The sequence below is a fragment of the Hyperolius riggenbachi genome, chromosome 12, assembly GCF_040937935.1.
Source record: "Hyperolius riggenbachi isolate aHypRig1 chromosome 12, aHypRig1.pri, whole genome shotgun sequence".
NCBI lineage: Eukaryota > Metazoa > Chordata > Amphibia > Anura > Hyperoliidae > Hyperolius > Hyperolius riggenbachi.
In genome coordinates this window covers 85441127-85585305 of record NC_090657.1, presented here as the reverse complement: position 1 = coordinate 85585305, position 144179 = coordinate 85441127, and the positions used below count along the sequence as shown (strand labels likewise).

The following is a 144179-nucleotide window of genomic DNA, read 5'->3' as shown; positions in this document are numbered from 1 at the left end:
GTGTGTACCTAGCACTAGATACCTGTCTCAGTAGGGGGAAGCCTCTGGATGATACGGAGGTTTCCCCAATCCTCTGTGACCATTCCACTGGTGGCTGGTATCCTCCTTATCTCCAGGGCTGCTCTCCCCTCTGTGTACGAGTGCACCAGTGGGTTTGCGCTTCTGCAGTAGCCACTCGTGTACAGAGAAGAAAAACTGGACGAGCAGCTCCAAGCTACTGTGCAGGCACCAGCTGTACCTTGTGCCTGTGCAGTGCAGGCATGCTCATACACGGAGGGGAGTGTGGTCACAAACACTCTTCCACTTTGTCAATGATTGTTCACAGGGCAACAGCACGGTGGTGTAGTGGTTAGCGCTCTCGCCTTGCAGCGCTGGGTCCCCAGTTTGCATTCCAGCCAGGGCAATAACTGCATGGAGTTTGTATGTTCTCCCCATGTATTTTTGGGTTTCCCTCTGGCACTCCAGTTTCCTCCCACATCCCAAAAACATACAGATAAGTTAATTGGCTTCCCCCTAATATTGGCCCCTAGACTATGATACATACATAGACATATGACTATGGTAGGGATTAGATTGTGAGCCCCTCTGGGTGGAGTTAAGAGGCAAGAGAACATACTCTGTACAGCGCTGCAGAAGATGGTGGCGCTATATAATTACTAAAAAATAATAAAATACTTGATTCTTTTATCCAAAAGCATGTGACTACTACATTTTTTTTATATGTAGTTATGTGAATATGTAATTGTTTTATCTGGAAGCATGTGACTACTTAATTTTTAATATTGTGGCACATGGCTATTTAATTCTTGTATCTAGGGTGGCCATGGCTACCTAATTTTTGTATTCGGGGGGCACTGTGGCTTTTAAATTATCTAGTCTGGGGAGCTCATGTGCTCTTGCTGGGAAATGGTGCATATCAATTTTGTGTGTGTGTAGGGGTGGGTGCTATCAGTCAGGGGTGGCTGGTGATTGGTGTATATCAATTTTGTGTGTGTGTAGGGGTGGGTGCTATCAGTCAGGGGTGGCTGGTGATTGGTGTATATCAATTTTGTGTGTGTGTAGGGGTGGGTGCTATCAGTCAGGGGTGGCTGGTGATTGGTGTATATCAATTTTGTGTGTGTGTAGGGGTGGGTGCTATCAGTCAGGGGTGGCTGGTGATTGGTGTATATCAATTTTGTGTGTGTGTAGGGGTGGGTGCTATCAGTCAGGGGTGGCTGGTGATTGGTGTATATCAATTTTGTGTGTGTGTAGGGGTGGGTGCTATCAGTCAGGGGTGGCTGGTGATTGGTGTATATCAATTTTGTGTGTGTGTAGGGGTGGGTGCTATCAGTCAGGGGTGGCTGGTGATTGGTGTATATCAATTTTGTGTGTGTGTAGGGGTGGGTGCTATCAGTCAGGGGTGGCTGGTGATTGGTGTATATCAATTTTGTGTGTGTGTAGGGGTGGGTGCTATCAGTCAGGGGTGGCTGGTGATTGTGGGCCTTGCGCAGTAAAAAGTACAAATCTGATCCTCAAGACCATTAGAGCACCAGACAAATATATGTAATGGGGGAAGGGGGGGCTTTAGTCCACCAGGGAAAGCTATGTAAGGGCAAACTCTATGAGGAAACTGGCAGGTACAGTGGTTTGCAAAAGTATTCGGCCCCCTTGAAGTTTTCCACATTTTGTCACATTACTGCCATAAACAAGATTCAATTTTATTGGAATTCCACGTGAAAGACCAATACAAAGTGGAGTACGCGTGAGAAGTGGAACGAAAATCGTACGATTCCAAACATTTTTTACAAATTAATAACTGCAAAGTGGGGTGTGTGTAATTATTCAGCCCCCTTTGGTCTGAGTGCAGTCAGTTGCCCAGACATTGCCTGATGAGAGCTAATGACTAAATAGAGTGCACCTGTGTGTAATCTAATGTCAGTACAAATACAGCTGCTCTATGACAGCCTCAGAGGTTGTCTAAGAGAATATTGGGAGCAACAACTCCATGAAGTCCAAAGGATAAACACCAGACAGGTCAAGGATAAAGTTATTGAGAAATTTAAAGCAGGCTTAGGCTACAAAAAGATTTCCAAAGCCTTGAACATCCCACGGAGCACTGTTCAAGCGATCATTCAGAAATGGAAGGAGTATGGCACAACTGTAAACCTACCAAGACAAGGCCGTCCACCTAAACTCACAGGCCAAACAAGGAGAGCGCTGATCGGAAATGCAGTGAAGAGGCCCATGGCGACTCTGCACGAGCTGCAGAGATCTACAGCTCTGTTGTCCATAGGACAACTATTAGTCGTGCACTGCACAAAGTTGGCCTTTATGGAAGAGTGGCAAGAAGAAAGCCATTGTTAACAGAAAAGCATAAGAAGTCCCGTTTGCAGTTTGCCACAAGCCATGTGGGGGACACAGCAAACATGTGTCCCCCACATGGCTTTTGGCTCTTGAGGGTGCTCTAGTCAAATGAGACCAAAATGGAACTTTTTGGCCAAAATGCAAAACACTGTGTGGTGGAAAGCTAACACTGCACATCACTCTGAACACACCATCCCCACTGTCAAATATGGTGGTGGCAGCATCACGCTTTGGGGTACTTCTCTTCAGCAGGGACAGGGAAGCTGGTCAGAGTTGATGGGAAGATGGATGGAGCCAAATACAGGGCAATCTTGGAAGAAAACCTCTTGGAGTCTGCAAAAGACTTGAGACTGGGGCGGAGGTTCACCTTCCAGCAGGACAACGACCCTAAACATAAAGCCAGGGCAACAATGGAATGGTTTAAAACAAAACCTATCCATGTGTTAGAATGGCACAGCCAAAGTCCAGATCTAAATCCAATCGAGAATCTGTGGCAAGATCTGAAAACTGCTGTTCACAAACGCTGTCCATCTAATCTGACTGAGCTGGAGCCGTTTTGCAAAAGAAGAAGGGGCAAGGATTTCAGTCTCTAGATGTGCAAAGCTGGTAGAGATATACCCTAAAAGACTGGGAGCTGTAATTGAAACAAAAGGTGGTTCTACAAAGTATTGACTCAGGGGGCTGAATAATTACGCACACCCCACTTTGCAGTTATTGATTTGTAAAAAATGTTTGAAATCATGTATTATTTTCGTTCCACTTCTCACATGTACACCAGTTTGTATTGGTCTTTCATATGGAATTCCAATAAAATGTATTCATGTTTGTGGCAATAATATGACAAAATGTGGAAAACTTCAAGGGGGCTGAATACTTTTGCAAACCACTGTACAAGAAAAATGTGGCCATTGACAAAGCAGTTCAGTTACTGAGATGGGCTTAATTGAATTGGGTGGCTGTATAATTGTTTGGATTGTATATGGTCCATGGAAAAGATGGAGTTAATACTCATAGCCCAAGCATTGGCCTAGTCTCCTCCCCTTATGGGGATAAACTGGATATCCTGGGTTATGGCCCATTCAAGCCTTTCTTCTACTCATCTCTAGTTTCTTACTAGTGCAGGAGTAGGTCTCGATGAGGAGGCGGCTGAGCTAGGTGACTATAGCTGTGGCCTCCTGAGATCACGATTGGTCAAGCTGATGTGGAAAGTGATCTGGCAGCCTATTGTTCACTGATGGGCGGGTAGGAGATATGGATCCAGAAGACAGAAGCACTCAGACACGCTAAGATACATAAATACTGTGTTCCAATGAGTAAATTGCAAAAGTCTCCCTGCCCTCTCTTCAGACTCTAAACCCGTGAAACGTTTGTAAGGTATGAGGAAGCTGTACCCAACCTGGTTTCTTTAACTGCACTGCTGTTTGCCAATAAATGGCCACGTTTATCTTGTACCTGCCAATTTCTTCCTAGAAATACTGTCCACTTGACCCTTCATTTCATTTTGATGCTTGGTGTCCTAAACCTAGCCCTAGCACAGCTGCTGAGGATCAGGGGATCCTTTCAGTAAGTGGTGGAAGTGAGGCCAGTTTGGCAGTCTGGTGGTATAGGAGCACTGCTGTGCGATGATCACACCACAACTTTAGAATTAACCTTAAGGCTAGTACACACTAGCAATTTTGATTGGCCAATGATTGGTCAATTTTACCACCTCTATGTAGTATGAGGGCCAAACAGATTTTCAATTCTATGCAGATTATATAGGTAAATGGTCATACTACATGGAGGTGGTAAAATTGACCAATGATTGGCCTATCAAAATTGCTAGTGGGTACTAGGCTTTAGATTACTGCGGCAATGCACTTTAACCTTCCTTCTTGCAAGCCAAGCAGGAAGTGAGGCTCTAGCACTCACTTCCTGTGACCGAAATTAGAATTGTGTGGAAGTGTATTGAAATGCCCAAAAAATGTTAAAAGCTGCGTTGCCAAAGAATTGCATGACTTCTGGGCGCTGTAGCCCACGCGACAAATTCAAGACTTCTGGCGCATTGCACCGCACCAGGTATGAAATGCCCCATTTTCTTACATTGGTTTAGCGTTACCCTGCGGTAATACAGGGTAACGCACCATGCCAGTGTGAAAGGGGCAGACTCAATCATTTCTGGATATTGCCATGGGAAAATTAGATGCAAGAAATTCTGGTTAATTTAGACTAATAAAGGCTTCTTATTTGTCCTCTGTGTGGTGTATTTTTTATTTTCTAATTAGCCCTTTGTAGAAATGGTCACCCCTATAGTGGTGTAGGGCCTGGGTGGCACTGGGCCTGTGCTTGCCCCAGTACAGCTAATAAATCTTCATCTCCCTCCTGACACAATGATGCTCCATGCAGGGAGCCCAGCGATGTTCTGTGTAATCTGCAACAGGCTGGTTGCTGCTCCCCTCCTCTATGCTGTCGTTACTGACAATGCACGAAATGCAGTGACAGCCTCCGGGCCGGGCCTGGGATGGCACTGGGCCTGTGCTTTCTCCAGTACAGCTAATAAATCTTCATCTCCCTCCTGACACAGTGATGCTCCATGCAGGGAGCCCAGCGATGTTTAGTGTAATCCGCAACAGACAGGTTGCTCCTCCCTTATGCTGTCGTTACTGACAGTGCACAAAATGCAGTGACAGCCTCCGGGCCTTAGGCCACATACAGACATCAGACCATAGTCTTTGGAAAATGAAAGATCACAGACCAATCTTACCACCCTTCCTGTAGTATAAGAGCCATACTCTACACAGTCTTTTCTATGGAGCTGAACTCCACATCAGAAAAAAATCATTGCAAGATGCTGCACACACAGATGCTGTACAGACACAAAAGATCAGTATCTGCAAAAGATCTGTTCCTGCCAAAAATCCATTCCTGCAAATTGCAATTATAGTCTATGAGATCTGCAGATCATCATACACACATGATTTAACTGACATTCATCTGCAGATCAGATCCACCAGGATGGATTTTCAGATCTGCAGATGAATGTCAGTTAAATCATGTGTGTATGATGATCTGCAGATCTCATAGACTATCATTGCAATTTGCAGGAATGGATTTTTGGCAGGAACAGATCTTTTGCAGATACTGATCTTTTGTGTCTGTACAGCATCTGTGTGTGCAGCATCTTGCAATGATTTTTTTCTGATGTGGAGTTCAGCTCCATAGAAAAGACTGTGTAGAGTATGGCTCTTATACTACATGAAGGGTGGTAAGATTGGTCTGTGATCTTTCATTTTCCAAAGACTATGGTCTGATGTCTGTATGTGGCCTTAGACTCTCCCCACCTATACCGTACCCTCAGCTCATGCCTTGCTCTTTCAACTCCCCACTTGCTGCTGCTACTACTCATATCCTGTAATATGCTGGTGTATGGGTGGTACAATATAGTAGGGCTGTCTTTGCACTCTGGCAGAGTTGCAGGCTCCGACTCTAGACCTCCCCTCAGTGGCAGCCAGGTTTGTACATAATCTGGAATTTATGGAACATCAATGTATGTAAGTAGAAAAAATAGTCTTGTAAAATGAATACCTTTTAATGGCTAACTGATAGAGTTAAATGATGCAAGCTTTCTGGGATCTAGTCCCCTTCTTCAGGCATATTTCCAGATGTTAGCTGAAGTAAAACACTGATGCGGGTAAATAGTAAACATGTAGATGCCAGTTGTGCTAGTTACTGTTTATCAGGTGATCAGCAGGCTGGAGCCAGTGAGTTAGTGCAAGCATACATGAAATCCAGCAGGTTTCTGAAGATAATGAAGCCAAGTCAATCATGTCAAATAAGTTGTCATGAATCTCGTTCCACAATTTAAACCTTCTGTTAGTGTCTTGAACGTTTTTCAGCAATTCCCCAAAATGCTTTGCCAATGAAAGTGAGTGGTGGGGAACCCACTAGTGCACGTGTCAAACTCCAGGCCTGGAGGGCCAGATCCATGCCAGTGTTTAGGATGGACTGAGAATGAAAGGAATGTGTTCTACCAGATGGACCACATCTTTCCTGATTCAGACCCATCAATTCATTTCAGCTGTATCAAAAATGTGTGAGGATCTCGGCCCTCGTAGGACCAGTTTGACATACCTGCAGTGCAATTAGGGGTAATCGCAATCGTAGGACATGCTGCATTTTTAACATGTTTGCGCTCAATGTTGTGTATAGCAGCACTGCAAAATCACTTTGAAAAGGGATTTTGCAGTGATTTGGGGGGTGAGTGACTGAAAATTTAACCACTTAAGCCCAACTGGACGAGATTTCTCGTCCAGTTGGGCTGCGCGCACTCCCGCGGGTCGCGCGCCCGCGGGCCCCCCCGTGCGCGCCCCCGCTGCTGGCCGCTAGCCCACCGATCAGTGAAAGGGATTATAAATCCCTTTCGCTGATCGGACCCCCCCGGAGAAAAGCCGACAGCGTCTCTTTAGACGCTGCGGCTTTTCTGAGCTCTGGTCTCCTTTCTTCTGCCTGGGAGCGAGATCGATCGCTCCCAGGACTTTTTGATTCTGGCCATCTTGTGGCCAAATAGCAAATTACACCCAAAAAAAAAAAAAGTTTTAAGAATAAACCTATAAATATATTAAAAAAAACCCTGTTTACCTCCCACACCAAAAAATACCCACATACAAGTTTAAATAAAAAAAAAAAAAAAAAATACAATAATAAAAAAAAAAACAAAAACATAAATAGTTACCTAAGGGTCTGAACTTTTTAAATATTCATGTCAAAGGAGTATATCAATATGATTTAATAAATTATGGGCTTCTAAACAGTGATGGACGCAAAACGGAAAAAATGCACCTTTATTTCCAAATAAAATATTGTCGCCATACATTGTGATAGGGACATAATTTTAACGGTGAAATACCCGGGGCATATGGGCAAATACAATACGTGAGTTTTAATTATGGAGGCATGTATTATTTTAAAACTATAATGGCTGAAAACTGAGAAATAATGAATTTTTTCCATTTTTTTCTTATTCTTCCTGTTAAAATGCATTTACAGTAAAGTGGCTCTTAGCAAAATATACCACCCACAGAAAGCCTAATTGGTGGCGGAAAAAACAAGATATAGATCAATTAATTGTGATGAGTAGTGATAAAGTTATTGGCAAATGAATGGGGGGTGAAAGTTGCTCGGATGTAAAAAAAATTTCAACCCTTCGGGCTTAAGTGGTTAAATAAAGATATTTATACTTACCGGGTGTCAGTAGTTCCGGGCTTCTGTCCATAGCCCCACCCCCTAGCAGAAGAGGTCACAGACGCTGCTCAGATTGGTCCTAGAGAAGCACCTATAACCTCTACCTTCAGGGGGCGGGGGCTACGGACGTAATCTGGACACCTGGTAGTATCCCCCAGGTAACTAGGTTTCTTTATTACAGATTTTCTTTCTGTGCAGAAAATGCACACGAAAATAGACAAGTGTCCTTTGCCTTATGAGGCTTCCCCCGTCATCTCGATCCTGTGAGGGGCTTGCGCAGGGGCACTGGTGGTCTTCATTCAGGCTCAGGTGGAAATAGCCAAGCGGATCCGCTCTACTGCACAGATGAGCTTCTCACAGGATTGTTATGATCCTGGAGGCTGCACCGCTGACAAGCTTATCGGTGGATTTTCAGATGCTGCCAGCACAGGATCGGGGTTGCAGGAAAGGTTGGGGAAAGGCTCATTGGGATCCAGTGGCTTCCCCATCCCGAGGTAAGCTCTTTTTTTCGTTACAGGTACACTTTAATGCAGACATGTGGACTATGACTAAGTTGTCAACAGATAAAAAAAACATTGATTTCAACCATTATTTAGAGGTCGTATGGTAAAGGTGTAGAATGAAAGCAGGAACTTCTGGTGTCACTATAATACTCGTATTGCCATCAGTGCCGCTCCCAGGTTTACCTCCTTTCTAACTTCTAAAAACAGGTGTGATGTCATCATCACTGTTTTCAACTAACAGCCCAGCCATAGGGAATTAGAATGCAACTAAATATAAATACACTTAGGTGAGCTATATATGCTTATGTATAACTCAATACAGTAGAATATCAGTTTTAAGCTCAACACACACCATACAATCTTGGTTGTACAGATTTACCAAATCTATGTAGTATACAGGCCAACAGATTGAAAATACCTTGAATGATTGATTGGTTAAAGAGAGTCTGAAGCGAGAATAGATCTCGCTTCAGACCTCATAGCTAGCAGGGGCATGTGTGCCCCTGCTAAAACGCTGCTATCCCGCGGCTTAACGGGGGTCCCTGTCCCCCCAAATCCCCTCCGTAATGCGGGGGAGCGCTTCCGCATTGGGGCAGGGCTAACCGCCGCAGCCCTGCCCCACGCAAATCTGTCAGACGCGTATCTCCGCCTCTCCCCCGCCGCTCTCAGTCTTCCTTCACTGAGAGGGGTGGGGGAGAGGCGGCGATGCGCGTCTGATAGACGCGCTGGGAGGCAGGGCTGCAGCCGTTAGCCCTGCCTCCAGGAAGAGAAAAAAAGCGACCAAGTCTGCGACCAAGGTTTGCGGGGGGTGGGTTGGGGGTGAAGGGACCCCCGTTAAGCCGCGGGATAGCGGCGTTTTAGCAGGGGCACACGTGCCCCTGCTATATATGAGAGCTGAAGCGAGATTTAGTCTAGCTTCAGTGTCTCTTTAAGCTCTTATACTACATGGAAGTGGTAAGATTGAACAACCAAGATTGTATGGTGTGTGTTGAGCCTTACACCTATAGAGATTGTAATTGCTGGATAAATGTGGTTTCTGGTCAATGAGATGCAAACAATTTTGAGTTGATGCAGCATTATGCAAATTTTGTATGAAGATTTATGCTCACTCAGTTCAGCTGTCTGTGTGAAAGAAGATGTAAGATTTCACAAATATGATCAGTCAATAAGTACTGATCATATTTGAACTCATCCAGCGACAAACGCCTGGCTGCCCTCTCCGATCCTCCAATGTTCTGTGTCTGACCACCGCATGTATCTTCCACCCCCATGTGTGACTGCAGGACTTCTTAATTGCCTCCATTCTCTTGAAATACCTTCTTGCCTCATCCTTAAACCAAGCCCTCAAAACGCACCTCTTCAAGATCGCCTAACTCCAGCATTACTGCCATAACTCGCTCTGCAGAGCACCTATTATGCAACCCGTACCTAGTTTGTCCCTACCCACTCACTCCAAATTGTTAGTCTCCGCCAGGGTCCTCCCCTTAGTGTAGTTTCCCAACCCGTGTGCCTCGACTCATTTATGTGTCGCTGCAGCATCGCGTATGTGTCGCCGCCCTGCTCTGTCTCCCTCCCTGCTTCTTTGCCTCTGCTCTGTCTGTAGTTAGAGCAAGAAAATGGCCACCAATGGCCACAAATGGAGACATTTTTTTGTAGCCCTGCTATAGGAGGCAGAATGGAGTGCTGAAGAGTGACGTCAGCGATGGACCAGGGGAGCTGGTGAGTCAGCCACTGCCAGCACATGGTCTGCCTCCTATATTTGGCTACCTATACTGGGGGCACCTACACCTGGCTACCGATACTGAGGGCACCTATAACTGGCTACCTATACTGAAGGCACCTATGCTTGGCTACTTATACTGAGGGCACCTATACCTGACTTCCTATACGGGGATGCCTATATCTGGCTACCTATACTGTGGGCACCTACGCCTGGCTACCAATACTGGGGGCACCTACACCTGACTTCCTATACTGGGGCTACCTATGCTTGGCTACCTATACTGAGGGCACCTACACCTGACTTCCTATACTGGGAGCACCTATAGCTGGCTACCTATACTGAGGGCTCCTACACCTGGCCACTAGGGATGATCAATGATATGCAAATATTTCTGAGTTTATGCAAATTTATGTACATTTTTATGCAAATATATGCAGCTTGAAAATGGACCAATCAATTTAAACCTAGGTGGGACTTGACTGGTCCATAGGGATGGCCCTGCTTAGGAGAACTCACGGAGAAGCATGTGATCAGTTTGATCAGCTGATAGATTTGTAAGGCTCTGATTTGCTGGTCCTGATCATGTGTTAAACCAGGAAGTCATCACAGCAAATCAGAACCTTGCAAATCTATCAGCTGATCAAACTGATCACATGCTTCTCCATGAGTTCTCCTAATCAGGGCTATCCCTATTGGTCCATTTTCAAGCTGCATATATTTCCATTAAAAAAATTATATAAATTTGCATAAACTCTGAATATTTTCATCTCACTGATCATACCTAATGGCTACATATACTGAGGGCACCTACACCTGACTTCCTATACTGGGGATACCTGTACCTGGCTCCCTACCTATTCTGAGTCTGAGGGCGTTTTTTGGGGGGGCAGGTGCACCGCGGCTATAATGTGCGGTGCAAGTTGTCGGTGCTGTGCGATGATTTCAAAACGGGGCCCTAACTGTCCTACTGATTGTTTTTATTAATATTCCTGAAAGGTTCTAGGCTTCATTTTTAAAGAGAACCCGAGGCGGTTCCATGGGGGGCAGATGGGACACAGAGGCATGTTCTCTGCCTCATGACATGCCTCTGTGTCCCCACACTGCCGCTCTCTGCATCCCCACCGCCTCGTTATAGCCCCCAGAGATTAACAATATTTGTCGGTAACTCAGAGGTAAACATAGGGGAGAGGGATTCCCTGTTTAAAACGCCTGCCAGGGGCGTTCCTGCTGGTTTTCCAGAGCTGCCCAATGGCAGCTCTCTCTCCCTGGCCACGCCCCCTGCCTCCCTGTACACTGGATGAGAGACACACAGTCTCTCCGTGCAGCGTCGTGACCCAGAGGCCACAAAAGTGAAGTAGACCAGTGTTGCCCACAGGAGAGGTGTGTAGTGGTGTTTTTTGCTGCTACCTGATCAGATAGCCTGCATCTGGCTCTCTTTAAAGTGGTATCCGAGATACATTTTTACTCATTGCATAATTGTGTTCCTTATATATAGTTTATAGGGCATTCCTCAAGCCAAATACTTTTTATGTTTTGTTTTAATACTCTAATTCCCTATAAACTAAACAAGCCTCGCCCACAGCTTTTCCAGAGTGCCAAGGCACTCAGTCCCAGCCAGGTAGCAAGGGCTTATGGGAGCTCAGTCTTGGCAGGAGGAGGAGGAGGTTACTAGCCAGATTTCAAAGGCAGAGGGAGGAGGAGAGGGGACTGAATTTGTCACAGGCTAAGGGCTGGAGATACAGATCAGATTGCCTGTGTGTAATGTGACAAACAGAACATGGCTGCTGTCATTGTATCACAGGAATAAATAATCATAAACTGTTGAAGCTGTTTGCAGCTAGATTTTCAGACATCTCTGATCTGCTTACGATTGATAAAGGGATTGATTTTGAGATTAGCACTTCACAAAATCAATAGGAAGCAGATCAAACATATTGGAAATTGTTAGCAAAGAAATTTTTTCTGCGCAATATTGGAAATTGTTGATCGAAGGAAAATGTTCCCTCGATCTGACGGAAATTATGATGGTTGATCACCTTCAAAATTGTCAGCTGTATGGCCACAAAGGGAACTTAAACCAAATGAATTTACTTACCTGAGACTTCTACCAGCCCCCTGCAGCCTTTCTGTGCCCACGCAGCTCCTCAACGATCCTCCGCTCCAACGTCGCGGCTGTTTCATTTTCGCTCGACTGGGAGTTGGCGGGCCACTGCGCAGCCCTGACCATCCGTATACTTGTCCGCGTTGCCGTTCGCAATAGCGTCCTGCGCATGCACGCCGAAAACTCAGCCATGCTGTGGGAACGAAGCATCGAGGAGCTGCGTGGGCACAGGATGGCTGCAATTGGCTGGTAGAAGCCCCAGGTAAGTGAAACCCATTTTTGTACTTTGGTTTAGGTACACTTTAAACACAGTAAACAAACCTAGTCTGAGCAACTATTGTTACTTGTGCACTTTCTGTGTAAATCGTCCCCAGTATGCCTCAACCCTTTGTTATCTCCCGCGTGTCCATCTCTCCCTATCACACAGCCACAGACACTACTGACACCGACAAGCGCCTAACATAAAACGTGACACTGAATACACACAGGCGACGTCATCGCTGATTCGACCCTCACTGGCAGCGCAAAGCGTGATTGGAGGTTTCTAAACTCGTCCTCTAGCGTCAGTGCAGTCAGTGACCGCGCTGTAGGAAACGTCACATCCGGAATTGTGTTGCATGAGCCGGTGTGTCTGTGTGATCTGAGATCGGTGCAGCTTTATCATGTCTTCTTTGCTGAAAGTGGATGGGGAGCTGAAGAAGAAGGTTAGCTGGGGCCGGAGGGGAGCTGCTATAGGCTGACCAGGCTTGTGTGCGTGTCTGGCAGTTAGGCCACTGGGGGGCGGCTGCCATGCTGCGGGGGCCTCCTGTGCCTGGCATGAAGGCCATGCTTTCTGATGAGGATGATTGGAGGAGTGGTGATCACTGAGGGGGTAGAGTTGGCCCTGGCTGCTGACACGCAGCAATCCTGCCATGCGGCTGCCAGATGGAGCCCTGTGACTCATTCTCAGGACTAACCTCTCATTTCTGGTTCACAATTCATGGAAAACTTATGGTGGAGTGGAGGGGTGCAGAGAAGGGGCTCGAGGAAAGGCTGTTTCAAACAAACGTGGTCATTCATAGACGTTTAGATGGTCTGAAAATATCGATGTAGGTCATTTTTCTTTCTCCATGTGATGCTTAATTCTTGCGGGCAGAGCTAGAGAATTTGTAGCCCGTTATTAATCTATGCATCATCACATCATATTACTTACAGGAGTTTAAGTGGTTATGAAGTTATGTGATCACCCAATGTAAAGAAATAAATGGCTCAAACTATAAGTTAAGTGCCACATTGATAAATGCTTAACCACTTAAAGAGACTCTGTAACTTTAAAAAGATCCCCTGGGGGGTACTCACCTCGGGTGGGGGAAGCCTCCGGATCCTAATGAGGCTTCCCACGCCGTCCTGCGTCCCACGGGGGTCTCGCTGCAGCCCTCTGAACAGCCGGCGACAGGCCCGACTGTAATTTCAATATTTACCTTTGCTGGCTCCAGCGGGGGCGCTGTGGCTGCATTCGGCTCGGAAATAGACGGAAATACCCGATCTCCGTCGGGTCCGCTCTACTGCGCAGGCGCCGGAGACTTGCGCCTGCGCAGTAGAGCGGACTCGACGGTGATCGGGTATTTCCGCCTACTTCGGAGCCGACAGCCATCAGAGCGCCTGCGCAGGAGCCAGGAAGGTAAATATTACGTCACGGCTGTACGGAGGGCTGCAGCGAGACCCCCGAGGGACGCAGGACGGCGTGGGAAGCCTCATTAGGATCCGGAGGCTTCCCCACCTGAGGTGAGTACCCCCCAGGGGACGTTTTGCCATTACAGTTCCTCTTTAAGGACCAGCCTTTTTTCTTTAGAACCGTGCTGCATGGGCTCTCCATCCCACAGCACAGATCGTATTTCAGCCAGGGCGACCAGACTTCCCCCAGTAAAATGTTCACTGGCGTTCCTCTTTAAAGAGGAACGCCAGTGAACATTTTAGTGTGGGCAGGTGATGTAGCTGCTGCTAGCTGTTTTGGCAGTTGGAAACAGCTGTAAACAGCTATTTCCCACAATGCTACAAGGTTCACAGGCAGGAAACTGCCAAAAGTACCTACTTTTCTTGTGGGAGGGGTTTCACCACAATATCAGTCATACAGTGCCCCCTGATGGTCTGTGAAAAGGAGTAGATTTCTCATGTAAAAGGGGGTATCAGCTACTGATTGGGATAAAGTTCAATTTTTGGTCGGAGTTTCTCTTTAACATATTTATTTAAAGTGACACTGAAGCTAAAAATAAACTTATGATATAATGATTTGTATGTGAAGCACATATATTGAACAGAACATTAGTAACAAAAAGAGAAATGTCTCATATTTTTTTCTTTTCAGATGTATTGCTTTTTTTTTTTCTTATATAACCTTGCATCATTCTATCATACGGTATTTGCAATTGCACACCACGCACTGTATTTTGAACTATGAAACCGAGCAGAGTTAATGAACCTTTCAACTTTATTGCAGTAAAATCTTATTTGAAGCTGCGTCGCACTGTTTCTTTGATGTATAAGTGCTTCAGAAAACGGGACCCAAGTTGGGGTGGGAGAGCTCAGAGAAGCTCTTTGGTATAGATAACTGAAGTTTCTTAACTCTTCTGTACTGGAAACAATGAGACTTGCTACTAATGTTCTATCTCTTAGCTGTACTACACATACAATTCATTATATCTTAAGTTTATTTTCACTCCAGATTCCCTTCAAGTGGAATATGTTGCGCACAAAAAATTCTGTCCATGCCATCATTGATGGAATATTGGGTAAAACAATAGTGGTCATAAACCTTAAATAGCTAGTCACTTGTTTAGCAGGGGCTAATTGGCCCATGCCTTGTAAGGTTTTTTTTTTGCCTTCCTCTGGATCAACAGGGATATGTTGTACTTTGTTCTCTGGTTGAACTCGATGGACGTATGTCTTTTTTTCAACCCAAATAACTATGTAACTCTTAAGGCCTGTTCAGACTATATGCGTTCCTAGCCGTTTTCAGGGAACGCGTACTGGTACCAAAAACGCATAGAAACGGCTCCTAATGCTTTTGAATGGGCTGGTTCACATGTATGCGTATGAGACGCATACGTTTCTCATCCGCATTGCTGCACGCAGTTCTGTGCGATACGCATAGAAACGGACGCAATGAAAGTCTATGGACGCGTATCAAAAACGCGTACTATTGCGTTTTTAGCGTCCGTTTTCCTCTACGGTTCCCATAATTCTTTTTTTTCCCCTGGGTCACGTGTTTGTGCAAAACGCAATAGAAAACGCATTCACACGCAAGAAAAACGCATGTGTTTTTTAACTTGCGTTTCTTTGAATTTATACGCGTTCTACAAACGCAGCAAGTATGAACAGGCCCTTTACACCACACTATTTCTTGTTTGAAAACTTTTTCTGTATCAAGATCTTTTCCACTAGCAATCGCTAGCGTTCACGCTGCACGATAGCGATTGCGATTCAGCAAAAGGTAAAAAATTCGCTGCGATTTCCCGACGTTTGCGATCGCGATTTTGCTATGCTATGCACTGCATAGCAAAATCACGGCAATAATCGTTCCACCTCGCGATCAAGCAAAAAAAACGAATCGCGGCAGTGGAAATGACCTACCGCGATTCCTATGTTAAAAGCAAACTGTAGCGATTTGAAAAATCACTAGCAGTTTGCGTTTTTGCGATTCAGCCATCGCAAACGCCTTAGTTGAAAAGAGCCCTTATTTAAGGACAACTGAAGTGAGAGGTATATGGAGGCTGCCATATTTATTTCCTTTTAAAGAGGAACTCCAGTGAACATTTTACTGTTGGCAGGTGATGTAGCTGCTGCATGGTTTTTGGCAGCTGTAAACAGCTATTTTCCACAATGCAACAAGGTTCACAGACAGGAAACTGCCAAAAGTTCGAACTTTTCGTGTGGGTGGGGTTTCACCACAATATCAGTCATAAAGCGCCCCCTGATGGCCTGTTTGTGAAAAGGAATAGATTTCTCATGTAAAAGGGGGTATCAGCTACTGATTGGGATAAAGTTCAATTTTTGGTCGGAGTTTCTCTTTAAGCAATACCAGTTGCCTGGCTGTCCTGCTGATCCTCTACCTCCAATACTTTTAGCCAGAGCCCCTGAACAAGCATGCAACAGATCATGTGTTTCTGACATTAATGTCAGATTTGACAAGATTATAAGCATGCTTGTTTCTAGTGTTATTCAGGCACTGCTGCCAAATAGATCAGCAGGGCTGCCAGGCAACTGGTATTGTTCAAAAGGAAATCAATACGGAAGCCTCCCTATTCTTCTCACTTCAATTGTCCTTTAAAGAGAGACTGAAGCGAGAATAAATCTCGCTTCAGACCTCAGAGTTAGCAGGGGCATGTGTGCCCCTGCTAAAACGCCGCTATAGCGCGGCTTAACGGGGGTCCCTTCACCCCGAAATCCCCCTCCGTAATGCGGGGGAGCGCTTCCTGGTTGGGGCAGGGCTAACCGCCGCAGCCCTGCCCCACGCGCGTCTGTCAGCGCGTATCTCCGCCTCTCCCCCGCCCCTCTGTCTTCCTTCACTGAGAGGGGTGGGGAGAGGCGGCGATGCGCCGCTGACAGACGCGACTGGAGGCAGGGCTGCAGCCGTTAGCCCTGCCTCCAGGAGGGACCAAATGCACAACCAAGTCGTGCTGGGGTGGGTTTGGGGGTGAAGGGACCCCCTTTGTGCGGCGCGATAGCGGCGGTTTAGCAGGGGCACACGTGCCCCTGCTAACTTTGAGCTCTGAAGCGAGATTTATTCTCGCTTCAGAGTCTCTTTAAGGAGTCTTTGGGCAAGGCTACCTAATGATCCTGGTCGCCCATGGAGTGCGCCTTAGTTTTCCACAACCGTTTGGGGTCCGCCAGGAGAAAAGCGCCATATAAATGTTCTGTGTCTTGTCCAGTCATTTAAAAGTAATCTGAGGTGTAAGGGCCCGTTTCCACTAGAGCGAATCCGCATGCGTTGTCTGCATGCGGATTCGCATAACTAATACAAGTGGATGAGACTGTTTCCACTAGTCAGTTTTTTGGTGCGTTTTTCTGTGCAGGATTTTTCTGCACGGTAGGGCCTGCAGAATTCGCCTGCGTGTGGAATGCAGGTGATTCGCAGGCAATGTATTTAATAGGGGAAATCGCACATGCGTTTTTGCCGCGATTTTGCGTGCGAAATCGCACTAAAACTAATGTACATTGAGCCAGGCAGTGACATGGTTAAAATCGCTGATAGCCTGCCTATGCGAAATCGCGGCAAAAATCGCATGCGGAATCGCATCCGCATGCGATTTTGTCAGCGGTGGAATCCCAGCGATTCGCACCGCACTAGTGGAAACGGGCCCTAAGACCTATGGAAGCTTCTGTATTAATTTCCTTTTAAAGTGGACCTGAACTCAGAACTCCTCTCTGCTTTAGAAGATATACAAGAAGCATAATAACCTTTAAACAAAAAACATTTTTGTTACAGCTGATACAAATCCTAAAATAAATCTGCTCAGTTTCTACTCCCTGATTCATGGAAGCAGACATATTGTTTACAGCCTGTATTTTCAAATGGGCTTATCTGCCATAGACAGTCATGTGACACAGGGGAGATCAAATTACAACTAGCGATTAGACACAAATGAGGGGGAATTACACAGGCAAAACTCTTTAAATACATACAGGGTGCATTTCTGTTATATTGTGTCCTGAGCAAGAGTCCAGGTCCACTTTAAACAACACCAGTTGCCTGGCAATCCTGCTGATCTTTCTGGTCAGTAGTGTCTGAATCACACACCTGAAACAAGTATGCAGCTTATCTTGTCCGAAATCTGATTTGCATGCTTGTTCAGGGTCTATGGCTTAAAGTGTACCTGTAAAGAGAAGCATCTCAGGTGCCATGCTTACCTGGGGCTTCATTAAGCCCCCTTTGTTCGTACTTCGCTGTCTTCCTGGTTGACTCTGGTCCCTGGCAAATCCACCCGAAAGCTTGGCCGAATCTCGCTTCGTGGTGCATGCACAGCTCGTCTCAGGTTCCCTTTTTTAAAGAGAATCTGTAACGTCAAAACGTCCCTGGGGGGTACTCACCTCAGGTGGGGGAAGCCTCAGGATCCTAATGAGGCTTCCCACGCCGTCCTCCGTCCCTCGGGGGTCTCGCTGCAGCCCTCCGTACAGCGGTGACGTCAATATTTACCGTCCCGGCTCCTGCGCAGGCGCTCTGTCGGCTCCGAAGTAGGCGGAAATACATGATCGCCGTCGGGTCTGCTCTACTGCGCAGGTGCAAGTCTCCGGCGCCTGCGCAGTAGAGCGGACCCGACTGAGATCGGGTATTTCCATCTACTTCGGAGCCCAAAGCAGCCACAGCGCCCCCGCTACAGCCAGCAAAGGTAAATATTGAATTGACAGTCGGGTCTGTCGCCAGACTGTTCGGAGGGCTGCAGCGAGACCCCCGTGGGACGGAGGACAGCGTGGGAAGCCTCATTAGGATCCCGAGGCTTCCCCCACCCGAGGTGAGTACCCCCCAGGGGATTTTTTTGATGTTACAGTGTCTCTTTAAAGTGTACATGAGGCCTAGAAAAAACAGGCATGTGCAGAATGCCCCAATTGGCGGCGTTAACGGAGCTTCTGAGGATCAAGGTGGCGTAGGACAGCGAGGGACTGATTAGCCTGAAGGGGGCTGGAGGAAGCCCCGGGTCTGTATTTATTTTTTGCTGGTCTCATCTTTACTTTAAAGTAATAAGAGGCAGAGGACAGCCAGGCAATGTGCATTAAGGCTGCTTTCACAGTAAGACGTTACAGGCGCACGTTAGTACAGCCTGTAACGCAGCCCAACTCACAGCAATGAAAAATCAACGGGCTGTTCACAGTGCCCACGTTGCGTTGGAATATAACGCAGCACGTTCAATGAAAGTGCAGCATGCTGTGCGTATACTTGTATGTGGCTGCGTTTGGATGTTTGCACATGTTCAGTACTGTTTTTTTTATTTGCCGCATGCGCCGTTTTCGTTCGATAGTATGCGTGAAAAAGTACGCATCAAGAGACGCATAACTCGGCTCTATATAACGTCCAACTTCAATACTAATATGCGTTGTGTTAGGGGCATGTTATGCAACCTTAACGTCGCATGAAACGCAACGTCTTAGTGTGAAAGAGCCCTTAGGCTGCATTACCACGTGTGCGGTGCGGAATCGCCGGGAAATCACCGCAGACAAAATCGCATGAGGGTACGATTTTGCATGCGTTTTTCCCGCGATTTCGCATAGGGTAGTAGGTGGGCGATTTTAACCATGCCTGTGTAAATTAACATTATCTCCTATGCGAAATCGTGGGGGAAAACGCATGCCAAAACCGCATGCGATTTTCTCTATTAGATACATTGTATGCGATTCGCTTAGTGGTGTGCGGGGAGCGAATTCTGACGGCTCTGCCGTGCAGATTTCCCCAGCACACAAAAACGCTCCGCACAAGTGGAAACAGGCCCATCCACTTGTATTAGCTGTGCGAATCCGCATGCGGACAACGCATGCGGATTCGCTATAGTGGAAACGAGCCCTTAAAGAGACTCTGAAGCGAGAATAAATCTCGCTTCAGAGCTCATAAATAGCAGGGGCACGTGTGCCCCTGCTAAACCGCCGCTATAGCGCGGCTTAACGGGGGTCCCTTCACCCCCAAAACGACCACTGCGACATTTGGTCGCAGATTTGGTCGTGATTTATTGCTTCCTGGAGGCAGGGCTAACGGCTGCAGCCCTGCCTCCAGTCGCGTCTGTCAGCGGCGCATCGCCGCCTCTCCCCCGCTCCTCTCAGTGAAGGAAGACTGAGAGGGGCGGGGAGAGGCGGAGATACGCGCTGACAGACGCGCGTGGGGCGGGGCGGCGGCGGCTAGCCCTGCCCCAACCAGGAAGCGCTCCCCGGGTGTATCGAGGGGGATTTGGGGGTGAAGGGACCCCCGTTAAGCCGCGCTATAGCGGCGTTTTAGCAGGGGCACACGTGCCCCTGCTATTTGAGGTCTGAAGCGAGATTTATTCTCGCTTCAGACTCTCTTTAAAGTAAATAAACATGTCAGCGCAAGTGGAAACTTAGGCTTACAGGACAAGCTAGGCTTTCTTTGGGTACTTCCAATGTACTTCACAGGAATTATTCTATTTCCTATGCATTTTTAAAGGGAAGGAAAAAAAAAATAGAAAAATACACTTTCGCAGTATTCACTTTTTTTCATATTATAAAGTGCTACTGTCTATTATATACACAAATTAAATTTGGCCATTTATTATAAAACTGAAATTGTGTTGCTGCTTCATTTTATGGTGATATAAAACTTTTTAATAAAGGTAATAAGGTATGTTTTTCTGAAATCTCTCTCTGTCTATCTCTCTCTCTCTATCTCTATTCTAGTGGTAATGGGCAGATTCAGACTAAAGACAATACTTTATCTCAGGGCTGTGGAGTCGGTACAAAAATCTTCCGACTCCTCAGTTTCTGAAAACCACGACTCTGGGTGCCCAAAATTGCCCTGACTCCGACTCCTCGACTCTAACTCCGACTCCACAGCCCTGCTTTATCTGATCGAATCTGATTAGAGAGAGAGATCTGTTGGCTGCCCATGCTTTCCTTTCAGCATGAAATCTCTTTGGAATCGGCTGAGCCCACCACATCCGCCACCTTGCAGATTTTCCCTAGCGTATAAATGTGCATTAATACATTACCTGTTTTGTCACGGTGCCTGTCCGTCTTCTGAATCCGCCACTCTCTCATAGCCGCATACACGCTATACGCCGGCGGCATGTATGGGGTAACGGAAGTGTGGCGGTTTCAGAAGACGGATGGGCACCATGACACAGGACAGGTAATGTATAAATGCACACACATTTATACATTCGAGGGGACAGAGTCAGGGTGTTTTTTTTTTTTTTTTATGCTTGTCCTGAAATTGCAGGGGTCCCCATACTTTTTTTTTTGGTCAAGGGCCGGGGCAACATACTTTAGACTGCTGGGAGACCGGAGTACACATGAAATGATGTAGAAAAACATATGATTGAGCCTAGGTATTGTAGACAGAGCCTATTAACATGGGGAGCCTTCATGTCTCCCATTTAACCAGAGCAGATGTTATGCACCCAACACAGCATGTGCAGATAGTATGCTCCCCCATAAGGTCACCCAATGGCATGCAAAAGCCTGCAACACAACCCAGAAGCCAGCAAATGACTGCTTTGTGGCTTCCATGTGGATGGGTTGTGCCAGAACTGCTATTCTATATGCGGGCCATCAATATTTAAAGATGCAGCAGACCGCATCTATAAGTAATACTTTTTGTGTGTGTGGGGGGCGGGGTGGTAAAAAGAGCCTCAGAGGGCCGCATTCGGCCCGCGGGCCTTAGTTTGAGGACTGCTGAGATATTGCTTGCCATTACCGGCATGCACGCAATCGAGCAAGTCAGTCCTATATCTTGCTGCATGTCCGACCAATATATGTGACCAATTCTGGCCTGGAATCGGTCGCATTGTCGATCGGGCAATTGAGTATAATAATCAAATTGGATGGTCAATCTGCCGCCAAGTCGCCTGATGTATGGCTACCTTAAGGTAAATGGGGGGGGGGGTATAAAAGGTTTATAGAAAGCATAATCGTAGCCTTATTAAGCAGAATGTGCTTTCATAGTTTGCAGTTACAGGAAATGGCTAAACAGTATTTTCATAGTAATAACTCCCATCTTTTTTTGTTTTAGCTTGCCCTGGGATGTAGTGGTTTCCTATCCTATTTATAGTGTTCCCTGGGGTCTAGTGGAATGTGCCCTGGGGTCTAGTGGAGCCCCCCTTTTCCCTTAATGGCATATCCTGGTAGTCTTCGCTTTCCTTAAGCTTTCCCTGGTAGTCTAGTCCCCCCACCTCCTAAGGCTTTTTATTAGTAATTTATTGGTACCCTCTCCCCCTTTTCACCAGTCTAGCAGTACCTGCCATTCCCTGGTAGTGTAGTTGTCTCCCCATCCCCCCCAAACCTTGCAGAAAATGGCAGCTGTAAGCGTTGCTGTGTAAGTATGTCTCACTCCTGATTTCCTGCTATTATGACATGTCCGATTAGAAAGCTAACAAGATGGATGGAGGGCCCCTCTGGACCAGGGACCCTGGTGCTGTTGTAACCTCCGATTTCCCATCCCCCCCCCCATGCTACACCACTGGTTCAGATCATTTTAAGAGGTCATAAACCTAAATTTAGATGCAGGGGGCTACATTTAACCTTCTTGAGAGGCTTTCCATTCTTGTTTCTCTTGCAAACTAAAGTAGACTGAAATGCCTCCTTCCTCTACCATTTGTATAGCCTATTCCTAAAGCTTGCCCATCCTATGAATAGAAGTACCTGGCCCATTTATTAATATTAAAGGGGTGTGGTGGGTACAGGTCATGCATACTGAGGGATAGGGGGGCATACTGGCCATACATGCTATGAGGGGTGGGGGGGGGATACTGGTCATACATACTATGAGGGGTGGGGGGTACTGGCTATACATACTATGATTGGTGGGAATACTGGTCATACATACTATGAGGGATGTGTGGGGGGGGGTACTGGCTATACATACTATGAGGGGTGGGGATATTGGTCATACATACTATGAGGGGTGGGAGATACTGGCCATACATGCTATGAGGGGTGGGGATACTGGTCATACATGCTATGAGGGGTGGAGTAGCATACTGGTCATACATAGTATGAGGGGTGGGGTAGCATACTGGTCATACATAGTATGAGGGGTAGGGGGGCATACTGGTCATACATACTATGAGGGGTAGGGGGGCATACTGGTTATACATACTATGAGGGGTAGGGGATACTGGTCATACATACTATAAGGGGTAGGGGGGCATACTGCCTACATCCAGAGGTGGGGAGTACAGTTTCAAGCTTTAGCAGTAAATTCACAATCTCAATGTACAGTAACATTTACAAACATGACAGAAAATGACAACCTACTATCAATTTGATAGTATGTCATTTTCTGTCAATGCATGTTTGTAAATGTTACTGTACATTGTGAATTTAATGCTAAAGCTTGATTTGAAGAAAATCGTGAATAAAATCGAAATCGCAATTCCTGGCAGAAATCGTGTAATTCAATCTTTTCCTAAAATCGTTCAGGCCTACTCTGTACCCAAATAACGTATGTGTCTCTGGAAGGAACATGTATTCATCCACATGAAGGTCCAAGCATGGTGTATTCTACATCCATGATTTAAATGAATAGCAGAGTGCAGGGGCACAGTAGAGAAGACCTGCAGAGATGAGGTAATCAGGTAAAGCAATTGTATATTTTACAGATCTAGATAATCAGTGAGAAGAGTTGAGGTGCTGTCTACAGTGGCTGGATAGTGTAATGGTTAAGGGCTCTGCCTCTGACACAGGAGACCTGAGTTCAAATCTCAGCTCTGCCTGTTCAGTAAGCCAGCACCTATTCAGTAAGGAGTTTTTTGGGCAAGTCTCCCTAACACTGCTACTGCCTACTGAGTGTGCTCTAGTGGCTGCCTCGCAAGCACTTTGAGTCCGACAGGAAAAAGGCGATATACAAATACTGCAATTATTATTATTATTATTTGCAGTTTTCTGCATCCGCAAGCCTACGTGGTTTTCCAGATTGCTGGAAAGGAGGTTTTTCCCAAGTCACTGGGCAGAGTGGTCACATAGCAGAGATGACATGTGACATGGTGAGATAGACCTGTGTATATAAAGTGGCAAGCATACAGACATTTATGCTGTGCTCGTTTTTTCTTTTTTCCCTGCCTGAAAGCATTTATAATTGGCTATGGAACTGACAGTTTTTCTCCAGTCAGTACCCAGTTGGCTCACTGATAACAAATTACAGGTATAGTAACACTTTCCTAAGCAGATACCTGGGCTTTTTACAGTGAGAGGATAAAATGGTCAATAGTTCATGTATTTTTATTCTGGGACTCTTGAGACACTGCAATTGAGCAGAGACTATAAAACATTAAATCTGCTTTGTAAATGTTTTATACATAAAATAAAACCTTGAGATATCTTGAGTCATTTAATGTTGTGAATACACGGCTCGATTTTGCTGCTCGATTCTCCCGCTCGACCGATTCCGCAGGCGATTACTCTTCCGCTCGTTTTTCTTATCTGTTTTTTTTTTCCATTGTGTTCAATGCAGAATCAAGCGGCGAAACGATGGGGCTGGAGATCAAACATGTCGGAAATTATCTATCGAGCCATCTAAATGGCTCAAAAACGAACCGTGTATTCCCAGCATAAGGAGTAGAAGGACAGATCCAATTTATCTCATTAGTTTATTTTCATCTCTGGTTCACTTTAAAGCTGACCTGAACTCGGAGCACCCTCTCTGTACAGTCGGTGTTTTCAGTTAGCTGAGTGAGTCAGCATCAGCACTTGTGACACGCACATGTTTTAGTTACATACTGCTGTATGATTAAAGGTTGTTTAACCTCTTGAGGACCACAGTGCTAACCCCCCCCCCCCCCCCCCCCCTAAAGAGCAGGCCATTTTTTGTGTAAATTGGCCACTGCAGCTTTAAAGCCAAGCTGCAGGGCGCACAACTCAGCCCACAAGTGATTTCTCCCCACCAACAGAGCTCTCTGTTGGTGGGGTCTGATTGCTCCCCCAGTGTTTTTGTTTTTAATAAATATTTCTTTATTTTTGTATTTTTATTTACCATTTTCTATTTTTGTTTTGTTTTCTTCAAACCCTTCCCTCCCCCCAGCCAGCCAATCCTGGCGATCGGCTGTCATAGGCTTCTGGCTATGAGAGCCGATCGCTCTCTAGTGTCCCAGATCGCAGCGCTGTACCATGTAAATAGATGGCGGTTATGCTGTCTAACAGGCTCGGAGATTGGAGGCCGAGCTCCGCCTCCCAAGCAGAGATGTGCGCGTGCGATCTCCTGCAGTGGCCGGCCACAGGACTTGACGCCAATTGGCGTTAGGCGGTCCTGGGACTGCCACCGCAGTCGCGCCCATTTGCGTGACGCGGTCCTTAGGTAGTTAAAGGACACCCGAGGTGAAAATAAACGAATGAAATAAACAATTGTATCTATCCTTCTAACTCTTTCAGGCAGAGAAAGAAAAAAAATAAAATAAAGGTACACCGCATAGTTGTGTGCTAGGCACTGTAGATACACACGTCTATCTCATCATGTCACATGTCAGCTCGGGTATCCTTTAACCCTCCTGGCGGTCTAATTAATTTCGCCAGGAGGGAGCGCAGCAGTTTTTTTTTTTTATTTTTTTAAATCATGTAGCGAGCCCAGGGCATCCCCCCGCCCGCTTCGATTGCCTTCGGCGATCTCCGATCAGGAAATCCCTTTCAAAGAACGGGATTTCCTGGAGGGCTTCCCCAGTCGCCATGGCGACGGGGCGGGATGCCGACAGCGACGTCGTGACCTCATTGGGAGTCCCGATCCACCCCTCAGCGCTGCCTGGCACTGATTGACCAGGCAGCGCACGGGGTCTGGGGGGGGGGGCGCGACAGATAGCGGCGATCGAGCGCGGGGCGGCGGCGATCGGTGTGCTGACGCAGTTAGCAAAGTGCTAGCTGCGTGCAGCAAAAAAAAAAAAAAAAAAGTAAGCCAATCGGCCCAGCGGGGCCTGAGAAAACCTCCTGCGCGGCTTACCCCGAACTACGTTCGGGGTTACCGCCAGGGAGGTTAATACTGCAAGGATGCATGTTCATGTATATCAAGTTGTTCTATGCTTAATAATTACTGCTCTTTTTTTCCCTTCTGCCAGGTTGACTGTTTCCGAGAGAGAATCACAAATGAGGTAAAGTATTTAATATTTACCTTTTTTTAATTAGGAAATACTGTATGTATTTCATGATTTGTCCTCCACAACAGGGACACTTAGATGCTGCTCCGCCTCCTACTTGGGACCGGAAGCACTGACATTTTTAAGTAGATACTCCTCCTCCTTTTTTTTTTTTTTTTTTTTTTTTTTTTTAACTCACTCTGGTTCCTACCACTACTTGAAGATCGAAATGCTTTTGTGGTTTTGCATGTGTTGGGGGAAAAAAAGTAAATCTTGCAGGATAAATTTGTGCACCGCATGGGAGTTCTCATTTATTTTTTATTGGTGAGTCTGAAACAAATGCAAAAAAAAGCAAAGAAACACCTAGTTTCTGGAGATTTTGCATACAAAACGTTTCTTTCTGCACTAATAAGTGTAGACCCCGCCGTGGTCCAGTAAGGGCCCTTTTCCACGAGCAGTTGATAGACATTGAAAAGACTGTCAAACTCTCACAAGTGCTCAGAGCTGCCTGGTAACTGCTTGCTGCTGCTTGCCAACTGCTCACTGAGTGCAGTTCAGCCGCCTGTGGAAAAGGGGCCCTTAGGAGGCCCAGCAGTCTTTCCCTGTACTGGTCATGGAGAATTCATATAAATTCCCTTACTGGAGAGGGTAATATTGAATTGATGACCACGCCCTACTGATTCATATGATATTTGATATTAAATGATGGATTCAGCCCTTTTATATCGCTGTTTTTTTTTTGTTTTTGTTTTTTTTGCTTTAAGGCTGAAGACCTTGTTGCCAGCTTTTTCCCAAAGAAGCTTTTGGAATTGGACAGTTTTCTTAAGGTAATTCAGGAACTTTCTGTACTTTAGTGGAGAATAGTAAGTAATGTTTCAAGTAGCCCATTGTGCAGCTTTGTTGTTTGAAGCACAATGGTTGTGCTGGCTTTCTGAAGGAGCTGGGGGTGACTGGAGAAGCAATATTGCTTCTATGCTTTGGAGTTTTGTTTACTATAAAAACCCTTTCATTTCTGCTTTTGTCTAATTAATTTGTTCTTTTGCTGTCTTGTAGGAGCCCATGCTGAATATCCAAGATCTCACACAGATCCATTCTGAAATGAATCTTCCAGTTCCAGATCCAATTCTCCTGACCAACAGCCATGATGGACTGGATACTGTAAGTGGTTTTTATTTTTGTGCTTAGAAACCACTGAGAATATATTCAAGGCGCAACGAGTACAAAGATACGTGTTGCCATCCACAATGGGGTCCTGCACCAGCAGGAATGCATGCAAAGTTATGAGTGGCGGCCTGTCGACTTAGTCGGCAAAAACAAAACTAGGTGGCAGCGGGGGACCGGAGGAGCCGTGAGTGACTGCGAGGGCACAGGATGGCTGCAGGGGACTGGTAAAATCCCCAGGTAAGTGAAACTTTTTGTTTAGGTCTCCTTTAAAGTGAATGTTTACCAGATTCAAAAAGAAAAAGTCAGATACTCACCTAAGGAGAGGGAAGGCTCGGTCCTAATGAGCCTTCCCCCTCCTCTCCCGGTGCCCGGTCCCGCGCAGGATCCCCCGTGGCAGTATTCGACCAGTTCGGTCAAATACTGCCACTTCCGCATGCCTTCGGGAGCTTTCGGGAGCACTCGGGCTCCCGATGACGCTGCCGCTCCATACTACGCATGCGCGAGCGCCCTCTATGACGCACTCGCGCGTACGTAGTATGGAGCGGCCCGTCTTCGGAAGCCTGAGTGCTCCCGAAGACCTCTGAAGTCCCTGCGGCGGCGGTTGCGAACGGGGGAGCCAGCGCAGCACCGAGGGCACCGGGAGAGGAGAGGGAAGGCTCATTAGGACCGAGCCTTCCCTCTCCTTAGGTGAGTATCTGACTTTTTCTTTTTGAATCCGGTACCCATTGGCTTTAAGTCCCCCTAATACCTCCAACTTATAGGTGATGATACTTAAAGAAATAGAAACTCTTGTAAAAAGATATAAAAGTTTAAAGGCAGTTATTATAAGAAGAAATAATTACAACATAGCGTGTGTATAACAATACACAGAGACAAGTGCTTGGCCCAGATATCGATCTACAGAGTTTTTTTTATTGCTCCGTTACTATCTGCTGAAGCAGGATTGTGCCTGCGAAACGCGTTGCTGCATTGTGGATTTTTTTTCAGTTAAAATCTAAACCTACTGCAGCATATTGGGCTGTCGGTGCCCCTTTGTGTTTCCAGTGTGTATAAAATGTTTTCTTAATTGATTAAATGAAAATGGTCTTTACTTTTTCGATGACTTGTATATCCTCTGGAATGTATTGCTTTGCGCTGGTTCTAGCACTTGAAAATGAGACTTGCTTTGGTAAAGCTAGCGGATGTGTGAGTGGAAGGCCTTTGGTTTGAATCATGTGAAAAAGCAGTCATGTTTATTTGTAGTTTGCGTAAAAATCATCTTGGTACTTATTTGAATTACTACTTTTTGGTTCCACAGCCAAACCTCAAGAAGCGAAAACTAGAAGATGGCGAGGACAACTGCACAGGTCAGTGTCTGAAGATGGGTTTAAAGTTGCCCCAGAGCCCCCCCCCCCCCTCTTTTTTTTTTTTTTTTTTTTTTTCCTTCCCCAAGCCCTCCTTAAAAACATAAATAGCCCCCCCCCCCCCATCTGGAAACTAGGTGTGTGGCCGCTAATTGCCACCTTGGTCCACCCACCTCCATAGACTGGCATTGGAGGAAGGGTAATTAGCACAATCTTCTACAGTTGTGTTCAAAATTATTCAACCCCCACTGAAATTGAGGGATTTGGCCAGTTTGACGTTGATTTTCAGTCATCTTGTTTACAATTAAATCAGAGGCACTTGTAAATCAGACAAAAATAACATAACATTTATAATGAAATAACCACAAATGTCTTTTCTGTGCTCACATCCATTATCAGTTTTATTCAACCCCCAAGTGACATTCATTCTTAGTACAACATCCTTTTCCAGTTATAACAGCTTTTAAACATGAAGCATAGCTTGACACAAGTGTCTTGCAGCGATCTACGGGTATCTTAGCCCATTCTTCATGAGCAAAAGCCTCCAGTTCAGTCACATTCTTAGGCTTGCACACTGCAACTGCTTTCTTTAAGTCCCACCAGAGGTTCTCAATCGGATTGAAGTCTGGTGACTGCGATGGCGACTCCAAAATGTTTCAGCCTTTAATCTGCAACCATGCCCTAGTGGACTTGGAGATATGCTTGGGATCATTGTCCTGTTGAAAGGTCCAACGTCTCCCAAGCCTCAGGTTTGTGACGGACTGCATCACATTTTCATCCAATATCTCCTGGTACTGAAGAGAATTCATGGTACCTTGCACACGCTGAAGCTTCCCTGTACCTGCAGAAGCAAAACAGCCCCAAAGCATGATTGACCCCCCCCCGCCATGCTTCACAGTAAGCAAGGTGTTCTTTTCTTCATAGGCCTTGTTCTTCCTCCTCCAAACATAGCATTCATCCATGGGCCCAAACGGTTCTAATTCTGTTTCATCAGTCCACAGAACACTATCGCAAAACTTTTGTGGTTTGTCCACATGAATTTTGGCATACTGCAGTCGACGACTCTTATTCTTTGGAGACAGCAAGGGGTGCGCCTGGGAGTTCTGGCATGGAGATCTTCATTATGCAGTGTGCGCCTTATTGTCTGAGCTGAAACTGGTTTCACCACAATATCAGTCATACAGCGCCCCCTGATGCTCTGTTTGTGAAAAGGAATAGATTACTCATGTAAAAGGGGGTATCAGCTACTGATTGGGATAAAGTTCAACTCTTGGTCGGAGTTTCTCTTTAAGGCCTCCTTTCCACAAACTGTTGAGCTGTGTGCTCAGCAAGCAGGTAACCGGCAGAAGTAAGCAGTTATCATGCAGCAAGAAGCAATTACCAGACAGCAGTGAGCAGTTGAGAGAGTTTGAGAGGCATTTCACTGCCTATCAACAGTTCTTGGAAAGGAGGCCTAAGGGCCTGTTTCCACTACACGCAGATTGGATGCAGAATGGATGCAGAAAAACTGACTCCAATGAATGCCTATGGGAAAATCTGCATCAGAAAAATTGCGTTTAGTGGAAACAGGCCCATAGTCATTCATTGGAGTCAGTTTTTCCTGCATCCAATCTGTGTGTAGTGGAAACAGGCCCTAAGAGTGGTAGTCTTTAAGGGGTTGGATAATTTTGTCAATGAAGAAATCCTAAAAAAAACAAAAACAATTGATGTCATTTTAGTTGCATTTGGTTGGTTAAAAAGTCCTTGTAAGATTTCATTCTGAACACAATTACAAATGTACACTTAATTCCCTAAAACCCTTTACAGCATTGGGGGTTGAATAATTTTGAACACATCTGTACATTATTTCCCAGGATTCACTGACAAAGGCAGGATAAGTGGCAGTATCCGCTTCTACCAGCCCTGTAGCCATCATGGGCCCACACAGTCTCGCTCGGATCCTCCTGTCACCCGCCGGCAGCTACTTTCACTTTTGCCAACAGGCCTGGCCATGCGTCTGCTTTTTCGTGTTCCTGTCCGCAATAGTGCCCTCTACTGCTATTGCGTTCAGGACTGCGAAGAAGCAGTCGCGTGGCCAGGCCTATCGGTCCTGTTGCCGAAAGTGAAAGTAGCTGCTGGCGGGGGTCAGGAGGATCCGAGCGAGACTGCGAGGGCACAGGATGGCTGCAGGGGGCTGGTAGAAGCCCCAGGTGAGTAAAACAATTTTTTTTTTCCTCAGACTGGCCCTTTAATGTAAAGTGCCCCCCCCCCCCCCTTTTTTTTTTTTTTTTTTTTTTTTTTTTTTAATCCCTCCGTATGCAGAGCATGTTCCCTTGTCCAATGTACCAGCGTAGGGACAAAAGGCTCATCTGGAAAAGCTCTTGTATTGCCCTCTGATGTATTTACTCATGTTGGTCAGGTCACCTTTCAGTCGTCTTTTCTTTCTCAGGCTAAATAAGCCCAGTTTGTCCAACCTTTCTTGGTAAGTGAGACCTTCCACCTTTCTGAATAATTTAGCTGCCCGTCTTTGCACTTGTTCTAGAACCTTAATGTCCTTCCTATAGAGTGGCGCCCAAACCTGTATCCCACACTCCAAATGTGGCCAAACAAGTAATTTATATAGAGCTCTAGCGTCTAAAGATTTTATCTCCCTTTTTATGCTTCCGGAATTGTATTTGCTTTAGCTGCTGTTGCTTAGCATTGTATATACGGTAGTTTATCAGCCAGTATTCCCCAAATCCTTTAACCTCCCCAGCCTTCAATTTCCCCAGGATTTCTGTGCTAACAGTGATAAAATTTATTTTTAAAACTTTTTTTTTTTTTTTTCTGTAACTTGCCAAAATGTGTCAAGCAAGGGTCTAGTATACAGTGCAGGAGAGTATTGATGTGTATGCATGTTTATACTGTTCACAGCATGTTTTTTTGAATGGACATTTCTGTCCATACCGCTAGGGAGGTTAAGTCTGATGTTCCATGCTGTATGCCATTTTATTTTAAATGGTGCTCTAGCGTTGCCACATCCAAGGTGCGTGACCCTACATTTATCTGCATTTTATATTATTATAAAAAAATCCAGCTTTTCTAATGGATGAGATCTCGTACATCTTATGCATGGTACACACCATGCAATTTCCTGTCAGATCAACTGGTCGAATCGATAATTTTTCAACAGGTCTGATTGTCTTTCTGACCTATCATCCGATCACTTTTGTACAAAATCGATCAGAAAAACGACCTGAAATCAGATCTGTTGAACATTATTTGACCCGTCGATCTGACGGGAAATTGCATGGTGTGTACCAGGCACAAGGTGTATGAGATCTCATCTATTAGAGAAGCTGGATTTTTTTTAATGCTAATATAAAATGTAGATAACTGTAGGTCATGCACCTTGAATTATTGTCTGCCTTACACTTGTATTGAGGTCTTATCAGGGCTGTGGAGTCGGTACAAAAGTACTCTGACTCCTCAATTTGTGAAAACTCCCACCCCATGTACCCAAAAATTGCTTTGACCCTACAGCCCTGGATCTCATACACCTTATTGTCTGCCTTTCCCTTCTATAGAGATCTCATACACCTTATTGTCTGCCTTTCACTTGTCGGCTGAACACCCGCCCAGCGGGAGGGTCTGACGGACCAGTCGTTGCCGGATGTAGTGCGTGTGTACGCACCTTTGTCTGCCTTTCACTTGTATAGAGATCTCATACACCTTATTGTCTGCCTTTCACTTGTATAGAGATCTCATACACCTTATTGTCTGCCTTTCACTTGTATAGAGATCTCATACACCTTATTGTCTGCCTTTCACTTGTATAGAGATCTCATACACCTCATTGTCTGCCTTTCACTTCTATAGAGATCTCATACACCTTATTGTATGCCTTTCACTTGTCTGCTGAACACCCGCCCAGCGGGAGGGTCTGACGGACCAGTCGTTGCCGGATGTAGTGCGTGTGTACGCACCTTTGTCTGCCTTTCACTTGTATAGAGATCTCCTACATCTTATTGTCTGCTTTTCACTTGTATAGCGATCTCGTACACCTCATTGTCTGCCTTTCACTTGTATAGAGATCTCATACACCTCATTGTCTGCCTATCACTTGTACAGAGATCTCATACACGTTATTGTCTGCCTTTCACTTGTATAGAGATCTCATACACCTTCTCTGCCTTTCACTTGTATAGAGATCTCATACACCTCATTGTCTGCCTTTCACTTGTATAGAGATCTCATACACCTCATTGTCTGCCTATCACTTGTACAGAGATCTCATACACGTTATTGTCTGCCTTTCACTTGTATAGAGATCTCATACACCTCATTGTCTGCCTTTCACTTGTATAGAGATCTTGTACACCTCATTGTCTGCCTTTCCCTTCTATAGAGATCTCATACACCTTATTGTCTGCCTTTCACTTGTCGGCTGAACACCCACCCAGCGGGAGGGTCTGACGGACCAGTCGTTGCCGGATGTAGTGCGTGTGTACGCACCTTTGTCTGCCTTTCACTTGTATAGAGATCTCCTACATCTTATTGTCTGCTTTTCACTTGTATAGCGATCTCGTACACCTTATTGTCTGCCTTTCACTTGTATAGAGATCTCATACACCTTATTGTCTGCCTTTCACTTGTATAGAGATCTCATACACCTTATTGTCTGCCTTTCACTTGTATAGAGATCTCATACACCTTATTGTCTGCCTTTCACTTGTATAGAGATCTCATACACCTTATTGTCTGCCTTTCCCTTCTATAGAGATCTCATACACCTCATTGTCTGCCTTTCACTTCTATAGAGATCTCATACACCTTATTGTATGCCTTTCACTTGTCGGCTGAACACCCGCCCAGCGGGAGGATCTGACGGACCAGTCGTTGCCGGATGTAGTGCGTGTGTACGCACCTTTGTCTGCCTTTCACTTGTATAGAGATCTCCTACATCTTATTGTCTGCTTTTCACTTGTATAGCGATCTCGTACACCTTATTGTCTGCCTTTCACTTGTATAGAGATCTCATACACCTCATTGTCTGCCTTTCACTTGTATAGAGATCTCATACACCTCATTGTCTGCCTTTCACTTGTATAGCGATCTCATACACCTCATTGTCTGCCTTTCACTTGTACAGAGATTTCATACACCCTATTGTCTGCCTTTCACTTGTACAGAGATCTCATACACGTTATTGTCTGCCTTTCACTTGTATAGAGATCTCATACACCTCATTGTCTGCCTTTGACTTGTATAGAGATCTCATACACCTCATTGTCTGCCTTTCACTTGTATAGAGATCTTGTACACCTCATTGTCTGCCTTTCCCTTCTATAGAGATCTCATACACCTTATTGTCTGCCTTTCACTTGTCGGCTGAACACCCGCCCAGCGGGAGGGTCTGACGGACCAGTCGTTGCTGGATGTAGTGCGTGTGTACGCACCTTTGTCTGCCTTTCACTTGTATAGAGATCTCATACACCTTATTGTCTGCCTTTCACTTGTATAGAGATCTCATACACCTTATTGTCTGCCTTTCACTTGTATAGAGATCTCATACACCTTATTGTCTGCCTTTCACTTGTATAGAGATCTCATACACCTTATTGTCTGCCTTTCACTTGTATAGAGATCTCATACACCTCATTGTCTGCCTTTCCCTTCTATAGAGATCTCATACACCTTATTGTCTGCCTTTCACTTGTCGGCTGAACACCCGCCCAGCGGGAGGGTCTGACGGACCAGTCGTTGCCGGATGTAGTGCGTGTGTACGCACCTTTGTCTGCCTTTCACTTGTATAGAGATCTCATACACCTTATTGTCTGCCTTTCACTTGTATAGAGATCTCATACACCTTATTGTCTGCCTTTCACTTGTATAGAGATCTCATACACCTCATTGTCTGCCTTTCACTTGTATAGAGATCTCATACACCTTATTGTCTGCCTTTCCCTTCTATAGAGATCTCATACACCTCATTGTCTGCCTTTCACTTCTATAGAGATCTCATACACCTTATTGTATGCCTTTCACTTGTCGGCTGAACACCCGCCCAGCGGGAGGATCTGACGGACCAGTCGTTGCCGGATGTAGTGCGTGTGTACGCACCTTTGTCTGCCTTTCACTTGTATAGAGATCTCCTACATCTTATTGTCTGCTTTTCACTTGTATAGCGATCTCGTACACCTTATTGTCTGCCTTTCACTTGTATAGAGATCTCATACACCTCATTGTCTGCCTTTCACTTGTATAGAGATCTCATACACCTTCTCTGCCTTTCACTTGTATAGAGATCTCATACACCTCATTGTCTGCCTTTCACTTGTATAGAGATCTTGTACACCTCATTGTCTGCCTTTAACTTGTATAGAAATCTCATACATCTTGTTGTCTGCCTTTCACTTGTATAGAGATCTCATACACCTCATTGTCTGCCTTTCACTTGTATAGAGATCTCATACACCTCATTGTCTGCCTTTCACTTGTACAGAGATCTCATACACCCTATTGTCTGCCTTTCACTTGTACAGAGATCTCATACACCTTATCTGCCTTTCACTTGTATAGAGATCTCATACACCTTATTGTCTGCCTTTCCCTTCTACAGAGATCTCATACACCTTATCTGCCTTTCACTTGTATAGAGATCTCATACACCTTATCTGCCTTTCACTTGTATAGAGATCTCATACACCTTATTGTCTGCCTTTCACTTGTATAGAGATCTCATACATCTTATTGTCTGCCTTTCACTTGTACAGAGATCTCATACACCTTATTGTCTGCCTTTCATTTGTATAGAGATCTCATACACCTTATTGTCTGCCTTTCACTTGTATAGAGATCTCATACACCTTATTGTCTGCCTTTCACTTGTATAGAGATCTCATACACCTCATTGTCTGCCTTTCACTTGTATAGAGATCTCATACACCTCATTGTCTGCCTTTCATTTGTATAGAGATCTCATACACCTCATTGTCTGCCTTTCACTTGTACAGAGATCTCATACACCCTATTGTCTGCCTTTCACTTGTACAGAGATCTCATACACCTTATCTGCCTTTCACTTGTATAGAGATCTCATACACCTTATTGTCTGCCTTTCCCTTCTACAGAGATCTCATACACCTTATCTGCCTTTCACTTGTATAGAGATCTCATACACCTTATCTGCCTTTCACTTGTATAGAGATCTCATACACCTTATTGTCTGCCTTTCACTTGTATAGAGATCTCATACATCTTATTGTCTGCCTTTCACTTGTACAGAGATCTCATACACCTTATTGTCTGCCTTTCATTTGTATAGAGATCTCATACACCTTATTGTCTGCCTTTCACTTGTATAGAGATCTCATACACCTTATTGTCTGCCTTTCACTTGTATAGAGATCTCATACACCTCATTGTCTGCCTTTCATTTGTATAGAGATCTCATACACCTCATTGTCTGCCTTTCACTTGTATAGAGATCTCATACACCTCATTGTCTGCCTTTCACTTGTATAGAGATCTCGTACACCTTATTGTCTGCCTTTCATTTGTATAGAGATCTCGTACACCTTCTCTGCCTTTCACTTGTATAGAGATCTTGTACGCCTTATTATCTGCCTTTAACTTGTATAGAAATCTCATACACCTTATTGTCTGCCTTTCACTTGTATAGAGATCTCATATCTCATACACCTCATTGTCTGCCTTTCACTTGTATAGAGATCTCGCACACCTTATTGTCTGCCTTTCACTTGTATAGAGATCTCGCACACCTTATTGTCTGCCTTTCACTTGTATAGAGATCTCGCACACCTTATTGTCTGCCTTTCACTTGTATAGAGATCTCATACACCTTATTGTCTGCCTTTCACTTGTATAGAGATCTCATACACCTTATTGTCTGCCTTTCATTTGTATAGAGATCTTGTACGCCTTATTGTCTGCCTTTCATTTGTATAGAGATCTCATACACCTTATTGTCTGCCTTTCCCTTCTACAGAGATCTCATACACCTTATCTGCCTTTCACTTGTATAGAGATCTCATACACCTTATTGTCTGCCTTTCCCTTCTACAGAGATCTCATACACCTTATCTGCCTTTCACTTGTATAGAGATCTCAAACACCTTATCTGCCTTTCACTTGTATAGAGATCTCATACACCTTATTGTCTGCCTTTCACTTGTATAGAGATCTCATACACCTCATTGTCTGCCTTTCATTTGTATAGAGATCTCATACACCTCATTGTCTGCCTTTCACTTGTATAGAGATCTCATACATCTTATTGTCTGCCTTTCACTTGTATAGAGATCTCGTACACCTTATTGTCTGCCTTTCATTTGTATAGAGATCTCGTACACCTTATTGTCTGCCTTTCATTTGTATAGAGATCTCGTACACCTTATTGTCTGCCTTTCATTTGTATAGAGATCTCGTACACCTTATTGTCTGCCTTTCATTTGTATAGAGATCTCGTACACCTTATTGTCTGCCTTTCATTTGTATAGAGATCTCGTACACCTCCTCTGCCTTTCACTTGTATAGAGATCTTGTACGCCTTATTATCTGCCTTTAACTTGTATAGAAATCTCATACACCTTATTGTCTGCCTTTCACTTGTATAGAGATCTCATACACCTTATTGTCTGCCTTTCACTTGTATAGAGATCTCGCACACCCTATTGTCTGCCTTTCACTTGTATAGAGATCTCGCACACCCTATTGTCTGCCTTTCACTTGTATAGAGATCTCGCACACCTTATTGTCTGCCTTTCACTTGTATAGAGATCTCATACACCTCATTGTCTGCCTTTCACTTGTATAGAGATCTCATACACCTTATTGTCTGCCTTTCACTTGAATTGATAGTTAATTCTGGTACATAAAACCTAACGCGTGAATTTTAATGTGGCTCTTTTAATCTGTATACACACACTTGACTCTAGCATTGTTTACAGCTAATGTGAATAGCATTGTATTACAGCTCTGTGTAGTCTCACATTGCTGTGTAATGCTGGGTGCACACGTTGCGATTTCCCGCTCAATCAGCGGGATCGATCGATTATTTCCGGCATGTTCGATCGGGTTTTGTATACTTAACATGATTAAATCGACGGCTGTATCGATGGAGACCCGATCGAATATATCGGAAATAATCGATCGACCTGGCGATTGAGCGGAATATCGCATCGTGTGTACCCAGCATAACATGATCTGATGGGATCATTGCATAATTGTGTTCCTTTCCTATTGTTTATAGAGCATTCCTCAAGCCAAATACTTGTTTGTTTTTGTTTTAATACTCTAATTCCCTATAAACTAAACAAGCCTCGCCCACAGGAGAGCCTTGGCATTTTCAGACAGTAGCAAGGGCTCATGGGAGCTCAGTCTGGGCAGGAGGAGGGGGGGGGGGGGGATATTGCTAGCCAGAGATTTCAGAGGAGGAGGGGGGGCATTAGGTGTTTTTTTTTCACAGGCTGAGTGCTGAAGATGCAGATAAGCATGCTGTTTACAAACATGGCTGCTGTCATTGTATCACAGGAAGAAATAATCATATTATATTGAAGCTGTTTGCAGCTAGATTTGCTTTGTAAATTATCTAAACTTTAGATAATATATATAGAGAAGTTACTTGTTATAGTTTGTTTTTTATCTCGGATCAGCTTTAAGAAGATTGTGTTAAAGTAAACATGAAGTGGGAATAAAAAAAAAAAAAAAAAAAAAAAAAAAGATACTTGCCTCAGCACAGGGAAGCCTCTGGATAGTTCAGAGGCTTCCCCATCACATTAGACCCCACTGAGCGCTGGGACCGTCTAAGCATGTCTGATATGCGTCTGTGGCTGCACTGTGTATGCGTAAATAAGGTCCGTAGCATGCAGTGCAACCGTGCTTGTACCCAGGTGGGGGCGTGGCCAAAGCAACTAGCAGAGGTCCTGGACGGCAGCAGCAGTGGGGCCAAGCAGGATCTGGGGAAGCTTTGTGACAATCCAGAGGCTTCTCACTTTCCTAGGTAAGTATCTGGCATTTACTTTGAGATTGGAACCCATCACCTACACCTAGATGCATTGTCCTGTCTACCAAGACCAACCACAGCCTGTGACTTTAAAGGGGAACTTCAGCCTAAACAAACATACTGTCATTAAGTTACATTAGTTATGTTAATTAGAATAGATGGGTAATATGTTTTACCCACCCTATTTTAAAAGAACAGGCAAGTGTTAGTGATTCATGGGGGCTGCCATCTTTGTCATGGGGGCAGCCATCTTTTTGGTTGAAAGGAGGTGACAAGGAGCAGGAGATGCAGTTCCAACTGTCCTGATTACCCCTCCCAGCTGCACACGCTAGGCTTCAAATGTCAAATTCAAAATGTAAAAACAAAAATATTTTGCACCAAAACAGCAGAACGAGAGCAACAACATCAGAAATCCCATCATGCTTTGCACAGCATCAGGGGAAAAAAGCCCGGGCGGTTTTCTTCTGTGCAGCTAAAAATGAGGCTTGGATAAGAGAAACAAAGTTCTGATGCTGTGAAACTGTTTTAAGAAACGCCAAGCCTTTTTCAGTCGATTTTTAGTCAGGAGGTTCACTTTAACCAGGCTGACCTGTTCTTATTACATAAAGGAAAAATAATAGAGCACTCTAACCGCTTCCAGTAAAACCTAAAGCCCAAGTAATCCGTGGCTGCTGGATTGCTGCCAGGGTTGCCTCCTCACTCTTGACAAGCAAAGTCTCACATGAAAAGTGGAAATGGGTAAAATAGTTATTGTAAGAGAGGATTTTATTCTTGTGTGGTAGCCAGATGGGCATATCTAAACAGCACTGGCCTGAACCGTGGTTTTGTACCCTCTGGCTTTATTAACCCTCCTGGCGGTCTAAAAAATTCCGCCAGGAGGCAGCGCAGCAGTTTTTTTTTTTTTTCCTTATATCATGATGGCCCCCCGCCCGCTTCAATCGCCTTCAGCGATCTCCGATCAGGAAATCCCGTTCAAAGAACGGGATTTCCTGGAGGGCTTCCCCTGTCGCCATGACGTCACCGACGCCGGGACGTCATTGGGAGTCCCGATCCACCCCTCAGAGCTGCCTGGCACCGATTGGCCAGGCAGCGCACGGGGTCTGGGGGGGGGGCACGCGGCACGACGGATAGCGGCGATCGGTGTGCTAACGCAGCTAGCAAAGTGCTAATTAAACAAATCGGCCGAGGTTACGTTCGGGGTTACCGCCAAGGAGGTTAAAGTGCACAGCACCAAGTCAATGTGCATCCTTATAGGAAACCTGAACTACGAAGGATATGGATTTTTCCTTTTAAAATAATACCAGTTGCCCGACTCTCCTGCTGATCCTGTGTCCCTAATACTTTTACCCACAGCCCCTCAACAAGCATGCAGATCAGGTGCTCTGACTGAAGTCAGACTGCATTAGCTGCATGCTTGTTTCAGGTCTGTGATTCACCTACTACTGCAACCACAGATCCATATCCCTTTCAGTTTAGGTTCCCTTTAAAGGAATCCCAAGCTGAATCAAGGGTTCAAAATGGCACTTTAGCTTGAAGAGAGGGAAGCCTCCAGATCCTATTGAGGCTTCCCTCGATGGTCCCAAGCCCCCTGTTCCTGAACGCGCCCCCCCCCCCCTCTACGCTGGTGCCGCGCAGTACCATGGAGCTCGCTGACTACTGTATGGCCACGATAAGAGTTGCGACTGTGTAGGTATGCTCTTGTACTGCATAGAAGTGGTAAAATTGGCCCGTACGGAGCCTAATACATCTTCATGGGATGCAAAAACCTGATCAACAAGAGTGAAAACTTTTTCTTTTATTATTTAGTAAAGACCTGCTTTAGTGTTGCTAAGTAATGGGGAGGGAACAATACCAGCAATCTTGCTGCCTAGGGTTTAGTTAGTTGTCTAGCATTTGCTTGCTCTTTACATCCACACTAGAATTTACAGTGACAGTGTATACAGGGTGCACACAGGATGCTCGCTTAGTGACATGGTGTACACAGGTGCACACAGGCTGCTCGCTTACAGTGACAGTGTACACAGGGTGCACACTTGCTGCTCGCTTACAGTAACACGGTGTACACAGGGTGCGCACAGACTGCTCGCTTACAGTGGCCCAGTGTATACAGGGTGCACACAGGCTGCTCTCTTAGTGACACGGTGTATACAGGGTGCAGACAGGCTGCTCTCTTACAGTGACACGGTGCACACAGGGTGCACACAGGCTGCTCTCCTAGTGACACGGTGTACAAAGGGCGCACACAAGCTACCCTCTTACAGTGACCCGGTGTATACAGAGTGCACACAGGCTGCTCTTAGTGAGACAGTGTATACAGGGTGCACACAACATCTTGCAGCGATCGACCATGCAACCAATTTCTGTCCTGAAGTTGGTTGCTTTGTCGGTTGGGCATGCACTTGGCGGCACTCGATCGGCTGCCTGGTCACCTGATGTATGGCCACCTTTACAGTGAAAAGGTGTATACAGGATGCACACAGGCTGCTTTCTTACAGTGACACGGTGTATACAGGGTGCACACAGGCTGTTCTTAGTGACACGGTGTACACAGGTGCACACAGGATGGTCGCTTACAATGACACGGTGTACACAGGGTGCACACAGGCTGCTCGTCTTACAGTGACATGGTGCACACAAGCTGCTTTCTTACAGTAACATGGTGTACACAGGGTGCGCACAGGCTGCTCGCTTACATTGACCCAGTGTATACAGTGTGCACACAGGCTGCTCTTACAGTGACACGATGTACACAGGGTGCGCACAGGCTGCTCGCTTACAGTGACCCAGTGTATACAGGGTGCACACAGGCTGCTCTCTTAGTGACACGGTGTATACAGGGTGCAGACAGGCTGCTCTCCTAATGACACGGTGTACAAAGGGTGCACACATGCTACTTTCTTACAGTGACACGCTGTAAACAGGGTGCACACAGGCTGCTTTCTTAGTGACACGCGGTATACAGGGTGCACACAAGCTGCCCTCGTAGAGGGACACGGTGTACACAGCGTGCACACAGGCTGCTCTCCTAGTGACACTGTGTACAAAGGGTGCACTCAAGATGCTCTCTTACAGGGACACAGTGCATACAGGGTGCACACAGGCTGCTCACTTACAGTGACCTGGTGTATACAGGGTGCGCACAGGCTGCTCTCTTATTGACACAGTGTATACAGGGTGCACACAACATCTTGCAGCATGCGAGATCGACCATGTAACCAATTTCTATTCTGAAGTTGGTTGCTTTGTCAGTCGAGCATGCACTTGGCGGCACTCTATCGGCTGCCAAGTCACCTGATGTATGGCCACCTTTACAGTGAAAAAGTGTATACAGTGTGCACACAGGCTGCTCTCTTAGTGACACAGTGTATACAGGGTGCACACAGGCTGTTTTCTTACAGACACGGTGTATACAGGGTGCACACATGCTGCTCTCTACCCCAGCTAGATTAAGATGCAAGGTCAGCGTACATTTTAAGATGTGAGACAGCACTACCAAACACTGTTATGGATACCGCTAATCAGTACATAGACATTCCACTCTTATCACAGTTATGTCAGTAATCACGGCATAGCCCTATAAAGAAATAAAACGCCAATCGCCATGATGCCTTGTCCATGCCTGATAGTTCCTGCTGCACAAATACTGCACTGCTGCTAAATCAGACTCCTATACCACTCCTGTAGCAAACCTCAAGACAGGAATATGGGCTGGGGTGAATCTGGGAAACAAAACCAGGTTCATTGAAGAAAATTATTGTGCCAGTGAGCAATCCATTATCTGTCCATGAACTATGTAAAATTAGTTTAGTTTTCTGTCCTTTCTCTTCACTGTTTGCAGGATTGTACTTCTGAGAAGCAGCAGTTGTGTATCTTTTTCTCTTGGTTTTCTATAAAAGATCTTCCTTTTTTGTTTTAATAGGAACTAAAGTTTTTGTGATGCCCAATGGAATGCTGAAGAGTAATGCGCCGCTCGTTGAAATCATAGAGAAAGTGAAACCTGAGATCCGGCTACTCATTGAGAAATGTAACACAGTGAGTATGTTAGTGCTGTACAAACGTGCAAGTGACGCATTTGAAATGGGTATGAGCTAGCCATAGTTATTGTACAGGTGTGCTCAGTTTAAAAGCAGTTCCATGAACCCCATGTAAAGGTTTGATTGATGGGAGTCTCATGTTCACTAGTTTGGTTGCAAGAGGTGAGTAATGTCCTTTTTTCGTCATATTAGACGCAGTTTTTTTCCCCAAAAGACGGGGAGAAAAGTCCCAGAGTATTGTATGCCAAGTACAGAGAATCCCCGACCGTATGATCATCCGCCGATACGTTTTGGACTCCCTGCATCACCCCGCGCCCCCACCCTGTCTCTGCTTCCCATGTGTAAGTACAGTCATCACAGACCTCTCCTCCCCTGTACGGCTTCCCTAGTACTAGAGGAGCAGCGCCAGAGAGGAGAGATCTGCAATCACTGCGGGGGTTACTGGATGAAGTGAAACACACTGTTGGTGTGTGTGGGGTGGACACGGGGACAGACGACACGGGAATAGAAGTGGCCTACAGGGACTGGAGTAGGACATGGGATTATGAGGGGACACGGGAGAAAAGAAGGGGACACATGAGGGCAATGATTGGAGGAGAACATATACAAGATGCTCCTGGAACATGGACGCACCAGGTTTAGTCTGTGTGTATCAATCTCTCTAAACCTAGGTGTCTCTTATATTCCAGAGCGTCTTATATGCCAAAAAAGCATTTTCTCCAACATGCAAATTTCCAGTGATCCTGGGAGAAATTAAATCCAAGCAATAAAAGCTCTCTAGCTGCTGGTTTGTTGATAATTTGTCAGCTAATTGATCAGATACCAGGATTGATTGGCTTAAAGTGTTCCTGTGATGGGGGAACAAATGGATTTTACTTACTTGGGGCTTCTTCCAGCCCTCTGTAGTCCTTGAGCTCCCTCTGTGTCCTCCCAGTTCAATCCATTGTGCTGCTGTAACACCCATAAAACGCTGCAACTGGCCAAGTCACGTGCTTCAGCGTATGCTTCGTCCTGGCTGCATTCCTCCTCGTTCACACTCCCAAGGCCAGGAGCATTTTGCACATGCGCAGTTCTTACAGACTTGTAACTGCAGTAGCCCCTGGGTTGTGGACATTCATTTGGCTACAGAAGCCCAACATATCGGACCAGGAGGACACCAAGACAGCAGCTGTGCTACAATTATGTCTCATGCAAGAGAGGCTGGTCCTAATGTGAAACATACATTTATCACAAACTCGTCTACAACGTCTATATTCTATTTTTATATGTGCTACCTACATGGTGCCATAATATTGAAATGGAGCCCCAGACAGGGCTTTTTAGTGTCACATAGACTACTTTGTGTGGTCTTTGTTGTGTAATGAATGTCTTCTGAGCTGAATGACAGTCGGACATAGTGACGCTGTGTTAAAGGTGGTGTTCCTAATATTCCCCCTGCCTTTGATGAGATCTTCTCTGCCTTGGCTTCAGGAAGAGGAAGTGATGTGAAATCTCCCCATTGGGGAAAAGGCAATAAAGGTACTATGAGTTTGAACCTTCTTTTCTGTATCTGAAGGGGATAGATTCTTCAGTCACAACGTTCTATCCGATAGAACATTGTGACTGAAGTTCTACTTCAGTGTTTGGACCATGCATATTTCTTTCTGCTCCTAAAACACAGCAGTTTAGTACCATATGTTATTACTACTACTGAGTACCAGTGGGGAAATAATGGGGAAAATATAGTTCTGTTATGTTGCTGCAGCATTTAAGCTAAAATTATACACTAAAAATGGTTTTCTTCTGTGCATTATGTGATGTTTACTTTCTTAACACAGGTAAAAATGTGGGTTCAGCTTCTTATTCCAAGGATAGAGGATGGTAACAATTTTGGAGTGTCTATCCAGGTAAACCTCACTTTTACTGCAGATATAACATATCAGAAGTGCCACTTTGATAACCAGAAACTTAGCGTTTGGCCCCACATCACAAATGTTGTCGGAAGCCTCTATACAGGGTGACACTACTCGGATGTGTGTGTTTTGCTTTAGTCTCGCTCTATATTAGGCTCTTTAATTTGAGAAACCAATTAAAAACCAATCTTTTACATAATTGACCTTTACATCTAGGTGTGAAAGAAACAGGACAACACTGTTGTATCTAACACACTTGGTAACACTACAGGGAGTAACTGATTTATTATTTTGTTCTTTCATTTCAAAACAGGCTTTTAGCTAAATAAATGTTTGGATTAGATAACCTTTAGGGACACTGTTTACCAAACTATCTGGTACATTCATATATGTGCCTTGAGTTGATGTAATTAGTAAGAATACTAAGAGAGCAACTCAGCAGCTCGGGTTGACCCCAAAACACTAGGGCAGTATAGGGGACCAAAAGAGACTGAAAAGCCCTCCTACTAAAAAGCAATGCTTAGTGTGGATTGCCTTCTTAAAATAGAGGGTATTTGCAATTATTCAGCATTAAGTAAACATCTGTGGTTACCCACAATGCACTACTACTGAATATGCAACTTATCTCTTTATGCCCCTGAAGCCAGGTTTGCATCCAGAACCGCTGGTGTAAAGCAAGCCCATAGCTTCAAATTTTACAGATCCACATTAACCCATTATGCCGACAGCCTGTTTCAGACTTTTAGTCCTCCTCAGTGCATGGCAGGAATTGATATGGCTGTATGGGATAGGGCTTGGACCAGTACATCAGAGAAACCAAGCAGCTTGGGGTGACTAAACGGCACTAGGAAAGTATAGGGGGACTAAAAGAGACCAAAAACTGAGACTGCTTAGAAATACTGAAAAAGACATAAAATGAATGGCAAGCAGAGGTGGTTTTTTTTTTTTGTTTTTTTTTTTTTTTTCTTTCTGTGTTCAGAGTGTTCTGAATTTGGCAAAACCAAAGAATTTTAAACTATACATTTTAGCTGAACTAAGTTGACAGTTTTAATGATTTCTGCTCTTCTGTTTCATTCCTATTTAGGAAGAGACTGTGACTGAATTACGAACAGTAGAGAGTGAAGCAGCATCTTATCTCGATCAGATTTCCAGGTGGGATATTGCAGAATGAAGCTTTTGTTACTGTTGGGTTATCCCCTCAACTAAGAAGCATATAAAAACATGCATCAATGTCTTAGGAACCTGCAGATGAGCAGACAAAAAATAATGACTTCAAGCAAGTGGAAACTGTTTTAGTGGCTACCACACAAAAATGAATGAAGCCCTGACATTAGAAAATCGACAGTTTCATAACGTTGCTGTTGAATGTTGTAAATAAATGCACGGCTACGTGCCAAGACACCATTTCCACACTAATGTTCTGCTGGAGCAGTATGTTCAAAACTGCCTCACGGGGGGGGGGTCAGGGATTATTGGTCATGGCTGTGAAACTACTGATACTGATTGATGTTGGTTTTCCCATAGACAAGTGCATGGGCTCCCAGAGCCTTGGGGGTAATGAAGTTCAGTAATTGTTTCAGGCTGAAGCTTTTCAACATGAAGTTGAGTTTCTTTTGTTTTTGTTTTGAAAAGCAGCAGCCCTTGTGCTCATAGTTCTGCAAATCTTGTCACAGGAAACCTTTTGTATGGGTGGCAGTGTGGTTAGCACTGTTTCCTTTAGCTTCAGGTTTGGAACTTGGCTAATGCTGGGTTTACACCATACAATTTTCTGTTAGATTTACCTGCCAGATAGATCGTAAGATAGATACATTTCCAACATGTTGAACTTTATCTATCTGCCAAGCAATTGGGCATTGTTCTACTCGGCAGGAGATAAACAGACAATGCACCAGAGTAGACCAGTCTCTACAGAAAATAATCTAATTATGCATTCTAACAGAAGAATCTAACAGAAGAATCTAACAGAAAATTGTATGGAGTAAACCCAGCATAAGACAATCTGCATGGTGTTTACATGGGTTGGCTCTGAGTAATCTGGTTACCTCCCACATTTCAAAATTCCTAAGAATGTGCTGGTTGGTAATTTTGGTTTTCCACCAAAGTAAAGCACTATGGGAAATATTACAGCACCATATAAATGCACAATAATGGGTTGGACAGTGCACTGCAGAGGTGCACTTAGTCTCAAGTATATCCATACACTTTAATAGTTAGATCAAAGTCTGCTAATAATTTGTGGCACTTGGTTACTGTTGATAGCCCAAGCAACTCCATTATCATGTATTGAAGTGACATGACCCTAGTGTTTACCTGTGTCCATGCTAGCAAACTATTTTGCATCTTTAAAGTACTGTTTTTACCCTTTAGATACTATATTACTCGGGCGAAACTGGTTTCCAAAATAGCAAAATATCCCCATGTGGTAAGTTCTTGACGTTGCAAATAAATTGTGTGTTTTATAGGTTAGTCTATAAGTATTTCTAAGACAACCACTGTCTCCCTCCTGCCCCACTGTGATTGGCTGTGGCGCTGATTGGCTGGTGCGCGCGTGCTGTGGGATGGCTCGCTCATGCTTGCTCCGTGCAGTGTAGCAAGCTCGACCAGCTAGTAGTACCATAACGTATGTGATTGTGCCTTTCTCTCTTTATTACATTGCGTTCTTTCTGAATATGTTATGCTGTTCTTTCATCATTTAGTGTGTGTTGTAAATCCATTGTTAAACGCATATATGCAAAGAGGGCGACGAAAAAATGTCTCGCCCTGCTATTGGAATTTTTTGTGGCGTAGATTACTATTCCCTTACAGTCTATGGTGGCGCTCAAATGTCCGGAACCCTTTTCGTTGTTAAACACTTGTATCACGTATTAACCACTCCTTTGCTTTTGTCTTAATATATATTTTTTTTATTAAATGTTTTTTTCACTGTTAATGAGTGTGTTTTAATCTCTTGCAGGAAGACTATCGGCGTACTGTGACAGAAATCGATGAAAAGGAGTATATAAGCTTACGGCTAATCATATCAGAGCTGAGAAACCAATATGTAAATAGCACCTGCTAATACATCTGTTCTTTCTGTTGCTTTTTATTGTCTGTGAAATCATCCTAACTGCCTTATACAGCATCTTGCCGCTTCTACGCATACTTTAAAGGGAAGGTCCAAGCAAAATAAAAAAATGAGTTTCACTTACCTGGGGCTTCTACCAGCCCCATGCTGCCATCCTGTGCCCTCGTAGTCACTCACTGCTGCTCCAGTCCCCCGCTGGCAGCTTTCCGACCTCGGAGGTCGGCGGGACGCATTGCGTACGTTTTTACGCATTCCCACTAGTGCAGGAACATTAACACATACATTTTTACGCGTTACTGGTTCTATGCGTAAATTGTTAAACCCAAAGTATGCCCAAAGTTAATCGTTTGAGCAGTATGTTTAATCTGCTGTTAGTTTATGAACTCCTGATGTCTTCCTGTCAGTTAGGCTGCTTCACAATGGATATATTTGGTCCAAACTGATCCTCTTCTCCATTAGATTAGTCACACCATTTTACGTCCTATGTGCAAACTCGGTTACTAATGAGGATGGTTGGTTACATTTTATGGTACTTTTAATCAAATTTATGCAGCTTAAAAAATGAACCAAACTGGTCATGGGGATTCTTCATATTTTCTTTACAGAGCAAACTTGTAGGTTTGTGCGTGGCCACACTGGCCATTGTCAATAGCCCGCTTTAGAATTGCATGTCCCTTTTGCGTTTTTCCTTTTTTTTTTTTTTTTAAAATTGGACAGCATTTTGCAACATGACCACAAAGATGTCATCTGGCCTCCCTACTTGCTATCACATTTTGCGATTTAAACTGCGCCACTGCCATTCAGTAAGTGTGTTTGAATATAAAAAAAAAAACCATGATAATCCCCATGAAATGGGCTCGTGTAAAACCTGATTTTTACAACCTACTGTTTGTGATTGGTGGAAAAAGTAATTTTTAGTGTATTTTACTCTAGAACAAATGTACTATACTTATATGTATTCAGTTAAAATTGTTAAATTTTTCACACTAGTGGTCCTTTTAAGGGTACAAGGCTTTAGACTTCATATACAAAGTGGTCCTAGTGGAATAATCACATTACTGTTCATATGTACACAGAAGTAAATTTTAATTATTTTGCTGGACATGAAAGACTAATCTGTACATTAAGTTCCATAAATAGAATTAGGAATTTTTCAGGATTAACATTTTAAAGACCATTTTAATTTTCCAGAGGCTGCTTTCTAGGCCCCTGTGTGTATGGGTCGTCCATCTTCTTTGTCCCTGGTGATATATAGCGCGACCACAGTGCATGCTGGGAGATGTAGTCCTTTAATGTCTTACGTCTCCCGACCTGGATACAGTCACATTGATGGACTTCATCTCCCAGCATGCATTGCGACAGCCGAGGCTATGCAATATTCCCTCGAGCACTGTGATCTTTGCTGCAGTAGGGACAGGGCAGATGGACTGCATATAGACGGAGGGGGCTATAGAGGGGGCAGACTCCCAAAGTTATGGGCTTGCTGCTCCTCACCCAACAGCCCATACCATTTACAAACCTCTCCTGGGTGGATGTTATTATGTATATTGTACTCATATGATTCTAATTTTACATTAAATGGAATCTGAAGTGAAAAATGAGCTTCAGGTTTCATACACGCCTATGTAGAGGGAATGCTCTGGATACCATAAAGTCCATCCTGTTGTTCCTGCACTGTCCCCAGTTAAAGTTGTGCATCCTACTTTGTCATTGCAAGGGGCAAGGAGGTTGAGCGGAATTCACGGAATTATTCAGCTTTCGGAACTGCTTGGGTCTCCAAGTAGTTTAGAAGTGGTGTGCATCTGTGGGGTGCGCTCGAGCATGGGCGCCGCACGCTCGAGCATGACTACTTTGGGACGCAAGTAGTTCCGAAAGGCTGCCTGAGGAGTACTGAAGAAGTAGTTCTAGTAACTTTAACCAAGGGTGGGACTGGGGTGGACCGAGGACCTAGGAAGGCTCTATGGTAACCAGAGACTTCCCTCTACGCTAGTATGTATCAACCCTGAACGAGTATGCAGATCAAATGTTCTGACTTCCCTGACCACATGGGTCTCTAGTTGTATAACAGGAAAAAATGGCAGCGCTTTCAAATGCAGACTGCACCCGAGATGACCAACTGCATAGATGTGTAGAGCCCAAATCACAGGCAGATTACACAACTTTCATTCAAAACAGATGCAGCAAATGGAGGATGTTAGCTTCCAAAACCGTTTGCACGCAGATTGTTCAGTACTAGACTATTCCACGGCAAAGACGTGCCCTTACGGAAGAGACCTAACCACTAACGAACAATGAAAACCAAGGGGGGCTGGTAGCTGCTAGCCACACATTGTCTACACATTTGGCTGTGCTCTAGTTGTATAGTCACCCCCGACGCTCAGGGAGTCTGCATCAACAGCCTCTGTGTTTCTCCCATTATTTCAGCTATGATTTCTGTTTTCAGTTTCGTAACCTTGCCTTGTGTGTCTTTCTTCCAGGTGACCTTGCATGACATGATCTTCAAAAACATAGAGAAAATCAAGAGGCCCAGAAACAGCAATGCTGAAACTCTCTACTAACCAGCAGTGTGTCCACACAAACCTTTCCAACTTCTTAGTTCAGTTACATTTTAATTTTCTTCTTCCTTTTGAACTGAAAAAGGAACATAGACCATCATTGCCTTTTTTTGAACTTGAAACATCCTGTCCACCAAGAAGGAATTATCTGGTCTGGAAATGTTTGCTAGTTTTTAATTAGATATATAAACTTTCTTCCTTTCCCTTTACCCCGGATTCATCAGTTAAAAACCTATATTTTGAAAGCCCTGGTCTTGGGCCTATTGAAGCCTTATCACAATTGGAGCGCTTGAATGCTGGAATGCTGCAATGGATGTATTGCAGTCTCTTGAACAGAACACTGTTGCCATGTTGCCCAGTAAAGGATCACTTGTTCTGGATATCTGATTCTATAAAGGGTTCTGTAAAATAAGTAATCTGTTATGCGATAGAACAATTGCTCACAGTGGGTGTTTTGTTGCTTTAGTGAATCTTTGTACCAGGGCATCTTAACAGGATATGACAATCAAGTCTACACAAGTTTTTCATAGTACCAATGTTTAGGGCCCTTTTACACTTGTCATGTTGCATTACTATTTTCCACTGCAACTTGTAGCAATGACTATTAAAGTAATTTTTTTATTTTTTTTTAACCCGGTGCGATTGTTCCAAATCGCACTGCACCAAGTGTGAAAGGGTTCTCAAAATGGACCTAATCACTTCAATATAACCTCCATATGTAGTGTAGCAAAAATTACCTAAATGGAACCTGCTTACAGCAATCAAGTGTACCTTGGTTACTGTGAGATTGCTTCCTGGCTCTAATTAAGTCCTGCTTTTGTGGTAATGCTAACTGGATAGCCGACTACTTTGTTGGCAGCTCATGAAAGCCTAGCTTTCTCTGCGCACTCTAGCCTGATGCTTCTGCTCACACACAAATTGTCCTGTTACATTTCAAAGCACACAGAGTAGGAAAGCACATGCTGCACAAGCCTCCGCCTACTTGTGTACTTTGAACTGGCACCAGATGATCTGGGTGTAAGCAGAAGCGTCAGGCTTGAGTTAACACTTCAATTTAAGTTGGGCTGAAGACTTATTCTTGTTGCTGACAAAGTAAGCAGATCTTGGCATATTATCTCATTATAACAAGGAAGCAAGCCTTTTCTCCATCAAAAGTACACATGTGGTTCTATCCATTTCAGTTTTGCTGTTCTGTGTGTCTTGTGACAAAATCACATTGTAGAGTTAATGTCCATTTAAAATATTACCAGTACTGCAATACCATACCACTCAATTCCTGTTGCATTTGAGGTGGTATTGTATTTGGTGGTGGCAGTTAACCATGTTTTTAAATCTTACCTGCCTTTGAGCCTGTTGTAACAAGCCATTGATCAGTACAGCCTGCCGCCACTAGGGACATCTCTACCTCAGTGGGGCTGCTAGTTCCTACTGAGCAGTCTATAATTGTCAACCTTGGCCCCGCTTACAAAATGGACGCTGCAGTGTCAGTAGATGAGTCTGGTATTAAAGGAAAAAAACATCCATCAGTACTCACAAGATTTTCCACATGCTTTGTTTTTTCTACACCCAACACCCCAAAGGACACTGATTTTGGGGATTCGCTTCCATTTTTTTATGATTATGAAAAATAGAATGGGATGTCAAAATCATCCAAACAAAAAAAAAAACTCTCTACGGCCTTGTTTTAACTACTTTGCTTGTTACCTCCTTTAGAACTTGCAGAGTATTTGTGTGAAGTGATAAAATATAATTTAGTCATGAGTGGTTTAAAATGTTTAACGTTAAAGTCACTTTTTTTTCCCCCTCCTACATTTTTAATAAATCTTTGTGTCAAGACAGCAGGATAAGCTTTGTAATATGTACGTGTTACCTCTCTTGTCCTATGCTGCCTGCACAGGCTGGGGAAATATCCAAGAAGCTGGACAAAGTGTTTTTACACTTTTTTTTTTTTTCTTTTAACCTTTTTGTTGTTGTTGTTTTTGTGCACAGTTATATCTAGTGAGATATAGTGGGTATTTCACAGAGACAATGTTGTTTTTATATGTGACCACTCCGCTATCTAGGCGTAAGAAGTGTAGGTAACTGGACAAACTTTATTTTTATTTTTTTCTACCTGAACAGTTTTCAGTGAGCTATTAGAATATCTGAATTGACAATATGAAGAGAACCAGCATATGGTTGCGTTTCTTGCAGCCTTACTAGTCCCAGCTGTTTGCAAAAATCAATCACAGCTGTACCCAGGAAATGTCGGGACTGCCTGAACTTTAACCCAGTGGAAGTGCAGACACTGCCACCTTTGCTGCCAGCCTCTGCACAAATGCAGAGATTGGAGTATGGTCACATGGGAGATGGGGCAGGATTGCCAAAAACTTGAATGTCCTTTGCCAGTTGGGCACTTACTGGGGCTCTGTGGTGCATGGTGGTCCCGAACAGCTGAGAGTAATAAAAACAATGCAGGTAATTCAGCTAGTCCTACAGCTTGATTCATTTATCGGGGAAGCTTGGCTGGACTTAGTTGAATGCAGTTTCCAAAGTTTAGTCTGTTGCTGAAAAATTAATTTTTTTTGGGGGGGGGGGGGGGGGGGAGAGGGTTAAGCGTTAGGCCTTTACTTGAATAAAAGTGTCCACAGCAGAAGATCTTCTGGTCATCTAGACTATATAACTACTTGTTTCACATACAGCAAAGTCCCCGTTATTCAGAACTCGGGCAACCAGAAGTATCAACTCGCTGCCATGCCTGAGGAATAACAGGGAATATGTTTTCGGCAGGTTTTGAGGCTCTTAAAATACTTGCCGAGCCTCCAGCAACGTCTACTGGGGACTCTCCTGTACTTGGGTACAGCTTCAGCTTGTGTTGTCCCAAAGCCTCCAACCTTGAGAATGATGGGCAAAAATCTGAAAGACAATACAGTATCTTGATGGTGCCTATAGAGCTGTACAGTGAGCACTTGATAAATTAAGCCTAGGTACCGGTATTCTGTTACTATCTGTGCTGCTCATATTTTTGGACTTGTATTTTCAATTTTGAAAGACAAATACTTGTTATCCAAGTCAATAGTTAGGTCATCAGGTTAGAAAATAACCCGACATTTGGCAAAGGTGAGTATTGTATGAACTACAGAATACATATGTGATATCTGCAGGCTGACTGATCTGAGGGGAGGACAGATATGTTAATTTGTGTGCCTTCTTGTCTGTCATTGGAAGAGGTTACTTGAGCACATTACTTGGTGCCAATTTCCTGTGGCAGAATTATCCCAGTAATATATAATTCGTTTTTATTCTGTGACTGTGCCTATATCTATTGCTGGAGTCACTCTGTCTGACATGCACTCCTGCTTGGTCACTTTTGCAGTCTGCCAGTGCTGTTAATGAAAGGTAGAAACCTCATGCACTGTGGAGGCAAGCACCTTACCTATTCAGCAAGTTGTAACTTGTCCCCTGAGTAAAATGAGTCCCAGACATTGAATTTTTGCCCCTCATTTTCTGTGGTAATGGGAAGTGAGGGAATCCTTTTTTTTGAGGTACATTTACACTAACGTTTCTAGGATGGGTTTGAACCTCTGTCAGGTATCTGTCCTGACTTCCAACACACTCTCCAGCTAGGGTACATACTGAGACATAGACATAAGTAAACTACCTTCCTTGTTTTAAAAGACACCTGAAATAAGAGGTATGTGGAGGCTGCCATATTGATTACCTTTTAAACAATATCAGTTGCCTGGCAGCCCTGCTGAACTCTTTGGTTGTAGTAGTGTCTGAATCACACACCAGAAACCAGCATGCAGCTAATCTTTTGAGATTTGTCAGAAACCTCTGATCTGCTGCATGCTCGTTTGGGGTCTATGGCTAAAAGTACTAGAAGCAGAGGATCAGCATGATAGCCTGGCAATTTGCATTAAATATGGCGGCCTTCATTCTCCCCTCACTTCAGGTGTCCTTTAACCATTTTTCTGAATGAATGTTCAGAGTTTGAATGTATAGAACTCCACCCACCACCATTTCCACCCAAGTGCAGGTATGTATTTGACGCCTTCCTGTCTGGCGCTCATCACTGGGTGACGCTTGCTTGAGTAAGGTCTACTGGCTGCAATATCGGCTTGTATGGGCTCCTATGGGAGGTTTCATTGATTGACTAAACCAGTGATCTTCAAACTTGGCTTTCCAGCTGTTAAGGAACTACAAGTCCCACAGTGCATTCGCCTTTATGAATCATGACTGTAGCTTTTAAGACTCCTGCAATGCACTGTGGGACTTGCAGTTCCTTAACAGCTGGAGACCCAAGTTTGCAGATAACTGGACTAAACTGATTTGAAGAATGCTGCAAAATGAAGTGTGTGCGTTTGTGTGCTCATGCGTGTGTGCAATGGCCGCACAACTGGTTTACATTGCGCATGCACCTTCATTCACCTCCACCCACCCTGTCAAGTAGCAAGGAACTCAGTTCTCTGTAAGGTTTTCCAAGTCTGCTGTCTTTTTATGTTGCTAATCCTCTTAATTCCATTTGTTTTTGCAATTAAGACTTGGTGCACACATTGCCTAACAAAACAATGGCAGGCAGTCCTTCCTTATAAGCAGACGTCTCCATTATTCTATCATGGCATTGCTCATTTTATATGTATTCTCCACAATGGAAGTAGCATACCTTGTGCTATGTCATGAATGGGGTGGGACAGTGACCTTCAGTAATGGTGCTCATTCTGCAGGGTGTAGCTCACATCTCTAGATTACTTTGCATTTATATGGAATTATATACATGTAAAGTGGTTGCTTGTAGAAACCAGTTAGCAAGCAATTAAATATGTGGAACTACTACTAAAATATTGGTGGGCAAAAGCTTTGTGTACTTGTCCTTAAAGGGGAACTGTAACCAAGAATTGAACTTCATCCCAATCAGTAGGCGATACCCCGTTTCCCATGAGAAATCTTAACTTTTTCTCAAATAGATCATCAGTGGGGTCTGTTTGGCTTATATTGTAGTGAAACCCCTCCCACAGTGTTTCCTTTCTGTGATCCTTGTTTGTTTCCAACTGTCAAGCAACCAATAGCTCCCTCTGCACATAAGCATATCTATAAAACAAAACAAAAAATGTTTAGCCTATTGCATTGTTAGTGGGCATGGTTAATGATAATAGCAGTTGGTGCTGTCTAGGTAAAGATGACATGTAGGCTCATTGTGGATCAACAACATGAACGAATTACAAGGCAAATAATCATTTCTTGATCTTATTTTTTTTCTTTTCCTACTATTGTTCTGTAAAGTTTTTCTGTAAGTGTGGTTAGACCCAACTCCAGACTGTACAGTTTGTATTAAATTTGCATGCAAGTCCAACATTAGTTTGACCATATCTCTACGCAAGTCTAGCCCATACTCCCAAATGTTGCTGAGGGATAAAGCTGGGAAAGGGACAATTATAATAATGGTACACAAACCATCTTGTCATGTTTTCACTTTTGTTTGTGTCTTCCCTGGAGAGACACTCCTCTCACTATAAAGGCCAAGCTCTACTGCAAGATTTATTTTGTACCTACTCTGGAGTAAATTCTTCATGTATTCATATCGCCCACTGGAGGCTGCTAACCATATTATTGGCTTGCTTCCAAATTCTCTATAGCAGTGATGGCTAACCTTGGCACTCCAGCTGTGGTGGAACTACAAGTTCCATGAGGCATTGCAATACTCTGACAGCTCTAAGCATAACTCGGGGAGGCAGAGGCATGATGGGATTTGTAGTTTTATCATAGCTGGAGGGCCAAGGTTAGCCATCACTGCTCTATAGTGTTTACTCCAGATGGAAAGTCAAGCCCATGACAGAGTTGTGGGTGTCACTAGAGCAATGTGGGAGGAGGTTTCACCAATGGATATACATAGCAATAAAAACCTGATAGAGGCTCAAACTCCCTACGGCTGTTCCAGAACTTCAAAATAAGTTGTTTTTGTTTTTTGTGTGGTTTTCTTTTTTTGTCAGGAAGTAGAGTTTAAACTGAAATCTGGTCAGTAATTTGACTTGCTCCAGTTTGCACATCGTCATTGCTCTCTATACTGCAGTGAGCAAGTTATCATTTCATATAGCGTTCCTGATTCATTTCACCCATGTTTACCAATCTACCAGAACTGAATGATATTCCAACCTCCAAGATGTAGAGGCAGACATTTTCTTAGCTATGTTTATATTCGATCAGCAGGGACCCATTATTGGTCTTCTGTGATTATTGCTTCTCTGTGATCTGGCGGTCTGTGTCATTGTTGTTCCCCAACCCCCGCCAACAAAAAAACAATGACTGCTTGTCACCATGGTGAAATTTTTTATATACAGCTTTGTTTCTGGAATTTGCTTTCTACAAACAAATTCTCAGCCTTTCCATGCCTGTATTTATCTCCATTTTTCTAAGATTCAGTGTCTTTAGCTTCCAGATTGTATATGTTTCACTTCCTTTTTCGAATGGTGGTGTCCCGGCCTTAAATTGTATATTTTTCTTTTTTAAACTTGTCATTTTGGTTCTTTATTGTAAAATGTTTTGACTAGTTTTTTTTTGTTATTGCTGAAATGACATACGATTTTAAAATGCCAAGTTATTAAAAATGTTCATCAAACATGTCTTTACAAATGGTTTCTGTCAGTTTTTATTTCTTTTTTTTCCTTTTTAACAAACCACTTTTAGTGTTGGAACAGTCTGGATGTGGGTCAGATACAAAAAAAAATCTAACTTCCAGACATCTCCATTACTATTGATAACATGTCCATCCAGTCTGTCCATCAGCCACGCTGCCTGGGTGTCACCCTTGGCTTAACGCACACACACTCTATCTTCAGGTTGTGACACCAATTCCAACTTCATCCAGAGATGCTACCCAAAGCTGCTCCTCCAACACTGTATGGATGTCCAGCCCTTGCATTACTTGCGAGGCTCCAGTTCTTATCCACAACAGCCCCTGTTCTATGAATCTCCCTCCCCTCTACCCATAAGGCACGCTCCCACCTTCACTCATTTAAGCAAGTCTTAAGGTGCATACAACGCACTACTAAAGAGAACGGCGGGTCCGTCAGACCGTCCCACTGGGCGGTTGTTCTGACAGTAGTGCGTGTGTACAGTCTGTCTGCAGACTGATAAGGCTGTTTCTGAACGATCCCCTCAGCGGATCGTTCATAAACAGCCTTATCAGTCTGCAGACAGACTGTACACACACACTACTGTCGGGAGAACGACCACCCAGCGGGAGGGTCTGACGGACCAGTCGTTCTCTTTAGTAGTGCGTGTGTACGCACCTTTTTAAGGGGATACTGTCGGGGGGAAATGATTAGAACTTACCTGGGGCTTCTAACGGTCTCCCGCAGACATCCTGTGCCCGCGCAGCCACTCACCTATGCTCCGGCCCCGCCTCCGGTTAGCTTCTGGAATTTCAGACTTTTAAGTCTGAAAACCATTGCGCCTGCGTTGCCGTATCCTTGATCCTGCTGATGTCACCAGAAGCGTACTGTGCATGCCTGGTATGGTCTGTGCCTGCGCAGTGCGCTCCTGGTGACATCAGCATGATTGAGGACATGGCAACACAGGCGCGGGCACAGGATGTCTGCGGGGGACCGTTAGAAGCCCCGGGTAAGTTCAACTCATTTTCCCCTGACCCCCCCCTACAGTATTCCTTTAAAGACTGATCTGTTTACCATAACCTACCTGCCATCTTCATAGCTCACACTTGAAAGATTAATGAAATATCTTAGACCAATTTTACCACCTTCCATGTAGTATGAGAGCCTTAAGGTGCGATCTACTGAGCGGATCGTTCAGGAACAGCCTTATCAGTCTGCCGACGGCGCGTACACACGCACTACTGTCGTTGGCTTCTGTAGTGCGTGTGTACACACCTATACTCTACACCTGTCTTTCTCAACCAGGGTTCCCTGGAACCCCAGGGTTCCTTGAGTACTCTGCAGGGGTTCCTTGGCATTTTCCCCCATCGTGGGGATGTATAATGGAGCTCACTATAATAGGTGGTACTGTAACACGAAGCACTAAATTAGGGGCTTAGGAGGCAGTATAATGAGTTGCACTGTAATAGGGGTAGTGAAATAAACAGCCACACATACTTTTAAAGACCATGCCTCCTGCAAAATAAATGCAGGGGTTCCTCGAGATCAAAAAATTGTTTGCAGGGGTTCCTTGAGATCCAAAAGCAATTTGCAGGGTTCCTCCAGGGTAGAAAGGCTGCTCTGCACAGTCTATTCCATTGAGCTAAACTCCCCATCAGATAGAAATCTTTGCAAGATGCTGCACACAAAGATGCTGTACACATTCAAAAGATCCGTATCTGCAAAAGATCTGTTCCTGCAAAAGATCCGTTCCTGCAAAATGTATTCATAGTCTGATATCTGCAGATCTCATACACACCATGTTTAACCACTTGAGGACCCACCCTTTACCCCCCCCTTAAGGACCAGCGCTGGTTTGATTGATCTGTGCTGGGTGGGCTCTGCAGCCCCCAGCACAGATCAGGGTGCAGGCAGGGAGATCAGATTGCCCCCCTTTTTTCCCCCCTATAGGGATGATGTGCTGGGGGGGTCTGATCTCTCCTGCCTGCTGTGGGTGGCGGGGGGGGGGCACCTCAAAGCCCCCCTCCGCGGCGAAATTCCCCCCTCCCTCTCCTACCTGCTGCCTCCCCCGGTGATCGGGGCTGCACAGGACGGCTATCCGTCCTGTGCAGCCAGTGACAGGACGTCCCCTGTCACATGGCGGCGATCCCCGGCCGCTGATTGGCCGGGGATCGCCGATCTGCCTTACGGCGCTGCTGCGCAGCAGCGCCGTACAAATGTAAACAAAGCGGATTATTTCCGCTTGTGTTTACATCTAGCCTGCGAGCCGCCATCGGCAGGCCCGCAGGCTATTCACGGAGCCCCCCGCCGTGATTTGACAGGAAGCAGCCGCTCGTACGAGCGGCTGCTTCCTGATTAATTAGGCTGCAGCTGGCGACGCAGTACTGAGTCGCTGGTCCTGCAGCTGCCACTTTGCCGACGCACGTTATGAGTGTGCGGTCGGCAAGTGGTTAACGCTGGTGCCCCCTGCTGGCCATATAGCCATTGTCTATATGCAACTGAAACCCTCTCCTATGACTAGCTGAGTAGCTCAGCTTCTGTTTGAATCAATCACTGCAGACTAGGTGTCATGTGTATGTGCACTTCTTGATTGGCTTACAAGCAGCCTGCAGGCTCTATATAAGCAGCAGAGAACTGTTTGGGAAGTGAGTTTCTCCTGTGTGTTTGGTAAGTTTCAGAGCAGTTGGGGACAAGCTCCTGGGTGTGGCAGATCCAGGGCTTGGCTGCGCTCACATATGGTGTTGCATGCTGGTTCTGGGGCCCCGGGCAGTGAGAGTTCCTGGGGCCCCGGGCTGGCTTGTGCACCATTATTGTTTTTAAATTTTAATGTAGATTCCCATGCAGTTTAGTTAGGAGGGGGGCAGATGAGAGGGTATATCCTGCACGCTGGTGCCCCCTGCTGGCCATATAGCCATTGTCTATATGCAACTGAAACCCTCTCCTATGACTAGCTGAGTAGCTCAGCTTCTGTTTGAATCAATCACTACAGACTAGGTGTCATGTGTATGTGCACTTCTTGATTGGCTTACAAGCAGCCTGCAGGCTCTATATAAGCAGCAGAGAACTGTTTGGGAAGTGAGTTTCTCCTGTGTGTTTGGTAAGTTTCAGAGCAGTTGGGGACAAGCTCCTGGGTGTGGCAGATCCAGGGCTTGGCTGCGCTCACATATGGTGTTGCATGCTGGTTCTGGGGCCCCGGGCAGTAAGAGTTCCTGGGGCCCCGGGCTGGCTTGTGCACCATTATTGTTTTTAAATTTTAATGTAGATTCCCATGCAGTTTAGTTAGGAGGGGGGCAGATGAGAGGGTATATCCTGCACGCTGGTGCCCCCTGCTGGCCATATAGCCATTGTCTATATGCAACTGAAACCCTCTCCTATGACTAGCTGAGTAGCTCAGCTTCTGTTTGAATCAATCACTGCAGACTAGGTGTCATGTGTATGTGCACTTCTTGATTGGCTTACAAGCAGCCTGCAGGCTCTATATAAGCAGCAGAGAACTGTTTGGGAAGTGAGTTTCTCCTGTGTGTTTGGTAGGCAAGTGGTTAACGGACATTCATCTGCAGATCAGATCCACCAGGATGCGGTTTCAGATCTGCAGATGATTGTCAGATATGCAGTAGTGATGGGCCGAACCTCTGATTTTAGGTTCGCGAACTTCCGCGGAAGGTTCGGTTCGCGGAAAAGTTCGCGAACCGCAATAGACTTCAATGGGGAGGCGAACTTTGAAAAATAGAAAAAATTATGCTGGCCACAAAAGTGATGGAAAAGGTGTTTCAAGGGGTCTAACACCTGGAGGGGGGCATGGTGGAGTGGGATACATGCCAAAAGTCCCGGGGAAAAATCTGGATGTGACGCAAAGCAGAGTTTTAAGGGCAGAAATCACATTGAATGCTAAATTGCAGGCCTAACGTGCTTTCAAACATCTTGCATGTGTATACGTCAATCAGGGAGTGTAATTAGAGTACTGCTTCACACTGACACACCAAACTCACTGTGTAACGCACCGCAAATAGCTGTTTGTTGTGTGATGTGACGCCTGTGCTGGACTACTGCGCAACATGGCGAGATTGCTCTTCCTCACTCAGTGATGTCAGGTAATGTGTGACTGACTTCCTTCTCAACTTTCCATGGCACTGTTAAAAAGCTTACGTTTTTTCTTTAAAAATTACATTTTCTACTTGCTGTGTACTTGTTCAGTACCGCTACAATGAGAATCCTATGAAGGCGGGCAAGTCTGACATTGTGACCCCGGGGAATGAGGGATGGAATCCGGTGTGGAGCCTGAGCAACGCTAAACACCCAAGAAGGGCAGCAGGCAGGCAGGCATGCATGCCCGCCCCGAGGTAGTGACCAAAAATAACAATACAGGAGGACTATCTAGGGCTTGCTGTATTTGAAATGAATGTACTTTAAATCCTTTAACGAGAACCAGTTATGGCGGGCAAAGATGACACTACATTCCTTTCACGAGAATCATATGGAGGCGGGCAAGTCTGCCATTTGTGACCTCGGGTAATGGCCGGGGAATGAGGGATGGAATCTGGTGTGGAGCCTGAGCAACGGCTACCACTGCACATCCAAGGAGGGCAGCAGGCAGGCATGCAATACAGGATTTATGAGGCCCTAATTGTAATGAATCAACATTAAATCCTTTAACTGGAATCCGTTATGGAGGGCAAGTCTGACATTGTCACCGCGGGGAATAAAGGTTGGATTCCGTCCCGAAGTGGGAGCCTGCTGAGACCCATGCTGTAGCTGCCCTGACCGTGCTTTGCAGACCAGGCATCTGTGGTCAGATGGACCCTTGAGCCAGCGGAAGACAAACCAAGTCGAAAGCATTTGCCAAGAATGTTTTACGGAGGGCAATTTTTGTTGGCATTATTGTAAATTGTTTGAAAATGTAGATGGTTGTATTTTTAAATTGTTTGAAAATGTAGATGGTTGTATTTTTAAATTGTTTGAAACTGTATCCATTCAAGTGCAAGTTATGCACTGACTGCCAGGTATAATGTGCAGTCACAGATGCAGTGAAAGGTATGCAGTGACTGCAAACAGCCGTTTGTGAAGTGACGGCCGTACTGGACTGGTGCGCACCATGATGAGAGTGCAGGTGATGGTGGCTTTTCAGCCCATATGATCGCCCGGCTGATGTAGCTGAATGACAGAACAGTGACTGTCCAGCTGATCAAATTTGGTCTGACCACAATGAAACAACGACCTTATTATCTTTGGTGTGCCACCCCCACCCAAGACAATCATATAGCCGGCGGTCATTGCTTCATTGTGATACGCAAGCCCCTTCACCGCGGCAAGGTAATGATCACGAAGGGGGATGGGCACATGTACATACCTTTTGTTTTTTGTTGCAGCCGCCTGCAGTTCAGCCATAAAAATTAGGCAGGCATGTGCATGCCCAAGAAAAATTAGTATAGCCTTAAAAATTCTGGAATCCGCCTAGAGTCCTGGACCCTGGTGGTGGTGGCGGAGAAGGCAGTCAAACGGCCTGCAGGCAGAGATGCTGTGTGTGGGGACTGACTTAGTCTTCGGTCGTGCAATAGCCCTCAGGGATCCATGCTTCGTTCATTTTGATAAAGGTCAGGTACTGAACACTGTCATGACTTAGGCGACTTCTCTTCTCAGTGACAATGCCTCCAGCTGCACTGAAGGTCCTTTCTGACAGGACGCTTGCGGCAGGGTAAGAGAGAAGTTGTATGGCAAATTGGGACAACTCTAGCCACAGGTCAAGCATGCGCAACCAGTAGAGCAAGGGTTTATCGTCGCTGCTCGCAGTCGCAGTGTGTACATCCACACTTAAGGCCAGGTAGTCGGCTACCTGCCGGTCCAGGCGTTGGTGGAGGGTGGATCCCGAAGGGCTACTGCGAGGTGTTGGACTAAAGAATGTCCGCATGTCCGACATCACCCCGAGATCGCTGGAGCCTCCTGTCCTTGCCTGCGTGGACTGGTGAGGAGGAGGAGGAATACTGCCAGTGGTACCTTTATTGCGTTGTACTGTCACATCACTCTTAAATGCATTGTAAAGCATCATTGACAGCTTGTTCTGCAAGTGCTGCATCCTTTCCGCCTTGTGTGGAGTTGGTAACAGGTCTGCCACTTTGTGCCTGTACCGAGGGTCTAGTAGCGTGGCCACCCAGTACAGGTCATTCCCCTTGAGTTTTTTGATACGGGGGTCCCTCAACAGGCTGGACAACATGAAAGAGGCCATCTGCACAAAGTCGGATCCAGACGTACTCTCCATCTCCTCTTGCTCTTCCACAGTGACGTCACGCAACTCCTCTTCCTCCCCCCAGCCACGGACAATACCACGGGAACGTGGAGCAGCAGAAGCCCCCTGTGACGGCTGCTGTGGTTGTTCTTCTGCCGCTGCCACCTCTTCCTCCTCCACAGAAACACCTTCCTCATAATCATCCGAGTCTGACTCCTCTTCTTCCTCCTCCTCCTCCCACCTCTGTGGTGCCGCAGGTGTTGAGGAAACCTGTGGTTCAGCTGAAAATTGGTCCCACGACTCCTCCTGCCGTAGCTGTTCCTGTTCCCGCTCCTCCACAGCTTTATCCACCACTCTACGCACGGCACGCTCCAGGAAGTAAGCGTAGGGTATCAAGTCGCTGATGGTGCCTTCAGCGCGACTCACCAGGTTGGTCACCTCCTCAAACGGCCGCATGGTCCTGCATGCATTTCGCATCAGTGTCCAGCTGTTGGGCCACAACATCCCCATCTTCCCAGATTGTGTCCTTCTACTGTAGTTGTACAGGTACTGGGTGACAGCTTTCTCCTGGTCTAGCAGGCGAGAGAACATGAGCAGGGTGGAATTCCAGCGAGTCGGGCTATCGCATATCAAGCGTCTCACCGGCAAGTTGTTTTTCCGCTGAATTTCCGCAAGCCGTGCCATGGCCGTATAAGACCGCCTGAAATGCCCACACAACTTCCTGGCCTGCTTCAGGACGTCCTCTAAGCCTGGGTACTTTGAGACAAATCTTTGCACGACCAGATTCAGCACATGTGCCATGCTGGGTACGTGTCAGCTTTCCCAAATTCAAAGCCGAAAGGAGATTGCTGCCGTTGTCACACACCACGTTGCTGATCTCCAGCTGGTGCGGGGTCAGCCATTGCTCCACCTGTTTGTTAAGAGCAGCCAGGAGAGCTGCTCCAGTGTGACTCTCCGCTTTGAGGCAAGACATGTCTACAATTGTGTGACACCGTTGTACCTGGCATGCAGCGTAGGCTCTGGGGAGATGGGGCTGTGTAGCTGGAGAGGAAGAGGAGATGGCAGCACCGCTAGAGTTCAACTGACACTCAGCCAAGGAGGAGGAGGAGGTTGACAGCGAAGAGGATGTAGCTGGAGGAGAAGGAGAGGAGGTGGCAGGAGGCCTGCCTGCAAGTTGTGGAGGTGTGACAAGACGGTCCGCTGCGCAACCACGTACTCCCTGCTTGCTGCCATCGGTCACCAGGTTGACCCAATGGGCTGTGTACGTAATGTAGCGGCCCTGCCCGTGCTTGGCAGACCAGGAATCCGTGGTCAGGTGGACCCTTGACCCAACGCTCTTTGCAATAGATGACACCACTTGCCTCTGAACAGCACGGTACAGTTTGGGTATGGCCTTTCGTGAAAAATAAGTGCGGCCTGGTATCTTCCACTGCGTTGTCCCAATGGCCACAAATTTACAGGAAAGCCTCTGACTCCACCAGCTTGTATGGTAATAGCTGGCGAGCTAATAGTTCCGCCACACCAGCTGTCAGACGCCGGGCAAGAGGGTGACTGGCCGAAATTGGCTTCTTCCGCTCAAAGACTTCTTTCACGGACACCTGGCTACTGCTGTGGGCAGAGGAGCAGGAGCCGCTCAAGGGCAGAGGCGGTGTGAAGGAGGGTGACTGTGAAGGTTGAAGGGAGAAAGCGGATGAAAACGATGCACCTGAAGGAGGAAGAGGAGAAGGAGGGTGGCTTGTCTTTTGAGGGGTGCTGCTTTTCCTCAGGTGTTCTTCCCATAGCTGTTTGTGCCTTCTCTCCAGGTGCCTTCGTAAGGCACTTGTCCCTACGTGAGTGTTGGCCTTTCCACGGCTCAATTTTTGGAGGCAGAGAGAACAGATGGCTTTGCTCCTATCTGAGGCACACACCGTAAAATATTTCCAAACCGCAGAGCCCCCCTGGGGTGATGGCACTACGGTGGCATCAACAGCTGACCTTGAAGGGCATGTTGGCTGGCTGGCCATAGCTGGCGATACATGGCGCCGGACACTGCCCCCAGCTGTTTGAGGACGAGTTCCCTCTGCTACTATCATGGAGTCATCTCCTCCTACTCCTCTCTGGCTCCCCCTCTGAACTGTCCCCCTGGTCATCTCCTCTATTGGGAACATACGTGACATCCGTATAATCGTCATCATAATCCTCCTGCCCAGCTTCGCTTTCCTCAGACACCTCCTCAACTGCACCAACTTCAGGTGGATCATCATGCCCCTCCTCACACATTACGTCCATACTATCGCCACCTAACTCAGACGTATGAGGTGGTGTACCTGCGCCTTCTTCTTGTTGTTGCAGTAGTGGCTGTGAATCAGTGATTTCACCACCACCACCACCAAATAACTCCTGTGAAGTGTCAAATGCAGCGGATGTGGTGCTTGTACTAGCGCTGGTAGCACTGGCTGCGGGAGATGAGGCCTTCTGTGTTAAATACTCAAGCACGTCGTCACAATTTTGGGAAGTGATGGCACGTGCCTTCTTCTGAGCACTGTACTTTGGTCCAGGTCCGCACGAAATCACAGCACCACCACCTCGCACAGACCTGCCAGTGCCAGGTGGCCTTCCTCTACCTCTACCTGGTTTGTCCATTTTCTCCATCTCGGGGGGAACCTAGGTATATGCAGTGAGGTGAGTTCACTCAACCCAAAGGTAGTTAGATATGCAGTGAGGTGAGTTTACTGAACACAAAAGGTAGCTATATGCAGTGAGGTGAGTTCACTCAACCCAAAGGTAGTTATATATATGCAGTGAGGTGAGTTCACTGAACACAGAAGGTAGCTATGTGCAGTCAGCTGAGTTCACTCAACCCAAAGGTAGTTATATATGCAGTGAGGTGAGTTCACTGAACACAAAAGGTAGCTATATGCAGTGAGGTGAGTTCACTCAACCCAAAGGTAGTTATATATGCAGTGAGGTGAGTTCACTGAACACAAAAGGTAGCTATATGCAGTGAGGTGAGTTTACTCAACCCAAAGGTAGTTATATATGCAGTGAGGTGAGTTCACTGAACACAGAAGGTAGCTATATGCAGTCAGCTGAGTTCACTCAACCCAAAGGTAGTTATGTGCAGTGAGGTGAGTTCACTCTACAGAAAAGGTAGATATGCAGTGAGGTGAGTTCACTCTACAGAAAAGGTAGATATGCAGTGAGGTGAGTTCACTCAACTTAAAAGGTAGTTATATGCAGTGACGCAAGTTCACTCAACACAAAAGGTAGTTATGTGCAGCGAGGTGGGTTCACTCAACACAAACGTAGGTGTATGCAGTGATGAGGTGGGTTAACTAAACACAACAGGTACTAGTAGTAGGTATATGCAGTACTGGGTAGGTAGTACAATGTGCAGCTCCCTGTCACACACACACACAGGTGTCACTGAATGTGCTGCTGGGCTGCTGGCAGTGGTACACACACACATTATGAATTAGCAATGCTGTCTAAGCAACACAAGTGTATCACACACACAGGTAATAGTCACTGAATGTGCTGCTGCTGGCAGTGCCAGTGGGACACACAGTATGAATTAACAATGCTGTCTAAAAAACACAAGTGTCTCACACACACAGGTAGTCACTGAATGTGCTGCTGCTGCTGGCAGTGGGACACACAGTATGAATTAGCAATGCTGTCTAAACACACAAGTGTCAGTTTCAAACACAAAAAAAAAAATTGATCACAGCAGGATAAGCTCTGAAAAGAGCTTTTCTGGGGCGCTATTATAGCAATAAGATTCAGCTAAGCAAGCTAAGAAGGCAAGAGCCTGACTAATCTGTCCCTAGGAGAACAAGTCTGCAGCAGCCTGTCCCTATTCTGTCTCTAGCAGGCACACGAGCGAGGCTAATGGCCGCCAGAGCCTGCCTTATATAAGGGGGGGGGGGGGGGACGACTCCAGGGCTTAGCGTAGCCTGATTGGCTACAATGCGCCTGCTGACTGTGATGCAGAGGGTCAAAGTTGACCCTCATAGAGCATTATGGGGCGAATCGAACTTCCGGGAAAGTTCGCCTTTGCCTGCGAAGGCGAACCACCCGAAGTTCGCCTGGAACCGTTCGCCGGCGAACCGTTCGGCCCACCTCTAATATGCAGATGAATGTCTGTTAAACAAGGTGTGTATGACAGAATCGGTAGGCACATCCTCTGGGCAGATGCGATCCCTTAGTTTTGCATCCGCTTGCAACAATTTAACCTGTCCACTCCTGTGTTGAACACATCCGCCTGTACGCCAATTCTCACTACCAACAGGTAGAATTTTTATTGGTCCACCATGAACTATTGAGAATTTTCACTTTTGCTGAGGATACCCATTGGTCTTTTGCAGCCCAATAAAGATTCACATGCTAATACTGGAATCCAGGCTGTGTAGGAGTGACCGATGGGCGGTGGGACTCGCTTTATGTCTCCTCTGTGATTGAAACGGGCGATACGGATGCGGCAACTAGCCTAGTGAGAACTGACCGTGTCCATTCTCATAGGCTTTCATTGGATACATTTTTCCGTCCAGTCCGGGAAAATGAGCCAAGTTGAGGGAAGCAACCAGATCCATATTTTTTTAACAAGTGGAAGCGGATCCTATTTTTAACATTGGATCTGCTTCCTACGTTTAAGCGGAGCTTTAAAACGGGTACTTTTCTTTTAAAGGGAAGGTCCAAGGTAATTAAAGAACAAAAATCTACTTACCCGGGGCTTCCTCCAGCCCATGGCAGCCGTCCAGTGCTCTCGCCGCAGCTCTGCTCCCAGCAGGTGGCCCGGGGTTCCCTCTGTTGCGGATATTGACCTTGCTAGGTTGGTATCTACTGCGCCTGTGAGAGAGCCACTCGGGGTCGTGCTGATGTGGTCTCGAGTGTACTGCGCCACCAGGTCCAGCCGCACAGTTCTCACAGCTGTGGCTGCGCAGCTCTAAGTCCTCCTCCTGTTCCGACCTCATTCCTGCCAGTCTCGCGTGCTTTTTATAGTGACTGCCATGCCTGCAAGTGCGGCTGTGAGAACTGCGTGGCCGGACCTGGCGGCCATCTTCAGTGGGGAAGCTGAGGACGACCCGAGGGATCGGGTCGGGACCCCCCCCCCCCACGAGCCTGGCCATTTTCTATGCAAACCCGGTGTAATGAAAGGGGGATCTAGATGGCGTCCTCTAAGGATTAAAAATGTCGCGAACCTCCGATTTTTGGTTCGCGAAACTTCCGCGGAAGGTTCGGTTCGTGGAAAAGTTTGCGAACCGCAATAGACTTCAATGGGGAGGCGAACTTTGAAAAATAGAAAAAATTATGCTGGCCACAAAAGTGATGGAAAAGATGTTTCAAGGGGTCTAACACCTGGAGGGGGGCATGGCAGAGTGGGATACATGCCAAAAGTCCCGGGGAAAAATCTGGATGTGACGCAAAGCAGCGTTTTAAGGGCAGAAATCACATTGAATGCTAAATTGCAGGCCTAACGTGCTTTCAAACATCTTGCATGTGTATACATCAATCAGGGAGTGTAATTAGAGTACTGCTTCACACTGACACACCAAACTCACTGTGTAACGCGCCGCAAACAGCTGTTTGTGTAGTGACGGCCATGCTGGACTACTGCGCAACATGGCGAGATTGCTCTTCCTCACTCAGTGATGTCAGGTAATGTGTGACTTCCTTCTCAACCTTCCATGGCATTGTTGAAAAGCTTACGTTTTGTTTTTAAATTACATTTTCTACTTGCTGTGTACTTGTTCAGTACTGCTACAATGAGAATCCTGTGGAGGCGGGCAAGTCTGCCATTGTGACCCCGGGTAATGGCCGGGGAATGAGGGGTTTGAATCCGGTGTGGAGCCTGAGCAACGGCTACCACTACACATCCAAGGAGGGCAGCGGGCAGGCATACACGCCCGCCCGCCCCGAGGTAGTGACCAAAAATAACAATACAGGAGGAGGACTTTCGAGGCCCTGCTGAGTATTTGAAATGAATTAACTTTAAATCCTTTAACGGGAATCCGTTATGGAGGGCAAGTCTGCCATTGTCACTGCGGGGAATGAAGGTTTGATTCCGGCCCGAAGTGGGAGCCTGCTGAGACCCATGCTGTAGCTGCCCTGACCGTGCTTTGCAGACCAGGCATCTGTGGTCAGATGGACCCTTGAGCCAGCGGAAGACAAACCAAGTCGAAAGCATTTGCCAAGAATGTTTTACGGAGGGCAAGTTTTTTTTTTGCCCTTTTTTTTTTTACATTTTTTGAAAATGATAGATTGTTGTATTTTTAAATTGTTTGAAAGTTTAGATGGTTGTATTTTTAAATTGTTTAAAAGTGTATTCATTCAAGTGCAAGTTATGCACTGGTATAATGTGCAGTCACAGATGCAGTGAGAGGTATGCAGTGACTGCAAACAGCCGTTTGTGTAGTGACGGCCGTGCTGGACTGGTGCGCACCATTACGAGAGTGCAGGTGATGGTGGCTTTTCAGCCCATATGCTCGCCCGGCTGATGTAGCTGAATGACAGAACAGTGACTTTCCAGCTGATCAAATTTGGTCTGACCACAATGAAGCAACGACCTTATTATCTTTTGTGTGCCACCCCCACCCGAGACACTCAAATAGCCGGCGGTCATTGCTTCATTGTGATGCGCAAGCCCCTTCACCGAGGCAAGGTAATGATCACGAAGGGGGATGGGCACATGTACACGCACCAGAAAAATGAGTGTAGCGGCCGCTGCTAGCAGCGGCCTTAAAAATTCAGGAATCCGCCTAGAGTCCTGGACCCTGTTGGTAGTGGCGGAGAAGGCAGTCAAGCGGCTTGCAGGCAGAGATGCTGTGTGTGGGGGACTGACTTAGTCTTCAGTCGTGCAGTAGCCCTCCGTGATCCATTCCTCATTCATTTTGATAAAGGTCAGGTACTGAACACTGTCGTGACTTAGGCGACTTCTCTTCTCAGTAACTATGCCTCCAGCTGCTCTGAAGGGCCTTTCTGACAGGACGCTTGCGGCAGGGCAAGAGAGAAGTGGTATGGCAAATTGGGACAGCTCTGGCCACAGGTCAAGCCTGCGCAACCAGTAGTCCAAGGGTTCATCGTCGCTTTTCGCAGTCTACATCCACACTCAAGGCCAGGTAATCTGCTACCTGCCGGTCCAGGCGTTGGTGGAGGGTGGATCTGGAAGGACTATGGCAAGGAGTTGGACAAAAGAACGTCCGCATGTCCGACATCACCCTGAGATCGCTGGAGCGTCCTGTTCTTGCCTGCGTGGACTTGGGAGGAGGAGGGTTACTGCCAGTGGTACCTTGATTGCGTTGTGCAGCCACATCACCCTTAAATGCATTGTAAAGCATCATCGACAGCTTGTTCTGCAAGTGCTGCATCCTTTCTGCCTTTTGTTGAGTTGCTAAGAGGTCCGCCACTTTGTGCCTGTAACGAGGGTCTAGTACTGTGGCCACATTCGTCTTGAGTTTTTTGATACGGGAGTCCCTCAACAGGCTAGACAACATGAAAGAGGACATCTGCACAAGGCTGGATGCAGACGTACTCTCCATCTCCTCTTGCTCTTCCTCGGTGATAGGACGCAACTCCTCTTCCTCCCCCCAGCCACGAACAATACCACGGGAACGTGGAGCAGCAGAAGCCCCCTGTGATGGCTGCCGCGGTTGTTCTCCTTCCGCAGCCTCTTCCTCCTCCACAGAAACACCTTCCTCATCATCACCATCATCAGAGTCTGACTCCTCTCCTTCCGCACACGACTCCTCTTCTTCCTCCTCCTCCCCCCTCTGTGCTGCTGCCGGTGTTGTGGAAACATCGGGTTCGTGTGTAAATGGCTCCCACGACCCCTGCTGTATCCACCACTCTACGCACGGCACGCTCCAGGAAGTAGGCGTAGGGGATCAAGTCGCTGATGGTGCCCTCATCGCGACTCACCAGTTTGGTCACCTCCTCAAAGGGCTCCATGACCCTGCATGCATTTCGCATCAGTGTCCAGTTGTTGGGCCACAACATCCCCATCCTCCCAGATTGTGTCCTCCCAGATTAAGCACATGTGCCATGCAGGGTATGTGTGTCAGCTTTCCCAAATTCAACGCAACAATGAGATTGCTGCCGTTGGCACACACCACGTTGCCGATCTCAAGCTTGTGCGGGGTCAGTCATTGCTCCACCTGTTTGTTAAGAGCAGCCAGGAGAGCTGCTCCAGTGTGACTCCGCTTTCAGGCAAGACATGTCTAACACTGCATGACACCGTCGCACCTGGCATGCAGCATAGGCCCTGGGGTGCTGGGGCTGTGTAGCTGGAGAGGAGATGGCGGCACCAGCCAAGGAGGAGGAGGATGACAGCGAAGCGGTGATAGGAGGTGGAGAGGAGGTGGCTGGAGGCCTGCCTGCAAGCCGTGGAGGTGTGACAAGTCGGTCCTCTGCGCAGCCACGTACTCCCTGCTTGCTGCCATCGGTCACCAGGTTGACCCAATGGGCTGTGTATGTAATGTAGTGGCCCTGCCCGTGCTTGGCAGACCAGGCATCCGTGGTCAGGTGGACCCTTGACCCAACGCTGTGTGCCAGAGATGACACCACTTGCCTCTCAACTGCACGGTACAGTTTCGGTATGGCCTTTTGTGAAAAATAATTGCGGCCTGGTATCTTCCACTGCGGTGTACCAATGGCCACAAACTTACGGAAAGCCTCCGACTCCACCAGCTTGTATGGTAATAGCTGGCGAGCTAATAGTTCCGCCACGCCAGCTGTCAGACGCCGGGCAAGAGGGTGACTGGCAGACATTTGCTTCTTCCACTCAAATACTTCCTTCACGGACAGCTGGGTACTGCTGTGGGCAGAGGAGAAGGAACCGCTGAAGGGAAGAGGCGGTGTGGAGGAGGGTGGCTGTGGAGGTGCAAGGGAGAAAGTGGATGAAGACGATGCACCTGAAGGAGGAAGAGGAGAAGGAGGGTGGCTTGTCTTTTGAGGGGTGCTGCTTTTCCTCCGGTGTTCTTGCCATAGCTGTTTGTGCCTTCTCTCCAGGTGCCTTCGTAAGGCACTTGTCCCTACGTGAGAGTTGGCCTTTCCACGGCTCAATTTTTGCTGGCAGAGACAACAGATGGCTTTGCTCCGATCTGAGACACACGTTAAAAAATTTCCAAACCGCTGAGCCCCCCCTGGGCTGATGGCGCTACGGTGGCATCAGCAGCTGACGTTGAAGGGCATGTTGGCTGTCTGGCCATAGCTGGCGATACATGGCGCCGGACACTGCCCCCAGCTGTTTCTGAGGACGAGCTCCCTCTGCTTCTATCATGGAGTCGTCTCCACCTAGTCCTCTCTGAATCCTCCTCTGAACTGTCCCCCTGGTCATCTCCTCTACCGGGAACATATGTGGTATCCGTATAATCGTCATCATAATCCTCCTGGCCAGCTGCGCTTTCCTCAGAAACCTCCTCAACTGCACCAACTTCAGGTGGTCCATCATCCACATCCACACACGTTACGTCCATACTATCGCCACCTAACTCAGACGTAGGAGGTGGTGTACCTGCACCTTCTTCTTGTTGTTGCAGTAGTGGCTGTGAATCGGTGATTTCACCACCACCACCACCAAATAACTCCTGCGAGGTGTCAAATGCAGCGGATGTGGTGCTTGTTGTAGCGCTGGTGGCTGCGGGAGATGAGGTGTTCTGTGTTAAATACTCAATCACCTCCTCACGATTTTGGGAAGTGATGGCACGTGCCTTCTTCTGAAAACTGTATTTTGGGGCAGGTCCGCACGAAATCACAGCAACACCACCTGCCGGTGCCTGGTGGCCTTCCTCTGGGTCTGTCTCTACCTCTTCCTCTACCTGGTTTGTCCATTTTGTCCATCTCGGGGGGATGCTAGTGTGACGCCGGGCGACGCCCAGTCGTCCGAGGATTCGCGGCCGATTGTCCGATCGCAACCGTGATCGGAAAACTGACATTCTTTATTTTTAAAATAGAAGTTTTTCCTTCCTGCCTTCCCCCCCCTTTTGCCATGAGGGCTGAATGGGCCTGCGTTAGCATATGGCTAAAGCAACCTGGTTTAGCAAGAAATCCTGTTAAGGCTCCCGGAAAAGCTCTGGTGACACTAATGTGCTAATTGGGCAGAGCTGAAATACCAACAGAGTCTATTCAACAGGGGAAGCTAGCACAGCATGAGGTCTATTGACACCTACATTCCTCCCAGTCTTGACGGCACCGACTAGACTGAGTATGGAATGCATGGTGTTGATAACTTTGTCACATTTTGCAAATACCATCCATGGGAGGAATATGAAAATTACATAATTTTGTTTCCCTAATTCTGTAGAATATGGTGATACTAGACATAGCCAGGTAACCCGAGCAGGGGCTGAGATATGAATAATGGGGTCCCCGTGCGCCCCAAATATTGCAAGTTTGATGTCCTATGAACGTGTATTCTCAGCCCAATCTGAATATGAAATCGGTTTGCATGTGCGACAAAACCCCGGCGGGGTATGAAATTGGACATATTTTGTGGATGGTTGGAAGTTCCTCCCCTGAGAACTCACTGCCTGACACGCCCCTGGGCTGAGCTTGAGACTCCGCCCAGAAATGTCAGTGCTCAAAACTGATTGCATGAGGACCCCCAGCCAATTCCCCCACTTTCCATCATACCGAAAAGACTGCCACTGCTTGGGGAAATAGCAGTGGCCATCTTGCAGGCGGAGCAACGGCCATGTGGTTCGGCCATATTGCGAACTAACTGCAACAAAGGAACTTTGTCTTTTCCCGAACGGACTTTCCACAGAATCATAAGTATTCGTTCTTTTTATCCCTTTTTCTTTTATGTACTGTGTTATCACTGTCTCTCATCGTTTAATTGTTCACGATTGTCTGTATATATTAATTATTTATATTGTAACAAATAAAGGCTTTTTAAAAGGTCTTTACCTCTCAGTAAAACCTTCTATTCAGTATACACAGACGAGACCTAAACTTCCGAAGGGACGCTACTGTTTTGATAGATAGATAGGAATTGCACAGTTTTAACCGGTTGTTTGTTTCACAGGTCTATAGCCAGTTAGCAGTTTTCTCTGGGCTGATAGAAAACAGAGATGGTGGCAAATCTACCCCTGGGTTGGAGTAAAAGTGTATTTTCGTAACCTCACAGGCTCCCTACTGCGTCGTGACGCTCAAACTCCGCCAATTCTACGCAGATTGCGTCCATAGCTCTCAATCTGTGTGCTAGAATCGGATCGGACGGTTTTGCGTGTTCACGGCCAGTGGGGCTCGTGTGACAGTGGTCGGCAGCGTTTGGGATCTGTGTGTGCTGATAGTATCTCAGGTAGGGCTATCGAATTAGCCCTATCGAGAAACGAACTAATTCGTTGGTAGTGACTGAGTGCAATATATTTTTCATATATACAGAGAGACTGTGTAACCAGTACCCCTCCCCTAAGTTTTCTTTTATTTGGCATGGAAATGTCCGGGAATTACAAGGTCATGGTCCTATCCGACCTGCAGAGTCTGTGCGAGGCGAGAGGCATGGACATCCGCGGCAAGAAACAGCAGGACCTGATAACGGACTTGTACCGATGGGATAGCCAGAATCTGCGGACGCTGGAGGTGTCCACTGTGGAGGACACCGGCTCATCTAACGCAAGTCGAGGGGAACCAGAGACTGAAGATCCTGTGCGTACCGAGGTTGAGCAACCCGCGGGCAATGCGGCAACAGATACGCAGGAGGCTGTCAGTGTGATCCCCGACCCCAGAACCCCTGAAAGTACTCGCCTGGAACCGGCCAGTACTGGACTGTCCAGTTATGTTGATCCAGTAATGCAGCAGGCATTGCAAAAGCTGATGGAAACTGATGTGGACAAGTACCTGCAGTACATGGCGGAGCAAAAGCGAGAGGAACGCCAATCTGCAGAGGCGCGGGAGAGACGACAGCATGAGCTGAACATGGCGAAAGTGCAGCAAGCCAGCCGGAGTTCAACGCCCAGCCTCCCTGCTGAAGGGACTGCCGCTCCAGTAAGTGCAAAATTTAAATTTGCTATTATCGAAAAAGACACTGACATTGACTTGTTTTTGAGGTCTTTTGAAAAGGCCTGCCGTCAGTATCGTCTGTCCCAAGACCAGTGGGCCAGACATCTGACACCCTTGCTGCGCTACAAAGCGCTTGATGCTTTCTCAGAGCTGCCTGTGGAAAAGGACAATGATTATACCGCTATAAAGGAGGCTATAATCACTAAGTACCAGCTGACGCCAGAAGCCTACCGGAAAAGGTTCAGGTCCTGGCAGAAAAAATCTACTGATTCTTATCAAGATGTGGTCAGCAGTCTGCTCACCACACTCCGCCAGTGGACGCTAGGCCTCACTAAAGGGTCTTACGGTGTCCTGGAGGACTTAATCGTCCTGGAGCAGTTTCTGAACATTTGCCCGGCTGATGTACGCCAGTTTGTGCTGGAGCGCCGACCGGCGTCAGCGACGGTCGCTGCAGACCTCGCTGAGACCTTTGCAACGACCAGGGTGCCGGAGACCCGCAGGACTGCCCCATCTAGCTGGAGAGGAGGTCAGTCCCACAATTTTGCAGACTCTCCTACCTCTGTGAGCCGTGCGCCCCAGAGGCCCTCCAGCGCAGCTGCTGCGTCCAGGCCTGCAGCAACAGAGGGCATCGCCTGTCACTTTTGCCGCAAGCCCGGACACATGAAGTTTAACTGCCCGGAGCGGAGGCAGACAGCGCCAGCTCCTGCACCACCTACACCTCGCCCACGGCAACTGCCGCCAGCCAGCGCACCCCAGCCGGGAGCACCCAACAACGTCATGTTCGCAGGTGGGAGAGGGATCCACTCCGCTACGAGCAACCACCAGCTGGTTACAGTGAACGACCAGCTTGTTACCGGTTTCCGTGACACTGGAGCGGATGTCACCCTGGTGCGTGCGCACCTGGTCCCGACGGAAAATATCCTCCCTGACAAATACCTTACCCTCACTGGAGTGGGGGGCACTCTTTCTCGCATTCCCCAGGCTCGGGTGTCCATCGATTGGGGGGTGGGGGTTCAAGAGAAGGTTGTTGGGGTCCTGGACCAACTGCCGGTCCCAGTTTTGTTGGGGACCGACCTGGGCAAGCTTGTGTCCTATTATGAACCTGCCCCAAGCCCCTCAGACTGCCAGGAGGGAGACGGACTCTCCGCCCACACTAAGGTACTTTGCACCAAGGGGCAAGAACAGGGGGGAGGTGGGTTGAATGTGCCCAGTCCAGGGGTACCGAGTCCAATAGTACCTGTGTCACAGGTACCTGTGTTTGATATACCGATTGTTTGTGATGAAAATGTTGTTGTACCTGTCACTGTAATTCATGCATGCAGCCAGGATGTGAGTAATGCCAGTATGTGCCAGTCTGAAGGTGTACCTGTACTGGCAGTAACACGCAGCCGCGCTGCTCAGAACCTGGGCTCAGAGCAGGTGGAAGAGGTTCCGGCCTCCTCCCCCTCCTCTGACCACAGGGATGGTAGCCTTCAGCCACTAACTGCATATGCCACGGGCCAGCTGGCTGAGAGCGAGAGTGCTGCATTTGTGCAAGCACTCCAGACTGACCCTAGCCTCGAGGCACTCAGAAGACAGGCTTCGGAGCCCCTCACGAATGAAGATACCTTCAAGGTATATTGGGAAGGTGGTAAGCTGTACAGCGAGCCTGTACAGCCCACCGAAGGTGAAACAAGTGTGGGTACCAAGTTGCTTGTGGTACCCAGTGCCTTCCGGGGGCATGTGCTGAAGTCCGCACATGACATTCCCCTGGCAGGGCACTTGGGAATCCACAAGACACTTGACCGTATCCAGGGTCATTTCTACTGGCCCAGGATGCGGATCGATGTGACCAACTATTGCCGCTCATGTACTGTTTGCCAAAAGGTAAAACGGGCTGGGAACCCCCGCAAGGCTCCCTTGTGTCCACTGCCAATCATAGGTGAGCCCTTTCACAGAGTGGCAGTCGACATAATTGGACCATTGCCCACTCCCAGCAGCAGTGGCAAAAGGTACATCCTGACGGTGGTGGATTACGCCACCCGCTATCCTGAGGCCATGGCGCTTTCCTCCCTGAGGGCGGACAAGGTAGCAGACGCGCTACTTAACATTTTCTCCCGAGTCGGGTTCCCTGCGGAGATGCTCTCCGATCAGGGATCCCAGTTTATGTCCGAACTCATGGAGGCCCTGTGCAAAAAGATACACATGACGCACATTGTCTCCAGTCCCTACCACCCGCAGACCAATGGACTGTGTGAACGGTTCAACGGGACGCTGAAGCAAATGCTGACCACGTTTGTTGAGTCGCAAGGTGGGGACTGGGAACGATGCCTGCCTCATCTGTTGTTTGCGTACAGGGAGGTGCCGCAGGAGTCAACCGGGTTTTCCCCGTTTGAACTCCTGTATGGGAGGAATGTCCGAGGACCCTTACAATTGATGCGGGAGACATGGGAGGGCAAGGGCGACCCCACTGATGTCTCCGTGGTCGATTACGTCCTCAAGTTCAGGGACAAAATGGAGTCCCTGTCCGCAGTAGTGACCAACAACCTGGCCCAGGCTCAGGCCAAACAAAAAGCATGGTACGACCGCACTGCTGGAGAGCGGTCATTTGATGTGGGTGACAAGGTATATGCCCTTCTTCCCGTGAGGCAGAACAAGCTGCAAGCAGCCTGGGAGGGGCCTTTTACTGTAGTGCAGCGGTTAAACCCTCTGACGTATCTAGTGAACATGGGGGGCAGGAAGCAGAAGAGCTTTCATGTAAACATGCTGAAGGCCCACCATGACAGGACCCAGTATGCGCTGCCAGTGTGCAGCCGGTTAGAGCAGGGAGAGGCAGACCCCCTGTTAGACCTGCTGGCTGACGTACGAGATGTGGACGGCGACCTAAACGTCAATCCACAGCTCGCCTCAGCCCAGCAAGCGCAGTTACAGAAGGTGCTGGGCCAGTACCAGCACACCTTCTCCGGTATCCCGGGGCGGACCAGTATGGCGGTGCATGGGGTAGATACAGGTACCCATCCCCCCATCAGGCAATCCGCTTACCGTGTCTCTCCCGAGGTACAGGCGGACATGCAGAAGGAGGTGAGGGAGATGCTGGAGTTAGGGGTGGTTCAAAAGTCCAGTAGTGCCTGGGCAGCCCCTGTTGTCCTGGTCCCCAAGAAGGACCAGACAACTCGGTTCTGCGTAGACTACAGGAAACTGAACGCCATCACCACTACAGACGCCTACCCCATGCCTCGCATTGATGAGCTGCTAGATACACTGGCATCAGCCAGGTACCTATCAATCATGGATCTGAGCCGGGGGTATTGGCAGATACCACTTGCACCTGACGCGAGGCAAAAGTCGGCCTTCATCACCCCTTTCGGCCTCTTCGAGTTCACGATGATGCCCTTTGGGATGAAGAACGCCCCCGCCACGTTTCAGCGGGCCGTGAACGACCTGCTAGAGGGAATGCAAGGGTTCGCTGTAGCGTATCTGGATGACATTGCGGTGTTCAGCCCCACCTGGGAAGAACACCTCAAACACCTGTCCCAGGTACTAGAGAGGCTGGCCATGGCCAATCTGACGGTTAAACCGAGTAAGTGTCAGATTGGCATGACCGAGGTGCAGTACTTAGGTCACCGGGTGGGGGGTAACACCCTGAAACCTGACACGGGAAAGGTGGACGCCATCCTGGCATGGCCTCGACCTATCACGAAAAAGCAGGTCCAGGCGTTCCTGGGGACCGCCGGCTACTATAGGAAATTTGTTCCCGCCTATAGTACACTGGCGAAGCCCCTGACCGATGCCACTAGCAAGAAGCACCCCAAGGTTGTTAGCTGGACCCCCGCTTGCGAGAATGCCTTCCAGGCCTTGAAGCAGGCCCTCGCAAGCGCCCCTGTGCTTCAGGCCCCAGACTTCAGTCGTCGGTTTGTGGTGCAAACCGATGCCTCTGACTACGGTCTCGGCGCAGTCCTCAGCCAGGTGGATGGAAAGGGGGATGAACACCCTATCCTCTACCTGAGCCGGAAGCTCCTGCCCCGAGAGGTAGCCTACTCCACAACTGAAAAGGAGTGCCTGGCGATCGTGTGGGCCCTACAGAAACTGCAGTCGTATCTGTACGGCCGCTCCTTCACGATCGTCACTGATCACAATCCCCTGAGTTGGCTAAACCGTACTGCTGGAACCAACGGCAAGCTCCTACGGTGGAGCCTGTCATTGCAGCAGTACGACTTTACGATCCAACACAAAGCAGGCAGCCGACACCAAAACGCTGATGGGCTGTCGCGGTGTCAGGGGGAACCCGACCCAACAGCGCCAATAGCTGCTACGGAAGGCGTCCTGTTGACACCTCCCTGAGCAGAGCTCGGGAAGGGGGAGGTGTGACGCCGGGCGACGCCCAGTCGTCCGAGGATTCGCGGCCGATTGTCCGATCGCAACCGTGATCGGAAAACTGACATTCTTTATTTTTAAAATAGAAGTTTTTCCTTCCTGCCTTCCCCCCCCTTTTGCCATGAGGGCTGAATGGGCCTGCGTTAGCATATGGCTAAAGCAACCTGGTTTAGCAAGAAATCCTGTTAAGGCTCCCGGAAAAGCTCTGGTGACACTAATGTGCTAATTGGGCAGAGCTGAAATACCAACAGAGTCTATTCAACAGGGGAAGCTAGCACAGCATGAGGTCTATTGACACCTACATTCCTCCCAGTCTTGACGGCACCGACTAGACTGAGTATGGAATGCATGGTGTTGATAACTTTGTCACATTTTGCAAATACCATCCATGGGAGGAATATGAAAATTACATAATTTTGTTTCCCTAATTCTGTAGAATATGGTGATACTAGACATAGCCAGGTAACCCGAGCAGGGGCTGAGATATGAATAATGGGGTCCCCGTGCGCCCCAAATATTGCAAGTTTGATGTCCTATGAACGTGTATTCTCAGCCCAATCTGAATATGAAATCGGTTTGCATGTGCGACAAAACCCCGGCGGGGTATGAAATTGGACATATTTTGTGGATGGTTGGAAGTTCCTCCCCTGAGAACTCACTGCCTGACACGCCCCTGGGCTGAGCTTGAGACTCCGCCCAGAAATGTCAGTGCTCAAAACTGATTGCATGAGGACCCCCAGCCAATTCCCCCACTTTCCATCATACCGAAAAGACTGCCACTGCTTGGGGAAATAGCAGTGGCCATCTTGCAGGCGGAGCAACGGCCATGTGGTTCGGCCATATTGCGAACTAACTGCAACAAAGGAACTTTGTCTTTTCCCGAACGGACTTTCCACAGAATCATAAGTATTCGTTCTTTTTATCCCTTTTTCTTTTATGTACTGTGTTATCACTGTCTCTCATCGTTTAATTGTTCACGATTGTCTGTATATATTAATTATTTATATTGTAACAAATAAAGGCTTTTTAAAAGGTCTTTACCTCTCAGTAAAACCTTCTATTCAGTATACACAGACGAGACCTAAACTTCCGAAGGGACGCTACTGTTTTGATAGATAGATAGGAATTGCACAGTTTTAACCGGTTGTTTGTTTCACAGGTCTATAGCCAGTTAGCAGTTTTCTCTGGGCTGATAGAAAACAGAGATGGTGGCAAATCTACCCCTGGGTTGGAGTAAAAGTGTATTTTCGTAACCTCACAGGCTCCCTACTGCGTCGTGACGCTCAAACTCCGCCAATTCTACGCAGATTGCGTCCATAGCTCTCAATCTGTGTGCTAGAATCGGATCGGACGGTTTTGCGTGTTCACGGCCAGTGGGGCTCTTGTGACAGCTAGGTATATGCAGTGAGCTGGGTTTACTCACCACAACAGGTAGTTATGTGTACTGATGAGGTGGGTTAAGTAAACGCAACAGGTAGTAGGTATATGCAGTGAGCTGGGTTCACTCAACACAACAGGTAGTAGGTATATGCAGTGAGCTGGGTTCACTCAACACAACAGTTAGTAGGTATATGCAGTGAGCTGGGTTCACTCAACACAACAGGTAGTAGGTATATGCAGTGAGCTGGGTTCACTCAACACAACAGGTAGTAGGTATATGCAGTGAGCTGGCTTCACTCAACACAACAGGTAGTAGGTATATGCAGTGAGCTGGGTTCACTCAACACAACAGGTAGTTATGTGCAGTGATGAGGTGGGTTAAGTAAACACAACAGGTAGTAGTAGGATGCAGTGAGCTGGATTCACTCAACACAAAGCTAGGTATATGCAGTGATAAGGTGAGTTAAGTAAACACAACAGGTAGTAGGTATATGCAGTGAGCTGGGTTCACTCAACACAACAGGTAGTTATGTGCAGTGATGAGGTGGGTTAAGTAAACACAACAGGTAGTAGGTATATGCAGTGAGCTGGGTTCACTCAACACAACAGGTAGTAGGTATATGCAGTGAGCTGGGTTCACTCAACACAACAGGTAGTAGGTATATGCAGTGAGCTGGGTTCACTCAACACAACAGGTAGTAGGTATATGCAGTGAGCTGGGTTCACTCAACACAACAGGTAGTAGGTATATGCAGTGAGCTGGGTTCACTCAACACAACAGGTAGTAGGTATATGCAGTGAGCTGGGTTCACTCAACACCACAGGTAGTAGGTATATGCAGTGAGCTGGGTTCACTCAACACAACCGGTAGTAGGTATATGCAGTGAGCTGGGTTTACTCAACACAACCGGTAGTAGGTATATGCAGTGAGCTGGGTTCACTCAACACAACAGGTAGCAGGTATATGCAGTGAGCTGGGTTCACTCAACACTACAGGTAGCAGGTATATGCAGTGAGCTGGGTTCACTCAACACAACAGGTAGCAGGTATATGCAGTGAGCTGGGTTCACTCAACACAACAGGTAGTAGGTATATGCAGTGAGCTGGGTTCACTCAACACAACAGGTAGTTATGTGCAGTGATGAGGTGGGTTAAGTAAACACAACAGGTAGTAGGTATATGCAGTGAGCTGGGTTCACTCAACACAACAGGTAGTAGGTATATGCAGTGAGCTGGGTTCACTCAACACAACAGGTAGTAGGTATATGCAGTGAGCTGGGTTCACTCAACACAACAGGTAGTTATGTGCAGTGAGCTGGGTTCACTAAACACCACAGGTAGTAGGTATATGCAGTGAGCTGGGTTCACTAAACACCACAGGTAGTAGGTATATGCAGTGAGCTGGGTTCACTAAACACCACAGGTAGTAGGTATATGCAGTGAGCTGGGTTCACTCAACACAACCGGTAGTAGGTATATGCAGTGAGCTGGGTTCACTAAACACCACCGGTAGTAGGTATATGCAGTGAGCTGGGTTCACTAAACACCACAGGTAGTAGGTATATGCAGTGAGCTGGGTTCACTCAACACTGCAGGTAGTTATGTGCAGTGATGAGGTGGGTTAAGTAAACACAACAGGTAGTAGTAGGATGCAGTGAGCTGGGTTCACTCAACACAAATCTAGGTATATGCAGTGATGAGGTGGGTTAAGTAAACACAACAGGTAGTAGGTATATGCAGTGAGCTGGGTTCACTCAACACAACAGGTAGTTATGTGCAGTGATGAGGTGGGTTAAGTAAACACAACAGGTGCTGGGCATATGCAGTACTGGGTAGTACAATGTGCAGCTCCCTGTCACACACACAGGCAGTCAGTCACTGAATGTGCTGGGCTGCTGGCAGTGGCACACACACACTATCAATTAGCAAGGCTGTGCATGCAACAAAAGTGTCAGTTTGATACACCGTAAAAAAAAAAAAGTACAGGATGAGCTCTGACAAGAGCTAGGGTGCTATAAAAGCAATAACAATCAGCCAGGAGCAAACTAAGCAGCCAAGAACCTAACTAATCTGTCCCTAGAAGAACAAGTCTGCAGCAGCTGTCCCTTTCCTCTCACTAGCAGGCACACGAGTGAGTGTAATGGCCGCCGGACCCTGCCTTATATAAGGGGGGGGGGGGGGGGGGTGGGGCTCCAGGGATTACTGTAGCCTAAATGGCTACAATGTGCCTGCTGACTGTGAAAGCAGTCTCAAAGTTGACCCTCATAGTGCATTATGGGGTGAATCGAACTTCCGGAAAAGTTCGCCTGCCGCAGGCGAACGCGAACCCCCAATGTTCGCCGGCGAACCGTTCGCTACATCTCTACTAAGGATTATAAAAGGAAATAGGTATTTAACGTTTTTTTTTTTTACCGTCCTGGCCTCGTAAGTCCTTTAAGAAAGCTTATTTTTGTTTTAGGTGGCATTTTAGTAAGAGGTCTTTTTGGTCCATTGTTGCCCCTTACACACTACTAGTTCTGGTTCAACATGAGTAAGCTGGGTCCTAATTTCTCCTAAAATGGGACAGTTGGGTGATATGTGGCATATGAGTGAGAGCAGTAGAGACAGCCCGTGCAAGATGGTAGCAGCTGACACAGTGAGTGGCTGTACAAGGGTAGATCATTCTGCTGTGCATGTGCAGGAGAGGAATGAGCATTGAGCAAGGATATGCTCGGAGCATCGCTAACTAGTTACTACTGAAATTACTCTAGACTAGACTGCCAATCCAAGACCCTGAGCATGCTGGGAAAGGGAAACCAACCAACTAGCTCACGGGAAGTGACTACCACTCCCACAACCCCTCACGTTCGTTACGCACCGTTCTACTTCCACTGGCCACCAATAAGCAGTGACCTTTACAAGCTAAACGGCCCCGCCTCTTCCCATCCGCCGATGCCATCGCTTGTCATGTAATTGACAGTGACCGCAGCCAATCAGCGGCCGCGCTAGCAAAACAGAGGCAAGGCGGACAGGCGTGCATCTGACAGAAGTCGGCCTAGGAGTGTGTGAGTACATGCTGGATGGTGAAGGGCAGGTATTCTCCTCTGTACACACTTCTTATAGTCAATCTATTGGCTTCCAGGACTGTAATGTGCATGCTTGGGCTTTCATGCATAAAGAAGCTGAAATGCTAAAGATCAAACAATCCTATTCTGCAAGTTGTTGGATACTTTCTGATGCTCTACATTGCATGGCTGTACATGTCTGCAGCAGGGCTAGCCTTTTGTTATGTGCACCCTCTATGTGGCCAAGCTTCAGGCTCAGAAATTAAGATTTCACCTGAAAACTTACTTTATGTGCTGAAATGAGGCCTCTGCAACTAAAACCTTGCTTTCCACTATGAAGCGCGTTTGCATGCAAAATTGCAATGCGATTATTTAAGTATTTATTTAGTGCTGACATTACGCAGCGCTGTACAGAGTATATAGTCTTGTCGTTAACTTTCCCTCAGAGGGGCTCACACTCTAATCCCTACCAGTGTTGCCAACCTCGGAAATACATTTTTACTGACAAAGCATAAAAAATTTACTGACAGAACACTTTTTTTACTGACATCTAATATTACTAAAATTAAATGAAAGATATCACACATGCGCGCCACGTGCAACCGGCAGCCATGTGGCCTGCGAATGAGAAAGGAGAGTGCAGCAGTGGCGGACACCGGACAGATAAAGTATTAATGCATCGCATCTAAAGGGGGGGTACACTTTGATACATTTACATTTGGGGGATGCGACTGTTTCCATCATGTTGGTTCAGTATCGCAGCCCTTGCTGCTGCATGCACCCGATCGAACATGCTAACCTGAGATTTTCCTGCATGTCCGATTGATAAAATTGATAAATGCGATCGATACATGCAACCAATTTTGGGCCGAAATTGGTTTGATTGTCTAGGCATGCTCTTGGTGGCATCAATTTTTATAATAATATTAATTGTCTTATCTGACTGTCACTTGGCTGCCAAATCTACAGATGTATGGCCACCTTTAGCTAGAGCAGTGTACATTCCAGAGTGATACGTGAACTGATGAGCAGTAAGTGCTGTGATCTTCTGGGAGAGAGGTTTTTTTTTTTTACTGACACCACAAAGTTTTTTTATGGACTTTACTGACAGCCCAGATTTGTTGACTTTTTTTTTACTGACTGTCAGCAAATTTACTGACGGTTGGCAACACTGATCCCTACCATAGTCATATGTCTATGTATCGTGTAGTGCATGTACCATAGTCTAGGGCCAATTTTAGGAGGAACCTAATTAACTTATCTGTATGTTTTTGGGATGTCAGAGGAAACCCACATAGACACGGGGAGAACATACAAACTCCTTTCAGATGATGACCTGGCTGGGATCCGAACCAGGGACCGAGCGCTAACCACTACAGCACTGTGCAATTGCACCAAAAATAGCTCAGGCCGGCGATTGTGTTTGTGGAAACATCTGAATGTGCTAATGAAAAAGAAGCACCACGATTTACATGTTAATCATAGTGCTGTTGAGACCGAACAAATGCAAGGGATGCACTTTTTTTTAAATGGATTGCAGCAAGTTGAAAGCAGGGCTGTGGAGTCGGGGCAATTTTGGCCACCCAGAGTTGGAGTCGTGGTTTCATAAACGTCGGAGTCGGGTGATTTTTGTACAAAATCCACAGCCCTGTTAAATATTAGACTAAGGAGTCTGAGTCGGGGCCATTTTGGTTACCCGGAGTTGGAGTCTGAGTCATGGTTTCATAAACTGAGGAGTTGGAGTCGGAATATCTTTGTACCGACTCGACAGCCCTGGTGGAAAGCATAAATTTGAGACCCGAATCAAGAGACCTGCAGGACTTAACAGTAGGATATTTGAAAATAGCTGCAGAATGCTACTTTGATAAGCATAATCCTTGGTACTGAAGTCTGCAAAAATCCCAACCAGCAGCTTTGGATGTCTGTGCTGCATGAAGAGGGGAATCCTGACCTCTTTAAATGTGAGGCTAAGCTCAAAGTATGTACATTGTGCAATGCCTGTCCTACAATGCCGGCATTATGCACTATCTACACCTTATAATACGCACGCTATTTTTCATAGTATGAAGAATTGCTACATAGCATGGTCGCTATTGCACAAGTGTGTCTGGATAACATGGTCCATTACAATGCAAAGATGTGAACATGCCCTGTATAAATAAATGGGCAGCAGCTCTCTTAGTGTAAATCTCTGTACACATGCTGGACTGCAGTCGTTGGAAATAAACAGGTTGACTGAGAATCAAGACAATGGTAAAGGGCAGCGATTATCATCTGGTATAAATAAAAATTGCTTTTAGTCGTTCGTACTAAATAACAAACTATCGATTCTTTCAAAGTACTTATGTGTGGTAAATATCACACTTCTGGTAACTATTTGATTGGCAGGCCGTTGTCGTGCTGTCACTGAATTCAAATGTGCGCCAATGTTATTCGTCAATGTCTGTGTGTGCTTGATTTATGATGACTGCGATCAAAAGTGTGTACAGAGCTGAAAAGGCACCCTAAACAACCAGATAAGATTTGGCTTTGAAAATAAACTGTGGTGGTCATGAACTGAGATGACACTGACAGATGATCCCCAGTTATTCTCTGGGTGCTAAGCCTGTGAGCAGGCATGCAGGTGTGTGCACAGATGGATGTAGGCACATTTGACTGCATGAGTAAATTATATTCCCCAGCTGTATCTGAGCAACCTCAGGCTGGGTTCACAGTGGGCACTGCATTCCCTGCATGCATTGCGTTGAGACACCACGCTCTGTCAGACCGCTCCGCAACGGCTGCATTGTGAACGTCACATTGTTTTTGCATTGTTCAGCATAACCATGCGACCGTTGGGATGCACCCTAAGTCTCCAATGTGAACGTGGCCTAAGGATCCTCGCACAGTGTATCTGTTGCAACAGACAATATAAACGCAGTGCGATGTAATGATATTTCTATGGCTACATTTGCATCGGGTGCGGCGGGTCCTGTCAGAGTGACGCATAGCATGCTGTGTGTTTGCAGTTTCAGTGAAGCATACTTTCATTGTACTGTACAGTGGCATCTCACTTCTAATGCACAATGCTACTTTTTGGCACTATGGCGGTGCGATCCTATTGCAATTCAACTTGCATAGTGTAAAAGGACCCTTAGGCTGGCACTGCACTTGTCCATTGCGAAAAAACGTGTGCCTTTTTCTGCACACTTTTCGTGATTGTGTGCATTTTAAAGACGTGTTCTACCACATTAGCTGATAAATGTCAGGGCTCTTTCACACCAAAAATCGTAAAATGCAATTACAAACCCATTTTACGATTTTCACTATGTTGGCTTCAGTTATAATGCAGGAAAATGCAGCAGAACTGTGATTGCCTTTTTAGAAAATCGGAATTGCATTCATTATGAATGTATTACCATGATTCCAATTATAACTTTACTGTACTTGTCTGGAAAATTGCAAACCTTTTCAAAAATAAAATGGAATGCAGCCGGTGTGAAAGGACCCTCAATGGGTGTTGGGCATACTGTTTTGTTGTTTTATTTTTTTCTTCTGATAACTCTATGCCTTTGTCTTTGCACCAAGCCAAATTAATTACAGCAAGATGGGTAATAATGTATGCATATATGCTTATTTCTTTTTCTGCAGTTATGCCTGGAACAGCGTATCCTCCCATCTCTGCTGAGGCACCTCATTGCTGTACAAGTTGCTGATGACATTATTCACGGATTCTTTTTGGAACCTTTCCTTAGTTCACATTTATGTGTAAACGATGGAAGATAATAAAGATAACTTAGTTAAGAAAGAAGTTACAGAAGAGCTTAACAGCAGTGTTTTAAAAGGTACCTTTCTGTCATAATTTATTGGTCAGAAAAGTCTTTCTACTGCCTGGTTAAATTTTTGTTTTTGTAAGTTTTAGTTCCAGTGAGTAATAATCTGATAATCTGTTATTGATGTCTGTCGCAGTTGTGCTAAATTGTCTGTTTCATATGCATATGATGCCCACGGTGACTATGGAAGTATGAGAATAAGGAATTAAAAGGTTGTGCCTCTTGCAGACTCTACAAAAAATGTTTTGTTTTTATTGGTTTAATTATTGCCTATTCACTTTCTGTTTTAACAGGAAGTGAGTAGATTTCTACCCAAGAGAGACAAGGGGTTCAATTTGCTAAGGCCTTTTGGCAAAAAAATATTAGGTTGGTAAAATAGCACATTCGGTATTTTAGACTTTGTTTTTTTCCGAACTCACTAAGTTTTTCACAAATGGTAACAATTTGATACATTACTGAAAAACATGGCTTCAATTCACTAAGACCAGTATGGTAAGAAGTAGAAGTCTAAGGAGCTGAGCAGCAAGCTGTCTTCTGCTATGGTGATGTTCTGCAACTTCTTGCCGGAGTTGTGCCAAGGCTGAGTTGACAGTGGTCCGTTGCATAATGCACGTTATGAGTGTGAACTGCAGTGGAAACTTGCCATAGACTTAAAGGGGACCAGAGATGAAGCACCCCCATGTATTTGACCATATATATCAATGGGAACATGACAGTAAACACTGTTTCATTCTTCTCTGCTAAATCTGCCTGTTATCAGCTGTGATAAGAATCCCCAACTGAGCATTCAGTCTAGCTTTGCCTGGAATGATTATAGCTGAGTCATTATAGCAGAGCCACAAGGGGGCAGGCTTGAAAATACATTACAGAAGACAGACTCAGCTATAATCAATCCGTGGCAAAGCTAAACTGAATGCTCAGTCGGGGATTCTTATCAGGGCTGATAACAGGCAGATTTAGCAGAGAAGAATGAAACAAAGAGCAGGGTAAGTGTTTACTGCTATGTTCCCCCTGATATATATGGTAAAATACATGAGGGTGCTTCGTCTCTGGTACTCTTTAAAGGAAACGTTAGTCAATGTATTACAGAAGGTGTGTATGTGTACACACACACACACACACACACACACACACACACACACACACACACACACACACACACACACACACACACACACACACACACACACACACACACACACACACACACACACACACACACACACACACACACACACACACACACACACACACACACACACACACACACACACACACACACACACACACGGCTGGATTGTGGCTCCCACGCCGTCTTCCTCCACCTCCTCGATTGCTCCGTAGAAGCCCCATTAGCTTGGCTGGGTCGGGGTGTACTGCGCATGCCCGGCTGCATGTGCACACTATTCTGCGCTCCTGTGGCTGGGAGGCGCATAACACTCCCAGCCACAGGAGTATGACGGGGGTGAGAGCAAGCGGCGACTTGCCACGCTAACGGGCTTCTACTGAGCAAGCAAAGAGGTGGATGAAGACAGCGTGGGAACGATCGGTGCAGAGGGGCCTGGGAAAAGCCCCAGGTATGTATAAAAAAACCTTTTATTATACTTGACACTGTCCGGAAGGACACAGAAGCAGGTCATTGTATACAGAATATGCCTCTGTGTCCTAATATGATTTGACAAACCCGCCTCGGGTTCTCTGTAACCTCTGTCACAAGCAGCCCTTGCAAAGGAAGGAAGGAAGATTTACTGTCCGATCGTTTTTTCGATCGAGTTCCATTCACTTCTATGAGAGATCGATCATAAAAATGATTGAAAATCAGATCGGACATGTCGGAAATTATCTATCGAACCATCTATTTGCCAGAAAATCTCATGGTGTATTCCCAGCATTACAATAAAAGGCATCCCTTGAGATCTGCATGCAGGCCACTAGAGGGCCCTCTCTCTATATCAGTCTATAGATGTGCACATCTAAAGCAATACAGAGAAACCTCTATCAATGTGCCCTGCTGCATCTCATGTTTTTTTTTATCTCTCTGATGTCCTGCCCGGCAGTGCATTAGTACCAACAGAGTGAGGAGTAGGATGGCTCTTGCTACTGGCTCCCTCCTTCGCTTGTCCATTCTACCCAATGGCTGATTGGGAGTTACCTGCAGCTCCAGGCTAAAATACCGAATATCTCACTTGTTTTACCGAATGTTCTAATCTTTGTGAATTGACATTTTATTGATGTATTTACCTCACAAGTCTGTAATTTGCTAGTTGGTAATTGCACTTTTTCGTGCTGTAACAGCCTTAGTGAATTGACATTTGACAAGATGTTTGGTAAAATCAGCTGTTACCTGCCAGTGACCGCAGTAAAAATGCAGAATAGGTTGTGCCTTTCCATTCTATTCAGATTATTCTGTAATTAAGTAAGCATACTTTAACCCCCTCGGCGTTCTGATTCTTTCCGGATTTTAGGGTCTAAAAGCGGTGCAATTTTTTTTTTGCACCCTTTCAGACTCTAAAACCTGGAAAAAAATCATGCTGCCATGGAGACCTGCAGCAGTTTAACAATCACTCACCTCCCTGGCTCCAGCGCTGCAACTCTAAAGTGAAATTGCCAGCTGTCGGCATGACAGCCGGCGATCTCACCAGGAGGAAGCAGAGCCTCGGAGGAGAGGAAGAAGAATGGCGGTTGATGTCGGGTATCCTCCTGGAGCTATGTAAAGCTGCTCGCTATGCTCTGCACACAGCCTCCGGCGGCTACCCCGAGCAGAGGTCGGGATTACCGTTCTTAGTTGTGGTTTTCTGCCCCGACCCTAGCTCAGAATTTCCGGCAAGGAGGTTAACCACTTCACCCCTAAGGGTTTTTACCCTAAGACTCCTTGCACACCAAGACGTTGCGTTAGGTGCCACGTTAAAGTCGCATAACGTGCACCTAATGCAACGTATGGTGGTGCAGGAGAGGACGGTAGAGTGAGCCGCGTTAGGTGGCTCTATCCCTATAAGGTCTCCCAGAGTGGCGCTGATTGGCCGGCGGGACCACGTGATGCGGAGCGAGACACTCCGCATCTCGTGGTCCCGCCGGCCAATCAGCTGCCGCCAGTGCATTGAATATTAAGTAGCCATGTGCGCGGCTACTGTAGCTGGCTCTCCCCGCCTTCTCTCTGCCCCCCACTGAGCATGTGCAAACAGTCTAACGCGGCTATAGACGCTCTAACGCCGTAGCATGCTGCACTTTCCGGACAACGTGCAGCGTTACATGTAACGCAACGTTGGCTGTGTGAACAGCCCACTTGTGTTACATTGCTGTGCGTTGAGGGAGCGTTACAGGAGTAACGTCCCTGTGTGTAAGCAGCCTTAAGGACCAGAGCAATTTTCACCTGTCAGCGCTCTTTCCTTTCATTTGCCAATAACTTTTTCAATACTTCTCACAACAAAATGATCTATATCTTGTTTTTTTTCACCACAAATTAGGCTTTTTGGGGGTGATATTTGTTTTCAGTAATTGCTGTACTTTCTATGCATTTTAAAGGGAAAAACAAGAAAAAAAATGAAAAAATACACAATTTCTCCAATTCCATCCCCTATAGTTTTAAAATAAACAATACTACTATACATAAAAACCCACACATTTTATCTGCCTATTTGTCCTGGTTATCACAAGGTTTGAATTATGTCCCTAGTGCAAAGTATAGTGACAATATATTATTTGGAAATAAAGGTGTATTTTTTTCTATGTTGTGGTTTTTGTTTTCTCATTCGTTTTCTCATTGCACACTACCAATGATTACAAGCCCTTATTAACAAAAATAAATACACCCTCATGGCATACATATTTAAAAAACAGTAGCACTAAAGTAACATTATTAATAATAATGATTTATAAAGCACCAACATATTCTGTGGCACTGTACAAAGTATTTATGCATTCTCTTTTCAATTTTTTTTTTTGTAAAAGGTTATAAAAAACATTTTATTTCTTCTCATTCAGTTTTCATGAGAATTCTATTCTTTCGCTTGTCACGGTTAAATTGATACCCTATATACATAATCAGATAGCTTTTTTTTTTATTTAATTATTTTTTTTCTTTTTACCTTTTTTTTTTTTTTTTTTTTTTTTTTTTTCACATTGGCACAAAAAAAATAATTAACTTACATAGGCCTCATCTGTCGCTTGTCACGGCTAAAATCATAACCTATCTACATAAGCAGGTGGGTTTTTGGGCACATGGCAGACTGTTCACTACCAGTAGCGCTAAAAGCCATTTTTTTTTCATCAAATGTAACAATGGCCTCAATTCACTAAGATCATGCTGGAGATAAGGCAAGAGAAAACTTACCACCACACAGTGAGAGAGTTATCTTATCTCTTCATTCCTTAAGTTACTTCCTCTGTAGTTAATTTACCTCCTCTGTAGTTATTTGCACACGCAGTTAATAAACAGCCTGTCTTTAACTCTGGAATTATTTTAAGGATTGAAGAGTTAACTTAAAGACAGAAGAGTTAACTTTAGGTTTGCCTGAGGTAAAATGTTTCCTGAATACGACATGCCTTATCACCATGGTGATCACTCTAGAAATGTTATTAAAGACAGGAGATAAGCTTAGTGAATTGAGGCCAAAGTCATTCTCTCTTATCAAAGGCCCTGGAGTAACAGAACATTTGATACACGTCATTAATGTTACCATTCTGAAAACTAGAACTCATCCCCCGGGAGCGTTCTGCGCATGTGCAGTACGATACTTTCTCCTATTGCGCATGCGCACGACACTCCCAGAGGTGGGAGCATGATCAAGGATGCGTGTGGCCAGGGCCATGCAGGCGCAGTTGCTGGCGGATGGCTCTGTTGCCAGAATTGAAACGAAGCCACTGCGGGGGACAGAGGATCGTTCCAGGCCGTTGCCGGTACAGGCTGCAGGGGGCTCAAACTCTTTTTGTTAGTTTAGTTAAGATGCATTTGTGCGCATTTTGCAATGGACTGCAAAACACGCACAATTCTACAGTGCACACGCGCCTGCTTCAGCAAGTGCACACTCCCGCACATGCTCTTTAAAGGGAACCTAAACTGAGAGGGATGTGGATTTTTCCTTTAAAGCAATACCAGTTGCCTGGCAGTTCTGCTGATCTCATTAGCTGCAGTATTGGCTGAATAACACACCTGAAACAAGCATGCAGCTAATCCAGTCTGACTTCAGTCAGAGCATCTGATCTGCATGCTTGTTCAGGGGCTGTGGCTAAAAGTATTGGAGACACAGGATCAGAAGGAGAGCCGGGCAACTGGTATTATTTTAAAAGGAAAAATCCATATCCTTCTCAGTTAAGGTTCCCTTTAAGGCAGGGAACACACTTGTAGGGCCGTTTGCCCTGCGATTCCCGGGTCTCTGCCGGTTTTTGCGTTAATGTTTAACGCAAACGTTTTCCGTGAACGTTTATGCATTTCCTCGTTTGCGGCGTCATGTACTGTATGCAAATTTGTGCGTCGTACAGAAAAAAAGCAGAAAGCTGTGCAATTTAAAAACGCGCAAAAGTTACGGTTCTCTTTAGGTAGGACACGCACTAGCTGCATTGTGCGCGTTTTGCCATGGACGTCAAAAATGTGCACGTGTACTGTAAGGCAAGGAACACACTTGCAGGGCTGTTTTCCCCTGCGATTCCTGGGTCTTTGCCGGCTTATTTGTTTGTGTTTACTGCAAAGGTTTTTCCGTAAACTTTTCCACATTTCTACGTTGGCGGCGGCGTGTACTGTATGCGAACATGTGTCGTGTGGAAAAAAAGCAGAAAGCTGTGCGATTTAAAAACGCACAGAAGTTAAGTTACCCTTTAGGTAGGGAACACGCTAGACGCGCTTGTGTGCATTTTCCCATGGATGGTAAAACGCACACGGTTCTACAGGCTATTGAAGTCCAATAGCCTTGTGCGGGAAACGTGTGTCGCGACTGTTTGTTCACGGTTTGTGTTTTTGCACGCATTGTTAAATTGCACAACTTTCTGCTTTTTTCCGCATGATGTGCACATTTGCATAATGTACATGCCGTCAGAAATGTGGAAACGTTCCTGGAAAAACGTACACGTTAAGTGCGAACGCAAAAGCAGACGGAGACCCGGGAATCGCAGGGGAAACTGGCAGTGTTTACCCTGCCTTAAAGAACTGGTGTGAGGTGAAAAAAAATCTATTTTACCTGGGGCAACCTCCAGACCCTGGTAACCTATCTGTCCCTTGCCGCAGTTCTGCCTCCATACAGATGCCGACCTCGTCAGTTCGGTATCCTTTGCAAGCGCTTGGCCGTGACGCTCGTGATCACACTCGCGTGGTGTGGAGCACATTGCACAGGCGCAGGCGACATGAGCGAGCGAAATCGCAAGCAGCGCGACCACGCTCGCGCAGGCACAGAAGATGCAACCTGGCGGGTGTGTGCACCCGTGGGTCCCCGTGCACGCGCGTTTTGAACACTGGACAGTTTAAAATGTCAATTAACAAGGACCGATTGGACATTTTAATACTACTTGTGGTCCTGAAGTGATTAAAGTGAATCTATGTGATAAGTAGTAATGAAGTTATTGGGGAATGAAAGGGAGGAGCGTTGAAATGTGAAAATTCCTCTCGTCCATAACGTGAAAACAACCCGTGGGCTGAAGTGGTTAATCTGTCATTACAACCGATTAAATCTTGCCGTGTGTAAGTCTTGTTAAAAATAAAAAAAATTATAGTAACTGCTAACTATGAGTTAACTTGCAAGACAATATTTGATGGCATCCAGTGATAGAATGATTTTTGTGATGAAGTGGAGTCACTCTTGTGTCTAGCACAGGCTTTCATAAAAGTTCATGCCAAAATGATGTTGAGCAATTCTGATTGAAATCAAGTGCTGTGTCCTGAGTTCTTTATGGTTTTACCCCCCCCTTTTCCCTTTCAAGATGAAGATGAAACCGTCAGAGAAGACCCACTGGATGTTCAGGGCTGTTCTGAAGATAGCCAAGAAGGTATGAAGGTCTTGTAAAGGTCACTCAAAGCTGGTCATATACGCATCGATTTTTTTTTTTTTTTTTTTTTTTTTTTTTTTTTTTTTTTTTTTTACACCGGTAGGTTCGATCACTATGATAAAATCTGCCAGTTATCTGTGACGAAACAGGCTGCATTAATTAGTTTCTTGGCAGAAATTGATCAAAATTATGAGCAGACTGGAGGGTATTTTTATTTTGAGTTGTGTGGTTTTTTTTTTTTTTTTTTTTTATAACCTTGCATTATTCTCTAATATTTGCAGTTTACACACTACTCAGCATTCTAAATTATTTTACAGAGCAGGACAGTGCACTATTGACCTGTCCTCTGGAGAGAATAAGAAAATGCACTGACTGACAGTTAACAAGCTTCAGAAGGCAGAGGTCTCTGTGATTTTGAAAGTCATGGATCTCAATGGCTCTTTGCATAGATAACTGGAGTTTCTTAACTCTACCTGTACTGGAAACAATATTAGACTTATGTCTCTGCTCCTAATGTTTTATTTCTTAGCTGTACTACACATACAAATCAGTATCATAATTTTTTTCCACTTCAGTGTCTCTTAAGATCCTGTATGTACATTCTACTTTACGTCACTGTAGTTCTTCTGTAATTTTTCTCCTTGTTGGTAAATGTTGGTTGATACAGCATTTCTCACCATGAGCATGTGCAGCTGACCAACTGATCTATACAGGAAATCACTGCCACCAAGAAAACAAGAATCAAGATGCTATTTTTAAATCGCACCTGCAGCACCCAAAATGGTCTTGGCTGAGTCGGATATAGAAAGCAATGAAGGCTTTATGGACAGACTAGCTGCTGCTGAGTTATTAGAGCACCACGGGATTTGACAAACAGGTCATTTTGGCTAATATTTAACATTTAAAATGGTATGATTTTCAGTATTTTGCTCTAAAAGATTACTTAACATAAAATCTACTACCACAAAAAATGTAGCAGAACAGCATTCAAACAGAAGTGGGAAGCTTCCAGCCGCATCTAAAGAGGTGATAACATCATCTTTTGTTTACATTCCTTTTTCAGATACAATTAGTTTACATTCCTGGCATTGCTGAAACTGAGCTGCACACCTAGTAGAAGCAGAGAGAGCTGAGAAGTGATCACTGAATACTTTATAATATAAAAATATAGCAGCTATGTAATAAAATGCAATGGCAGCTTTCAGAGCAGATAAACTGTAATCTGGAAACTTGTGATTTGTAAACAGATATTACTTGTTCTCAAAAGCAAATATGATAACTGTATGGGGAATAAAAAGTAGGAAAACACACTTTTATTGAATGTTATGACAGAGTTGTATCCCACTTTAAAGAGAATCTGTACTCTAATATTCTTACACTAAAAAGCATACCATTCTATTCCTTATTTTCTCCTGTGCCCCTCTGTGCTGTTTCTGCCACTCTCTGCTGCAATCCTGGCTTGTAATTAACAGTTTTAGGCAGTGTTTACAAACAAACTAACCAGCTTGTGATAGGCTCACATAAACAGTGTGTGAGTCATACAGAGTGTGCAGGGGGCCTGCAGAGGGTGTGTTTCGCTTCTATCCAATTACAAGCAGCCCTGCACATTCCACACATTCAAGCCTTAGCCCGACAGACACGACAGAGGAAAGGAGATCATATTTATTACGGAGACAGTGCAATTAGGAAAGGCTGCAGTAAGCCAGATCACATTAGAACAGGCATAGGAACTTAAAGGATAGAAGAACTAAGGCTGAAAAATTTGTTACAGAGTCTCTTTAATATGCATTTTTACACAGCAACATGCTTTCTGTAGACTTTAGAGCTTGATATCAGTGTTTGCCTCCCCATCACATATAAATGGTCAGATGTCAAATTTCATCACTGTGATATCCAGTGACACTGAAGCGAAAAAAAAAAACCCAAAACAAACTTATGACATAATGTATGTGTAGTACGGATAACAAAAGTTTTGTTTTCTTAAAACAGAAAGAATTTGATAATTCAGGTTGGGGTGAGCTCCGAGATGTCTCCCAGTGCATCACTGCTAAATATATGCAAATTAACCATTGTTGTCCCTAGAAGCTAAACACACCTCCATGTCCGCTGGAATGCAATGTGTCAGCTTGTTAATTTGTACAGAGCCATATTAATCCAACATGCATACAGACTGTTTCGGATTGGTTGATCCTCATCAGTGCATGGCATGGATTAATTTGGCTCTATGAAGTAGGGCTTGAAACAAGTAGTACAGATAATCAATACAAAACCAGTGGCAAGGAAGAGTCATATTTTTATTTTCAGTTATATGGCTGTTTTTCTATAACATTCTCTGATATTTGCAGTTTACAAGTTACACTCAGTATTTTATGTTTCAATAATTTTTTATTGGAATTTTTTCAAAACAGACATATTATATGTATAAAAACAAGACACTGTATACATAAAACATACTTTGTTTAACAGCTATATGAATAAAAGAAAGAAGGACCTGTACACATGAACTTTTGTATCACATAATGATCTTAATATATAAACACATATTTATTCACAAACATCTGTTGGTCTTTTTATTTCTATATTTATACACCTTAGATGTAGAACTCCACTGGATATTCACCAATGCTTAATAACTGATTCTTACAACATTTGCTCACTAATTTTACTAAAAAAAAAAAAAATTAAAAAAAAAAGCCCAATATGCGTAAGAGCCGATTCCCAATACCCATCCCACGCGTACAATACGCGGATAATTACGCATTAATATACGCATCAAATACGCATCATAATACGCATCTAATACACACTCAGTATTTTAAATGAGGAAACAGCAGAGCTAATTCTTCTTTGAACTTCCTGGCAGAAAAACCTTAAACACTGAGAGACAGATTGGAATAAGTGCTTCAGAAAACAGCATTGCTCTCTGACTAAATTAGACAGAGTGCTCAGAGAAGCTCTTTTGCATAGATGAACTGAAGTTTCTTAACTCTTCCTGTTCTGGAAACAATATGAGACACATATCTGTGCTGCTAATGTTCTATTTCTTAGCTGTACTACACGTACAATTCATCATTTCATATGTTTATTTTCACTTCAGATTCCCTTTAAACTGAATAAAGTTTTTTTCCTCTACAGGTGAGAACTCATTAAAAGAGGAGCTTGGTGGACTGCAGGTGGACCCTAAGAGTGAAGATCAAACAGCCAGCAATGATCCACCAGACCAAAGAGACACAGGTTGATGCTTAAGTCAGCCACACCTATAAATACTGTATAGGTGTTTTAATGTTGAATTCTAGGCAGCTCGTTATATACTTAGATGCTATACAATATATGTAATTTATGTTAACTGCCAGGAGATTTATGATGCACAAAAGGCCGGTAAATTTTTACTGGTACTGACGCCAGGGGAGCACCAACCCCCCCCCCCCCCCCCATCCCCCCCTTCACGCTATTAGCATCTCATACCTAAGGACAGGTCATGCTTGAGTCTGCAGAAAAACAAAAGCAATTTTGATGAGGATTAATCTGCAGTGTTGGCTGAGAGCAGCTAACTGTCGGCAATGGGGCGATATTTATTTCCTTTTAAATAATACCAGTTGCCTGGCAGTCCTGATCCTCTGCCTCTAATAGTTTCAGCCATAGACCATGAACAAGCATGCAGCAGAACACGTGTTTCTGAAAATATTGTCAGATCTGATAAGATTAGCTGCATGTTTGTTTCTGGTGTTATTCAAACACTGCTGCAGCCAAATAGACCAGCAGGGCTGCCAGGAAACTGGTATTGTTTAAAAGGAAATAAATATGGCAACATTCATATGCCTCTCACTTCAGTTGTCCTTTCAAGGAAACCAGAGATGAACGCTTTGGCACAAAATAAACATATCCCCCAATAGATTTTACAAAATAAATACTATACCTGATATTTTCGCTGCTCTGGTGTGCCGTTTTTGTGGTTTTTTTTTTTTAACTAAAACTCCATGCAAAACACAGTTTATCAGAAAAGCACATTATTTAGTGGGCTGTGTGTAAAATGAAATCATCATTTCTAAAAACCTCTTATGACAAATATAGATTTAAAAAAAATAAAAAAAAAATTTCAATATACCCTTACATTAGCAGACACAAGCATAACTCCTTCCTCGGCACCAGCAGCTCCTCCCATATTATAACAGCTCTCTGTGATGCTGTGAGTATACAGAACAGGAACGCAGAGCCAGAAGGGGGCAGGCTTGGGCTTGAAAGACATCAGAGAAGACAGACTCAGCTATAATGATTCCTGAGCAAAGCCAGACTGAATGCTCAGTCGGGGATTTTATCAGGGCTGTAACAAGCAGGCTGAACAGTGAAGAATGAAACAGACAGCAGGGTAGGTGTTTTCTGTAATGTTCCCACTGATATATATATTTTTAAAATACATGAGGGTGTTTCGTCTCTGGTTCACTTTAACCACTTCACCACTGAGGGGTTTTACCCCCTGACCACCAGAGCAATTTTCACCTTTCAGCGCTCCTTCCATTCATTCGTCTATAACTTTATCATTACTTATCGCAATGACATGAACTATATCTTGTTTTTTTTCCGCCACCAATTAGGCTTTCTTTAGGTGGGACATTATGCCAAGAATTATTTTATTCTAAATGTGTTTTAATGGGAAAATAGGAAAAATTTGGGAAAAAAATTTATTATTTTTCAGTTTTCGGCCATTATAGTTTTTAAATAATGCATGCTACTGTAATTAAAACACATGAAATGTATTTGCCCTTTTGTCCCGGTTATAAAACCGTTTAAATTATGTCCCTATCACAATGTTTGGCGCCAATATTTTATTTGGAAATAAAGGTGTATTTTTTTCAGTTTTGCGTCCATCCCTAATTACAAGCCCATAGTTTATAAAGTAACAGTGTTGTACCCTCCTGACATAAATATTTAAAAAGTTCAGTCCCTAAGGTAACTATTTATTTATGTATTTTTTTTTATTGTACATTTTTTAATTTTTTTTTAATTTAAAAAAAAAAAAATGGAGTGTGGGAGGTAATGAGTTAATTTTTTGTGTAAAAGTAATTTATTTGTATGTGAAAAATGTTTAGGGTGTAGTTTTACTATTTGGCCACAAGATGGCCACAGTAGCTTTTTGTTTAATGCGACCTCCAAGCGTCCTTCCGGACTCTTGGAGGAAGTACTAGGAGGCTGGGTAATTTTTTTTTTTTTTTTTTCACAATGATCGCGCTGCTCATCGGAGAGCAGCGGATCATTGCGGGGCTTAGACCAACGAACGGGAATGGATTTTTTTGGCGGCGGTCGGCGTGTTTACGGGCGGGCAGCGTGTTTAAGAGCGGTAGCGCGGGCAGTGGCGGGAGTGCGCAAAGTACGGATTTCTCCGTCCCTGGGGGTTAAAGGATGGAAAAAGGGACTGAGAAATTCGTACGGGCGGGGGTAAAGTGGTTAAACTAAAAATATTTTGCTCAATGTCAACTGAAAGATTACACAGCTCTCGAAAGGAAACAATGCTTCTTTACCATCATTACGTTCTGCAGAAATAGTAGGCACACTGGTCTAGCGGTAAATAATATTATCAGCATACAGAACTGTCAATGTTTTATAATTGCACCTAGGAAGTCAGAAATCTGAAATGACTAATATGAAACTAAACCATCCTTCACCTCAGGAATCTCACTTCTGTCTTTCAGAACTACACATCTCTATTCAGAAAGCCTTATCTCACCTGGAAGCTTTGGTTGACCAAAGTGATGGTAAGAATTCTTGCATACTCCAATGGCTGCAATGTATCTGCTATTATCGTGACTCTGAAGTAAAATGGAGCAATATAAAATGAGTACAGTATATGATGAAGTTTATAATTGGAGGTTAGCTGCAGTGAAAACCAAATGACAAAAAATTTGTGTACAGAGATACTGAGCTGGATGCTATGTGGTGATTACATTGCACTATAGACCCTGAACAAGCATGCTGCAGATCAGGTGATTCTGACATTGTCAAAACTGTCTAGATGAGCTGCATGCTTGTCTCTGGTGTTATTCAGACATGATCAGTAGGGTACAGTAGGGCAACAGGTATTGTTTGAAAGAAAATAAATATGGCAGCTTCCGTTTCTCTCTCACTTCAGTTGTCCTTTAACCCTCCAGGGATTGTATTGCTTTATAGGTACCTGGCTCTAATTAAGCTGCAGACACATCTCGGATGATCAGGGAAAACAGAATGCACCTAAGCTCAATTTTAAGTTTTTAATGGCAAAGGCTGTGAATACTTGCGTACACATGCTTTCTCCATTTTTTTGTTTTTAATAAATCTGCAAAAACCGCAACCTTTTTTTCATGTTGTCATTATTTGGAATAAGGCTGTAACAACAAAATGCGGAAAAAGTGATGCACTGTGAATACTTTCTGGATGCACCGTATGTACAATTAGTCATGAAAGTGGATGCGAGAAACTTTTACTCATTGCATAATTGTGTTCCTTTCATATAGTTTATAGGGCATTCCTCAAGCCAAATACTTTTTTGTTTTAATACTCTAATTCCCTATAAACTAAACGAGCCTCACCCACAGCTTTTCAGAGTGCTTTGACATTTTCAGACAGTAGCAAGGGCTTATGGGAGCCCAGTCTGGGCAGGAGGGGGAGATGTTACTAGCCAGAGATTGCAGTGGGGAGGAGGGGGAATTAGGTTTTCACAGGCTGAGGGCTGGAGATGCAGATCAGCTTGCCTGTGTGCAGAGGGGGGTGCTCTGGGTGCCGCACCCCCTTTTCTCATTTGAATAAAAAAGGTCCATTTGGCCGTGCAAAATAAGTCCTGCCTGCCTCTGTCACCCACATAATGACCAATCCCCCTCCATAACTAGCACCTACATCGCATCCAGTAATCACAGGGCGTTGGAGGCGTAGCTACCCAAGGGTAGCTATGCCTCCAACCAATTATTATTATTATAATTATTTATTGTATTTATAAAGCGCCAACATATTACGCAGCGCTGCACAATAGATAAATGGGTTAACATACAGGTAGAACATACGAAAACTCACAACCAAGACACTTGTTGAGAGGCAGCCCCAACAGGAGACCTTCTCTAGCCAAGAGTGGGAGCAGGTAAGACCCTGATGGCCTCCCTCCTCGGCACCCACAGTGACCCCTCCCTCCCCTGACATGCACTGTGACCTCTCCCTCCTCCACCAGCAACCCACACTGACTTCTCCCACCACCAGCATTCAGTGACCTCTCCTGACATGCACACTGATCTCTCCATTCCCCTGCACCCACACTGACCTCTTCCTCACCCGGCAGCACCTTTACTCGTCCCAGCAGCACCCACAGTGTCCTATCCCGTTCCAAGCACCCACAGGGACCTCTCCTTCCCCCTGCACCCACAATGACACCCCCATACCCAGCACCCACCTTACATTGAACCAGGAGCCACCATTCTCCCTCCATACCAAACACTCACATGCTACCCAGAACCTGCACCATTTCCTCCCACATTTGGCACCCAGTACTTTCCCACACGATATCCAGTATCTGCACCTAGCCTTGACATGGCACCCAGTACTTACACCTGCACCCACTTGATTTCCAGTACCTGCACCCAGCCTCCACATGGCACCCAGTACTTAAACCTCCACCCACATGATATCCAGTACCTGCACCCAGCCTCGACATGGCACCCAATACTTACACCTGCACTTAGCACCCACATAATACCCAATGCCCACCCATAACCAGCAGCCAGAGCAGGCCTTACCCCAAGTATTCACACCCATGTGGCACCCAGTACTCATACCCAGCCACCATATAGCATGCAGTACTTGCAACCACCACTCACATGGTAGTTTCATCTGTACCCAGCCTTTGCTTGGCACCCAGTACCTGCACCTAGCACCCCCATTGCATCTAGCACCCAGAACCCACATGGCACGAAGTACCTGCACTCAACACCCACATAATGACCAATCCCCCTCCATAACTAGCACCCACACCTACATCACATCCAGTAATCACAGGGCACCAAGTTTTTCACATAGCCAGCACTCAGTCCCCACATGGGATTTAGTATTTCCCATACCTAGCAACTAGCTCACATATGCCACCCAGTAGCCAATATCCACCTATGCCAGCACCCACATGGCACCAAATAACCGTCATGGCCCATACCAAGTACCCAACCATGGTTTGTAACCACATGGTACCCAATACCTAGTCATTATGCACCTAGTACCCTTCCATGGCCTGCACCCACATAACACCCAGTACCCACCCATGGTCCAAACCTATATGACATCCAGTACTGACCCATGGTGCACATCCAGAACCCACATGGCACTCACTATCCACTCATGTCTTATCAACGGCACCTACATGCACCCAGTACCCACCTTTGGCCTGTACTCAGCACTCACATGGAACCCACTACTGTTTAGCACCATCTGCTGCTCAGTCAGCACCTACTGCAAAATAACACCCAATACTACCTAGCATCCACTACAACTTATCACAAACTAGACCTTGGTACCCACTGCAGCTTGACACACCTCAGCGCCCACTGCAACTGAGCACAAACAGGGCCGTAGCATCTTGGCACCCACTGCAACTTTGTACCTACTGATACATGGCACCCATTGTATATTGGCAACTACTTCCTCTTTGCCTGAAATATAGCCTGGGAGGCGGGAGCTTATCAAGAGTTCCCAGTCATGATAGGTGAGTCCAGGCTTCATCAGGCTCCACTGTGGCTGCTCTAATAGTGGGCACCTCACTGCTGATTTAGGGTGGTGGAGCAAATAAGCTGCCTAATACTGCTATACAGGTGAAACTTCAAAAATTAGAATATTGTGCAAAAGTCCATTTGTTTCATTAATTCAACTTGAAAGGTCAAATTCATAAATGAAATAGACTCATATGCAAAGCAAGGTATTTCAAGCCTTTATTTGTTATAATTTTGAATATTATGGCTTACCCCAAAATCAAAATCTTAGACCATTAGAATATTGTGAAAATGTTCCATATTCTAGCCTCAAAGCGTCAAACTCTAATCAGCTAATTAATCCAAAAACGCCTGCAAAGGGCTTCTATTTCATACATTCTATTAGTTTCACCTTTAAAGTTCAATTATTGAAATAAATGGACTTTTACCACGATATTCAATTTTTTTTTTAGCTCAACCTGTAAAGGGGGTTGAGAGGGGACTGTCTGACACTGCTATCAAGGAAATGGGGGAAGGGGGGCACTGCCTAATACTGCTTTCGGGGTAAAGAATTACATATTTCACAATTGGTACCCTTTTTTAAAATTTGAGCACCCCCCTCTTGAGGATCCTCTGCACGGCCCTGCCTGTATGTAATGTGTACAAACAGAACATGGCCGCTGTCATTGTATCACAGGTAGAAATAATCATATACTGTTGAAGCTGTTTACAGCTAGATTTGCTGTGTAAACTAAACTTTAGATAAGCTATATAGACAAGATACTTGTTATAGTTTTTCATCTCGGATCCGCTTTTAAAGGTATCGCTCGAATCAACTTTTATTGGTTTGATTTTGGCAGAGCTGACTTACAACAGACCTCACTAGCTGCTCCAGAAAACAGCCGATATTTGTATGTATGCGATGCGTTATTCTTTGTATGCGATCTCCTGCAATGCTGTACAGGTACAGTTGTCCCCTCTATTGGCTTAAAAAAATGATTGCCTGTCTGAGAGCCGATCACAGTGATTGGCTCTCGTGGGGTGGGATGGTTAGGGGAAAAAACAGACTTTTTTTTTTTTTTTTTTTTTTAAAGCAGCATTTATAATAATAATAATAATAATAATAATAATAATAATAATAAAAGATTCAGCAGCAATCAGATGCCACCAACAGACGTCTCAGTTGGTGGCAAGAAAAGGGGAAGAAAATAATTTGTGTGCGGATTTGTATGGCCCTGCAGCAAGCTGTTAAAGCTGCAGTGGCCTGAATTCTAAAAAATAAAAAAAATAGCCTGGTCACTAGGTGGGTGTAAGCCTGTGGTCCTGGATTGCTTGTCTTTCCTCTCAGTGATTGACATTGTGAAATTTATCACATGGCAACATATTTAGTACTGGCAGGTGATCTTTGCAGAATGTAAATGTACTGAGTTCTAAAGCCAGGAGAAAAGATCTCTGGGAGGGCAGGGCTACACAACAATAAACAGTACTGCAATCTATACCATAGCTGTAGGAGGTGTTTCTGAAACCAGGGCATTTGACATAAAAGTGGGTATCCTGAATTATTTACTCCGTTCTACCATATGTTGTTACGGCTCCTTCACAATAAATATGTTTACATTTTTTTTGCTTTGTTTTCTTATTTTAACCACATGTGCCATGTTGTGTGTGTTTTGTTCTTTTTAATGTATTTATTTATTTTTTATATAGGTGAGAAGAAGCCTTGTCCGCTATGTCCAGAAGACAGGTTCCGGTCCTGTCATAGCAATAAGTTACTAAGGCACCTGCAGAACTTGCACTGGAAGGTGTCGGTAGAATTTGAAGGTGTGTCAGTTTAAACTCTACTAGCAAATGTAATTAACTACTGAAGATTGGATTGTAGCTGTTGATAATGTTTTTTTACTAAGAAATCATAGTAGTAGTACAGGTAGTCCCCGACTTGCGAATGACCCGCCGATACGAACGGAATGGATTCTTTGATTCTGTGGGAACAAGTCAAAATATTTTTATTCAAACTGGACTTGTAGTTTTTGCGAAAATCGATTTACAAAAAATGCAAAGAAAAAATGGCTTTTAAACTTGTATAAGCAGGTACAGGGGGCAGAGGAGACACAGAGGGGGGGGGGGGGCACTGTAGCTACAGGGGACAGAGATGGCACTATGTTCTGACGAAGAACAGATTCAGAGTCCCTATCTTGTTCGTTAACTGGGGACTACCTGTATATTGCAAAAATCTTGGGATAAGGATTCCATTGTGTGTTTATTTTTGTTTTATTTATGTGTCCGAGCAATGTAGATTTGATAAAGTTTTTATTGTTCAATCAAGTAAATATAAAGTGTATTCACTGGTTAGGCACAGGGCAGGGTGGACTTAGTACGTGTTCAGGAAAAGAATGTTTACCGTATTTCTTGCACCATAAGACACCCCTAAGTTTAGAGGAGTGTAAAGCAGAAACAAAATAATCGGTACTTATTAGTGTACTAAAGCATTTTATGTTAATCACGTTTCATCAGGTGCTCTACCCCCCCCCCCCCCCCATTTGATCAGGTGCTAACATTCCCCCATATGCCTTCAGGTGCTCATAACACCCCTTCTCCCCCAATATATTTAATCAGGTGCTCACATTCCCCAACCCACTCATATTTCATCAGGTGCTTACATTCCCCCACCCTTTACATTACATGAGGTACTATCATTCCTACCCCCTATATTTCATCAGGTGCTCACATTTCCCCCCTTCATGTGTCTCGTGGTGCTCATTAACCCCCCCCCCCATATGTCATCGGGTACTTATTACACACACACACACACATACCTCCCAACTTTTTTGTGATGAGAAAGAGGGAGACTTAAGCCACGCCCATGCCACACCCCTGATCAAGCCCCTGTCACACCTTTAGTCACACCCCTAGTCACACATACTATAAATGTTTCATAAGAAAAATGTTTTTATAATTCAAACCACACAGGAACTTTCTTTCCTGGTTCATTTTCCTTCATATTAAGATTTTCCAATTAGCAATATATCAATTTAAAGGATGGGAATAAAGTTTAGAGTCAAACACATTTTTTTTTTACTAGAGAAATATAAATATTTACATAGAAAGAGGGACAAAGTCCTGAAAGAGGGACAGATTAGGAGGAAAGAGGGACAGGGCTCCCAAAGAGGGACTGTCCCTCCAAAAGAGGGACAGTTGGGAGCTATGCACACACACCCCTTCCCCCAGTATATGATTGAGTACTAATAAATCTAACCCACTGAGGAGGTCATTTAAACCTCTCAGGTGCCATTTTGTGTTGAGACACCATTTTCTTTCTTTAGGACACTAGCTTCTGACCTTACACCCATCCTTTCTAGATTCCATCAGGTGACCACAACCCCCTATATTATATCAGGTGTTCAGATCCCCCTCCTCCATACGTCATCATGGAGTCGAGGCCATTTTCTTCTAGAATAACCATTACACAATTTTAATATCAGGATATGTGTTCTGCTTGGGAAGGGCACATAGACACTGAGAGCGGGGTGAATGAGTGCAGAAGTGGGCAGATGTGTGATAGTGATACAGCCAGTCTGTACTTCCTGTACCCTTATATGGAGAACCTTTCAGCCTGCATGGAAACCTCTAGGGAATGGGATGCAGAGGCTATATATAAAAAATGCTAGTTATGCCTGGCTTGTTATTTTTATCTTCCACTTCTACTAGTTTGAGGCAGTTAAGTATAATAGTCATGCAGATCATGTCTTCTGACACACAGTGCCAACTCATGCCTATGTTTTGCTGAAGCCAGGAGATCAATGCAATATCGAGGCCATTACTAATCTCAGAGTAATGGTCCACTGATAGACCTATCTATGTCAGTGTATTTGACCCTTGGGTTGGAAAATCTAGTTAATGTTTTTGTTTGTTTGTTATTTTTTAGATATGACTTAGTGTCTTTTGAAATGTCTTCTGATTATTTTTTTTTCTCCACTTTTATAAATATGTCGTTTCAGGTTACAGAATGTGCATTTGCTGTTTACCTTGCCTGCAAAACTCGGCCCAAAATGAAAATGAGGTATTTATCTCCAAAGTGTGCAATAAGGCTGATTTTACACTTGGTGCGGTGCAATCTTTAACAATCGCAACGCACCTGGTGTGACCAAATCAATGGGGCATACTTTCCATTGAATGTATGCCTCGCTTCCGTGATTGCTGCATAAATTGGCCGGTAATGCAGTGCATGGAGTGTGTTACCACGCCGGGACCCACCACACCATGACCCACTGCGTTTAATGTTAAAGTTCCTAGGGAGCTATCACTACTTCCGTGGTGGGATGTGGCAGTTTTAACAATGCCACGGACCACCTTAAAGAGACACTGAAGCGAAAAAAAAAAATATGATATAATGAATTGGTTGTGTACTATGAATAATTACTAGAAGTTTAACAGCAAAGAAAATATTCTCATATTTTTATTTTCAGGTATATAGCGTTTTTTCTAACATTGCATCATTCTATAATATGTCCAGATTACACAACACTCAGCATTCAAAATGATTCTTTCAGAGCAGTCTGTGAACTAATGACCTCTCCTCTAGCAGAGAAAAAGTAAATGGTTCAATAACACTTGAGATAATAAAAGTCAGATAACAGCCCTCTCCACGACTTTGAAAGGCGCAGAGCTTAATTGCTTTTTTGCATAGAGATAACAACTGGAGTTTCTTAACTCTTCCTGTACTGGAAACAATTAGACTGACGTATCTGATCTTAATGTTTTATTTCTTAGCTGTACAACACATACAAATCATAAGATCATATTTTTTTTTTCGTTTCAGTGTCTCTAAGTGTAAAAGTGCCTAAGAGTTTTTTTCTTTCGGCTCTCTGCCCTCGTGACACGGCCTTCCTCAGCTCTCCACTTGTGGTACGGCCTCCCTCAGCTCTCCCCTCGTGGCACGGTCCATCTGCTTTCATGGCATGACTCCCTTTGTCGTCGTGGCACGGCTTCCCTCAGCTTTGTCCTTGCGGCGCGGGCCTGCTCGGCCCTCGCGGCACGGGCCTGCTCGGCCCTCACGGCACGGGCCTGCCTCCCTTAGCTCGGCCCTCGCGGCACGGGCCTGCCTCCCTTAGCTCGGCCCTCGCGGCACGGGCCTGCCTCCCTTAGCTCGGCCCTCGCGGCACGGGCCTGCCTCCCTTAGCTCGGCCCTCGCGGCACGGGCCTGCCTCCCTTAGCTCGGCCCTCGCGGCACGGGCCTGCCTCCCTTAGCTCGGCCCTCGCGGCACGGGCCTGCCTCCCTTAGCTATGCCCTTCTGGCATTGACATGACCCCTATGTTCAGCATTGTGGTAGAAATAACTATTATATATTCGTTAATGTTTGTATGCAAATTAATGTTTGGTTGGTACAATTAGTTCTTGGCTAATATTGGGATCTCGATGGTGGGAGGTGGTGGGATCCCTTTACTGTGCATTAGCACCATGTTTGTGTCAGTTTTCTTCCACTTCCAAATCCATCTGGAATCATAGCTCTATTTACTCTTTCTTATGGTGTCAAGTGTATTTTCCCAGAAATGGTATACCTGAAGACAGAACTATACACTGAATACTCAAAGGCCAATTAAACCAAACTTTTAGCTGAGCAAGGCAAAATCTCAAAGCAACCTGTGTGCTGACCTGTGTACTCTACTCGCAATAAAATCAGCTAGGCATCAAAATGGTACTGGTTTGCAAAAATGGAGCTACCAAAATTGATTGCATGCAGCTTTTTTGTGTTAGGCCGTTTTTCTTGCATTGAGGTTTCCCCATAGAGGCAGAACCTGCTTCTGCTTAGAATCCAAGTACCAACATCATGATCATGGCTACCTTTGCTTTTTGTGAATGTATTGGCAGCCATGGTGGTCTGTCTGCAGGTTACAGCTCTTGTCCCTATGCCAGCGCAATCCATTTAGTAGTGTGAGTGGTGCAGTTTGTCGCTCCCCTGGAGGAATGAGATTCCTTTGAAAGGTAGAACCTGATATTGTCTCATTTTGAATCATAGTGACACAAGCATGTAATGTTTGCTTGCTTGCTTGCTGACTGATGTAGGTAGAGTAGGGACCATTTCTACAGAGGGAACCTCAAGACTGGTGAATTGATCTAGTACAATATGTTGCATGCAATCCATATTGGAAGCGAAGATCCACAATTTTTGCAACCAAATACCTAGGTTGTTTTTATTGCTAATAGAGGTACAGCTTTCTGTGTTTTGAGTGCAGAAGGTTTGGCATCTAATGTTCTCTCAACTTTTTGGTGTCACATGGTCACTCATGATTGACCCAGCCACTGTGCATCCAGAAGGGGGAGGAAATGAACTGCCTTTAAGCTTGGCAAGTATATTTGGGGTGGTCAATGCGATGGCAATAATTCTGAATTGATACAAAATTATGTTCTTGCCAAGATGGAATTTAGTTTGAAGCCGCCTACATTTGCATGCATAATCTTGCATCAACTCAGAATTATCTGCATCTCCTTAACCCATAGCCAAGAAATGTGTTTTGTCCACCACTTTTCTTCTTTACACTGTGTGCATATTTGCTCATCAGTCTAGTTGCTTATTCAATGTTGCCTCATTCAGGTTTGGGCTTACTTGGGCTCTAATATGACGTGACTTGCTAATGACTGTGGTTGTTGGTGCTTTCTTACAGTTGCCACCCAAGACTAACGCTCATTACCATTGTATTATCTGCTCTGCAACCGTCCCCCGGAGAAGAATAGAAATGATAAGACACATTAAACGTCATGTTGATAAAGGGGAAACCGAAGTGAAGCCAGCCACTGGTAGGTGGTCTCCTAGCTATGGAGGGTATCTGCTGCACACCCTGATGGGGCTTTCTGTTATAGGCACTGTCTGTATCTGCTGCACACTCACACAGGATGCTTTCTCACCTGTCCGCCGGTGAGGTTCCATAGCGGGGCGACCATACGGTGAGGCTTACACCACAGTAAAAGTATGCCTCACTGCCACTGTAAATGCATTGCATGCTGTGTTACCCTAACAGGACCCGCTGCACCGCAATCAGTGTGATAGCCCTATAGCAGGGGTGCCCACACTTTTTCGTCTCGCGAGCTACTTTAAAAATCGCTGAGTACGCAAAATCCACCAACATTTCTCCTCCGCACAGTGTAACGAACCCCCCCCCCCCCCCCTCATCTCAGCGTACATAGGCAGTCACCCTTTCACAGAATTCTTCTCACCCTCCAAGCCTAGCAAATAGCTGCAAAATCCCTCTCTCCCACACTATGTCATGGATCCCCATGAACAAGCATTGGCCGATCACTAGTGACAAGTGCACAGCAATATGGGCAAATCACTTAGGAAGGATTCTGAGGCTATTTGCTATGTTTGAAGGGACTGTGTGACCGCCTGTGCTGGGATAGGGAGGGGGGCTCCATTTCCCAGCACGGGTAGTTACATAGTCCCTTCAAACATAGCAAATAGCCTCAGAATCCTTCTGAAGCTATTTGCCCATATTGCTGTGCACTTGTCACTAGTGATGGGCCAGTGCTAGTCAGGAGAGCACAGCTGATTGTCGGTGTGGCTTCCTGTGGCAAGAGAAGCTTCCCCTGGCTGGCTGCACAGTGCACGCACTCTGAGCTGCGCGCAGTAAATCTACTATTCTATGACATGCCCCTGACCATGCCTGTTTCGTCTTCCCCATGAGCTTGAGACAGCCTCCATACACTTCCTGCTTCCGCCGCCAGTTGTCACAGCCTGGAGGGGAGGAGTTGAAACGCTGTCTCCTAAATTACTGCTCTCCCCTCCAGCCGTGCCTCCCCTTCAGCCACGCCTCTCCCCTTCCTCCCTGATACTAGCAGCACAATTTTATAGCCGTGGCTGTGTAGCCACGGCTGCAGGGAAGCACAATTTGACAAGATGCGGACAAGTGGCCGCGATCTACTCAGCAGACGGTCACAATATACCGTTAGATCGCGATTGACCTATTGGGAAGCCCTGCCCTATAGGAATATCATTCCGTCTGCATTGGGATGTGATGATTTTGTCCGTTGTGATGCAGATGAGCATTAGATACATATCTTCAGTTACCTGAAGAGGGAAACCCAGTAAAAGCCACTAGCTGGTCATCTGTTAGTTTGCAGCTGGTTAACTATCAGCTAGTGGCTTTGATTGGTAAAACTTATTTTTATTGGTCAATAAAGATTTGCATGTCTATCAAAACATGACTATTAATACAGGTGGAAGATTATGACCTTACATGATGAGGGGGGAAGGTAAGGGTCTGTTTATCCTGCTAGAAGTAAGACTTAAACAGTGGTTTCTAAATACCTACCTAATAGGGCACCAACATTGTATTTTATTTACCAAACACCTCGACTACTAGAGATGATCACATGTGCCATTCGCCTAATGGTGCTGGGGGAGGGGGTGGTCTGTAACGGTTAGGCATCAGTGGGGGGTTTGGCTTAGGGTTAGGCATTGATAGAGGGGAGGGCTTGTGTGAGAATAGGGTTAGGTTTAGTGATGGTAAAATATCTGTACATTTTATCTATATTTTACTAACCGAATTGGCTCTGCACAATAGTAGAATGTTGGGGATTTCTTCTAGAGCAGGCATGGGCAAACTCGGCTCTCCAGCTGTTACGGAACTACAAATCCCACAATGCAGTTGCCTTTATGAGTCATGACTGTGGCTGTCAGACTCCTGCAATGCATTGTGGGCCAAGTTTGCCCATGCCTGTTCTAGAGGCTAATTTCACAGCACTCATTTTGCATTTTAAGCGATTCTTCTAACAAATGGTGGAAGCTGCAATTGATTTATGACTTGCTTGTTTGACTTGCTTGGTTTTATGGAGCCATAGCTTATGGCCCATACTCACGAGGGACAAATGTCCGCGTGTTGCGGCGACAGGTCACCCTTGAGTATGGACCGCACGCACACCGAACTGTCGCCCAGAATGGGCGCGCACCCCGTCGCTGATGTCGCCAGGCGATTGAAATGTTCAATCGCCTGGCGACAGTCGCCGCCGCAACTCCGCCGCAGCTGTCGCTAGTCCGCGTGAGTACGCGGACTAGCGACAGCAACCTCCATTGAGCTACGCATAGCTTCCGGCGTGGGGAGGAGAAACGTCGGCGACAGCTTCCGTCGTGCCGCTGGTCCCTCTTCCGCGTGTGTACGCGGAGGGACCTGGCGAGGAGCTGTCGCTGGCCTGTCGCCCACACGCTCACGTGTGCTGGCGACAGGCCACTTTTGCCGCCCGTGAGTATGGGCCATTAGACCATTGAGTGAATACAAGACTTCTCAAGCCTGTCAGTCTACCTGGAAATGTCCTCCAAGCATGTAACTCTTTATCAGTATTTATGTTTTTTTTAACCTTTTTTAATTTTTTTGTAGTTAGAACTCAAGAAATTTTACACGAGTCCAACACTGATGTGCAGGTTCTTCCCAACTTCAATACACCACAGAAATCTGGAACATTTTTTAATCCAGTAATGAAGACTAACAGGTGAGGATAATAAATTGCTTATATACGGCAGAGTCCCGGTTATCTAGAACTTAACTAAAGCGGGCCATACGCTCACTGATTTCTCCCGTCGATATATGGCAGATTTGAACGATCTGATCGAATCTGAAAAATCTGTGCTGCATTTGGCCTGATCAATCTAGCAATTTCTGGCCAGAATTGGTCGATTGGTGGCGGATGAGTAGCAGGTCGCTAGTGGCATTAGATTTGGCACCCAACTAAGTTACTCTCACCTGTCCGCCGTACTGTACCGGTCCACAGCTTCTACTTGTCTCCAGCGTCTTGTTCGCTACTATGTCCCGGACAGGTGTATGATGAAATGCAGGTGGATAGACACTAGGGTCCTCTAATGATCACAGCTCCCTTCCTGTCTGTCCCCTGTATTACATCACACAAGAGCCCGGGGACAGGAAGTGAAGAAGATGGAGCATCCGGTGGGGAGAAGCAGAGACTCGGATGGACCACGTGCGAAGTGCAGTATTTCACAAGTTCACAGTTGTTCCATTTTTTTTTCTTTAACCTGAGCACCCTGGGCTTAAACCCCCCTAGTGACCAGACCATTTTTTACAAAAAAGGCCACTGCAGCTTTACGGGCTCACTGCAGGGCCGCACAACTGGGCACATCAGTGATTTCCCCCCCCCCCCCTTTTCTCCCCACCAACAGAGCTCTCTGTTGGTGGGGTCTTAACGCTCCCCAATGTTTATTTTTTTTAGTATAAATATTTTATAAATACATTTTCCTATATATATTTTATTTTTTTTACTATCGGCGCGCGATCTCCTGCAAATCCCTCCCCCAGGACTTGACGCCAAATGGTGTTAGGCAGTCCTGGGGCTGCTGCCGCGGTCACGCCCATTGGCGTTACACGGTCGTGGGGGGGGGGGGGGGGGGGGGGGGGGTTAAGAGATCTTCTCTAAATTTCATTGGAGTGGGCATTGAATAAGATTACTTAACCACTTCAGCCCACAGGTTGTTTTCACCTTATGGACGAGAGGAATTTTCACATTTCAGCGCTCATCACTTTCATTCCCCAATAACTTTATCACTACTTATCACAGCGAAATGATCTATATATTTTTTTTCGCCACCAATTAGACTGACTTTGGGTGGTACATTATGCTAATGATTATTTTATTCTAACTGCATTTTAATGGGAATAATAAGAAAAAAATAAAAAAAAATCATTTCTCAGCTTTAAGCCACTGTAGCTTTAAAATAAATCATGAAACTGTGGATGAAAACCTCACATTTTATTTGCCAATTTATCCCGGTTATTGCAATGTTTAAATTATATCCCTAGTACAATGTATGGTGACAGTGTTTTATTTGGAAATAAAGGTGCATTTGTTTTCAGTTTTACATCCATCACTAATCACAAGCACATAATTTAATAATAATATACCTTCTTAAAGAGACACTGAAGCGAAAAAAAAATATGATATAGTGAATTGGTTGTGTACTATGAATAATTACTAGAAGATTAGCAGCAAAGAAAATATTCTCATATTTTTATTTTCAGGTATATAGTGTTTTTTCTAACATTGCATCATTCTATAATATGTGCAAATTACACAACACTCAGCATTCAAAATGATTCTTTCAGAGCAGTCTGTGAACTAATGACCTCTCCTCTGGCAGAGAAAAAGTAAATAGTTCAATAACAGTTGAGATAATAAAAGTCAGATAACAGCCCTCTCCACGACTTTGAAAGTCGTAGAACTTAATGGCTTGTTTGCATACAGATAACAACTGGAGTTTCTTAACTCTTCCTGTACTGGAAACAATGAGACTGATGTATCTGATGTTAATGTTTTATTTCTTAGCTGTACTACACATACAAATCATAATATCATAATTTTTTTTTCGCTTCAGTGTCTCTTTAACATGCATAATAAAAAAATGTATTCCCAATTGTATGTAGGTGTAATTTTACTATTTGACCACAAGATGTCATTGTGCATTACTTTGTATAAGCATACAATAAGTACGCTAAATAAGAAGTAATGCGTTAGTGTTACCACGGAAGTGATGCAGGCGACTCATTGTTGCCTGCAATCACGGGAGCCTGAGGGGACAAAGTTCCCATTTATGAATCTAACCAGTGACTTAGCCCGCTTTAAAAAAAAAGGCTAGGTCTGTCACTAATAACGCCGCGCGCAATCGCGCACGCCCGCCCCTTCTGGCCCCGTCCTCCTCCGGCTCTCCGCAGTGTCTCTGCGTCTGTCCCTGCACATGTGCAGTGCAAAAAAAAACACCGACACAGGGACGGACGCAGGGACATTAGGGTTTTATTATATAGGATTATCGGTGGCGGAAACAAGCGAGCTGGAGGCAGCGCTGCACGATTGGAGAATGATCACTGTTTGTGTTATAGCACACGGTGCTATAACAGTGATCACTCTCGGTGGACATGCACGGATTGGTTCAGGGGACTCCATTCCCTTGCCACCAATTACCCCCCACGACCAGACACCCCATCCCCCCTGACGCCAGGAGCATCGTGATTGCGGGTTTCCGCTCGCACGATCGCGCACACACACCTGGAAACACTGCAAATTTATTTCAGGATCCGTATCAGCTGTGATAAAGAAATGTTCTTCTTTAAAGGTTATTATGCTGTTTATCTTTTAGAGCAGACAGGAAGTTCTGAGTTCAGGTCTGTTTTAAGCCCATCACACATAGGCTAATACAGACAATCTTATAGATACTGCTCAATGGGAATACCAGCCATGGAGTCAGTTGTGTATCTAGGTAAGACAGCGCCCATGGCAAATACTGTGAAAAAAACCCACGTGTTTTCCTTCAGAAACACACTTGGTGTGCAGAAAATGTACGCAGAAAAAGGCGAGCTGAAAACTGAAAGACAAGTGTGATCCCTGCCTAAGCAATAGAGCCTGAACAAGCATGCAGATCAAATGTCTGACACATCTGACAAGATTAGCTGAATGCTTGTTTCAGGTGTGTGATTTAGACCCTAGTGACCGGAAAGATCAGCACGATTTCCATGCAACTGGTATTGTTTAAAAGGAAATAAATATGGCAGCAACCACTCTAATATGAATGAAAGCAATGAAACATTTGAAGCAACGATTATAACATAATAAAAGCCTTCCAACCTATTAAATATCAGTAGATATATACTGAGCTAGAAATATAATGCATCTTAACTATTGAAGGCACACTGTACAAGAGAAAAGTTGTTAAAACTGGCCACAGATATTTCAGCAGGGTAATGGTTAAAGTGCAGAGTGTCGTAAATAAAAGTAAGTAAACAGAACATTGAGATGAGAATGAATGGGAGATCCTATAACCTCCAGACCAAAAGCATCTGCTGCTATCTCAGGGGACTGAGACATGATTTGTGGTAGAGAGAGAGGGAAAAGTTCAGAGCTCACCTCTCAATAGCTTCTAATGTAGATCTATGACAAAGACTGAGATGGCCAGGCTGCTGGATGATTGTTACTCCCTTAGACTCAAGAATGCTGTCAGCAACAAACCTGTACATTAAATCCTTTGGCTTGTATTTAGGGGGAGTAAAACGATCATATCCGCATGGGTGTGGTTGCTTGTCATAACGTAATGGTTACGTAAGGTTACGTAATGGTTACATAAGGTAATGTTATTGCCTTTGTGTAAGGAATTGGCTCCTGTCTTATTTTATTGCAGACAGCTGATCTTTTGTGCACTGGCGGTTTTGACTGAAGAGCGGAAACCTTTGGAATGTCTGGATGCATTTAGTGCAACAGGTACACAATTTACTTCTGTAGTTTTTTATTATTATTATTATTATTATTATTATTATTATTGTTAATATGGCAGTGACATCTTCCTCAGTGCTTTCAAAAAGTGTATGTAGTCTTGTCAGTATCTGTCCCTCAGAGAAGCTCACAGTCTAATCCTACCATAGTCCCTTATTGTCTTATGTTCCCAATGTAGTCTAGGGCCACTTTAATATGATGGACCAATTAACCTATCTGTATGTTTTTGGGATGAGGGAGAGAACAGGAGTGCCCGAGGGAGACTTTATGTAAAAATGTACAACGATTTCTTCGTTATCCCCAAAAATGTACAGGGACTACAAAAAGAAATGGTTCATCCCATTTTGAATTACCATTTTTTACGGCTCTAAGAATTCAGTCACATTGACGTTAACCTTTTGCAATCCTATATCCACCATTGGCCTTTTACTCCTTCCACTAGATGGTGCTGTTGCCAGATAAAACCCAAGCAGCACCAGGTAAAAAACAAAATTTACGCAAGTGCACATGCAAGGGGGTAGAGCTACAGAGCATGAGCTGGCGTCAGCCCTCTCCCTAGAACAGGCTTTCTCAACCAGGGTTCCCTGAGTACTTTGTAGGGGTTCCTTGGGATTTTCCCCCATCGTGGGGTAAGTATAATAGAGCACATTATAATAGGAGTATCAGAATAATAATGAGCACATTAATAGAAAGCACTAGAATAAGAAGACAGTATAATGAGGGGCAGTGTAATAGGGGGTAGTGAAATAAACAGCCTCACCTACTTTTAAAGACTATGCCACCTGCAAAATACATGCAGGGGTTCCTTGAGATCCAAAAGTTATTTGCAGGATTCCTCCAGGGTAAAGAGGTTGAGAAAGGCTGTCCTAGAGAGAGGAGGTACAGAATCCCCATATCACTGCCACCACTTCAATTTTGTGATCACCCCTCTGTTAACCCCCTCCCCGGCCAGCACGACAGGGGAAAAAAATCAAGTGCTGGGGGGTGGGGGTATTAATGCAAAAGTAGAAAGGGTTTTAAAGAGAATCTGTACTCTAAAATTCTTACAATAAAAAGCATACCATTCTATTCATTATGTTCTCCTGGGCCCCTCTGTGCTGTTTCTTCCACTCCCTGCTGCAATCTTGGCTTGTAATTGCCAGTTTTAGGCAGTGTTTACAAACAAAAGACATGGCGTATGATAGGCTCAGAGGAGCTCAGTCTGTGACTCATACAGAGCCTGCAGGGGGTATGGAGAGGGTGTGTATAGCTTCTCCCTATCACAAGCAGAGTAGCACATTCTTGCCTGAGCCGACAAAGCTGAGAAAGAAAAGAAGATTAGATCATATAACAGAAATAATACAGCCACTGTGCAACTAGGAAAGGCTGTAGTAACACAGACCACATTAGAACAGGCATAGGAACTTATAGGATAGGAAGAAATAAGGCTGAAAATTTTGTTACAGAGCCTTTTTAAGGCATACCTGATCTCAGAACTTCCTCTCTCCTCTAAAAGATAAGCAACAGCATGATAAATTTTACAGAAAAACATTTACTGTTACAGCTTTTAGAGCACCTTCAGAGATGCTGCTGTGTAGTTACTTCCTGGGTTGCTGGGAGCATAGAAACGGTTAAACTCCTGTCTTTACATATGAGCTCTAGAATTGGCGGAGATCAAATTGCACTAGCTCGTTACTTTCTAAGAAGGGGGAATTAGATGGGCTGTTCTCTATAAACACACTGGGTGCATTTCTCTGTGTTCTCCTGTTCTGTGCAAGAGTTCAGGTCCGCTTTAAAGTATACTTTCATTTGGAAAGAAGAAAATGATCAGTGCTACGGAAAGGATGTGAAAATTGTGTATTTACTCTATAATGGCTTTCTCCTGTAATTCTACAGTAGATAATTCTTGGGTTCCTGTTACCAAATATCCTCATGTTATCAGAAGAACAGTCATTCCAGGCTTCCTTCCATTCTAGCTAGTAGTCAGACATTCATAGACGATATGTGGTTGGAGGTATTATGAGATGATTGCAGCCCTTGAGCCACTTTTTGTGCTCTTCTAGGCATCATGGGATTACAGTGGGCAAAGCACCTTGGGAATTCAGTGAAGGTCACACTTAATGACATAAGTGACAGTGCAACAGCTATTATTCGGGATAACTGCCACCTTAACCAGATGAAGGTGGTAATGAGGGGCGAGGAGAAGGAACTGCCCGAGAACCAAAATGTAGAAGATTTTGTGGCCACAGTGGAAGTCACGCAGATGGACGCTAACGTCTTGATGCACACACGGTGCTATGATTTCATGTAAGTTGTATTATGTTCTTCACATTTGTTGCTTTGAATGCCTATATCTGCCTATTTATCACAGAGGGAAAACTGGCCTGCAGGTGGGATTTTTTAAAAAATTTTTTTTTAGTTTAATGACCTTAAAACAACAATCTGCATGTGTTGCATATGTAACGATACTACATTTGAACTGTAGGTCTCGCATACTTCATATAGTATACACTACAGAAACTGGTCTGTGTGACACGTACTTCATACAGTATACACTACAGACACTGATCTGTGTGACTCGTACTTCATACAGTATACACTACAGACATTGATCTGTGTGACACATACTTCATACAGTATACACTACAGACATTGATCTGTGTGACACATACTTCATACAGTATACACTACAGACACTGATCTGTGTGACTCGTACTTCATACAGTATACACTACAGACACTGATCTGTGTGACTCGTACTTCATACAGTATACACTACAGACATTGATCTGTGTGACACATACTTCATACAGTATACACTACAGACATTGATCTGTGTGACACATACTTCATACAGAATACACTACAGACACTGATCTGTGTGACTCGTACTTCATACAGTATACACTACAGACACTGATCTGTGTGACTGGTACTTCATACAGTATACACTACAGACATTGATCTGTGTGACACATACTTCATACAGTATACACTACAGACATTGATCTGTGTGACACATACTTCATACAGTATACACTACAGACACTGATCTGTGTGACACGTACTTCATACAGTATACACTACAGACACTGATCTGTGTGACTCGTACTTCATACAGTATACACTACAGACATTGATCTGTGTGACACATACTTCATACAGTATACACTACAGACACTGATCTGTGTGACACATACTTCATACAGTATACACTACAGACACTGATCTGTGTGACACGTACTTCATACAGTATACACTACAGACACTGATCTGTGTGACACGTACTTCATACAGTATACACTACAGACACTGATCTGTGTGACACGTACTTTATACAGTATACACTACAGACACTGATCTGTGTGACACGTACTTTATACAGTATACACTACAGACACTGATCTGTGTGACACGTACTTTATACAGTATACACTACAGACACTGATCTGTGTGACACGTACTTTATACAGTATACACTACAGACACTGATCTGTGTGACACGTACTTCATACAGTATACACTACAGACACTGATCTGTGTGACACGTACTTTATACAGTATACACTACAGACACTGATCTGTGTGACACGTACTTTATACAGTATACTCTACGGACACTGCACTGTGCCACACGTACTTCATGCAGTATACACTATAGACACTGCACTGTGCAACACGTACTTCATACAGTATACACTACACACACAGCTGTGTGACATGTACTTCATATAGTATACACTACAGACACTGGTCTGTGTGACACGTACTTCATACAGTATACACTACAGACACTGATCTGTGTGACATGTACTTTATACAGTATACTCTACGGATACTGCACTGTGCCACACCTACTTCATGCAGTATACACTACAGACACTGCACTGTGCAACACGTACTTCATGCAGTATACACTACACACACAGCTCTGTGCAACACGTACTTCATACAGTATACACTACAGACACTGCTCTGTGCGATATGCACTTCATACAGTATACACTATGGACACTGCACTGTGCAACATGTACTTCATACAGTATACACTCACTGCTCTGTGCAACACGCATTTCATACAGTATACACTACGCACACTGCTCTGTGCGATCCGTACTTCATACAGTATACACAACGGACACTGCACTTAAACTGTGACCTATAAACCAACATGCTTGGGGCAGGTGAGGGAGGAGGCTTATGCAATACCTTCTCAGGCACTGGGTCATGAAGGCTGAAAGCTGTGTATACTGTAGGACTCTGTTAAAATCATGCTGCAAGTCTTGCACTCAGGCCAGATAGACACACGGACCATGCAACATACTGGTCTTTTAGAAAGCGCTTGTGCAAAAGGTGGCCTTCCTATAACCGGGTAAGGCTTCTGACAGGAGTACTTGGTGTTAATTTTTTTTCATTCTTCTGTACCAGACACCTGGATCCCTTTGGGACATCTGTGAACTATTTGGATGCAGCCTTTCGAAATCTGAAAAATTTGGGAATCCTGTCTGTGACTTCAACGGACACAGGATCTCTGTACGCCAAGACTGTGCATGTAGCGAAACGCCATTACGGCTGCAACATCATCAGGACAGAGTACTTCAAAGAGCTGGCGGCGCGGGTTGTGCTGGCTGCTGTTGCCAGGTAGCGGTATCTGTATGTACGTGTTGATGCTATGTTGTGTAGTTCTATAGACCGCATCATTATATGTCCTCTCTATCACCAGAGCGGCTGCTCGCTGCAATAAAGGCATAGAGGTCCTGCTGTCGGTGGCACTGGAGCATTTTGTTCTAGTGATTGTCCGAGTTCTGAGAGGTCCGACGCCAACTGATGACAGTATAAAGATGATCAATAACCTTATTCATTGTCACTGGTGTGAGGAAAGAGTCTTCCAGAAGGAAGGAAATATGCTTGAAGGTAAGTGAAACAAATTGTATAGTACATCATTATAGTACTCTGATATAGTAAACATTTGGGTATACCCATCTTTCCCTGAAAATAAGACAGTGTCTTATATTCATTTTTGTACCAAAAGATGTGTTAGGGCTTATTTTCAGGGGATGTCATATTTCTATGAACACACAAGTTCCTGTGCTGTGTGTCCTCCTGACTTCCCCACTGTGCCACCTTTTCCTCTACTGGATCCACCTCTTGTGTACCACTTTTTCCCCTTTGTACCTTTCGTTTCCCCTGGTGTCCCTCTCTGTACCTGTGTCCTCCTCCTATCCCCTGTCCTCCTGTGTCCTGTGTCTACTTGCCCACAAGACTATGGGCTCCAGTAATAATACAAGTTTCCATATTTTTCCCCCTTACTGCCGCTAGGGCTTACTTTCAGGGTAGGGCATATATTTTGAGTATGCTCAAAATTCCTACTAGGGCTTACTTTCAGGGGATGTCTTAATTTCAGGGAAAGAGGGTAGTAAACAATATGTCCAGGTCCCGGCCAAGCACCATTAAAAGTATATGGGAGTAATGCCTGGCATAGTAAACCCGGGTATAATAAAGCTTCTGTTATAGTGAACCTGTTTTTGGCCCCTTCAGCATTCTGTATCTGGCTATAGTAAAAGTGGGTGGGATCATATGTTATACGTCAGTCGGAGACCCATGAGCCGTGGTCGGAGGGCTGGCAGCCATTTGTAACCTGCTTACCATTTGCACACTACTCTGGGCCTGCATGTATTACCTCAAAAGCACCAGCCAATGAGACCTAGACTTTCTGTGTAAGCTGTTGCCTGATTACTGAAAGAATAGCCTGTCATCTGTGACTTGCTCGTGCATGGCTCCAACACTACACCATCATCCACGCTGTTGCCGGCATCCGAATTACCTAGTTCTTTGGGTAATTTGAGCTCTGGCTATCAACGCTTGAGTGGCTGGATAGTGTAATGGATAAAGGCACCGCCTTTGACATGGGAGACCAGGGTTCGAATCCTAGCTAGGGTCAGTACCTATTCAGTAAGGAGTTCAAGGCAAGACTCCCTAACACTGCAGGGTGGCCTCTTGAGCGTGTCCTTAGTGGCTGCAGCTCTTGAGCGCTTTGAGTCCAACAGGAGAAAAGCGCTATACAAATGTTCAAATTATTATTTACTTAGTCACTGAGCGCCGTTATAGCCGTAATCTGGTCCCCTCTGTGAACATTGTTGGTGTTTCACTCTGAATTCTGCATTTTTAACAAATTGTAATGCAGTTGTTGGAACTCCCTCACTGAGCAACACTACACCAGTGCTTTGCTGGTCTGCAAGTGCCGCTTATGTGAGTCTGCCGTAAGGAACACATTAATGTTCCAGTAGGTAAGTTAGAACTATGCTGTCACAAGCCCTCTAGTGGCCGGACCGCACAATGCCTTCCAATTGGTTTCAGCACACAGACCATGCAAGCTGTGGTCGCAATCGGTGCGCAGAAACCGCTGGGATTTTGGCAGCAGATCAACTAGAAGGGAGCTTGTGAGTTACGGTAATACAATTTACCCACTATTTCAGGGTATAACTGCCACCACTGCTACCGAAGGGTAGGAGTCCTAACTAAACTGAGACTAATACCTGCAGGTAAAATGGTTAAACACACTCTATTTCATCTAGCTATCAACAATAGTAGCGACTCTTCAGAAGCTAGAGTTCAGTTTGTGCGGCTGAATAGCTGGTGTAGCTGAACAAATAAAATTACTTTTTATAAAGTCGTTATTATAAATGCAATATAAATAATTAATATATACAGAAGATCATTAAAATCAACAATTATGGAGACAATCGTAGCGCAGTATGAAAAATAAAAAGGGAAGAAAATACGGATACTTCTGGGAAAACACGTGCAGTTCTTTGTTGCAGTTCAGGAGCCAAAGTTCAGACAAGATGGCCGCTACTCTTCCTCAAAGGAGCAGCAGGCTCCCATGCAGATGGAATTGGAGGAATGAAGGAGGATGCACTGGCAAACACTTTTGAATAATCCACAATTTTGGGTGGGGTCTCAGGTTCAGCCGAGGGGCTGGACAGGGTGCGGTTAACCTCCTGGGTGGGTTTCTAGTGCCCACCAAATATGACAGTTTTCATATCTCCGCTTACACTTCCTGCACACACATAATAGTCACAGATTCATATTCCTCAGGATATGCCAGTTCATATGACATCAAACTTGGGTGCTTTTGCATGCCCGCTTACGAAGTAGCAGAATACCTCGGGTTCTGGGTATGTCAGTGGCCTCAATTTAATATTAAAATATTCACCAGATCCGGACCAGCAGAATGAGATAACTTTCATACCTTTCATATGAACGGTATTCCTTAACCACTTTACCTCCCTTGCTACGCTTATCTACTCCCCACAAAACTTTACTTGAAGCTCAGGGGAGTAGATAGGCGTACTTGTGGTAAACAGTGTTCTGTATGCCCAATAAGCGATCTGATTATGTATATAGGGTATCATTTTAACTGTGACAAGTGAGAGAATAGATTTTGTGTTGTTTGACAACTGAGGGCTAAGTCATGTGATTTTTTTTTTTACCGGAAAACTGAATGAAAAGCAATAAAACTGTTATTTTCATGTACTCTATACCTCTAAATAAATACTTGTAAAAAAAAACAAAAGTGACAGCATTGAAAAGAGAATACATAGTTACCCTAGGGACTTAGCTTTTAAAATATGTATGCCATGAGAGTGTATTACTGTTAATGATGAAGATAAGGGCTTTTAATTACTGATAGAGTACAATGAGAAAACAAAAAACACAAACCAGAAACTAATATATTATCGCCATACATTGTACTAGGAACATTATTCAAATGTTGAGATAACCAGGACAAATTAGCAAATACAATGTGTGGGTTTTACCTATGGTAGCATTGTTTATTTGAAAACTATAGTGCATGGAAATGGAGAAATAGTGTATTTTTTTCTTTTTTTTTCTAATTTTTCCGTTTAAAATGCACAGATAATAGCATAATTACTAAAAGCAAATATCACCCTCACAAAGCATAATTTGTGGCAAAAAAAACAAGATATAGATCATTTACATCTGATGAGTAGCAATAAAGTTATTGGTGAATGGGAGGAGCGCTGAAATGTGAAAATTGCTCTGGTTTTTAAGCAAAAAACCCTGTGGTGCTGAAGTGGTTAAACCGGCTAAAAATAAACCTCCATGTATTTCTAAGCTGTCTACATGGCTGCGGGGAGTCTGAGCCCTTGCTGTGAGGGAAGCTCACTTTGCTGGGGCTCACCAAATGGTATAATTTCCAAATGGCAGGCTCACACTTAAGCAGCCCATACACTCAGCCGATTTTCTGGCCGACCGATCGATCCCGATCGATCGATCGATTGATCGATTGCAAATCGGTTGGCCAATCCGATGGTCGATTTCGATCGATTTCGATGGATTTCCATCGAACTTGCAGGGTGGAAAATTTAGGTCGATCTGAAGAGATTGCTTATCAGTTTGCATTGGCCTTAATGGAAATCTGATGGCAAAAAAATGCCATCAGATTGAATTTCAATAGATTTCAAACTGAAATCTGTTGGAATTCTATCCTGGTAAAAAATGTTCTAAAAACGCATCAGATAGATCATCAGATGCATTTCTTATCTATCTGCTGCCAATCTGACGAGTGTATGGGCACCTTTAGCTGTGATCTGCCTGTGACAGGAAATCCTTTGTTCCTTGCTAATTAAACAAAACCTTGGGACAGTCACAGACAAAAGGGCTGCATGAAAAGACTTCCTCTAGCAGCACTTGCATATATATCACCTGACCAAACTGACCACATGCTTCTCCATAAGTTCTCCTAGACATCACTGTGACTACCCCTAAAGTCTTTAGTTCATAGTATGTGTGAAATGTATGTTGTTTTTTATTAAATAAATTACATTTAAATAAATTGAACCTCCTTTTTATGTTTTAGAAAATCCATATAATCAGCTGCCTTGTGATTGCCATGAAAGTATGCCGGGTAGATCAGCAGTCCTGCTAGGACCAGTATGGTAAGTTTCATTGGCTGAATGTGCCTGTGGCATCAACCGATATAATTTTTAGTTAAAGCAAAACCCGCTGGAATGAAAAGCCACCATAGCACTTTAGCAGCTTGTAAAAATAACAGCAGTGGTATTATAAACAGCTACAGAAGTGAGGAATTATTGTTAATATGATGCATTAGCATGCTAAGATGTGTTAACCTTCCTGGTGATAATCCCGAGCTATGCTCAGGCTAGCCACTGGGAGCTCTATGCAGAGTACAGCGTGCAGCGGGTGCTTTTACTTCCCTTCCGTGGAATCCAGGTGTTGGTTGCCGTTCTTCCTGACCTCCGAGGCTCTAAATCACTCTGAGATCGCTGCCCCTGATCTCACTACAGAGTTACAGCGCCTCCTGGAGGACTGAGGTTAAATTGCAGCACTGGAGGCTAGGGAGGTGCGTGAACGCAGGGGCTGCTGCTAGCATTCTGGCAGCATGAGTTTTCAGGATTTTTGAGTCTGAAACCTTTTTAAAAAGGTCCTTGAAATCCGGAAATAATCATACCGCTGGGGGGAGGGGGGGGGGGGTATTTAAAGGACCATTACAACGAAAAAAGTAAGCCATTAAAATCAAATGACAGATTTTGGAGTAGTCCATCTCCTCATGGGGGCTTCTCTGGGATTTCTACTGTACAAGTGAGTAGGTAGGTAGGCTGGCTGGTATCTTACTATTTTGGCAGTTAGACGTAGCAATTGCCAATCAGGAAATGCTTTTGAAAACAAAGAAAACCCTGAGAATCCCCTTGAGATGGACTAGTCTAAAACCTGTCGGTTCTGTCAGATTTTAACTGCTTGCTTTGTTTTTTGCTCTAGTGGTCTTTTAAAGAAGTTAGCAACTGTCTTTGTCTTACATGCAAAAATTGCAGAAAATCGCATGTGGAATTCACATGGATAAGTGTGAACGCTTAATCTTTGTTCGGTGAAATCTAGTTGCTGTAGGTTACTACTCCTGGTAAACTGTATAGTCATTGTATTTTGCACTATAACTAGATAAAGCCATTATTTTAAAAGCTACTTAGAAACATTAGACTTCGATCACTCAAAGTGATTACTAATAGAGATTTTGGATGCTGGCCTATTGGCCTTATGTCCTCTATTGTCCTCTGAATCAGCCATGTTGGATTTTTTTTTTTCTGCAGTAGTGTACTTTCTGTGCCCTCTCATTTTGAATAAGTTTATGGTCTGTATAGACACTGAGTAACAGGGTGTACTGTGCATACTGGTGAAGGGGTGGTGCTGGAGCAACCCCATTACCAGTATGCACAGTATCTTAAAATAGGACTAAAATTTAAATTTGAGTACCGTACATACTCGCATAGAAGCTGACCTGCGTATAAGTTGAAGTACCCACTTTTCCTACAGAAACCAGGAAAAAGTGATTGACTTGCGTATAATCCCCCTCCAGAGTAGCCAGATGTGCCCCCAGTACTAGTCAGCCCCCATAGCCAGATGTGCCCCAAGGGTGATAAAGCTGTGTCTTAAGATGGCACGAAATGGTGTCCTAAATATGAGACAACGCGATTGTCACACAGCAAGAGTCCCTAATTATTGCCCCGCTTGCACGCCCCGCTCCTCAAGCCAGCTGGCAAGAGCAGCATCACTAGTGCACGATTCTTACGCTCCTTTGCCACTAACAAAACCTGCTCCACCATCCATTCTGCTCAACCTGCTCTGACCTGCATATAAGCCGAGGCGGAAACTTTTCAGCACGTTTTTTTTGTGCTGAAAAATTAGGCTTATACGCGACTATATACAGTATATTGCATTATTGGTTAGATCTCCATTCTGAAATACATTAAGCACTTTTACAAAATGAATCTATTCACCCAGATTCCTCAGAAGTCCATAAATATAATTATGCTGACTTAAAAGGCCAACATATTGTTCTTCGATAAATTGAGCTTATTATTCTTCCACGTCTTCTTATTATTATATTGGCTTGAAAGGGCAACATATTGTTCTTCAATTGTGTTTCAGCTTATTATTATTATTCTGCTTATTATGTTTGCTTGAAAGGTCAACATATTGTTCTTTGATTATTCCAGCTTATTATTATTCTTCCGCTTCTTCTTATTCACTGCCCCCCATTTTCTGTACACTACTCCTACAGTTACACTTCTTTGCCTCATAGCGGACTAGGCTGCTTGTGCCTTAATAAGCGATAAGCTATTATGACAGGGTAAGGACCACTATCACGAAAATCATAAAAATGTAAAGTACATGTAAACCTATACAAATAAGAAATATATTTCTCCTTTCTCCCAGAGTAAAATGTGCTATAAATTACTTTTCTCATATGTTGCTGTGACTTACAGTAGGTTGTAGAAATCTGACAACTTACAGCTTTTGGACCGGCTCATCTCCTCATGGGGTGTTCTCAGTGTTTTATCTTTTTTCAAAAGCACTTAGTGAATGGCAGTTGCTCCGTCCAGCTGCCAAAAATGTGTGCAAAGAGGCTAGCCAGCATGTTTGTATAAATCTTCTGCAAGGAATATCTTTGTAAAGAATAAAGGCCATGCTGAGAATCCCCCCATGAGGAGATAAGCTGGTCCAAAACCTTTCGGTGCTGTCTGAGTTGTACCCTCTACTGTAAGTGACAGCAACGTGGAAGAAAAGTGATTTATGGCTCGTTTTACTCTGGCTCCAGCGATGAGCCGCAGTAGCCCCCTCTTCTCCGGCCGGCATCTCTACTCCTAATCCTGCTAATGATGTCATCAAGCCGGGACCCGGAACTGAGCGTCATTGGGAGCGGAGATGCCGGCCAGAGCAGAGGGGGCGCCAGGGAGGTGAGTGGATCCTCTTCTTACACCCCCCCCCCCCCTGCCTCTGCCGTTGTCATCAGACTAGAACAGCCACAAGTGCGGCGTAGAATCTAATGCAGGCAGTCCGGAAAAGGTTAAATGTAACACTTTTGCATGCTAGTGGTCCTTTAAATACCAAATGTCCTGAACTTAGCACTATTACTCCCTGGATTACTGTGGTCAACATTTAGGAAAAGTGGGTGGAGCCACAGTATTAGACTTCTTTTCACATTTTGACTTCAATGTCAAACTTTCAAAGGCTGCCATTCTCACAGTTTTAAAGCCAGAGGACCCAAACTTGGCACAGACTGTGACTGGGGTTAAAATTAAGAAAACTGGATGGAGCTTAAAACTGGCAATTAAATTTCACCTATTGATATTCAATGTACCGGTAAATATTTAAATTGTTTAACACTGTTAATGCCAGGGTCTTCAAACTTGGCACTGTAGGTCAATGGGTGACTGGATGCAAATTTGGAAAAATGGAAGGAGCCAAAAACAGCCAATCAGATTTCTTTGATTTATGAGAACATTTGAACTGCTACAGTTCTCTCAGTTTTAACCCAGGTTCTCCAGACTTTATATACTTTCTATTCACCAGGGGGACTGGGCATGATCTCTCTAGGGTTTTCAAGCCAACATCATGTGGTTTATTCAGAAACTACACCATCTAGTTATAACTGAAATCTGTATAACAAACGCCTTGTATCTAAAGATTGTGTCACCTCCGGGTCTCCCATGGAGAAGCAGTTTCTTGAGGTGAAAGGCGCAGAAGAAACAGTAGACAATCCAACTAGTTCTGAAGGCTGCACCATGAAATGCATTTGATTTTCTCTCCACCAAGCTGCTGCTCCTGATTGCTGGGCTGCAAGGTTTAAGTAAAATAGGACAAGGATTGCTCAAATGGTGAAATACTTCTTTAACTACTAGTCTCACATCCACGGCTGCTGTGGCTACAGCAGCAGGGATTCAAGACTCCCATCCGTTCTGTTTGCGGGGCTGTGCGTGCGTTCATGTGGGCGGAAGACCGCAATCCCGATGATCCCGGAGATGGGGGGGGGGGGGGGGATTGGTGGCAGGGGATAGAAGTTCCCTGAGCCGATCCGTGCTTGTCAGGTGAGAATGAGCACTGTTTTTGTTCAAAAATCATTATCCGTTGCCTGTCTGTTGTTCAGATCCTATGCTTCTAATACTTTTAGCCATAGACCCTGAACAAACATGCAGATCTGGTGTTTCTGACTGGGTTAGCCACATGCTTATTTCAGGTGTGTGATTCAGACATTAGTACAGCCAAAGAGATCAGTGGGACTGCCAGGCAAACCGGTATTGGTTAAAAAGGAAATAATAAATGTCAGCCTCCATATCACTTTCAGCTGAAGTGTCATTTAACTACTTTCGGACCGAGCTAATTGAAATCTACGCCCCGTTTTGGTGGGCACCTGGCTGGAAGGGTTTAGATTTCAATTAGCCGCCGCTGCGCGCATCCGCCGTTTCCGTCGTTCCCCCGCCGATCGCGCCGCTCAATCCAATGTCTCTCGCCGCATCTCACTGGCTCTGCCTGTCTCTAAGATGGCAGAGCCCTTTGAGCGGGTCAGGAGCCGATTTAATTGGCTCCTGGCCCTGTCTTTCAATGTAAGCCGCTCCCATTGGCTTACATTGATAGGTAGGGTAAGGAGCCAATGAAAGCGGCTCCTGACCGGCTCACAGGAACTCTGCCTTCATAGAGACAGGAGAGTGGGTGGCCCAGGTTCCCAGTGTGCGGCGATTGCGGCTATTTGTCGGGTATCCGCCGTTGCTTGTACCCACGGTCTCTGGTCTGATACTTAAGTGGTTAACCTCCCTGGCGGTATTGATGTATATAAACGTCAATGCAAAATATGCAGTGGACAGTATTGACGTGCATAAATGTCAATTCTCTCCTGCATTGTATACTAGACCCTTGCGTGACACATTTTTGGCAAGTTACAGGAAAAAAAAAAGTTATGAAAATGAATTAGATCACTTCTTGCACAGAAATCCTGGGTTATTGAACACCAGGGAGGTTAAAGCCATAGATCCGGAATGAGTATGCAGATCTTTTGCTGTGACTGAAACCTGTCCACACTGACAGCATATTTGTTTCTGGTGTGCAGTTCAGACACCGCTAAGGAGATGAAGAAGCTTTACATTCAGTATAATGTACAAGGCTTTTCTTGTGACTTCAGCATTGATTCAAACGGTCGTACAACTTGTGCACTCACAGTTAAAGGGAATCTGAAGTGAAAATAAACGTATGAGATAATGAATTTTATGTCTAGTACAGCTAAGAAATAGAACATTAGTAGCAAAGAAAAGAGATATAAGAAGAGTTAGGAAAAGAGCTCCTCTGAGCTCTCCAACCCAACTTGGGTCAGCAAAAGTGGGGAAAAAAAGGCACTGCGTCTTATAGTCCAAATGCAGGAAGTTCCTGACTTGTGAACGTCTGCCAATATGAACCTCTAAACCACTGCAATGTCGGAGACTCCCTGTACTGTGCCCATGCAGAGGAGGAGGACACAGGGGGACACAAAGGTCCTAAGGGGAGGACACATGGGGACGCAGGAGGACACAAGGGGGGCAGAGGAGGACACAGGGATACACAAGAGGTACAAAGGGGGCATAATCCACAAGATACCCCTGCACCATGGCTGCACCAGGTTTAGTATATACATTTTTTTCCCCTGGTTTTTGTCCTCTAAACCTGGGTGCGTCTTATGGTCAGGAGCGTCTTATAGTCCGAAAAATACGGTATGAGTGAATGATTCAGTGTTATAAAAAAATAAGTCAACTGAAAATAAAAATGACTCTTTACTTTGCTACTGTTTATTCGAACTACACATATTATCATAAGTTTTGTTTTCGCTTCAGTTTCCACTGTATGGTGACACTTTCTCTCGCAGAATATTTGTAAGCAGTTGTTCTTGTGGTTGTCAGGTCTGGCTCCCTGTTCAGTTCGGGTTTCCTCAGGAGAATGCATTCTGAAGCAGTGTCACGAGACATTGGGGAAATCCAGGCACTGCTGAAGACACTAATATGTGAATGTGAATGCACAACTCTCAAACAGTTCTCTGCTCAGCCCAGCCAATACAGCCAAGGTGAGTTGTTTTCCAGTCACGGAAATGCCTTGTTATGGAGCACCTCTGGGGAGAAAAAAAACCCCAAAAGACCTCTGTTAAAAGCGCTGCATAGTAGAGCATTGTCTTCTTAAAGGACATCCGAGGTGACGTGACCTGATGAGATAGATATGTCTATGTACAGTGCCAGACACACAAATAACTATGCTGTGCTCATTTTTTTCCTTCTTTGCCTGAAAATTTAAATATCAGGTATGGAAGTGTCCGTTTCTGTCCAGGACAGATTATAGCATAACCCTCACTAAGGAATTACAGCCATAAAAACAAATTTCTGTCAGAAAATGGCTTCTGAGAGCAGGAAGGAGATAAAAAAGGGTCAATCATTCATACATTTTAGCTCTGGCATACTTCGATGAATGTGTCATTGAGCAGAGACAATGGAGCTGTAAAAACTTAAAAATTAGATTTGATCATAAAATAAAACGAAGATATTTAAAAAAGGCATTTTAGGAGTAAGAGGATAGATACACTTGTTCATCCTCATCAGTTTATTTTCACCTCAGGTGTCCAAAAAGCCAACTCAAGGCAAACCTAATTAAAAAATAAAGTGATACTTTATGAAGAGGGAATTCTCTGGATCCTCCGGAGGTTTCCTGTGTCCTTCTTCAGACCACCACCACCACCGCTGCCTGAGACCTTTTTGAAGTTAGCTCCCCATTTTAGAAGTGTTTGCTCCCCATTGTGCACAAGCACTAATACGCTCATAGACCAGAGACTCTGGCTTACTGCCCATGCACACTCGTACACAGTGGGGAGTGCGGCTACGATAACATAGGGCAAGTTCTTGTCAGAAATGTTTCATGTGTCCTGCCCATGCACAGCAACTGTTGTCTCCAGGAGGATCCAGAGGTTTCTCTCGTCGTAGGTAGGTATCCCAGGTTTTTTTCCATTAGTTTTGCCTTGGGTAAACTTTAACACAGGAGGTAATGGCAGGTCATACCTTCCAGTATGCAGTTAAAAATAATCCTTCCAGCATAGTGGGTGGAGCCATGCAAATCCTTTACATTCTTGCAGGCACTGAAACATCTGTATAAAAGGGCAAAGTAATCTATGAAATGTAAGGCATCCTGTAAACCAGCAGTTTTGGATTCTTCATGAATTACCTGCATGACTCCTCCCACTGTCCGGAAGTGACGCATCATAGTTTTGTGTTAGATGTAATGACCTATAATTGTCTAGTGCCAGTAAGGTAGTGCTACATTTTCCTGTGATGTAGGAGTCCCTCTGACCACCACCCCTAGTCTTCAATTTTGTTCGCTAAGGCTGGTTTCACAGTGGGACGTCACAGGCACACGTTAGAGCAGCCTGTAACGCAGCCCACCGCACAGTAATGAAAAATCAATGGGGCTGTTCACAGTGCCCACGTTGCGTTACAGTGTAACGCTGCGTCACAAGACAACGTACTGCATGCAGTACTTTAGACGCGGCTGAGCCGCGTTAGACTGCTTGCACATGCTCAGTAATCTTGTGGAGGAGCAGAGAGCGGCCAGGCACATGCAGAGGCGGGACAAGGTCCTCCAGCACCCAAGGCTGAGACTCTAAAGTGCGCCCCTCCATCCCTGCCACCCCAGCCGTCACACACTGATTGCTATTAGACTAAGAGGTTCTACAGGGCCCACAACCTCCCCACCACCTTAATATCTAGTTATCTGGCTTGCAGCCACTGCTATGTATCCCCTTTTCTTATTTATTTATGCTTCAAACACAATTAGGAATGACAGCTGAATGAATTATGCGCCCCCTCCTACACTGCGCCCTGAGGCTGGAGCCTCTCCAGCCTATGCCTCGGCCCGGCCCTGGGCACATGGCTAATTAATATGCACTGCACGTTGTGACGTGCAGTGTTTACTTCCTGGAGCGGCCGCTCTGTGCGGCGATTGGCCGGCGGGACCACGTGATGCCGCATGCGCACAAGAGTGCGCATCACGGCATCACTGACGCCAGAGTGAGCTGCACAACGCGGCTCACTCTGACGTCCAGATCCAGCACCACCAGGCGTTGAGTTAGGGGGACGTTATGCGACCTTAACGCCCCCTCTAACGCAACGTCCTGGTGTGAAATTAGCCTAAATCTGAAATATCAGAAATAAAATTGGGAAATTTGATCGGGAGTGATGGATATTTTCATGAAATTGAATGGTGTCTCATAGATTGGCAATTACTTAACCACTTCAGCCTTCGGTGTTTCACCTTATGCATCTGAGCAATTTTCACCTCCCACTCATTAGTCAATAACGTTCACTGCTTATCACATTGAAATGATCTATATCTTGTTTTTTACGTCACCAATTAGGCTTTCTTTGGGTGGTACATTTTGTAATTTTTTTATTTTTTGGGGGGTATTTTGTGGAGCGTGGGAGGTAAACCGTTAATTTTAAATGTAATTTGTGTTTTAATAAAAAAAATAAATTATGTAGAGGTTTTACTTTTTAGCCACAAGATGGCCTCAGTCATTTTTTCTGTCCTGTAAGCAAGCGATCACGCCTACAGGAAGTGAAGGGAGGATGTAAAACTTTTTTTTTTTTCTCTTTAGAAAGATCGCGGCTTCTCATAGAAGCCATCGGTCTTTGTAACAGGGACTTAAATCAATGAATGGGAACGGTGTTCAGGGTCCATGGCTAAAAGTATTCGAGGCAGAGGATTAGCAGGACAGCCATACCACTGGTATTGCTTAGAGAGAACCCGAGGAGGGGTTCTGACAATGCTATCCGCATACAGAGGCTGGGTCTGCCTATACAGCCCAGCCTCTGTTGCTATCCAGATCCACCTTAAGTTCCCCCTGCGCTCTATCCCCCATAAATCACAGCCGCGCTGTGCGGGCTGTGTTTACCTATCTACTTTCAGTCTCGGCGCCCCCCCCCCCCGCCTCCTGCATAGCTCTGGTCCCCGCCCGCATCCCTTCCCTCCAATCAGCGGGGAGGGAAGGGACGCGGGCGGGGACCGGAGCTATGCAGGAGGCGGGGGGAGCGCCGAGACTGACAGTACAGAGACAAACACAGCCCGCTGCGACTGTGATATATGGGGGTTAGCAGAGTGCAGGGGGGGATCTGGATAGCAACAGAGGTTGAGCAGTATAGGCAGACCCAGCCTCTGTATGCGGATAGCATTGTCAGAACTCCACCTCGGGTTTTCTTTTTAAAAGGAAATAAATATGGCAGCCTCCATTTCCCTCTAGCTTCAGTTGTCCTTTAATAATGACAAGTATCCTGTGCAGCCACTGGATTCTGTAGGATGTGGGGCACATTTTTGTTTTGTAATTTTATGTTCCAGAAGATTCCACTTATAGAAAAACTACAGCTGGAATGTGAGTGGAGGCTGTGATTGGCACATTTCTTCTTTCAGTACTTGAGACTTGTACATCAGACAGATAACTTGTGGCAGATTTTTCATTCCTGTCTAGTGTTTCCTCGGATTATCTGTGTGGAGAATGTGATCGGTTACATTTTCTCTCTTGCAGAAGAAAGTGGTATTTTTATAAAAATTCCAGGGACAGACGTGCTGTCAGACCCAGGTAAAATACCAGTACATTTTTCTATAAATCATCCTGTATCAATGTTTCCTTAATTGTCTGTCTGCCTGTCACACATTTGAGCTGTGATTGGAGATGTGAGTTTCCACCCTAAAAGTCTTGTTGCTTCTCAGGCAAAAGAAAAAGGCAAGACATAAACACACAGGTGACCAAGCGTCTGAAGGCCGATTCTCGAGCAGAGCATCCTCCATTTTATTACAGCATTCACAGGCATACAATCGGAGGATTAAACATACCAAAGTAAGTTTTAAAACTTTGTGGAGTAGACAGTTGTTTTTTTTTATTGTTTTGTTTTTAAAACCTTTACACTGGCAAGCATGAAGTGAAATTCATTTCTTGTGGAACATTTGCAGTAAATAAGTACCATTACTGCACAAATGTTTGTCAATGTAATGTCATAAAAATTACCTTTCCATATCCGTGACCAGAGAAGCTGGCCATGAGCTTTAAAGAGAAACTCTGACCAAGAATTGAACTTTATCCCAATCAGTAGCTGATACCCCTCTCCCCTCCCCCCCCCCTTTACATGAGAAATCTATTCCTTTTCACAAACAGACCATCAGGGGGTGCTGTATGGCTGATATTGTGGTGAAACTCCTCCCACAAAAAAAAATTCTGAGTACGTACTCTTGGCAGTTTCTTGTCTGTGAACCTTGCTGCATTGTGGGAAATGGCTGTTTCCAACTGCCAAAAAAAGCATGCAGCAGCTACATCACCTGCCAACAGTAAAAAATGTCACCATGTAATGTCAGAATGTAAGTCAGGGATTTAAAAGATTTTACAATGAGCAAACACTGACTAAATCATTTATACATAATTATTGTAAAAATGAAGCACTTTTTTTTATTACATTATTTTCACTGGAGTTCCTCTTCAAGTTGCATTTTCTTTCTAGTCTTGAATCTGAGTGAGGGTCCGTTTCCACTAGCCACCCCGCGCGGCTGCACTTCCGGGTCTGCGGGTACACAGACGAATCCCAGAAGCCACGCTATGCACGGCTATGGGATTCGCTGCCTCCCACGCAAAAACTGAGGGTAATGCTGGCCGAATTGCTAGGGCAAGCGATTTGGCCGCCGGGGCAATTATTTCCTATGGCAGAGTTTCCCCGACCGATTTGCATGCGGGGAAACTCTGCGGATTCGGTCCGGTTTCCGCGCTAGTGGAAATGGGCCCTAAAGCTTTTGGCTAGTCCAGAGGCTTCCCATCTTCCATCGGCTGAAAATCGATCGATTATCTTATTCGATAGAAACGATTTCTGATTGATCGATGGCTGAAATCGACCAGTGTATGGGCCCCTTTACTCCGGGCACATCCCAAAAACATACAGATGTTAATTGGCTTCCCCCTAAATTGGCCTTAAACTACGATACATGTATAGACAAATGACTATGGTAGGTATTAGATTGGGAACCCCTCTGAGAGACATGTCTGCGCTATATAAATACTAAATAATGATATTAGAAGCCTCAAGACTGTCCACTGGCTTCCCTTTGCTTGGGCAGCTTTTTTTTTTTTTTTTTTTTTTTATAATACAGGTTTGCTTTAAGGTTAAACCTAGATGCTTACTAATTAGTTTTTTCTTCGTTAGATTGAATAAAATCTTGCAGTATCTCTCAGAAGCTGGATTCCAGGTGAGCCGGACCCATTTTGACCCTACAGGCATCCGTACTAGTGCTCCCTTAGCCACGCTGAAAGCAATTCTTGAGAAGAACAGCTCTACCTCACAGTCCAGCAGCTACAAAGAAACCCCGGAGGTTCCCCAAGACCCTCAGCCTGCAGAGGCCACCTCTATGGCAGAGGAGAATTAACAACTACAATACCGGTATGCTGTGAATGAAGAACAGTAAGGTTATACGCATAGACTTGTGTTTATACACTTAAGTGACTTTCATATGGACCGTTATGCTTTACTGCTGGTTCCAGTTTTTACCAGTCTGCTCACCAGCACGATAGAAGAAAATAGCGGCTGTGTACAGATAAAAATGTACCTTTTTTTCACTTTGTTGTGCGCAGTTGGAAGGATTACCATCAATAAAAATGTGTTTTAACTAATGAATAAGCAGCCTGGGGCAGCATCTGTATTGAGTATCAGCAGTTCTCAGTCTGTCAGCTCTCCCCAAGATGCTTCTCTGAGGTAAATTGCACCTATTACCCCTCAGTTACGGTAGGCTGCCTATTCCTGGGGCTGGACCTCTCTCCCTCGGAAGCATAGAAGTCCAGGTTTTCAATGTGTGGTACGCGTACCCCAGGGAGTACTTCTGATGGTTCCAGAAGGTACTCTGGCTTGATATACTTAATGAAGAGTAACAAATTTAGAGTTTTAGAAAATAAGTCTTATTTAAACAACCCCAAATTAGTATTTTAGCTAATTAAAAGCAATAGTAAATGCTTGGAAATTGTTTCGAACCAATTATCATGTTCTATGATTTCAATATATATTTGTCAAGGGGTACTTGTGATAATGTTTACTATGCTAGGGCGTACTTAGTGAGTACAGGGTTTAAAAAGGGGTCCATACCAATAAAATGTTGAGAAACACTGCTCTAAACTCTGCCTTTCCTTAGAGGCCGCACCCTGCATCACCTTTATGCTGATTCAAAACTGATAAATGTACACTATGCTGAAATAACTGGGATTATAGTGGTATCCAAAACCCATTACTTGTACCTTCATATGCCGTGTAAGTGACGCCCGGCCCCAATGTGGAGTTTTTACAGGTTTTCTGCGATGCCTTGACTTCTGCTGCAGTACAGAGATGACTTTTTCTTGGCGCTAGTCAAGTGTCTCTGGTTAGTCATGAGTCACATGATGGTGAGGAAGCAGCAGCACAGGTGGTCGGATTCAGCTTCATCACTAGCTGCTTCTAAGCTTGTCCCTACCTTAATTAAAAAAAAAAATCTGGCCCTGCCTACTTGTCACTGAACCACATTAAAACTAATAGTAAAAAAAAATTCAAATTTGTTTGCACCCTGAAGGAACCCATACATCTAGCAATAGGCAGATTCAACCAAGAGACAGATCTTTGGCTGAAGAGAGATCAGTTGGCTGCCCATACACTGCAGGCTGATTTCAGCATAGGCCGCAACCACCGCTGCCCCCTAGTGTACCCCCTGTGTGGGCGCTGATTCATTACCTTTTTCTATGATGCTCAACAGTCTTTTGCTTCCTCCTCTCCCATTTGTGCCTCACACGCCACCGACGTTTAGCATGTGGAGCGCAAATAGAAGAGGAAGAAGCAGAAGAGTGATGGGCAGTACGCAGTGGGCGACATAGGACAGGTAATGTTTAAGTGCACAGACTGGGGGCATTTATACTCAAGGGGGAACAGCGAAGGGGGTTTTATTGTTCATCCCGATATCTCTCACCCTTAGACGTGCACCCAGACGACCACAATGGTCCGACGTCTTGCAGCTAGTCTGATCAATACAGGCGACCAGTTTCAGCCCTAACTTTGTTGAATCAGAGGTTGTACCCCTCCTATTTTAGCTAGTCTGCAGTTCGGGTTAACCAGATCCCCATAGCGGCACAAATCCCCATTTACAGCCCCTGTCCAGTCTTAATTTTATTTAACAACTTCTATAAGTTTAAAGTGGATCTGAGCTCTGGGAGTCTCCAAGAACTTGGTTGACTTCAGCTTTATACTTCTGCAGCTTTCTGATGAGTCCCAAAGGCATTTTCCAACATTCAAGTTGGATAACCTCACTGGAGGGCAGTGGTGGAATGAGAGGACTGGAAAGGCTTTATGGCAGAGCGGCAACATACTGTGACCCCTGCATGTGGCAGCTATAGCCTGCGGGCCGCATGGAATTATCAACCGTAGAGTGCATTGGGTGCCACCAGAAAAGGATAGGTGAGCCACATTTGCTCCCGGCCCGGACTTTGGACATGCCTGCTCTATGGGATCTAGAGCCTTCCCTTTTCTTAGGCAAGTCTTCCCCTCCTCCCACAAACACACCACTCACGTATTTCATGTCTGATTTTTAATAAATCATTTTAGCATAACCAGTTGAATTTGTACATCACATTGTGAAGTTTAAAGTGCTTATTCTAAATCATAAACATACATCTACTCTACATAAGAACTTATTCTAAACAGCCATGCAGTCCAAAACAAAGCAAACAAGAGTTGTAATGTTCAAAGGAAAGCCATTCTGAAATGAGGACTTCCCAGCAGTTCACATAAATGCTTCTGATTGGAAGTGTTGTGACAGCGAAAGACATTCTTATATCAAGATCACTCAGGCAGTCATTGGAGGCAACTTAAAGCGAACCGGAGGTGAAAGTGATATGGAGGCTGCCATATTTATTTCCTTTTAAGCAATACCAGTTGCCTGGCAGCCCTGCTGACCCTCTGCCTCTAATACTTTCAGCCATAGACCCTGAACAAGCATGCAGCAGATCAGGTGTTTCTGACATCATTGTCAGATTTGACAAGATTAGCTGCATGCTTGTTTCTGGTGTGATTCAGACACTACTGAAGCCAAATAGATCAGCAGGGCTGCCAGGCAACTGGTATTGTTTAAAAAGGAAATACATATGGCAGCCTCCATATCCCTCTCACCTCGGGCTCACTTTAAGCATATGTTTTGAATGAGGCCACTGTGAGCCTAAAGTTCTCCTGGGCATCATTACACACTGTAAGTAAAGCCGAAAACCTATAGCCTAAACTTGCTGAGAATTTTTTTTTTTTACCATATTAGGTGGCAAAAGACTATATGCAACCTTTGCCTGGGTTATATCAGACAATGGCGAAGGATGCTGAAAGGTTAGTGGATCAGCTAGCGTGAAGATGCTGTCACACGCACAGACCTGCTGTGAGAACTTTTTACTTAAACAGCTGAAAAGTTAATTAGTTCATGAAAAATATTCCAATTTTATGCTGCTCAACCAACCATCCAAGGTACATAAAATGTGCACAGTAGTTGCATCAAATATCAGCATTTCATTAACCAATCGTAGTAATGATGTCAGACAGGATCTGGTCTTTGTTCTCCAAGGTTGGGGACAATAAAGAAATTATGGTATGTGATCTAGCAAACCTTGCCTGGATCTCTAAATTACTGCTGTTTAATGGCAAAACATTAGCATTTTTTTTTTGGGCTCATAATTAGAATTGATAAAAGGTTAGTGAAGTAACAGTCATGTGAGCAATGGTTGTAATGCTGGGAATACACAATTAGTTTTTCCATTCAATTCTATGAGAATCGATCAGAAACCGTTCCAAATCAGAACGAACCTGGCGGAAATTATCTGTCCAGCCATCTATCTGTGGAAAAAACTCATGATTTATTCCCAGCATAATGCTGGGAATACACGGTTCGTTTTTGCCTTCGTTTAAACCTTCGTTTCGATTGTGCCTTTTGTCCTTTTCGATCCCGAAATAATCAGTCATACGGTTAATATCACCACCCACGGGTTCGTTTTTTTTTCCGATTCTGATGGTTTCGTTTTTCCAATGATCGAAGGCTGCAAAGAAACGAAACGAAAATCCCTTTTTACAGGGACGGACTAGCATAAACGAATATATAATCGATCTGAACAGCCATCAAGCCTACCAATGGCTCGATTAGATGGATAAAGAGAGATAATATCAAACATGTTCGATCACTAGTCGTTCGTTTTTGGGGTCTATTAATCGAAACTATAATGAGATTATGACTATTTTCACATACGTTTTCAACACTCGATTCGTTTACCGAACGAATCGAAGGTTTAAACGAAGGCAAAAACGAACCGTGTATTCCCAGCATAAGAGAGACACGTTTTGCTGGATTGGTTACAGAAAGTTCCCAGGTGTAATTTCGGTACTTATCCGTTAGCCGGGCGCATCCGGCAGGTGGCGCTAATTACTATTCCCCCTCCAGGCCGACATGGATAGTAGGGAAAGATGTAACTCTGGTGGAGTTTTGTCGCCACCTGCCGGATGCGCCCGGCTAACGGATAAGTACCGTAATTTCTGCATGTGACCAGTTTAGGTCTGGCATGCATAAAATAAAAAAAAATGTGGTACCTAATAGAAAAACTAAGCCAGGCTTGCTGTAGCCCTTAAAGGAAACCAGAGCTGTAGGTTTTTTTTTGTTTTTTTTTTATACATGCCTACCTTCCTCCAGCCCCATAAGCTCGGATCGCTCACATACCACCATCGTCCGCTGTCTGCAGCTACACAAAGAGCACACTTCAGTCAGTCGGGGCCGGTCTGACGTAAGGGAAGTGTGCTCTTTCTATAGCTGCAGACAGTGGAGGACAAGGGGGATGGGGCTGGAGGAAGTCACAGGTATGTATAATTTTTTTTTTTTTTTCTTTTCTTCAGCTCCGGTATACTTGTTTTCCAGCTCAGAAGAGCCTCTGTGTATCAGACCTACGGTACTATGTACACTTCAAACATCCATTTAAGCAGTTACTAAATGCTCAGTTCCTAACTGGACATTCGAGGGGGAAGAGCCGTGTATTACCTCTGTTGCTCACCCTCAACTCAGCTACTTGATGACATGACAACAACATTTTGAGGTCATGACTTCCAGCCACACACACGTCTGGCCTATTTATTAACTGCTTCCAAAATGTATATAATTGCATAAAGAACATTTCAAACGATATTGAGAGTAAAGATTATGCTCTTGCATTTGATCTTTTAGTATTTTCCTTACCACATATATACTGTGACTTAAGCTATATGAGGTATTTGACAGAACTAGAAGCATTAACGCTAAAAACCAATGTCACATTTGTATTAGTGTTCTATAACAGCACAGGGAGTATCTGCTCCCTTTCAGAGGCCTCAGTATGAAAGCCTTCATACTGCAGAAATGGGTGCTACTAGCTATTATGGAAGATGATCCAGCCATAAATATACAAGTGCTAAAGCAGTGAGCTATAAGTCAAAAAATGGTTTGCGAGAATAAGCACCTGTAAACCTACATTTTTGCTAGGACAATGTTTTTTTTAAACAGTATCTGTGTCTTCATGACTCACCAACGGTGCATGTTTTCCAGGCAACCTCCCCTATGCACAGGTGTGGTAATTAATGTCTCTGCTTCATATAATCCACCTAGCTGAGCCACTAATTACCCCACCTGTGCATAGGGGAGGTTGCCTGGAAAACATGCACTGTTGGGGAGTCACGAGGATAGGTTTGAGAAACACTGTGCTAGGAGATGAGAATTTTAATACTAGCCATGGGAAAAAATGTAAGTACCTGGGAAAACTGTACGTAGTTTGAGTTAAAATGTATGTTAAAGAGACTCTGAAGCGAGAATAAATCTCGCTTCAGAGCTCATAGTTAGCAGGGGCATGTGTGCCCCTGCTAAACCGCCGCTATCGCGCGGCTAAACGGGGGTCCCTTACCTTCAAATTCCCCTCCGTGCAGCGGGGGAGCGCTTCCACATTAGGGCAGGGCTAACCGCCGCAGCCCTGCCCCACGCGCGTCTGTCAGCGTGTATCTCTGCCTCTCCCCCGCCCCTCTCAGTCTTCCTTCACTGAGAGGGGCGGGGGAGAGGCGGCGATGCGCCGCTGATAGACGCGCTGTGAGGTAGGGCTGCAGCTGTTAGCCCTGCCTCCAGCAGCAGCAAAATCTACGACCAATTTGGTCGTTGATTTTGCGGGGGGGGGGGGGGTAAAGGGACCCCCGTTTAGCCGCGGGATAGCGGCGTTTTAGTAGAGGAACACGTGCCCCAGCTGAATATAAGCACTGAAGTGAGATTTATTCTCGCTTCAGTGTCTCTTTAAGGAGAGATCTGCAAATCTGATGCTAACTTCTTCCATGGCAATGTCATGTCACATAAAAAGATAACTAACCAATGACTGTAAACGTCCTGTGTCCAGTTACTGGTTTCCATAGGTCTCTACCGCTAAGGATGGATAATGAGATGCAAATAATTTTGAGTTGATGCATAATTATGCAAATGTTGTATGCAACGTTATGCTGCTTGAAAATGAACCAATCAGATCCTGCTGAGGTAAAATTTGATTGGTCCATTTTCAAGCTGCATACATTTACATAATCTCGCAACAACTTGAAATTATTTGCATTTCATTGACCAGCCCTATCTGCTACAACACTCTGTTTCCATATACCCTTTGATTAACACACAGAAACCTACAGACACCTATCCTCTAGGCCTGGTTGGGTTAACATTTTCAAGCAAAATTAAAGATTACTAATAAACTATCACTAGCTCAGAAACACAGATGCAATGTATATAATTAAGAAACTTGAATTTTTTTTGGTACTTATCCGTTAGCCGGGCACATCCGGCAGGTGGCGACAAAACTCCACCAGAGTTACAGCTTTCCCTACTATCCATGTCGGCCTGGGGGGGGGGGGGGGGGGGGGTGGAATAGCAATTAGCGCCACCTGCTGGATGTGCCCGGCTAACGGATAAGTACCTTTTTTTTTTTTTTTTTTTTTTAAATAAATGTAATTTGATAATACTGACAGGAGTACAAATATCTCATATTTGGCTATGGGAGTTACTAGTAGCTCTTTTCTAAGCACTAGTGATTTCAAAAACTCTTGCTAATGTAATGCTATGAGTGTGATCCCACTAAGAGGTGATTTCATAAAAAAAATCCCCCATAGCCTTACATTAGTAAGAGTTTTTCAAATCACAAGTGTTTATTCTGTCAATAAAACAATGCTGATAGCTCACTAAGGCCTGGAACCCACTACAAAACGCTAATCACAATTGCTAGCGTTTTCAGTAGCTATTTTAAAAAGTGTATTCAATTTGCCAGCGGTTGTGTAGCGATTAGCGATTTAATTCTAATTGGTCCTTTCAATTATTTTTAATTTTGTTAGTGTACAGTAACTTCAAAACGCTAGCAAAATCGCTCTGTGCAGGCTTTGATGAGCGATTACGCCATCGTTTATATACTTTAGCGTTAACGTTTCTGCAATGTAAACGCCAAAAATGCAGCATGTCCTGCGTTTTGGTAATCGCTCCAGTGGAATTTGGCCCATCCATTAACATTAGCTGAGCGTTTAGGGAAATCGCTAGCGGTTTGAATTGCTCCCTAAACGCTCAAAAAATCGCTCTAGTGGGTTCCAGGCCTAAGGCTGAATCTATTATATCTACATAAATGCAATATCTTTGGAAGGGCTGTGTGCAACATACAACTACCCATAACTACTTTAATTTTTGGATACCTAACTAGTTTCTATAAGTCCTCTGCTAAATGAATGCATTTGCACCACTAATAATGTCACCCAGATGCTGTACATCTGCTCAAAGAATATAAATATTGGGACAGATTAGGTTAATTAGTTCTGTTAAATCTTAATTTAATTAAGTTAAAATTAATGAGAAAGGAGTGTGTTCTGCACAAGTTTCATAAAATACTTTTCCTTAATAGTTTGTTTCCCTTTAAGTGATGTTGGGTAGCTGCATCTATATACTCTGCTACCAGGGCAGGTTTTGTATTTTTTTTTTTTAATGCCCAAGGCTGCTGTGGCTATGGGTGCCTCAGCTCATGTTACTCCAAGGGAACCATACACACCATGTAGCCAATGTGAATGGGACCACTGCAGTGCATTGCTGTGTGATTAGAACTTGCATTACACTGCACTGTGCATATTGTAAAGCACCCATATTGCAACACACACCTGATGCACAAGGGCATTTCCACTCTGGGACAATTACATCTACGCTGTTTAACTAATTGCGTTTTCACAACACACAGCTGCATGCCATACACATAAGAGTGCATAACAATGCAAATCAGCCGAAAGAAGTGGGGAACAACGGATTAGCTACATT

General features: G+C 44.9%; 2 protein-coding genes across 4 annotated transcripts; both read left to right on the top strand.

The window, feature by feature from the left end:
- Nucleotides 1–12484: 12484 nt before the first annotated feature.
- PSME3 (proteasome activator subunit 3) lies at nt 12485–50090 on the top strand. 2 transcript variants are annotated; one of them, XM_068263815.1, is made up of 11 exons: nt 12485–12594; nt 25624–25656; nt 26406–26468; nt 26695–26799; nt 28103–28151; nt 42053–42165; nt 43985–44053; nt 45144–45211; nt 46427–46481; nt 47013–47099; nt 49601–50090. In XM_068263815.1, exons 1-11 carry the CDS (start codon nt 12553–12555, stop codon nt 49679–49681), a joined length of 765 nt encoding a protein of 254 aa, XP_068119916.1. In that variant the 5' UTR covers nt 12485–12552; the 3' UTR covers nt 49682–50090. The 2 variants fall into 2 exon arrangements, with proteins under 2 accessions (XP_068119916.1, XP_068119917.1); XM_068263816.1 differs by lacking the exon at nt 12485–12594 and adding an exon at nt 22976–23160.
- Nucleotides 50091–83137: 33047 nt separating this feature from the next.
- On the top strand, nt 83138–136483 carry TRMT1L (tRNA methyltransferase 1 like). Of its 2 annotated transcripts, none has more exons than XM_068262382.1 (18): nt 83138–83244; nt 86875–87068; nt 93963–94028; nt 97164–97262; nt 99716–99778; nt 104426–104539; nt 106714–106775; nt 109379–109511; nt 112085–112196; nt 115882–115961; nt 118016–118259; nt 120381–120593; nt 120676–120866; nt 124837–124915; nt 130697–130857; nt 134353–134406; nt 134538–134664; nt 136013–136483. In XM_068262382.1, the coding sequence occupies exons 2-18, from the start codon at nt 86999–87001 to the stop codon at nt 136230–136232; spliced, it is 2088 nt and encodes a 695-aa protein (XP_068118483.1). In that variant the 5' UTR covers nt 83138–83244; nt 86875–86998; the 3' UTR covers nt 136233–136483. The 2 variants fall into 2 exon arrangements, with proteins under 2 accessions (XP_068118483.1, XP_068118484.1); XM_068262383.1 differs by having other exon boundaries at nt 83138–83273.
- Nucleotides 136484–144179: the final 7696 nt, after the last annotated feature.

Bases quoted from the DNA above. Each gene is read 5' to 3' on its own strand.
- PSME3 (XM_068263815.1), top strand. From the start codon at position 12,553: ATGTCTTCTTTGCTGAAAGTGGATGGGGAGCTGAAGAAGAAG. The intron at 44,054-45,143 runs GTAAACCTCACT...ATTCCTATTTAG, and splicing joins ATTTTGGAGTGTCTATCCAG to GAAGAGACTGTGACTGAATT. The intron at 45,212-46,426 runs GTGGGATATTGC...TTTACCCTTTAG, and splicing joins TATCTCGATCAGATTTCCAG to ATACTATATTACTCGGGCGA.
- TRMT1L (XM_068262382.1), top strand. From the start codon at position 86,999: ATGGAAGATAATAAAGATAACTTAGTTAAGAAAGAAGTTACAGAAGAG. The intron at 115,962-118,015 runs GTACACAATTTA...GTGCTCTTCTAG, and splicing joins GGATGCATTTAGTGCAACAG to GCATCATGGGATTACAGTGG. The intron at 124,916-130,696 runs GTAAGTTTCATT...TGTGGTTGTCAG, and splicing joins GTCCTGCTAGGACCAGTATG to GTCTGGCTCCCTGTTCAGTT.